Raw genomic sequence first — 128,211 nt, 5'->3', positions numbered from 1 at the left:
AGTAAGGTTCACCTTTATGTCATTCACAGCTTTTTATTTTTATTTTTTTAATACATTTCCAGTGTTGTAAATTGCTGAAATTAGTGCAGTTTTGATGTGAAGTTAAGTTATTTATGAAGATTTGCTTTGTGGGTTTTTACATACCATATCTGGTATGAATTTTAACAGCAGAAACATGGACAAGATAATTTAATTAATGATAACTTCAGGAATAACTTCCAAGGCTATTTCTATGTTTGCTTTAATTACCCACAAGAAAAATACAAATGTTTAAATGTTGCCATCCTTCAACACTGACAATAAAGGATTCAGAGATAAATATTAAAGCTTTTGCTTTGCTGATGTTTCCTGTGCACTAATTAAATTTAATGATACCGAAAACAATAATTCACAATTGAAGTGACCCATTACTTTGATCATGAGCTAGTATATGGTAAATCTGCAAAAGAATTACTCACTACAGTTTAAACACAGAAAATGTATTTATCCACAATCAACTGGAATATACTTGACTGTCAATTTTCTGTTCACCTTGAGAAGTGTATGCAGCTAATGTGAACAGAGAAAAATAAACAAAGCAAATATCTTAACAGTTGGTCTGTCCTCTAATCATCATCATCATCATCATCACAGCTCCATACAGTACATGATACACTGGTGTTGGCACTGGTCACTCTGGTTTAACGACCATTGAGTCACAGTAAATCACAAACACTTAAAGCAGAAGTAAGCGGAATGTTTGTGTTAATATAAGTCTTAAATAGTTATATTTTCCGACAGCAATCACTTATATAGAGTGTTTGGTCTGAAACACGGGTCTGTCAGTCACTCTGCTCTGCTGTAAGCCGAGGAGAAAACTTTCCTTGTATCCTACAACCTTTATCCAATGAGGAGAGAGCGGCATAAAGGGGCAGTCCTCTCTGTGTGTGCAGCCAAGGGATGCGCGTGAATGTGGTAACGTAGGGACGAGGGCGGGGACTGCTAACTCCATCGGCTGACAAGAAGTTAGCCAAAATGACCGGATCGCTTACTTCTGCTTTAAGGTAGAACATGGTTAGAGTGGAGAGAGTGGTGCATCAGTGTTTATTTCAATAGAGGACTCTTGTGTATGAATTTACAAACCTCCACCTCTCTGTCCAGTGTACCAGCGAGAAAATGTGGGATAAACCTGAAAGTTTTATAAATCCTATCAGCCGCTGATTTTTCTGATGACTTGATGATTTTTTCCACAGCTGTAAACAAATGTATCCTCTTGCTCACAATGTACTAAAAAAACAGACAGAATTTGAACTATGAGCCTCTGGATGTGTCTGACAGTGGAGGTACTGTACTGTATGATGGCAAATGGGGAGGGAGAATGGGGGGATCAGAAACACAGCTCATACGCTCATACGTGCTTTCTAACCACTCACACGTTGGGCTTCCTCTGCTGTGCTCCAACCAATCACAGGACAGAGTATTGGAACTGAAGAACAGCTCTGGCTTTGTCAGTTGTCTGAGTTAAAAGCAAAAGAAGACAAAGCGACACATGGAGGCGAACATGCCCTGCAAGAATTTGTAAAGCAAACAGTAAATATCCTGAACAGACAGTACAGTGATCTGATCACAACATAATTGTGTTTCGTTTCATTATTAGTAAGTATTATTAGGAAGTGTAATCTAGTATGGTGGACCTGAGGGCTCAACACATGCAGCTGGATAGGTCAGTGGGTATTAACGCCATTTGACTTTCAATTGGGAGGCAGGGGGATGAATCCGAGTCAGGGCTATGACTGTATTGGATAGTATGTTGCCTAGGTCAACAGAAGAAGAAGAGTCAATTATTGGGCCTGACCACTGTTTCTCCACAGAGACAGGAAACTGGCAGCAGGCTCAACCATCCGCCAGCTTAGGCCAATGGCTGGCTTTCTTGGGTTTGGTCTGGGTTGCAACATCTCTCTGCATGTTAAGGACCTGTCTAAAGAGACAGCAGCCTATCTGCCGGATGGGGATCTCCCACCTCTGAAGGATACAGCAGTGGACAACTCAAAGAAGATTAAGAAGAAGAAAGTATTAGTTGTAGCTGTGCCTGAGCCCTGTCTCCCTCAGAGAGCTGGAGGCAGTGTGGGCTTGAGCTTGGCCATGTGCTGTTATAAGCACACTGTGATAAAGATGTTAAATTTGTTAGTTGTCGTGAAGTTTTTCAGACAACTTCTCCCACTGTAGCCAGTGATGTCACCCACTTTAGCCTGAACATTGCGTGCAATGTTTCTCCAAAAATGATCAAGATCATCGAACACTAATTGATCAAAACCCATAAAAACCAAAACATCAATCAAACACAATCACATCAATAGACGAGACTTGTGTCTTTTAATCTTCAAGTTTGTTTCTCCGGGTGAAAGTTTGCCCGAAGCATGTTTGAAAAAGTCCCATAGTTTCTTTAAAAATTTTTCACCCCTCAGTCATTTTCTGTGCATGGGAGATGTTTCACTTTTTTTTGCGATTTTTATATCATGAAAAATTCATATTTTGTCAAGAAAAGTAAGAGTACATCGATCCTGATTGAGCCGGACAGGGCAGAGCCCCATGGCACTAACGGCGATAAATGTGGGATTGTTTAGTCAGTTGCATTCTCTCAGTGTAGCTTCTCATCCAAATGCATGCAGTTGCCAGGGATCCCCAAAAGGCTGAGTGGGAAGTAACTGGAGAAAAAAGGCCAAAACAAGGAGCCCATTCAAGTCTGCATTCTTTCTGTCTGTTTCATGCCTGCGCTTTGAAAAAAAAGAAACACTTCAGAGTTCACAGCTGTTGGTCAGGCTGTTTTTTTCCCCAGATCGTTTCCCCCAATGCTGAATATTCCCACAGCAGCACAACAGATGTTTGCATCAGGCAGAAGAGAAAAGTCTTGGTGATAAGTTACGGAAGAGCCAGCTCCAGTCCAGTTTCAAACCTGCTCAAGGTATTGATTGTTGGTTTTGACCACTAGAGGTGCTGAAGATCGACGCAATGCTCACTTCTACTGGCTGTAAATTGCTCATGGAAGGTTGGGCTTATTAGTGTGAATGCTGGAAGCATTCACACTATTGTTATTCGGTTCGGCCATTTTCTGCCTTTCTTTGTCATGTAACTAGTCCTTCATACTTTGTCACCGGTTTGTAGCCACACTTGTTGTGTCTCATTTAATGTGCTCAAAACAGCAGACAGACTTACAGAATTGTCTCAGTGAGCCTAATTGTGCAGCTTGACCCGCTCCAGTGGCTCATCCACTTCAATATAAAAGTAGGAGCTGATTTTTTTAGAAAAGCAGAAATGCCCCCCTTTTCTACCTTGCGACCCTGAGAAAAGTTTTTGCCCTACAAACATTTACTAATAAGCAGGCTGCCAATCAATCAGATCATTAGGGAGAGAGGAGTTTTGTGGCGCTTAACACACACACACACACACAGGTTTTCAGCTCAAATTCATCAGGCTCTCAATTATTTTATACTTTTGATGTAAACATCTCCAACAATTTATATTTCATGAATTTAAGTTCAGACGTTTAGTCTTTCCAATTCTATTAATAGTAGTACAATTACAGGTGGAGCCTATTCTTGGAAATGTTTTTTCTAGTTAATTACTGTTATCCAGTATCTCTTCAGAGTCATGTTAATAAGCCCAATATGCTTGGCTTTGTGTAGGTGGACAACTACCAGACATAAGCAGTGGCACCCATGCACCTGGTGGACCCAGTCATGCCACTGCCGTCAATCACGACAGCTTCATAAGGTTTGAGGTTTGAAAAATACCATGTTGCTTTGGCCCTGAGGATACCACCACCTACCCTACCCCTGTTTCCTGAAATAAGACAACATTTAAACAACAAATGACTGTACAATTCCCATTTGTAGCAACTCATTATTAAACTGTTTCATGGTTGTAGTCTCACATACACTAAGATTTTGGTCTGATTTCATAAAAAGAATCTTGATTTACATTACACAGAAAAAAATCTACTGTGAATATCCGGCAGTCTGCCCTTTCCCATGTGTTTTTCTTGTCTGTCTCAGCTGTCAGTCATGTTTCCGGGGAGTGGCTTCCTATGGTCTGTCGCTCACCTGATCACCGCAATATTTAAACCCCGGCATCTCCATCAGTTTGTCTATTTACCCTGCATGGTATCCAAGTGTTTGAGTGCTTCTCTCAGTAACATTCAAGAAAACTTTCCTTACCTATCTTTGTCACCTGCCAACACACGTCTTCATCGACTTAGCCCTTGTCTCTGAGTTTAAGCCCTGCACTTCAAGGTCAGTTAAAGATGATAAACCTGACTTTGTTTTGTTGACTTGTTTCCCAACTTGAACCACACCAACAACAAGCATGGGGATCCTGCAAAACCCTAACTACAATTCACTCTTAGTTGTAGACCATTGTGTCCTGGGTACTCATGCTTTTGTGCCTGTGAACAGAACCTGACCTTTCTTATTACGCATAAAGTCACAGAATATGTTTCATATAGCCTGAACAGCACAGAAGTCAGTGGAAACAGGAACACAGTTTTTCATAATGTACTACACAGCATCTCTCTGTTAGGGCTTTAGTGACATTGATGTGATCATGAAATTACTGGAATCAAAGCATTAATTACCCTTTTATGGCTCATAATCCCCAAAGTAATCTGCAATTATTTGTCATTATTTGTCTGTTTTTACAAACACAAGCATTTTGAAGGAATAAAAACAGATTAGTCCTGTATGTTCAAGAAATCAGTACCTGCCTGTTCACCTACAACCTTTCACTTAGACAGTGTCATTTCTGAGTTTCTAAGTTAGATCTTGGCACCCCTTGATCCAAGGGTGACAGTGGTTTAGAGTGTCATACCTTAAAGATACTGTACCAACAGATGCACACAGTGTGCTTATATGCTGACAGATTCAATGACTGTTTGTGCTGTGTAAGGGAAGGTAGACGGCTGAGGAAACATAAACCACCCCACCCCCAGCCTAAAATCGACCTTTTCTGGCTCTCATCCATGTTCCTTCTCTTTTAGACATCCTCTGTTCCACTGCAGTCTTCATACGCAGTAAGGTAGTGATTGTCTGTGATATTTTTGTGTGTGTGTGTGTGGTTGTGTTTTGTGTGTAGAATGTCTTCTGACTTTTCTTTTTTGGGATGATAACCTAAACTTTGAGTTATCCAGTTGTCACACAATCACTGTGCTCCTTCAGTCCAGCTCTCCACCCTTCAAGCAAACACACACATGCAAACAGACACTTTCTGCACCCCTACCTTTCTCTAAGCACACTCCATCTCCTCTTACTGGCTGCCCCTCGTAGGAAGGTAAATAAATCCTGTGGTTGGGGTGGAACACTGGGTGCCCTCATATGCCTCTGGAGCTGCTCTGCCTGAAAGAGGCCTTGTGTTTGCCTCCTGTAAGGTGGCTCCACTCAGCCACACACTTGGCCATGCACAGAGGGGTTTGCTCAGAGGAGAACCCAAAAAAAATCAGATAAAAAAGTAACATTTGAAATAAAAACTTTCTTACATTGCTAATACATATTGCTGTTTTAACTATAGTGAACATTTAATGAACATATATAACCCCACACCATTGTGAGGTTGTATATGTTTATTACAGTAAGAGTATGACAGCTTAGTGCCTTACTGTGAAATACAGAGTATGTTTCCTGTGTGTCCAGCAGAGGGCAGTAGACCCCAAAGGATCAATACATCCTGCATATGCTTTTGTAACTGAACACTGCTGTATGTATGTATGTTTGCATGTATGAATATATGTATGTGTGCACAAAGGCATGCAGAACTGCATGTACATTCTTTAAAGCATCTTAATGGTCATATGTGCATTTGTGCGTGTTTGTGTGCGTGTGTGTGTTTGCTCATATGTGCAGCGGTAATTACTGTGTCGTTTTTTTCTATCTTCCTCATTACAGGAAGTTTTGCTGCAGCTGAAGGCAAAACAGAAGATGACTCCTGCTTATGCCTGTTCCTCTTCAATTCATTGTTTGGCTCTCTGTTCCTTTCAATGCGTCCCTGGAGCTCAATGGGACGGAAGTGTGAAAGATGTCCACATCAAAGAGGGTGCAGGCCAGCACTAATCCGCAAATAATGACAGGCAGGCAGAGCTGAACTTAACACACACGTCCCCTTACTTACTAATCTTGGACGGTATAGAGCAATCTCTCATGAGGATCCTCGTACAACACAACACCTGCACCACGGATAAAGATGAGCTGGAATTGGCATGGTCACCTCAGAAGAAATAAATGAGCATGTAGAGCATGAGCAAGATTTTTAAGCAGAGAGGGCCTTACAAGATGATTTTCCTTTTGTTGATAGGCTGACTCAAAGTGGAGTCAAGTGAACTAGCTGTCAACAAAGACAAGAATCAAGACACATAAATCCAAATACATCTGTTTACTGTATAGTAATATTAGTTAGTGAGGCACTACAATACCATAAACATAAAGATTTATTATTTATTATTTTGAAGACTAGCCAAAATGTCCTTACAATGATGGTTTGCAATGAAAATTTGTCCACACAGACACAGACACATTCACACACTCATACAGACCCACACCTCTTTACTAACTGTCAGATGGGCAGCCCTTGAGGGGAAATTCTTGGAGACTCACCTGTACCATTGTTTCCTCTACTCTTCCTGTGTGAGGAGCCTGTGTTGTTTGAATACAATGGGGTCAGGCAAATCACAGCACCTGTCAGACAGACACTCCATCATTGTGACAGCGGGGACTGACAACAAACGGCACAAATGCTCACTAGCGACTGACCCCATTTTTCGTTTACTCGCCACTTTTATGATGGTGCCAATGCACTGCAGCAAAATGAGAGTGGACCTTAATTTGCAGAGTAAGTGTCCTGGATATGTTACATTTGGTTCTTGTGTCCTTAATACAATTTCAGATGAAACTGACAATGCTGTCGTTTTTTATTGGGTCATTTTGCATGACTCTGTGGCACTGTCTGAGGCAGATTGAGACAAGGGTTTTAAACAAAATTATAAAAGCATCAAGACAAAATAATTAAACTGCTGGAAATGAGTGAGTTTAATCTAAAAAAAAAATCTGTTTTGCATTTTAAAATCACGTGAATAGAGTAAGAAAATTAAAGAGATACAAATATTCATATAACTGTGATAGCAGCAATAGAAAGAAAGTAAATTGACTAATAAAAACTACATTAAATCCATAATATAACAGCAGTAGTAGAGGTTAATTTGTCTCACTTTTTTTTTTCATGTGTGGTTACCTATATAATTTGAATGCTTTACCTGAGAGTCACCATTGTAAAGCAACATGTACAAAACAGCAGAGAACATGTAACTGATATTGAAAAACTGATAGCAGCAGCATCCTCAACAGAAATCGATAGCATATGATATTGTGCCATCCACTAAGTAATACTAAGCCTTTCTATTCACTCCTTAATCTCCCAGTGAACATCATAGAGGCAGCCAGGTTATGTTAGACTGACATGAAACAAAAGGTAACAGTGTGCAGCTGAATATCTTCCAGACGCCGAGCCCCCATAGGAAAGGTCTATCTGTAGTGCCAGAGTTGGGGATTAAAACTCACTCTGGGAATGTCAGCTTTGTCAGATAATACAATCCCATCACTGCTGCCACCACCTTCCCTGTTAAAATTTGATCATGCTACCTCCAATATGTTTGGCTTTTATCCAACTGCAGTAGTTTTATCTTTCCAGTTTAAGGCATTATTTTATGTTTCAAGATTAGCAAAGCAAAAGTTCTTGCATTCGTCTAAACCTCAAGTGGCACTGAAGAGAAAATATCGATGGCATGACGTCATTCTTTCCTCCTATGATGCCAGTGCTCTTCAATACACCTCTGTCCTGAGTGATGGTTGTCCCCCATTAAGGTCAGCCCCGAGAGGACTCTATAGCCATCGATGTTACCTTATCCTGTGTCATCTCCTCTGCACCCCTCTGTCAGTCAATCTGCTGCACAAACCCTCTCAAGTTGCATGAGCTATGATTAGCAATTTCTGCCCTTATGTATCGTCCCCTGCATAATTCATGCCTTTAGTTCTTTTTGACTGTCCCCTGGAGAGAACACGAGAGGGGAGTCCCATCCTACTCCAACAAAACCCCAGAGGGCTTGTCTTGAAGTGGGAGTGAGAAAATAATGCTGCATTTTTAATTATCGAAACATTGGCTGATTTATAATTGATAAGGGGTAAGTTCGTAGGTGCAGGTTTGCCCCGCTTCCCTCAAGGAAATGAAATGGTGTGGAAAGTGTTGGGTCATTAGGCCGTCAGGGATCCAGTCCCCTCCTGATCCAGAGACTAAGTATGACAAAGCCGCATAGAGGAGATTCCATAAACTGACCAAAGCGGAGCAAGAGTTTCCCCTTCTCTCAGTTCAGTCCGCTATTGTCCGGCTGTGTTATTAAGCTGAGAGAGGGTGAGGTTTGTCATCGTAGAAGCCTGCTCAGGTTCACAGTGGGATGGGACGGGTTAACATTACCATTTATTCAGTTAAAATTAATAAAGTGCTTGAGGAGAAATTCCCTGCCTCAGCAGCACATGTCCTTGGTTGATTATTTGAATATCGAACATCTCCTTTTCTTGGCAGCATTCAAAGACGAGTTTAATTAATATTATTTGAGTGACGCATCACAAATAAAAGCTGACAAAGGCATCTAAAATTGATCCTGTGTTTAAGGGCACAAGGGTATGGGGAAGCAGTTTAGGACTGGTCATGTTTTCCTCCGAGTAATTCTTAATCGCTGTGTTTTCATCTCCAGGCAGGACAGTAATGACCAATTCTGAGTGACTGACCATGGGAATGGGCACAGCTTAAATCCCCTTCATCCCAGTCCCTGTGTGTGCTTAAGTCTGACTCCCCAACTCCACACACACACACACACACACACACACACACACACACACACACATGCACAATCAGGGTTACAGAGTTGAGTCTGCTTCATGGTGTAGCCGCCCTTTGATTCACCGCTCAATGAAACTTGTGACTGTTTTAATTAAGGGGAAAAATACACTGACAGTGTAGCACACGGAAATCCGCCGCCACGCACATAAAGGGTGCTAATGCTTTTCTTCCTGTCGACGCAAGGCTGGCCCCCTTTTGTCAGACTGACCATTCACTTCTCATTCATTTTCTTTTCCTCTCTTTCTTCTGTTCTTAAGTATGGCATCGCATGAGGTCTGTAGCTAATGACGGGAAAGACATGTTCAGGGCCCAGCCAGGTGAGAGAGAGCGCTTCATGTGACCAGCTGGGATTGACATTTAGTAAAAACACACACACAGTTCTTACTTTGTTTTCTGTTCTGTTTGTGACAGTAGTGCCACAGGGGATCTTTTATGGCTGCCAAAGGAGCAACAGCGAATATTTCACCCTCTTCTGTTGTTTGCTGTGCCTCAGGGCAGGAAGGAGTTCATCTCCACTATCCTACAAGAAATGAACAATTACTAATTCTCATCTCTCTGACCATCCTATACTCATCAGAGTAGATTTTTTTTAAGGCTCACTTTATGACCGATTTCAACTTTTCACTCTTTGGACAGTAGCTACGAGTTAAGTAATGGAGAAAAATTGTAGTCTCTGGTCATCAACCAGCATCCAAAACAGCTGACAGCTGTCTGTGGGTTCCTATGTTAGTCACAGAGGTACAGTTCTCTGTCATTGTGGTATTTTGACAGATGTTTCACAGAGGTTTGTGTATGCTGGTGTGTGACAAGTCCTCTCTTCCTCTGGGGATCAATGTCTGTCCTGTTCTCTTGCAGATCTGATGTTTATCTGCTGGTGATCAATCACACTGTTGACAGCATGAGGGTTAGTGTTACCATCCCTACTGCCTCTAAGTGGGCGTCTGTGGATCGAACACAAAGGACAGGTAGCAACTAAAGACTGAAATTGCATACTAATTCAATATATGCCAATATATAATACAACATCATCGACATATGTCTTAAAATAATGCACCGGAGGCTATATATGCATGGATGTGGAAAAGACAAACTTAAAACTATTATTTTTGGTTTGTTTGTAGAGGCTTGTATAGACTAATAATTTACTGAGACTTGTACTTAAACTTTTAAAAAAATATCTGATTTGCAATAAAAATTATAAGTTACATGCCAAATGTTTCAGTAAGTTCAGAAACTTTGAGACTTCAGTGTTTCTGGATTTTACCACATTGCCTGAAAATAGAGAGAATCCATTTAATACTGTACGGGCCCAGTTTCTAGTTTTCCAAGACCAAAATAAAGCCCCTGCACTGTAAACAGCCTCTTAAAATAAATGATTGATGATGACTCCCTTACTCACCGCAAATGGGCCTGAGTCGGGATTTCAGTTGTTAATGCAGGTGTCAGTAATCCTCCTCTGCTTCTTCAACTGATGTTTTTAGCCTGAGGAAATGCTTGACCAGATTCCTCCCTTACCGCGTAGAAACAGTGTAATCTCTCAATCCTTGACACAGCAAATAAACACTGCACAGAAGGAGAGCCTGGCAACTTTATCTCTCACTTCCTTCCACATTGTCTTGCTGACAAGTTTTCAGGGGGAACCTCACCGCCGAGAGAAAAGAGGAGACATATTTCTTAGGTAACAAACCCAAAGGGGCTGTGGCAGGGGACTGAAGGTTAAGTGCATGTACTAATACGCACAAAAAGGAACTTAACACCTCAGGATATAATGACATTGCATTCACTTCCTCTCAGCCTTCCATTTGGTTCCCATCTCTTCCTTAAAAGTCGAAAATGGCCATGTTATCCTGTTACATGAGATGGGAGGATAAAAGATTATGAAATAAAATACAAATATGTAGTTGCGTAACCTACCTATAACCTGCTACTACTACCACTATGCAATTTTGAGTTTTAATAAACCTACTTTACTTATTTAATTAACTTTCTTGATGAAATATATTGGTCAAATTAAAACCAATCCCAGAGTGAAAGGTAATCCATCCTGAGCAGAAGGTTACTCTGGGCTTCCTTTGTATCCCTGATGTCACTCATATTGCTGTAGCCACAGCACCTAATTGGAGGTTAATGTCTTTTAACCTTTCTCATAAATTATTCGTTGAGATACCTGAACTCCCACTCCTCCAGTTGTCCACTCCACATCTTAATTGGACAAGACACCTTTCTCCCCCCGGAGATAACAGTGCCCTGGTTTCAAACTTTGAGCTGTGGACGTTTTCCATGGGACTGCGTCTCATTTGTCGTATCTGCAGACAAAAGAAAAAGTGTATAAAAGACAGTGTGATCATTCAGTGGTGCAAACCTTCTTAGACCTTCTGCAATTTATGCCAGGAACAGGAAAGAATATCATGTCTGAATGAAATAATTCAAACAAAGGTCTCAGTGTGAGCGTACGTAATTCTTTACAACACCTCCTACAAGACTTTCTGTATCTTGGTGGTCGTGTGGCAAAAGCTCCATTCTTGTTATAGAGCAACAAATTCTTTCATTTCCGAATCTGCATATTTTTTCATATAACTGAGGTTCAACAAATGCATTCATCAAATGAATTCAGCACCAAATTTCGCTCTGCCATCGTTAGGGGTTAGGGTAAGGCTTTTGGTAAAACTCTCTCATTTTTAAATGTAGCAGTGACGCCATACTATCATGTTTTTTTTTAAATAATTTGTAAATTGCTATTACATCTGTATATTCACAGGTAATTTATAAACGTTTTAGAAAATAAATGTCAAACTTCATGGTGAAATTCTTGAATGAAACAGAAGAGATTTGCAATATATTTCACGATTGCCATTTCAGGTTCAGTGTGATTTCACAATATCCTCGAATTTTATTTCAGTTCAGTAAAGTCCTGATTTATTGGATTCAATGCAATTCTATAGTTGTTTAAATGTTTAAAATGATTCGAATTATTGTAATTTGGGGAAAAAAAGGGAGGGAAGTGGGAGATAAATGATTTCTCTGATGCCCAGGGTGCAGAATATCCTTGATAAAAGTACATATAATGCATATTGAGCCTTGAAGTTGCAGGTTAAACATACCTCTGAGAGTCTGATAAAAGTTGATCGGCTGAAATACAACTTCTATGTTGGAAAGAGGTGTGGAACAAGGCAGAGGAAGGAATTTTCACTTTGCTTTTTTATGTACAACCTGAAAACAAGATTTGTTTATTGCCGCTGCTGAGCAAACGGATTTGAGTTCAACAGACAAAGCATAAAGCAGGTTTGATAGAGACACAACACATCCTGAGGCCCAGAATCAGCAGCACTAATGGGATTAGACCTGCCACACGCACGCACACACGCACACACTTACACACACACACACACACACACACACACACACACACACACACACACACACCCACACACACCACGCTGTGAGCTGGCAGAAAAGCTCAAACAACTTTCACTCCAGATCAAAATAATCCATCATTATAAGAAATGAAAATTAATGAATGTTTCAATATTACTTGTAAACACACACACACACGCACGCACGTTCGCACACACAACACAACACAACACACAAACACACTCACAACATAAAGTCTACCCTCCATTGCTGAGGGGACTTTTGTTGTCCTTTCCTCTTGCACCCCTAAGGGGCAGCAGAGTCCTGCATTAACCAGAGGCATGTTTGAGCACTGACTGTCTGACGGGACCCTCCTGCCTCCAAGAGTAAGAAAACAGCAAAAAGGACCAAAGTTCAACAATGGCTTCAACTAAAAATCATTAAATGTCTGTATAACCTGATGTAAGAGAGTCATACTTTATCCTGTTTTTTTATATATTTTATTTTACATTCGTTCATGTGATAGTTTTCAGGAAGAAAAAAACAAATCCTCTTTCTCTCTGTCAGACACAACTGCACACTTCATTTGTGGAGCTCGTTTTCCTTCTTTCAGCGAACAGGTTGATATGTTGAGACAGAGCTGCTGGGTGGGCTCCTCTGCAGGAGTGCAGGGCCCTCGGTTCAAGGCTATCAAGTGAAGTGTTCTTTTAAAGAAAAAAAAGGAGGAGAGAGAGAGAGAGGGAAAAAAAATGAAATGAGCCAAAAGTTTGGTGATAAGCGAAAAAACGAGAGCCGGGGCAGTTCTCTGGGTCGGGCTGTGGGATGCGACAAAGATTAATAAAGAGAGCAGGTCTGCGAAGGGAGAGGGTGACGGTGAGGTTAGCTGGAGGGCCAGACAGCGCTAGATGAAAGTGGGAACGCTCTCCCACAGCTGTCAGCAGTTTTTAATGTGAACTTTGCTATTGATTGGCAGAGCCGGCCAGGTTCTACCACCAAACTTTTCTAGTTTGGCGACCTCTAGTTTCTGGAGTGTTGGACGGACTGTGTGGTATGAAGAGTCCAGTATCAGGTTTGTCATCTTGAGGATGTACAAACAGCAGTTGTAGCTCAGCTAATCAAGGTACTGTTCCCTCATGTTTTAAATGTTGTTGATTGAGCCATGTGCTGATTTTTTTTTTTATACGTGCAGGAAATAACTCTGTCAGCTTTGTAGCCATGAAATGGGAGTTTACTGTAAAATAAGATTTCTAGGCTCCAAAGAGCAAGACAGGGAGTGTTCACCTAACCAATTTCAGTCCATTAAAAGTGTGTGAAATCAGCTATATTTATCCCAGATACGTACAAGTCAGGTTCCATGTTGAATACAGGAATCTTTAGCCTTTACGCTGCACTGTAATTGAATCAAGCCATGATCTTTCATCCCTGTAGTTATTTTAAGACATGAATGACACAACAGAAATTGAAATTCACCCCTCCCCCTTTCCCCATTTCAACAAAAGGTCAGAAATTCAATCACCACTGCTGCTATTGCTATAATAATATATGTATGGGAAACAGCCACAGTTACTGACCGCCAAATTCTTGGGCTGCCTGTGGTCATTTTGTCTTGCCTAAGAACAGAGGCGTCTCTCACTGGAGTTATCCATTAATCCCAGCGGGCTAAGCGCACAACACCAACAGTCTCTTTGATTCTTAACTCTGATTCTAATGGTGTGTTTTTTTTTTCATTTAAATCACTATGTCAGCAGTGAGTGTTTAGTGCACTGCGACTTTATTCCTGCCCAGAATTTACATTTCTTTTGACTGTACCGCTCTTATTTTCTGGTTATTATGAAATCGATAGAAAAATAACAGCATTTAATATAAAATATATGAGATCTTGTTGCTATAAATGGTTGAATTTATTTCCAGATGTCAGAAAATGAAAATGAATGAATGAAAATGTCAGAATTTGGCCTTTATTCAAGTAGTCACAAAACTAGACAGTTTTTATTTGTTCTCGATACGGAAATAACAGGGAACATTTTGTCTCCTGACTAGCATCCAGTATGTATCTGTTTAGAGGTTACAATCCTCTTTTGTCTCAGGATGTTGCCTCTGCACCGACTGTAGATCAGATACATAAGAACTTTTACAAGAACACACAGATGAACAGGAGTCTAATCTTGTGCACTGACACAATTTTATTGCCTTTTGTTCCGCGCCCTGTTTTGATGTTACTGACCCTATCAGCAACATAGTGTCATGCTGAAGAATCTGACAACAGTAAAAGCCAGTAAATACTCAAATATTTCCGAGAATGTGAGATTAGAAGGCGAAGGAGTGGGCATAATGTTACCAGCGTGACACACAGCACAAAAGAGTGGGAGAGGAGATGTGGATTGAGAGAACAAAGTGAGTGAGGTAAATGGAGGAAGTGGAGTTCAGTTGAAATAACCAGCCTCATTAATGCACTGTCACAGCTTTCATTAGCCTCCAAGAACAAGCTGCACCAATATAAATCACAAAGAAAGAGATGTAAAAGGAAATTACAGCAAACTAACCCAAAAGACAATCAACAGATTAGGGGCACTGAAAACTAAAACCCTGGATTTTATCTAGGTGTAGTTTTACTACACAAGTGGCAGTGAATTAGCCTGTATCTTAAACACAGTCTGAGTGAATCTGTGGAGAACTTACATAGCAGCTTGTGACAGATAGATAGCAGCCTCCTCACCATCTCCTCACCATGTGCAGTATGTAATATGCCAACACATTGTGAATTATAAAAAATAAATGAAAATATGAAAAATATTCTTAAATTAGAAATTAGTCATACAAAAAGTTAAAAAATAAACATATCACATCAAATGTCTGTGGTTGCTTTGTTAGTATTTCTTATATTTTGCCTGTGCTTTTAACAGAGGCTGTACTTTTGTAAATATAGACCATTTTCCTGTTGTGAAGAGAAGACGAATGTTTCCTATTGTGATTTTTCTTTTTCTTTTTTTTGCCAGTGTGCTTGCTTTTTCTTGCAGCAGGCATTTTTAAACCCTTGCATCTATTACCTTTCACCGGGTAAATACCTAATGCTGGAAACATTTGTCAATGTATGCAGCTGGCTGAACAGAATAGATTATTAGGAAGTGAGGGGAAAAACACACTGCTTCTCCAAACAGCACAAGGCTTGCCTTACAAAGTGTGTTCCTCCACCTCAACCATAAAGAAGCTGAGAAAATGCAGTGGCAGCACTGGCCATTTAAATTGTCATTCACATTCACTAACAAGAGCATTAAACATTCAGTAATGTAAATACATTTAAACCCATGTTGTAATAGTCCAGTCAAATTAATTATTTAGACTACAGGTTTTAAAGACATAAAAAAACCACAAAGTAATTACAGGACACAATAAACAAGAAAGAAACACATCTGGATTTGTGTAGCTATTGGACCAGAGATTGTGTTTGTGTGCTTACGTCTGTGTTTATGTGTGTGTGTGCAAAATGTGCAAAGTTGTTGTGTAAGGAATTTATGCAGTTTGCATTGTGGTGTTTACATCAAGCCTCATTAGAGATTTATCGCTGACGCACTGCAGCTCATTCAGTCAGAAATGCTGGGGTCAACACAGTGGAAAGGCAGAAGTGTGGGAAGACTTATTGTACATTACTGAAAGATAATACAAACATACTAATGAGTGAATTGATTCATAATCTGAAATGGAAAAATTGTGTGAAAACCATTTTCATGGGCCACCTGGAAATAAAAATCTGTATTCTACACGAGATGAATCTCTAAGATAATTTGATTTTTCAAACATCTGAGAAGCAATTATTTGATGTTCATTAATAATATTCAGTGCAACAGTAGTGAAATACTAAGCAAAGTGAGTCTAAATTCAAAGAAACAGCAGGAGCAACACATGATGCAGTGATATTCTTCACTGGGTGACACATTTGAAAGCATCTAAAATATTCACAATGGCTCAGCCACTGGCAATAGTCGTCTATAGTAGGCCACACGCAGCTAAAATGATCTTGGCAGTAGTAAAGAAAAACTAAAAACATCAATAGTTTACTGGCCTGCTGTTGGGTCCTGTGGCCAGTGTTGTGCAAACAGCAGAAAGTTGCGGCGTGTGAAGGGTAATGGGACATCCAACGCCAGGGGACAGCAGGCGGCAGAGTCACACACCGCTGCCGAAAGAAAGATGAAGTAATCTCAGGAAACAAGTAGACACACTCCACTTCGAATTTCGCCCCAAACAAGATTAAAGTGACATTATTCTATGAGAGTGTGGCAAGAGTATTAATCTTACACATAGAGGCAGAGGCTAGACAAACACAGGCTGGCTGCAAGAGTATGGGAGCACATTCTTTATTTTGTCAGTATACGCTGGGGTTCAGAAGTAGCCGAGAGAACACCATCATCTCATTTTGCAATGCACTTAGAGGGCCATGACCTCCTCTTTTAACTAGTTTGATAACATCTCTTGTCTGTAAATGTTACGTAATGGAACAATTATGTTTTTTGATGTGGATTTATTAGCGTCACACATGAAATATTAGTCTTGCAGTTGACTTGAAAGGTTTTTTTTAGCTTGATATACTGAGATGCTAATTTATTTTGATGGTATGGTATATATTTTTGAAAAAAGAGGGAGAAGCGAGCACTCACCAAAGAAAAGGATAAAACTTAAGGAGGTGCACGGCTACAGCAACAAACTGAAAAGACATTGAAAAAGACTTTGGTTGAAACGTCTGTGCTTGCCTGTCCTGTAATAGAAATTAGTCAAAGGGATCGTGAGCGTGCTGGCTTTTCCTCCCCTTTTCATGGTATATATTTTTTCCTTTTATTTGTTAGTTTATTTAAGGAGGGCAACACAGAACCATTGGACATAAGAAATAGTAATTCTAAAGCTAATTTAGGATAAAACTGTAAGACTGCATAATGTCCTTACACATGTGTCTCCGTATATATGATATGACTGTGTATTCACTGATACGGGTGCTACAGTGTGGGAGTGTGCGTGAGCATTTGAAACTTCTTCAGTGTTCCCATCTTTGTTGTGTAGACACCGCTTCACTCGTATACAACTTCTAATATGTGCCGGTTTCGTACGCATATCGCCGCATGCTGAATACGAAGCGTAGCTATGCGAACAAACTAAGTTTGGCACGAGAACCAAAGAGTCTCCACCCATGCCATTTAGGAATTCATCAGTTCCAAATCTACTAAATGAGCGTTACATTGAGGTTTTGTTTAGAACCTGTTGCATAAATAAGCCAGTCCCTAAAACCCCACAGAGAAAGACAGAGCTTTAATGATTGGGGTTTAAGCCCCTCCACCCATGTACTCCTCCACCCTCAGCTTGGTCTCCTAATGAGCCATCATCATGCAAAACTGCCAGCTTGATACGCATTAATTGGATTTTCACTTTTTCACCAATTAATTGACCAGCATTGTCATGTTGGCCGGCCTCCGAGGGCTTCTAAGAAAATGGGGAAGCTTCCCCTTTTTACTCTCACTGACTCTAATAGCCACTGACTGAAGAGGGGAAGCATTTTTCTTTTCTTTTCTTCTTTACTACCGAGATCAGCTATCTCATTATAGGCTTATGACATTTGTTGGAGCCAATCCCTTTTGTGGAGAGAAAACAGTTTGTGTGCTGCTCAGTTGAAGCCTTTACAGTTTGTTAACCTGCCTCTGCCAGTGCCAGGGCCCCTGGGGGGTGGGGGGGGGCGGGGGCCTGATGTGCAGTGAGTGACTCAGATTCCTTGCACCCTAGAGGACAGACCACAGGGTGAGGGAGAGCAATCCCACGCCGCCTTGTTCAACAAGCACCAAAACAAGGAATGAATGCAGCCATGGCATTTCACAACAGTTATTTGATATGTTGACACATCAGTGGTGTTTCGAATTCTGCCAGGGGGATTTTTGCTCACATGAATCCTTGCAGTTCAAGCCCACTCGGGGAAGGTGCAGTAGAACAAATATTTTAGTCATCACGTTGGATTTAATTTAAAAAAAGGCGAAGAAGAAGGAAAAAAAAGCAAAAACAAACGTGACCTTTAGTTAATCATTTTGAGGGCAGATTCCAGTTATGTTTTTGAGTTTGTGTCATGACTTTGGTTGTTTAAATATTAACAGCGTCTTAATGCTGTTTACAGTTGGGTTCCATGGTGATGGCAAGGATAGCAGCAAGGAAACGCATATTCGTACCATCATGAAAACATAGCCTGAATGCATACACTGCAAGTTTATTACATTAAAAAAAAAAACCTCCTTTAATTTTGCTGCTCTTGTTGAATTTCCTCTAAAACACTGATTTACCAATAGAAATGTCAGATTTGAGAGCAAGTCTGAACCTGCTGCGTCTCTGAGAGATTAAACTCAGCAGTAAAGACCGGGCCTGGTTATTAATCGGATCAAAGTTGCTATGAAGAGGACATCCCGAGGCAGACCATAGTCTGACCACACTATAGCTCATTATGTCTGTGTGGCTTTGCTCCAGCGGCTGGTGAGCAGCTTCAGGTCAGGATGATGTGAACCATTGATTGGTGTGTTTTGTTGATGCATTGCTTATTTATGTAAACATCAGTTATGCTGTAATTGCATTTGCAAACACTGCATGCTTAATTTGTCACAAAAGGAGAAAGATCCTCCATCATGAAAAAAAAGAATAAACACTATTTTGATAATAGAGAGGGTTTTACCACAAAACAATGCGACAAACAATTCTGTCATATCACATGCACCTACACCCGGTAACATAGTGGAATAATTCACTTGTTATTTTGAAAGTAATAAATGGGATATTACTTTGTTTGAAATACAGGATGTGTGACTTTTTGCATCAGTGGCTTTCAGAGAACACTGAGCGTTATTGATCCTTCACTTCATTTTGACAATTATTTAATGTAATAGTTGTCTAAATGGGCACAATGTGATGTCTGAGCCTTTTGTTCAACCTGAAGTGTACAAAAACAATAGCTGCAACACCTCTCTGAGGTCAATGAAAAGACACTCTGTCAGCTACTCTTTTTAAAGGTAATGTTGTTTCCAGAAAGTGAAAAAAAGCCATTCCCCTTAATCAATATCATTCCAGTCAGGGAAGGTTGAAGGTTAGAGGTCAAACCTTGATGAAACCTGTGATTGGATAATCAAGGGCAATAGCTTTAATTAATCGATTTGGGGTTCAGGAGGGGGAGTGGTTCATAACATATACTGTGTTGGTTTCCGTAACCATGAAGGATTCCATTATTTATGTAAGTGTCCATTATGTCGCACTGTGGAGAAAAAATAGGCGTTTTTAATGCCATCAACACTTAATCAAGCAGAACTTCATTAATCCACATAATTAATTGAGCAGGCTTTGCTATGTTCCTTTTGCTACCTTTACTTTCTGGTCGGACGGACATGTTTCACCATTATTGTTGTCCCATCCCTCCAAGGGTTGTGAGTTAATCTGCATGACCCAGCACCTGTCACATACTAATAAACACAGAACTAATTGACTTTGTTGCCCCACTTATCAGCTGCCTCACCAGTCAAAGCAACCTCAGAGATTTTTGTTTGTTTACAGCAGGACTTCCAGGTGTGTCTGATCAACCGAGGAAAAATACACTTTATTATATCAGTGTTGTGTGGTCATTATAATGTATCAGAAACAAACTTAAAAACAAAACAGGCTTTTCTATGACAACAGTGCAAAATAATAGCACATGGATTTAAGAGGAAATTACAAGTTTATTTGGCTAGATATTACATTATTTATATACTCTGTAGGTGGATTAATGGATGCTTGTTTTTTAGGCCCTGTGCGTATGATATGTATTGTGTCATGCAAACAGAAGGTTCCAGTCCACATAAGAGTATAACATAACGTATTGCATCACATTGTGCCACACACAAACATCTTTAACTAAAACAAAAATACACAAATCAAACAACTTGTAACCATTTCACACAACTTAAATATTATCAGAATAATGCCTGAATACATGAGAAAAAGAATTAAATAATTTGCATATATTCTTTTCTTCTTTCGTATTTATCATCAAGCCCCCCCTCAGGTTTTATTTATTACAAACGTGAATAATTTACAGCAAATGCAATATTGTCAAAGCATGATGCACAATTAATAATTCAGAACTCATGTAAGAAAAATCAATATTACATTACATATGCATTGGACATGATACTACGTAGTAGATAGTTTACTATAATGAAAGAGAAGCAGCACTGCAAACATAAGAAATACAATATAAAAGCGTGTTCGATGTAGCATGAGCCTTACTACTTGGGGTCTTAAGGCATTTGAGGTCAGCAGTGATGAGAGTCATCAAGCTGTAGAGACTGCGGCCTCCTCTATCAGAGGGCTGAACACGCTGACAACAAAGATGAGCATGTAAAACTGTGTCCTACTTATCCAGCAGCACTGCACTGAGGGAATGTGCCGTCGATATACAGAGTAACCACATGCCCCCATGTGTTCCTGCAATACACTACTCTCTCTCTCTCTCTCTCTCTCTCTCTCTCCCTCTGTTGCTCTTGTTGTCTCTTCCCTTTACACACTTACTTGCACACATGCACACACACACAATGGCTGTTCAAAGTTTTTCCAGGGTATTTCTCGGTTAATTAACAGATTAGTGGTGTGGGGCAGCTCTGAAGTTCAGAGGTCAAGACTAAACCCTCTAACTGGGAGGATAATCAGTGGCAGGTGGGTCCACACTTCTCCTGTTGCCCCTCACAAACCCCTCCCCTCTTGACTTGACTTGGCAAAATAAGCCCACCCGGCCCCCTGACATCCCCCCACCCCCCCCCCCCACCACCACCACCACCACCACTCATCCGACCCCTCCGCGATGTAGGCTACCAATGCACTTGACTCCAGCAACTGTTAATGCACCTGACAGAGAGGGAGAGAGAGATGGCGTGAGGGGGGGAGAGTGAGAGGGGTGGGATGAGGGGGTTGGGGGGGCAGTGGGGGTTGAACAACATTTTGAAAAAGCAGGAGGAGAAGCCTGCATTGGATAAGTTCTGGAAATGTGCCATCCTTTCATTCGCACTGCCAGGGCCCATATTTACAAAACTGACCAGTGGGATTCTCTGAACACAGTCACACTGAATGGAACATGGACTAAAGGAGCATGGGCCTGGGCCTGATGCTATAAAATGGAAATACAATAAGAGAGATGGGTGCAAAGAGAATGAGGGCTTGAGTCTCTCTCTCTCTCTCTCTCTCTCTCTCTCTCTCTCTCTCTCTCTCTCTCTCTCTCTCTCTCTCTCTCTCTCTCTATTCACTCCTCCCATATTCCATTCCAGGTTCTGCTTGGTGGAGAACTCCATTGTGAGCTTGTGAATGGGAGACTTTGGGAGTGTCTCTCCTTCTATTAATTAGGACTGGCCAGCGTTTCCGCTCCCCTGTGAGCCCCTTCATTATTATTTCTTCACATTCTTTTGCAAAAGTTTACCCCATTCCTTTATTCGCACTTCAAAGACTTCTGACAAAGAAGGAAAAAAAGGCGAAAATGTAAGCTTTTAATTTCAGAGCATCTTTCAGAGATTGTTTTCTTTAAAAAAAAAGAAAATATATCTAATGAAAACAACAACAACATAATAAACAGGAATAATCTTAATTTGTGGACAAATACATTGAGGATGACACTGCAAACACGTGATTCATAACTCTCCTGACAAACTAACTATAATCGGCGCAGACATACCGTGATCAACAGACTTCATGTGTTATTGAAGTACACTGATTCATGGAATACTCACACACTTATTGAAATACCAACCTAAAATACACCTCCCCTACATCTGTGGTGAACATCAGCGAGCAAAGATGTCCTGGGGTGCATTCTACCACTGCCCAGCGGGCATCCATTTGCTGGAAAAAAAATCACTTTGCCTCATTAGCTACACACACTCTTAGTTTGTCACAATGCCTTTGCTTGAGTCCTGCTAACAGAGCCCCCCCTCCTTCTCTTTCTCTAGGTGGAGACTTCAGGGGCCAGAGGCACAGTTTGGGTGAGTGAGGCCTTTTCTTTCTACCCCTCTCCTAGCTGGTTTAAGGGTTGTAATTATCTTTTGCTGGGGGAGGCTGTAAATTGGATTAAAGTGGAGGGTCTCGGCTGAGTGGATCACCCCCCTTCCCTCAGCCCTCCACTTCCCCCGCCATCTCACCACTTGGTGGGCCACACGCTGATAAAGTGCGGAAAACCGGATTTGGATTCAGCCTCAGCATTCATGGCTTCCTGCCGGAAAAAATGAAATTTTCCAACAGAAGGGGCCAGTATGCCTGTGGTATCTGTCCGTGTGGTGTGTTTCATCTGGCCTCACTCTTCCAGAAACACCATTACCTACGTTATCAGTGTGAACCGACTCAGCCTGACTGGATTGGGAAGCCTGGCCAACTACTATCCATATAGTCTCTGACCAGCTCTGTGTTGTAGCTCTCGTCAGTGCTGGTCGGCACCCGAATTATACCTTATTTAATTTACTGGCAGATATTTATTCAGGATTTACTGCAATATTGTATTTTTTTTTGATAAGACAAATCATATCTCTACTGACATTGGAATTAATATAGGTATAGGAAAAATGAATGTTCCCAATTTATGCTATTGAATACATCATATATTACAAAAGTGGTTAACATCAAAATTTTGGGGGTAAAATAAGAATAGCGGGTTAAGAAAGGATGACTTTTTGCTTCTGAAGTCGTTTTCTTGGTGATCGTAAAATTGTAATCCTGTCGAGGAATGTCTCCAGGTCTTTACGGATTGCTGGGATACTGGTGCGTGAAATGGCAAGTCTACCTTTCCAAATGATGTGAACCCTGTTTTCACTGAAATCGCAAAAGCTTTTACAACTCATGGCAGGTGCAGCATTTGCATTGAATGGGCTTGTCTATGGAGATTGGTGCCTGTGACTATATCTGAACCCAGCTTGATTAGACAAACTTTGCTTTAACTTTTCTTTTTTTCTTCAATCCTTGTACATTGGGTCGACACAATAACTCCTGTAAATTATACTGTAAAGCAATAATCTTGCACAAAAAAATAAAAATCTGCTATTGTTGTTTTTATCCTAATAATAATGTAATGTGACCCAACACAATAGCAGACTTAGCAAGAATTAAATGTGACAAAATTCACATATGAAGTTTTTGTTGGATAGCATTGTTTTGGGTTGCCATACACAGAGTTTGAGGTACTTAAACTAAAATAGAGGATTTGTATATAATTTTATTTCAAATTTAGATTTAAGTATTGGAATTCTTACTGTAATTTTAAATTGGTATGTCTTTTTTTTTAAACTTTTTAACATAAGACTTCAAGACATGGGCTTACACAGTATGATACATTCTTATAGGTACAACTATTCAATATTGTGAAAAGCAGCTGTAATATTTATATCATGATTACCAACCTGATTGATTACATATTGATGCATCATTATAAATATTATTATGCAGTTATACATTAATACATGCAAGCATTTTTGCATGATAATACTGCAGGATTTAAGGTCATAATAGAGTATTTTTTTATATAATGGTAGCCTAAGTGAAGGACATCACTAAAGCTTCACATCAATACAGCTTAATGTAGAATAACTGATATATTTATATGAGTAAATACATACAACAATGCATGGTCAGACATGATATCAAAACTATAAAAAATGATGATGCTTACACGGGAGAAATACCTTTACATGTTGAAAATCTCTCTTCAGGTCAGAGGTTGATATCTCTCACTTCCAAACCAAATTTGTGAATGGAGTAAGTGAAGTAGCATAAGGGTTTTCTCTGAGGTAATACCAAACTAGGTTGAGTGGTCCCCTATTGCGGGTATAATGACCTGAAACCTGAAGAGCAATGAAAGAGAGTCTATTGAGGAGGGTTTTTCCATTCACGTAAAATGTCAATGCATTTTCCAACAGACACTTACAAGGGATCAGTGGACCCTCAAGTGTTCATGAAGAAAATAACCTTTCAGTACAACATAGGGATGCTACTCCACTGAGCCTTTCTACGACCATAACACCTCTAATGATTTAACCAAATAGCTTTGGCATTTTAGGAAGATAGGAAAAAAATTGAAGAACAGTAACAAGAAAAAAAACAAAACAACCAAATAAAAACATCAGCAGCCGTTCAGGTTTTACTTATGCCTTTAAGCAATCTGTTTGAAATAATGGAGCAAAAGGCCACACACAGCTATCATGCTTCTTGGGTTTTAGTTACCAGCGTAGAGGTGTTTTTGTTTTTATTATAAGGTGCTAGAAAAAGAGAGCTGCAGTTATCTTGGATGCTCTTCTTTTGATGTTCCCTCAGCCTCCCAGCTTGTGCTCTTTTTTCCTGCTCTCAGCCACTGAGATAAATGGGAGGGAGTGCTGTTGGTAGGAGATTCCTCAACACAGTGGGAGCTCAGGGCTGTCACTACAAGTGTTTGTCTAAGATATGGACTGTTTGTAGTGCACCCCACTACTAATTCATTTATTATTAGACACAAAAAACACAGCTCAGGGTAAAAAAGAAAAAAAAAAGTGTTGCTGTTTTGTCTTTTTACATCAGGACTGCACCTCCCTTTTGTTTGAAATATCCGAATTAGCTATACTGGATTTAGAAACTGACTTTTCCTTCTTTCTTTTTCAAACTAATCATTTTATCTCTTAAGTGCGCTCATAAAATATACTCAGTGATGAATTGAACACAGCCACTGTATCTAATGACTATGAAAAGACCATTTACAGTGCAGTATGATGAAAAGACATTGGCAGTGAGTTAGAAAAACAATAAATGTTCACATACGCGGCTTTTAATTTGTAACTTTTTAATGACCTAAAAAACAAATAAAGTTGTATTGATACAAATGCATTTGACACAGTGTGATGGGCCTGCTCCTTTGAGGATGCTGTTTACAAAAGGGCTTTGCTAATCCAGATCTACGTGTGGATCACCCACGGATCCTGCAGTTTTAGGCCGGATATGTGGCAGCAAATGAGGGTTTTCTCTCTCTGTGTTTATTAGACAGTAGTTAGACTCTCCTTTCATCTTTAATTTCCTGCCGTGTCATCTGAAGACAAAGATCAAACAGGGGACAAAGTGACCCTCCACGCTCCAGACTCCTGTGAGGAAAATGAAGAACCCCCACTGCTCACTCGCCCTGACCCTATCTCTCTCCACTTCCTCTCCACATAGCCCTCCTCCACAGGCCGGCCCCTCTCTAAAGGTAAAACTTATCAAAGCTATTTGTCTGCAATGAGCCTGTTCATCCTGCGTTACTGATTAGTGATTGACTCGGGAACCATTTGTACACTCGCAACTTGATCCTGTCATTGACGGATACCACGTCACTCCCCGAGATTTAATGTTCCGTACAGGCAACCGTGAATCTGTCACGTTGACTTAATCTGATTTTAATTTGTATTTTGACTTCTTCTGCATCTCCTTGGTGTTCACCCTTCAAAACGGCCATTCGGTGCGCCTCTCCTTTCTCATCAGAAAACTTTGATTGCCAATCTGCGTGATCCATGTCAATCAAACATCTGCTCTGTGTTTTGTCCACTGCTGCACCTGCTGACCTCCAAGTGACCTGCAAAATAAGCAGTGAGGCGGGAAACTACAGGAAGCAATTTACTCTCCCAAAGCTACCTTGGAAACGGAGAGCCAATCAGGGCTCTGCGCAGAGTGTCCATTTTTTGATTAAATGTACTCTGGGCCTGACTTCTTATGTTTGATTTTCTTTCTTTTTAACTGCACACACAGTTACATAGGCAAAGGGGAGGTGAAATTTCTCCCTTCCAAATGGATTGCAATTTCCCCCCATTTAGCACCTGAAGGTAATTAGCTTGAAGAGATTGCAGAGTGAGAAACACGTTCATGGAACATTAACTCTCGCACATTCTCCAGTTGCAGGGAATTAATAGGAAAGATTAAAGTTTAAAGAGAGCAAATGCCATTAGCTCACAAACCCCTCTCAGGGGCTGCAACCAAACCGAGCTAAACCAATACTGCTTTTAGAATGGCGTGGGTTTTTTTTTTCTCTTTTTTTAAATATCAAATTCATGTTAGTTTTGTTCAGGTTACATGCAAAGTTTCATATGTGCATTGTGCTTCACTTTGATGCATGTGTCTGGGCTGCGTCTTGCAGAGGCACATTTGCCTGCAGCTTTACATTGTCCTCTTTAATGAGTTTTTGTGTGTCCTCTCAACTGCCCCTGCATTATGCTAATGGCCAGCTTGGCATGTACTAAATAGCGGCAAGCTGGAGAAAATGTAAACACTTAAAATAATCAGCGTCATCGCAGATTTTGATGCACTTCTTTTTACTTATCACATCCTCTCCACTTTTGCCTTGTGGGATTTTGTTTAAGTATCTGTGTGTATCTAATCATTTATTTCTATCATACATTGAGTTTTCATTCGACTATACATTTCTCCACTTATTTGCCCATTTAGCCATTCATCCATCAATCTATCTTCCTTAAGGGGATAGAGGAGGAGACGGCAATTGGCAATGAATTTTTAGAGGCCATCCCACTCACAGATTCCATCATAGGCTGAAAAATTCTGTGAGGTAAAAAAAAAAAAAAAAAAAAATGAAATTGAGACATGGTAGAATTTATTGCCCAGAAAATTCCATTCTACTATCTGATTTGAAAAGTCCAGTCCTCCTAGCTTCAGAAAATCTATTTCCCCACATTTTAATACCCCAGCATAGCAGTCCTCATAATTCATTCGAGTGTGTTAAGCTCAGTTTTATTAGATCTGAAACAAATTTTGGTGGGGATCCTATAGGTCATTAACCATGGAGTAATTTTATCCTTGTTTCCCTAATGATGCCATAATGGTGAGTGAATTTCTTAACTAAAGACCAAAGAACATTGTGAAGGTCAGCTTCATCTGCAGGCTCCTTCAAGCGCTTCTCAGAGAGATTGGAAAAGTCGCACATTTTTGAGGAGTCATTAATAACCTTAAAGCTGAGAGCCTATTTGTGTTCTCGCTCTCTACCTTTTAATTTCCCTGCTTTTTCACTCTCTCTCTCTCTTTCTCTCTCTCTCCTGCTCCGTCTTTTTTCCTGTTCTTTGATTGCCCTCATGCAGAAAAGAAAGGAATGCTGTGTGTGTGTGTGTGTGTGCGTCTGTGTGTAAATGTGTTAAAGAAAGCCAGAGAAAAAGAGGGAGAGAGCAGAAATGGTAGTGCAGTGACATACAGATCCCAGATGTGATGCTGCTATAATTTGAATTTTATGCCTTTGTTATCGCTTTAATCATTTTCTTTATTCGTTTTGTTTCAGTGGTCTGGGAGAGACACCTGATAGGGTAAACCACCTAGGGACCCATTTTTATTTGGAATGTGGTGCAAGGTCTAATTAGAATTTGAATTTTGCTGAGCCTTGAAATGGCTGGTACTTTATCCTGATCGCCTTAGATATTGTTCCAAGTCAATCATTTGTCATCGCAAAGCATGCTGGGAAGATTCTGCTAATGAAGCCCCGGGTTTTGTTCGCCATTTTTTTGCTGCCCTGGCATTTTTGTCCATTTAGGCAGCGTGGCGTTAGGACGGCAGTGGTTATATATCCATGTTACGACACCAGCAGGAGCACAGTGTGGTTGGACTGCTGGTGTCACATCCATCTGAGTTCTGTCACCATTCAACAACGACACACTGGCGGGTGGAAGGCATCTGAGACTGTCTGTTACAGTATGCATTTTCTTTCATCACACAACGCAGTCAGTGCGTTTGTGAGTTCATTTCCTGTGATGGGATGTAACTACTGTAACTAACACTTCATGCTTTGTTCTGGATTAAATCCTGCAGTGGAAAGTAAATGAACTGCTGTGTGGTCTAGAAAAAAATAGAGATACTTTTGAATGTTTTGGTTTCATGCTGCTTTATTCTTAGTACATCTTTTCTGTCTCTCACTCTTTTTATTTGCCTTTTAGACAGCTTGAATACTTACATATTAAATCCATGATCAGTTGATACTATCTCATAAACTTAAACTAAACTACTACAACTACTACTGCTACCAAAGTACAGCTGCTGTGGTAACACTATGATCAAATACAACAGAAAAACTCACAGGACCCATTGTGAATAAAAGTGTCTTTTAATTTGTGTATTTAAGCTCATTTTGTTTTGAATTAGTCTGGACTTTGAGTAATACTATGCAAAGTTATTGATAAATTAAGAAATACCTTTTTCCACCCCTAATCAAACTTCACAATAATGTTAAAAGTGACTAAAATTAGCCCAGCCTTGATGAGCCACAATTTAAAGATTCTGCTTGCATTTTAAAGCACCATTATTAATTATTTTGCAAGATAATAAGCACACACTACTTTACCTAATGTTGATCTTTGTAATGATACTCATACTCTTTTACCTGATTTACGATTTTTAATGTTTTCTCTTGTAATATCTTTACACTGTAATGACGCATTAGGATCAAATAAGAAATAGCTCAGTAACTCAAGAAAGTGTGTAAAGTTGTAAAGACCAATGTGTGTTTTCTCTCTGCAGATTTATAGTGGATTCTAGGAAAAGAAAACTTCCAAGTTTGCGTTCCTTGTTCAAAGAGTGTTCTCCCACAGTGTGAGGATGTGTGTGTGTGTGTGTGTGTCTCATTTAGATGGATTCCTCCCAGGGACAGGGGACTACTAGCTGTCCTGTACGTCACTGTGTGAACAGGAGAAGGTAATGGTGTTTTGTCACAGCCTATCTGGGTTAACGTGTGTCCTCCTCTCAGGTCCCCTCCGATGCATTTTATTTCCCGAGCGCCTCCTTTGGAGAGATTGGAGTTGACAGGCGTTAACATTTAGAAATGTACCAATAAATGGCATTCATGATATGCAGTTTGCTGGTGGTAGCCTACATGAAGAGCAGTGCAGGAGTTCTGTGTGCGACGCTGGAATATTAACTTGAAGGTAGCAATGATCTATTAATTATGATGTAGTTTCACTATGCTGGTGGATTACTCATACGGGTTCTGCTTCTATACAGTACGTTTGGTACTCACTTGTATTTTAAATTGTTTTTCCCACTGATCTGCTTGAGCAGGCAGGTATCTCTGGACCATACACATAGGTCTAGACTTTTCTGTTAATTGTGTTGAAATCTAATTGGAACTGAAGTAAAAAAAAAAAAAAAGTCTGAAGAGCCTGGTTTGAACTCCTTTGAAAATAAAATAAAATTCTTCTGACAAGATGATGGATCACCTGTAAGTCTACCTGACACTGAAATTAGGGTTTTTAATGACATGCTGCCTCCTCCTAGATGTGAAATTCAAATTCCCTCCCTGGTCTCCCTCCCTGTCGTCACCTGTCCCTTTGACTCGCGTACGCCAAACACAGGCACTTTGTCTTTGTCACTGGGAGCAGGACAATGTTTTTCACCAGCAAGCTTTTGTATTAACCAATCTCATATGGAACTGAGGACATAGCTCATTGAGCACCGTGTTGTTGTTACGTGAGCGTATTTTTCCTTTCATAGGGAGCAGGCACAGATTTCTTGTACCACTCATTTTATCCCCACTGTAGCTCTCCTCGTTGTTCTGTTCCCCATTAAAACTGAATTCAATAGGTCAGATCGAGAAAATAGAGGAGTTTTAGATTGTTTATTATAACATATGCACATAAATAGGCATTTCATAGAGGCAATAATGAGAAATACCTTAAAATTGCAGTATTAATGGCACACTCAGACACAAGGTAAATTAACACTGCAGTGAAGGACTTGATCTTGATATTTGATCTCTGCTGGCACAGCGGATGACGGCGGTATTGTGTCACCTGTAATCAGGTGTGGCACCTCTCATGAACACCCGCACCGGCTCCCTTGTCACCCTGCGATGCTCTGTTTCAAAGGGGGCCACAGTAATCCATCCTGAAACATGAAGGAAAGGCCCAGGCTGGCTCTGGGACTGGGGGCAGCGAGAAGCAAATGAAAAATCAATGCTACTGTGACACATTAACTTATCCCCCAATTTCATAACTGGCATTAGGTGTCAGGAGAAATCTGTAGTGTGGAGGTGGCCTTATTGGCTTTTCATGGCTACTGTGTGCTCTCGGCTGGTGTAGGAAGTGAGTGAAAGTGGGGAGTAGTGGAAAGATAATGGGAGAAAATAAAAAACACAAGGACTTTATCAGTTGTTTCTTGAGGACTCCTTCAGGTGACTGTCCTTCAGGTTTGGCTTTGGAAATGTAGCGGCCAGTTTTATGTATGCGTTAGAATACCAAAAACATATGACCTCATCTGTTACGTCTGGCACTTTAATAAATTTGACAAAAATTATATAAAGAACATAATACTTGTACCCTTCATTCGCCCAATTTCAGCTGTTAATCCTGGGTTAGGTTGCAGTGGAAGAAGATAGTCCATGCTCTTTCCAGTGTATTGTTGGTCCACTGTGGAGCCTCCTATCAGGCTGGAAAACCTCCAGTGGAAGGAAATCTCGGATGTCACGGTCTCGATCTGATGCCTGAACCATGTGAACTGGCTGCTGTTGATGGGTAGGTCCAGTGGATCAAGGAAGTCAGGTACCCTCACCTTATCCACAAGGATGAGTTCAGCCTCATCAGAGAGGACACTCATTTTGGGCTGTGTTCATCTCTTTCTTTTGGCCATTACACAGTGTTCATGACCATAATAAATCAAGAGCTTTGCCTTTTTTCTCAAGTCCCTCTTCACCACAATGGTCTTATACAAGATCTGTATTCCTGCTGACACCGCACCAACTGGAAACATGACAAGACTCTGTCCACTTTTACTTTTTACCTTTACTTTTTGGACTGCCCTAGCAGAGGAGACAGTTACCCCGGACCTGCCGTGTGTCTGTGGGGATCATTTAAGTTTTTCTGGCTCTTTGCCACCGAGTAGCTTTGACTACCTCAGTGACCTCTGCGATCAGAGATATGAGAGATGTGTCCAGTGGATCTTACAACTCTGCCAGGAGTTTTAATGAAAAGAGGGTACTAAGCCAATGTATTATTGATATAGAATTACCAAATGTTTTGGGTGTTTATGTGAGTCCGTCCTCTAGAAATCATCTTTTTGCACCAGTTCTTGATGATGTTGATTTTGTTACGTTTGTTGAACAAAACCAACTGGGTTCATCTTAGAAAACTACTGTGGTTTGGATTAACAATAAAAGTCAGAAACATAAGTTTACAAGATTTTCTCCAACCTTTACTAAGAGCTTTGAATACCTTAATGTAACCATAAAAAAACACATTAATCAGGATTTAGCTGTAAGAAAAACTAGTAAAATACACTTTTGCTTTTGTAGGTTTGTTTGCCATGATGGTTTTTGGCGGATAGATTAAATAAAAAGGCTTCCTCATTGGGTTGAATTATTTGTCGTTCAGAATATCTAATTTAATTTGCAGCATCTTAGTCAATTGGAACCATTTATTTGTAACATATGAAAATAAATAAGGAATTTAGAGGTGAAATAAAGGAGAAATGATTTAAGAAAATGACAGATTTTATTGCTCTCTTGGCCTTTGAAATTCCTCTTAATTCAAAATAAGCTTGGCATTCATCTGTCACATCATAACAATAATAATCTACAGCGAGTCAGTGGAAAATAGTGGAGAGAAAAATAGCCTTCACATGGAGAGCCGGTCTAATCAGTACTCTCTCTCAACTGTTAAATGTATTTAAACACTAAATTAACAACCCATAAAGGGCCTCTGGTACACTACATTCAAATTAGAGCCAGTTCTTATTTACTGCCACAGAACTGCAAAAGTGACACTTTCCCTGATCACATTAAGAAAAAGCAACGGAGTGACCTTGGCGTAATGGAGGTGGATGAGATACGAGCACCACCACCCTCATCCTCAAAAACACACAGATTCCCTGTATCCTCAGCCAGCAGGCAGGGATGAAAAAAAAAAAAAAACGAGGGAATGATAGAAAGAGGATGACTGTCCTCATCTACAGTGTCATTAAATCATCAGCTAATGGTGTTAGCATCAGTTCAGCTACTAGTGCTGAGGCGAGCCAGAGAGATTTATGGGAATGACATCTGAGAGTGTGAAAACAGAAGAAAGGGGGAAAGTGTGGGTCTTAGTTTTAGGAAAAGCCCAGCCAGCCTGCAGTTCACCTCTAAGTTCTGTGCCGGGGGTGTTGGTGTCATCTTGTTTAGTGGGAGTTGATCGCTCACATATTTAATGCTTTAATTACACCTCAACAGCTGTGCACAGTGATTTAAGTTTATGGATGTGAAAGCTCTTCATTATGAAGCAAAACGCATAAAGTCATTTCTGATGGTGGATGCAGACAATTAAATTTATTTAAGATTTTCTGCAGAGGCAGAGTAAACGGCTTTCTGAAAATGACCCTTACTGAAATGCACAATATGCTGTAATGTGTTCTATAATGTATGATCAGTGTGAACAGAAGGCATCAATCAGGAGGCATCATGGGAAAGTAAAGAAGAAAATCTCGCTGTTCGCATTTACAGCGTACAAAGCATGGTTTCTCAAAACAGTGAAGGACAAGAGAGGGACAAATATGTGAACATTACACAAAAGAGACATGCCTCCTCATCTGTAGCCATTAAGGCTCAGTGCTACCAGGACTCATTATTATAATTTAACCTATCATGGTCATGCATTATATGCAGGAAAATAAATCTAGTGTTTTTGTTTGTTTGTTTTTTAAATGTTAATAAACACCAGATGAGCAAATTATAGTGAGATGGAGAAGGGTTCAACCTCTTCACTCTGACTTTTAAACCCATTATGCCCCTGCATTATATACCTAAGGATTCAAGATACGAAATCCATGCATTCATGAAACTAAATCAGTCTATGAGAGCCATAAAAACAGCACTGCAAGGTAAAGTAAAAAAAAAAAAAAAAAGTCCGACGGAGAATGCGCGTCATTACGTTTTACGCTCGGAGACGCATGTTGTCCCCCCCACCCCCACCTCCACCTGATCTTTCTGGAGTGACCATGAATCTCGAATCCTAACAGGGAGGCCGCCATGTTGTCTCCAGAAACTTGATAAAAAACAAACTCACCTGTTCACTCAGGTGCAGACGCCACCGGAAATATGAAATGACGTGAAAGTGAGGGAAAGCTGGCGCTGATAAAGACTCACGGTCTGATTCTCATGAAGATATCCATAACTTGGATTATGTTTATGAAAAACGCATTTTTAATTTCGTGATTTGTGGACCTCTACGGTCAAGAGGAGTAGGCCTAACAGAGGACTGCAGAGGGGGAGAACTTCATGAAGGTATGGATCAACACTGCACTGCTGGTTCTGTTGGTAGGCTACAGATGCTGGTTGATATTTTGTGTTTGCTTTTAGCACAAATTAAGACTTTCAGTGATTGAATGAGGTTCAGCTGGTCTGTATTGACTAAATTTAAAGCATTTACTCTGTCAGAACATGTTAAGAACCTCTAATGGACCCATATGGGACAGCAAGTAGCAGCTAAGTGGATTAAAAACCTGTTAGGTGTTACCTGAGTTAAGATAAAGATGGTTTGGAGGGTCGTGATGATTTAGGCCTTGAGAAGTGTCCATACATTATAAAGGATGACCATGTTTTTATGGGTTTGTTATCTCAAAACCTCTTGCTTGTTGTTATTTCTTGTTAAAGAGGTAACACATCAGCCTGCTTGCCCTCCTAGGCCCACAATAAGATTTTTTTTTAAGAGGCAGGAAGTGTATTGACTGAGATCCTTGACTCAAATTGGTGAAAAAGGGCTTGAGAGAAAGTGCAGATTGTTAAGTTTAAGGAGAAAATAAATCACATATTTAACTCAAACTGTAGCGGAGTAAGGATGTTGGCTGTCCCACTAGCCTATAGCTCCTACAGGCCTATGAGGGTTGATATTAGAGTGTCTAGTCTATGCTTAAATAAATACCTGGATATTGATGCCCATATAAACAAGACTACGTATAGTAAAGCAGTCACTCCAAGAAAAGGTATTTAATGTGCATAGAATTTTTATGTAGGCTACAGTACATTTGTGTGTGCTTATTAAGTGCTAAAGCACTGAGGTCAAGTTTGTTGAGCTTTGTGGAAAAGGAAAGTGAAGCATTAAAAATGATGTGTACGCACACACATTTACAGGCTTGTTGTCAGAGCTCCACTCAAGATGACTTGTGCCAACAGTCAAGACAAAAATGAAAGACCACCACTGTAACCGCCCCTAAACCCCCTCAGGATAATTCTGTTATTTGTCAGAGGAGATGTTTTTTGTCGTCGACTGGTCACTGACAGCCTCAGATATTAGCAGCACTGATGTGCCCCCTCAGTCAAGTTCTGCTCTTATTATTTGGCAAATTGACTCATGAGTGCCATTTGGTAACAGAAATGTAATGTGGCACCTTTTTCTTTTTCTGTTTTTTATTCTTTCCCTCAGCCTTTTATTCTCTCTTTCTGTCTCTCAATCCTTTAGCAACTCAACTCCTGTCACTTATTTTTCTCTATGTGAGTGATTGAGGCCTGGACTTGTACTGATGATTTAAAACAAAGTGCTTAAAATGTTTTTTTAAAAGCTGCAGGAGCCATGATATCTTGGCCATTATTGATGACAGCATTATTATGTATAGGATCTCTCAGTGAATAATAACCCATGATCTGTCATTTGTCCTGTTATTGGCACCGCAAGTTGTAAAAGGTTAGGTAATTTATTTTAATGTTTAGTGTGTCAGCTGGTATTGCCATGCACTACTGTCCCAATATATTCCACACTTAAAGGCATTATTGTTCCATTTATTCCACAGCTCACAATCCTGGAAAAGTACTTGTCATAAATAATCTACAAAGTCTTATTTAATTGTCTTTAGGCCCCTCTGTGGTTGCTACTCTTTTCTCTAGGTCAGAGTAAAAAGTGAAAGCCAGTAATACGTTATAGCGATATCATTTCGTTTTATAAAAAGACCAAATCACACATACCACACACAAACTCGATAAAATATTCCCTTTGCCAGAAACCCATTTTTTAGGTAATTATTTATACATATCTTGCAGAAATCAGCCTACAAATGTATTTTACAGTGAAATAAATATGCAATCTTGCTGTATATAGTATCTTTCGTTCAATTTTTAAAAATATATTAAACCATGAAAAATAGGTGGACAGATTCTGCAATATGAAACATGGAACACGGCGACAGAAAAAGGCCCCACATACAAAGACATTTCTGTACAGCATATTCCCCAAAGATGAATAGCTGTTTGGTGGTATGGTCGTGCAGAACAATGAGAAGGATTTCAGGAAAATGGGCTTTGGGGTGGCATTGTACGCATACATTGTGGAGGGTGGGGTGGGTGTGTGGGGGGAATCAGCACGCTTGAGCGCATTTAAATTTACACAAACTCTCTAGGAATGACAGTGATAAATGTTACACTCTATTCTACAATATGTTTAATGCATAGGTCTGAGGAGTTAAGTTTTCCCCTCTGGTACGAGGCTGCTGTTGTAGTTACCACTATATGTTACATCAGATTCCCTTCCATTAAAATGCCAAGTGACACAGTGAAGACAGCAGGAGAATATGACACTGAATTTGTTTACCTGTCACCTTCCTCCATCCTTCATTTTTTTTTTGTGCCTCCTTTTGTGTGCACCTATCTCTGTGTATGACTGTGTGAGTAAGCGGTCAGGCTCCCTTGTAAATCAGACCAGAGGTAAGAAGAAAGGTACATTTTACATAAAAAAATAAAACATAATTAACCGTAAAAGTTCTCGTAAAGAATACAGTACAAACATTTCTTGCTTTACTGATCAAACCTCTGCAGATGCATTATGTTGCTGTAAGGATGGACTGTCAGGCCTGCAACGAAAAAAAAAAAATCTATCCTTATCGCTGAAGAAATTCAACTGTGACTGGCCACATCGTGGTGCATTTCCTGTGCTCTGCCTATGACTGTCACAAAACAACCAGACCACTGCTGCTGACACAAAAAGAAAAAAAAAATGTATAGCTCTCTCCCTCACTTTCTCCTTTCCTCTCTCTCTCTTTCTCTCTTCCACTGTCACACACACACACACGTTCATACACATACGTACAGAGAGGCACTTGTGTGGATTATAAGCAAGTGTATGGTGGAGTCTCTGACCTGCGTTTGATCTCCTGTAAGCAGGGTCTGCATGAGCAGCTGAGTGTACTTCTACTGTACGTGTAGCACTGTAAGCACTGATAAGATAACGTGCAAGCTTGATCTCTCTTAAGGATAAGTGTTTTGGCTCACAGTGCATTTGGAAAGACACGGTAACACCTGACTGGATTTTTTTTTTTCTAAATATACTGTATACCAGGGTGCCACAGTATGTATCAGTGAAGCAACTAGGGATTATACACACACTCACACACACACACAAAAAATACTTTTTCATGTGCTCTTGGCCTGTAGGGCTTTGGAGATATGTTGGAGTTCTGTTTTCTTTTTCTTTTTTCATTCATTTCTCACTCATTCTATATGTCAGCCATTTTTATGTAGCCAAAAATACAAAACTTAAAAATCATTATAAAGCAACATCATGCAATTAGAGCCAAATGGATGTTCAGTCAGGCATTACTAAATTTTTTTCTTCTATTTTTATGTTTTTATTGTGTACTTATTTTGATTTTATTCCCTTTTTATGAAACTAAATAATAATTTGGAGCCGTCATGATTTATAAGTACATTTTTTACCCACAATATATTTCAGCTCCTGACACACGAAACTCTTGATCGACATTTTTCACCCACAACATGCAGGTGAAAGAAATCTGTGTTGTTTCAATAGTTTGTTTTTTTGTAACACAAGTTTTCCCTCGGCTAAACAAAACAGAGTATTACTAGTGAACAAGTGCAGGAGAGGTTGGTTTGAGCAGCACGGAGCCATTACATTCTTTAGTTTTATGACCCATACAATAGCCTGGGCCAAGCACAGCTCCTTGTGTACTGTGGTAGGCCCACTGTAAAGCCTGTAATATGTAAACAAACAAGCCCAAACTTTCTCTGATTTACAACATTAGCGGGTCTTGGCCGGGGATCCTTCACCACCTCCAACAGGCCCGAGCCAGCCAGCAATTCCAGTCGCAGACAGCTTGAGCACTTTCGATTTTATACCTCAGCAATTTTTATAGCGTCTTTAGCTCTGCACGCACAGACCTCACTATATCCTCCGGAAAGAGGGAGCCTGCAAAAAGGCAGGGAGGAAGGAGCAAATAACAATATTGCATGCAGAAAAAAGAAAACAGGTGTTGATGAAGGATGCTAAGTAGCGAGGTCACGTGACTTGAACTGTTTCGTGCTGTGATTGGACCCCGATGCAGGATGCGGCGCCGTCCTGGCTTGTGATTGAATTGGCTGATGGTACAGCACTGTCTCAGTGCCTCCCGCTCAGATTAAGTAAGGTAGAGTAGCCAAGCCTCTGAGGGGTTTTGCATCTGTGCAAGGTTGCTGTAACTGATACTGTGAAGTTATAATTAAAGGTTCCAACTGAGAGAACCTTGCTTGATGCAGTTCACACCTTTCCTCTCTCCTGCAGGATAACTGCAGGAGTAATGTGGGAGGCAGGATAGCAGACCAAAACTGCATTTTAACTACTGTCTAAGCACTTGTTTGTTTCCGTGCAGATGCAAGTACAGCACTGGGGGGGGAAAAACAACAACAACAACAAAAAAACAAACACAAGGTACAATTGCTCACTATTTATGTATCGCTTCCATGTCAGATCAAAATATTACTATGTTATGATTTACAAAACATCATCTTTATAACATATGTCCCCACCACCCCTGCAAACAAAAGCTATAACTGTGAAACCACAGTAAAACCACACATTGGATAAGTGCTACTGACTCCCTGTAATTGCATTTCAAAACACATTATTTCTCTATTCTCTTATTTTAGACTGGAAGTACTGATGTGCAACTCTGAGTCCATATTTTTCACCTTGTGAACAAGGTTAGAGCTTTCGGCTGCCACACACTGTCTCCCATTTTTCATTTACCTGGCAGAAAATCAGACGCGACAGTTAAATTTTGACAGTAGAGAAAATCTACTCTTTACCATTAGAGCTAATGTCATGTTTCTGTGCTAATCCCTCATCATTTTTGGGCCTCATTGCCTATTTTTCTCTATGATATTAAGTATTCAAAGCTCATTTACATTCTTATTTTTCAATTTGCTGCTGCAGTAGTTTAATTTATTCCATATAATTTCTTTTTCTGAGAGGGACATTAATCATTGACTGTACGTTTTAGTGCCTCTGGGATTTTTTTAATCAATAAAATAAAGGGATAAAAGCCTCAGCACTGGGTTAGGTTACAAAGGCTGTACAGAGGATTTGTTTTCTTCAATTCTTGCTGTTTTACAGGATCTTTATGTTTGCTCAGATTCAATTATCAGTCTTAGTGCACCTTCTTGTCTTTATTATGAATGTGTCCAAGTTCATGATAGTTATTTTTTTTTATCCTTAAATAATTTTACATTTTTTGATGTTGTAGTCGCTGGAAAACTTTCCAAAGAAGAAGAAAAAAGTTATTTCTATTAGTATTTCTTGGTTTTGTTTGTAAAGCAGCAACAAAAGCATGTCTCAGAAATAACACTCATATCAATAAGGGTCTCCCTGTAATGCTTCTGGTAGTTCTATATTTCTGGTCTGTTAAGCTGGAGGCCTAACCACTTTCATCCTCTTTCTTCCTCCCTTTTCTTGTTGTTTCTTCATCCTTTCACATTCATTTTATGCTTGGCTATTCCGTAGGCTATCAGTGTATTAATGCCATGGCTTAAGCCAAACAGCCTCTGTGAGATAAGCCTCCGGGTCGTCATGTGGCTGTTCACAGTTCATACTCTGCTTTCCCCCTTAGTTGGAAACCCTAAATCATTTAATAATATTAATCTGTTTGTGTGTGTGTGGGTGGGTGTGGGTGTGCACATATTTCATTTTTGTGCTTCTAAATTTTCTCTCAAAAATTAAATTCATTATTTTATTTCCCTGTGTCTGGTGGAGACATTGCACGTCTCCATTAGTTATTGACTTGTTTGAGAGGTTTGACCTTCCGGAGGTGTGAGTGAAGGTGGGGTTTGATCGCAGGTTGATGAAAGGGTCTGTGGAGATGGAGGGGGTCTGTAAACTCTGATACATAATGCTGTGGGCTATAATACTTTGTGCATGGTTGCTCGCAGGCCTGCTAATCACAAGGAAAAGACCCCACTGTCTCACTCCATAAACCTGGCCCAGTAAGAAGACAGCCATGGGGGCACAATGTCACTTGTAAATCCCAAATTAAACTCAACTGCCCAAAGCTCCCCAGCGTAAAAACACCCTCACCTCACATCCCGCCTTCCCGTGTCTTCCTCTCAGCTGCACAGGGTGTAAAGGGAGGGAAAAAAAATACTGATAGGTGTCCAGGTGTCAACAGTGTCAAGGTTGTGGAGTGGTCAATTTGCCCGCTTGTTGGCCATGTTTGGCTGTATGCATGTATTTCATGCCACAAAGCCTCTGCCTGCAACTAAGGCCTGCCCCCCGCCCGGTTCCTCCCTCCTAAACCACCCCAAGCCTGTCATCCTTTGACTCGCAGCTCAGGATGATGTGGGAGTTTATGTTTACGAAAATAAATCGTGCTGCCGGAAAGTTCCCGTGTATCTTTTCTTAAAAACCCGCCACCCTCTCCGTTGTCTTGGGGAATGAAAAGGAAATTTCTTTATGTGCATAGTGGCTAGTTTGAGCTCGCTATAGGGGAGGGGAAATGGTCTCCTTGAAGGCAATCTGTTCATTAAGATAATGTGTTAGTTCCAATTAAACTAACATTAAAACGGTCCCCATAAAGAGTTGGAGTCAGCGTTTTTCGTAACTTGCTCTTTTAATTACATCGTTCCTCTCCTGTCATTAAGGATATTAAAAATTCATTAACAAGAATAGTACTGCGTCACAGCAACAAATCAGAGAGACTTTCATCTCATGTTGTCAAAAGATTATTGCCATTAGTGATTTCATCTGAAAGGAATTAAGTTCCCCTTCAGCGACGTTTCAGGACCCGAGTGTCAACAGGTTACTGTAGTGGTGAGCTGTCAAGTTGGTAAAGCCTCACATTTATTTGCAAGGTGTTTTAATATGGGATTTAATGGAAAAAGAAGGAGACATTTAAATGATGAATGAGTTTTGGCAACATAGGGCTTTATGTGTTGTATTTATCCATTTATTAAATGTACATTTATTTGCGGCGGCATCCAGCGTCCCCTCTAATGTGATTCCATTGCCGGCTGTTATGTTTTCCGTCAGTTATATTTCTCGCTCCTAATTTGTTTTCATCAAATGTGTTTATGGCTAGCTGAAACTGTTTTACAGCTTCACTATCGAACCGTGCGGCTGCTGCTGCAGGAAATGAGTCTGTCCATGAATAACATAAGCTCTGCCAGGGTGATCCTTGCCAGAGAGAAGAAAAAGAAAGGGGGGAAGTAAATCTGCATCTCTTTCATATCATAACTGCAGGTTTATCGTGACGCAGCTGCACACTTCCCAACAGACAGTACATAGAGTTGACTTTCTACCTTTAATAAACATCAGTGCGTGGCTCAGGCTAGCCCACCTAATGATGAAGATTAAACAGATACGTACAGTCTACACACACATGCACATGCGCAAAATGCAGCAGGTGTTAATGTGAAAATAATTATGGCTTTGGCATGAAAGTGAGGAATAATTAAATGAATAAATGTAAAACAACAGCTTTGAAAGGTTTTTGTTGGCACAGAAATGCTTTTCATGTCCCAAGTATTTCCCATGAGGTATCTGTGAACACCTTCATGCAAATCTTAGTCAGTATTAAGAAAATGAAGCAGAACTACATGAGGAAACAACTGGCAAAATGTTGTGAAACTCATGTGCATATTTTATATTTTTTTGACATGCATGTTAAACATGAACTTTTAATGTCTGGAAACACAAGCTCTCACTTTCATTATGATAATGTTAGTACAAGTACTCTGTTTTTCCCTCATGATTATGGAGACCTTCACTGTTCGACTTGGTATGATCATGCAGACAAAAAATACACTGAGGCCACCTTCTTCTGTCCCAAGCAGATTAGTGGGGAAATTGTAGGAATAAACCCTGCGTTAAGTTCATATGATGCTAAAAAGTACATAATATGCTGAGTGACCATTAAAGACAGTATAGGTTCGGATGGAGGTACAGTATGATGTGAAATTGTCACTTAGACCAGTGAAGCAAATACATATTCTCTGTAAAGTCATTTTAGGGAACTAACTATACTGTCTTGTTTTACACAAAATAGTTTTTAATCACTTAACAAAATTTTTATGTAGGAATTATTTTTGCAGTAATTATAAGTTATTAAAACGAGAAAGTGTGTCAAGGGTTACCAGGATTATTGCAGGTGAAAATGATCAGGAAGCTGGAGAATAATGCAAAATTGACTGATTAATCAAACCAAAATTTCAATCTATATAATTTTGTTAGAGGCATTATGCCAAAATCTTTATGGTGCAAGTTTGTAATATGTAGTGTATTGTATTATTATAGTAGAATATATTTTAAAATGTTGTCATTTATCAAAGTGTCAGGGTCAGATGTGTCAGCCATGTCCCATTACCTCTTTTATGTATCAATCTCACCAATCTGAAGAGGTTATATAGCCCGCTAGTATTAGTTTTGACATTTGGTTTAGTTAGCAGTAGGTTAATTAGGCTATTTAGTAACTAATCTCTGTATAAGAGGTTGTGTGTGTGTGGTAAGCAATTTTAAAACAGACCACATAGACCAGTTTCACCTGAGCCTGAAATACACAAAAAAATATATAGCAAGATTTTATTTGAAAGGTTCCTGTTTTAGTTATCGATACAGAGGATTTAAACATGGTAGACCTAAGTCTCCTTGAAGCAGTGTGACCAGTGTATGAACCCTCTCCACCTGCACACCTTCACTGAAAGCTGAGAAAAAGAAGAAGGTAACGTCACCACATTATTAATATTCCATTAGGAGCTGTTGTGAATTCTATCTCGGTGCAGCCACCATTGTATCATAGAGCACTGAAATATTCATATCTTCCTAATTAATTGGCATCATTGGGTGCCTTGTTTTGTTTTTCAAGTAGTACAACAGTAAGGTAAGCCCGAGATTAGACTGAAATATTCACCACCAGCAAATGACAGGATTAGTGTATGAAGTTATAGAATGAAAAGAAACACTATCTATACATATTTTAATCCCCTTTTATTATCTTAGAGATAACCAGAGATAACAGAAACACCGGTGTGTAAAAGCAGCCTATTGTTGGTGGAGGGGGTTCTGTCCAGGTTAACACGCCCCCCTCTCCCCACCCAAAACCAACACCACACCGCCTCCCACAAGTACAGTTATTGAATTGCATTACGTTGCTCAGTAGGACTCCCATTAGTCACTCGGGCTAATCTGTAATGACTGGCTATCACCAACCAGCCGAGCCCAAATGGACCACCTCATTGATTATACTTAACTAAAAAAAAATCCAGTGGTCCAACAGAAAATACTGATTATGAGAAACTATCACAGCCCCATTCACTTCTCTCCAATATCACTCACTCTAATCCCACTTATGTATTTCAGCCCAGCCTCCTCTCCCTTTTAGAAGAATATGCTATTGATCAGGCCTGTGTATGTGTGTGTCTGACTTTATGCACACGTGTGTGAATGTGTTTGTTTGAGCCGTGGACGGACAGCCATGAGCCTCTGTTCTTTACATACCGGCCCTGCTCTTATTGGCTTTGGTCTGGGGACCCATATCCCAGCTGTGTTGGAGATCCATCAACCCTGACAGGTCTATTGTACCACCACTCTTCACAGGCCCTGACCAACGACTCGCACCAAGATATCACTTTCAATTAGAAAAACATTCATGAGCTGGGATGGAGGTGGATTTGAAATGGCTGCAGCAACCTTAACAGGAGGCACGCCACGGCTGCTAATTTAAGATGTTCATCGTGTTCAGCTCCATCACTGAGAGCTACAGAATTGAGAAAGTTACTTTGAAACTCACTTTTGGATTTTTTTGTTTGTTTCAGTTTGTTATTTTAGTATGGGCATGGAAAGCTAAACCAGATCTGATACTTCAAAATTCATCCATACGTTGCTCACTCTGAAGTATATCTCCATAGAAGAGGTGTAAGACCCCATCACAATACATCTGTGTGATCTCATCCTGGAAGCATGCTGCAGTATATTTCAAATACTTTCCTGAAGTGTTTTTTATAAGTCATTATAGCTACTATTATTCATGCTCTGATTTAGTCTCAGTCACAACGTGTTTAATTGCAGTGTGTCAGTATGACAAAAGATTGTGTTTCTGTGAATCTTAGCTAATTTTAGGGTAAAGGTTAAGACAGGAAAGCACATTTTACTAAAACAGTTTTTTATACACAGGAAGAGGCTGCTATGTAAGAACAAATACACGTCCTCCTGAGCCGTATTAACCCTGGCAACTATGAATCAAAGAGACAAGTCGACTCTGAAGCTAAACATATAAACAAGTCTTGATGGTCCTCAGAGGAAAGGATTCAGAATTCCAGAAATGAATGGGTATTTGAATGATTGCTGCTGTGACAGGCTTGCTGTGATAGAATAACACATTCTGTTGAACAAATAGGCCCTTGAGTGCTGGCTGGTCCCAGGGGTCTGTCTATAGCCCCGAGGCTAGGGCTTTCACAGAGATGGGCTGCTCACAGCATGGCAGTACCCTGACAAACACTGTCTGACTCTGTAGCGCTCCCTGTGTGAATGCAGGCATATTGTTAACACACTGAACTGTACATGCAGACATACTGTACAAAGAGTCACACACTGGAAATAGATGCTCGTAAAAACAATGTTAAATTTCCAGTATCTCTCTCCTCAAAACAAAAAGACTACACCGAAAAAAAAAAATGTTGCTAAGCTCTCCAAAAGCAAAAGTACCTCAGTTTGTTTACACTCTGTCTGAGACTGTCCTGGTTTACCTTGTTGCAGCAGCTATGTTAGAAAACGCTCCAGCGGGGGTAAAAGCACTGGTGCTCAGCGTTGTTCACTGGTGCCTTAAGAGACATGTTGCTGGTGTTGTAATGGCATGAATCCTACACTGCAGCCCGGCAGCCGCACACAGCACGCTCTTTGATGATGTCACAGGGTTAGATAGGCGCCATTGTAGATACGGGCTTCCAGAGAGCCACTACACACTGTTCTAGCATCTGTTGAAAAAGAAACACCCTCCCAAGTCCCTTTGACACAGCTTTTTTTTCCTTTCTTTTTTTTTTTTTTTAAGGAGAGCTGGACAAAAGCCACAGTTTCTTCTGTGATATCCTGTTAAGGCTGTTCTGTAGCCAGCCAAGCATAGCCTTCCTTCAGAGAGCTGGGGCAACATCATTCAGCTTCCTCCGTGTGATCCAAGGCACACAACAGACCCTGTGGTCCACAGCTGAGTGGCCAAGGAAAAAGACCCGTCACACAATGTCTTTTACCCATACGCACATTCAGAGGCATGCACATTATGCATCACCTCCATTAGGGCATGTACTACACTGCACTAGCACATGCATGCCGCAGAAAAGTCGGTTTAAGTTGTATAAAAGTTCTTAAAGGTAGAACTTTGGTCATCTTCTGTTTTTTTTATCTTACATGATAAGTAGCTCAGTCTTATTAAACCTTATCTTGCTGTGTATCAGTGGTTCATCACCAATGACAAATCGACCTGTAACCTGATGTCCTGCAACAATTGCAAAAGGCGTCCTAACATCCCAACATGTGCTGCTGAATGAATGAATGAATGAATATGAGAATGGAAAACAAAGGTTTTTGCACAGTAGGCTAAATGGAGGCATACATATTGTCACTCCAATAGACCCTCTGTTTCCACTGAGCTCAATTAGACCAGTGCTAACTCTGTGTAATTAACACCCCCAACAGAGTAATCAAACAGAATCTAAATTAATGGTAATGCCAATGTATTGAGGAAGTGGTTTGAGTGGTGGGGGTGGACAAAATACAGAATGCATATCTCAGGGGCAAACATGATAGAATTACAAAATGAGCAGCTTGCAAACTGTCTCAGCTTTGATGAAGAAACGTTTAATTATCCCCCTGGTGGAAAAGGTCCCCTATTGTCTAAAGCTAATTTGTCCCTTTTGGCTACTTCCCTATCCCAGAGGCCTGTCTGTCTCAGGTTACCCCCCATCCCTCCTCCTCCTCCTCCTTACCAGCCTACTGCCACCCTGGGTATCAGCATCTCCTAGCTCCAAAGACAACCTCAACCCTGAGTTAGGTCCAGACAGTATTTTGTTTGTTAAGTGTAGCTCAAAGATCTGGGCCCTCGGGAAAAGATGAAAGGAGGAGTGCCGCCTCCCTCTCAGGGAAAGGATCAAGCAGGTCAATTTCCTCTGACTTTGTCCTGTCTTGGAGTTTGTATTCCCTGAGTCCACAAAGGCCACCATTGGACTGGACCGGAGGCTCACTCTCTCTCAGCTGCCCTGTCTCTGCCCCCGTTTGATTCACAGAATAATAGACGGCAATACATGCCTCCTAAGCACAACTCCTTTTTAAAAAGTGAAACAAGAGATAACACTCCCTAGAAAGGAAGGGACATCCAAATAGAAACAGATACCGTATAACTCTCAACACAGACTTCTTGTGGGACACTGTGAAAACAAAACTATTGCAGGATAAGATATTTGTGGGGTTTTTTCCCTGAGACATGACTGAAATGTTTGAGTATTTCATTTCAAATATTGTTAAATCACCAGTGCTGTTCCTTTTTTGCCTATTCCGCCCTGAACGATTTCTCAAGCTTTCCAGATGATAAAATTAAATACATTCACATTAGGCCTGACAGTGGATCCAGTTCACATTTAAATGCAATTTAAAAGGGGCATATATTTGCATAGTGAATTAAAATTAAGACCTAATTATGCAAATAAATTATCAAATGCGACAGGGGATGGTTTTCAATTCAGTTAATATCTCATTTTGTGAGACAATAGTTAGTTGATAGTCCAAATGGCATTGCACCGATTTCGCTACAGAGCCAAACAATGGTGTTAAATATTCAGGTGGTATTTAATTACAAAAAAAATAGGCGCTCATAAATTACAAGCATTGCTTCTTAAATACACCTAGACAAATCCTCCTCCCTTAGGAATTAGGTTTCCTTCATACATAGCCCTTAATTCATTTTGCATGAGGCCTTTTGAAACAGATAGCATTGAGATGGAGAGTGGGAAAAGTATGAGCTGCCACATGAAGTTCATGTGAAGTAGTTCAATGATTATTGTGTGCACTGACATTAAATATTAGGCCACACTTAAAAAGGTTAAAAGATGTCAACATTAATAGAAAAATAATGGAATTTAATGGATAATTTTGTACATTATTCAGACTCGTGTGAATCTTTTTATCCACAAAATGCAAGTTTTCATTTGATTATACAGTAAAATGAAACACCAGCCATTCCAAAGCACTAACTGAACAATTAATCAACATTTGTAAGAATTTTAAAGTTGGTAAACATCTTTTAAATATTAATTATCTCAGAGGAGGAGAAGCAGAAGCACAATTCCCGAAAGAGCACCGCTCTGATGAGCATCATCTGAAACAAAATGAGAAACACAGCTGCCAAAATCAACTGAACAAACAAATCCCCACCATCATACCCGCTCTGACACAGAGCAAGCACAGAGGGTCAGCCCAGATAAGAAATCCTGGACTTTACATGAATATATAATCCGGCGGAAAAAACAAAACAAAACCAAAAACCAAAAAACCCTCACTCCAACAAACACTATACCTCCAGCAGGGGTCCTCCCTTATACAGGAAGCAGTAAAGGTGCATGAGAAAAAAAAATCTCAGTTTATCTCTATTCTAATCAGTAGCCATTTAAAAACTATGCCACTAAAACCAAAGATGCATCTCTTTGGTAGATGGTTTTTATGTTGAGGATGTCTGTTGGTAGTTTGACTTAATTAAAAATCCCATAAGGACAAGTAGGAGCTTTAAGAGGACAGAAAGGAGGAAAAATTTAACTTTCGCTCAAGCTGATCCTCCAGATTTCAGCAATCATGGGAGATGAATAGCAGTGGGTTAATGAACTGGCCAAACATGACATTTGCTTCAGCATTAATTAACATAGTTGTAAAACTGGGCTAGCTGAGGTGGCAAGCTGCTGAAGGAGAATACTCATCTATGGATTTATGGTCTCCTGATATTGTTTTTTCTTTTTATTATTATTCTTATTCAGTCTCCTGTGCTTTTCAAGAGTCATGTTGAGCAAAAAGCTTTTTTGCATTTGCTGTTTTTCTGAATGCACCTCACACGCTGCCAATTAATTTGCTCTCTTTCAGAAACCAATCCTCTTTATCAAACATAAACAGGTTCCTCCACTATGACTGATCCACATATCACGATAATCAAATTCAGAGAAGAAAACGGGGAAAAATGGAGGAGGAAATACATTTATGGAAAAATGAATACAGTGTATTTTGTGTGTACAATTAACCAAAAATAATAATCTCACTCCAGTCCCCAGGGTTTTTGATTCACATCTCTCATTGTTCTTGCATAGGAAATGTGATTTGATGCCTCAAATAACAACAAACATACAATATATGAGATTCTTTTCTTCACAGAATTTAATATTTCGTTCATATAATAATACACACAGTTTCAAGGACATAATGAATGTTTTAGATACTAAAGTCATTACACAAAAAGAAAACAAACAAACATGCAGCTCCCACCCCTGAGGAAATGTTTGACCAGCCACCAGAATTATGGCAAATTTAAATATATAATTTTTCACTTAAGTACTCTGTTGTATTTTTTCTATTTCCCCCAAAAGGAGATTATTACAATATAAATATATTCTGTCTAGAACTGATCAAATCTAACGATATTAAGTCTAAAATATATAAGAATTAACCTTGAAAACCAAACTGGCCCATTCATTCTCAGACTCACGACAACCCCGTACACCCTATAAGACTTTATATGTATTTTTCATTCCAAATAATCTAAGCTGACAGCAGCCATGTAAATACACCTCTATGTGTTGTTTTAAACTTTCCTCCATCATGCGACGTGCATCGTACAACCAGGCAGAGCATTGAGGGGAAGTGGTGGATGAAACAGGTGGAAGGTAATGAAGAGTATCATAGGGTAATTGATGACCCTTCCTCAGCATTGGAGATATTGTTCCAAGGCTTAATCTTTGTCATCAGAGAGAGAGAGAGAGAGAGAGATAGGTAGAGAGGGAGGGAGAGAGAGAGAGAGAATGAGAGATTGTGTGTATGAGATGGAGGGAGGAGAGCTGGAGGCTTACTGTGTCAACTTTCTCTCTCTCTCTCTCCGGTGGGTCAAGTAAACAGCCTTCGTGGGGACAGCTCAGGGGCTGGTGTCTGACCAGCCAGGCTGAAAATGGCCCTTGTCCATTCCTGCCATGTAGCATTTCTTTTCCCAGCTGTTTGTCCTTTGTCATGGACACAGCTTGTAATAAGAAGAGCCAACATATTTATGGAGTGACTGACCTCGCTGGTACACAGGTCTTTTATCTGCCGGGCACAAAACAGCTTTGTTACTCTTTAACAATTCAGAAACCCGCGCTGTGCTGGAGAGGAGAGGGTGGTTTTTTGGGAGCAGGGGGGAGTGTTTAGGTGCTGCACATTACACACTACAGGCTGGTCCATGTCTATATGCACAGTTCACAGGTGAGGTGTGAGGGTTTGTGTGGATGAAAATAAAAGAAATGGATATGTTTCTATTTTCCGACAAGAACCGTGTTGGGTTTTTATTTTAAAACTCGGACTCACCTCTAACCTTGAGGCCAATTAGTGCGTTCATGGCGGCTGATTTGTTTTTGCTGTGTGCAGAGGCCTGTCCACTCAGCAACATTTATGAGTGATTAGTTAAGCTTTGTCTGAGCTCTATGAAAAACCTGCAAGGAGCGACAAAGCTACATTCAGATGGCTCTAGTAAGGGGAGTCCGGGGCAGGCTTAGGAGTGAACTTTGGTAGAAAAAGAAATGAATAATGAAGCGAACAAAGGAGTCCTTTGACAGGTCTAGTGTGTGCGTGTTTGTGTGTGTGTCAAGAGGCAGGCGGGGGATTCCCATTTAAACAAGCCAGAAGATGTATTAGGACTGCAAACAGTGGAGGAAGTACTCAGATCTTCTACTTAAGACATTGTAAAAATGTTAATAAAATCCTGCTAGTAAGGTAAAACTACAGAGGTATTAGTAGCAAATTGTAAAACCCTGTCTATGTAACTGATGTGTTAAAGTGGATTGTTAATAGCGATTCATCTGTGGTTGAACTGGTTTTAACCAGTTTATATACAGTTTGCACATTCAACCCATGTTATCCAAAGTGTGTTTTTTTTGTTAAATATTGGATAATTTTAGCTTTTTAAGCATTCAACTTAAAGCAGAAGTAAGTGATATATTTGTGTTAATATAAGTCTTAAATAGTTATATCTTCCGACAGCAATCACTTACATAGAGTGTTTGGACTGAAACACGGGTCTGTCAGTCACTCTGCTCTGCTCTGAGCCGAAGAGAAAACATTTCTCGTATCCTACAGTTTTTATCCAATGAGGAGAGAGAACGGCATGCAGGGCTGTGTGTGCAGCCAAGGGACGCCGTGAATGTGGTGACGTAGGGACGAGGACTGTTATGGTGCGTTCAAGGCAGCCCGTAACTCGTGTTTTTCCGACCTGTGAAGTCGTACCAGTTCGATCTGGTACGAGTTCACGGGTCGGAAGTTACGAGTGGCCGTTATAGTGACTTTCACCGGTAAAACAGGTCGGAAAAACACGAGTGGGTTGCCTGGAACGCTACAAAGTCGTAAGTTGTGACTTGAAGCTGTAATTTACGGTTTCAAAAGCCTGCCTGGAACGCAGCATTAGCGAAAACGACCGGATCGCTTACTTCTGCTTTAAGTTTCATGGGGAACTGCCAACATGTCACAGACATCTGACACATGCTTTTTGTAAGGGGTCACAAACTAAATGGTTTAATCTTTAACAGTGTGTTAAGCTTTATAGGCTACATATTACACGTTTTTCAAAGTGTTCTGTAAAGTAATTAGTCACTTTGGCTCTGACTCTAGTGTAGCAAATTGTACAATATTCACCTTTTGTAATGTAATGTAGAAGAAATGACTAACTTCAGAGAGAGAGAGAAACAAAAGACTTACAAGCTATTAATTTTTAATTATATAAAGATTTTCCACATGTACGCTAATTCTTGAAAATTTATATATTTAAGTGTCCTGCATAATTGTACATCATTTCTGATGTGTATGACATCTCAATACTTTCATCAAGGTTAAAGAGTGACAATGTGACCTCCTTAATCAATTAATAGTTCACATCACACAATGGCAGTTGTATCTAATGAATACTGTTAAATAGCCTAAATGCATTTTAATCCTCTCCATCAAAGCATGATTACAAAGGACGGGTATATCAAGTGGTCCTTTCATTTGGTTAACATGATCAAATTGACTCCTGTGTCATGAGAGATGACACCAGTGGTAATTAATTTCTCCATTAAGGGTGGCCGATGTGACAGCCATGCAAACACAGTGGAGTGACAGGGAGGACACGATAACTTCAGCAAACTGAGACAACCCAACTGGTGAGGAGGAGCAACGGGTAATCACATTATCCGTCTGCGGGGGGAAAAGCATTGTTCATTAAAATAAAACAACACGGGCTACATTGTCTGTCGCTGCATCATCAGCATATTTGCAGATCAGGCAGATTTCATCGTGGCTATGCATTTACATATAGTAATGAACTTTTTAAAATTCATTCCAAATTAGTCAAGTGAGCTATTAGAGCCTGTGGGCATTTCCACCGGGGGCCTTGCAGTTGTACAGTTTCTATTTGTCTTTGTATACGTGTAGTTTTCTTTATCGAGTATTGAGCAAATGAAACAAAGTGAGTGATTCATTGAAGACAGAGGTGTTTTAATAATGAGATATTTATTTAGATGTGCATCATAGGAGAGAAGAGCTTCAGATCATATTGATAAGAATGTCAACTGATTTAGTTGCAATTACGAACAATGCATTTATAGAGATGCTAGAATTTTCTTGTCAAACTATTTCCCCATGTATGTTGAATATATTGTAATCCTCATAGTATAGACGGCTGTCTTGACAATCTTTCCGCCCCCACCCTTTCCGTCAGCTGTTTCCTTTGATGCAAATCAGTTGCGGCCATTGTACAGCTTGTTAAATAACCTGTATATTTATCAATGAACGTGTCTAAGTGTGAGGCTGCCTGTGTGTGCGTGTGTGTGCTTGTGTGCGTGTGTGTGCCCCCACAGGCTGTCTGGTCGCCTGTGGGGGTTTTGATAAAAAGTGAAACCAACAGTTTCTGTTCCAGCAGCGAGACCTGGGGGCTTCTCCTGGGGAGGGGGTGATTGTCCAGCATTTTCACCACAATGCTACCATATGGGGAACAGAAGGTTTCAGCCACTGGCTCCCTGCCAGAGCAAAGGCAAACACCAATCCACATATGCATAGAAGTGGTCATTTAGAGCCACCACTTTTTACCATAACAACAGATGAAATACAGGAGTCACTTTGTTTCCACTAAGAGGCATTGTTCCCAGGGCTCACCATCCCTTAAGCCGGCTCCATATGAGGCAGGATAAACTTAGGGGCCTCTGCCCTGGTGTACATAACAAAGAAAACCTCACTTACATGCTTCCTAAATCCCATCGAAAGATGAAAAGGAAGGGGGGAAAAAAATCCCACTCTATTTCCTCATCTCCTGGAAATGAGCTTAACACGTGATGAGACAAATGAATTTATTTAAGTGGCTGTCCATAGTGTGTGTGCATGTGTGTGCATATGTGTTCATGTGTGTGCGTGTGTCTTCTGAGGCAATATATAGTATGATTTGGAAAGCTGAAATGCTTCAGCTGCTTCACAATTTTTATATCAATCCACAATAATTAACAACATGCAATCATATAAATGGATTTCTAGCAGCAATTACGCTCACAACTGTCATGATGGACATAAACTAAAGGAGCTGTCATTGTTTGCACATTCATTTTGATTGGACATTATCCTAATTGTTTTTTCTGCACAAAATATGCTCACAGAATTCATTTTCATTCATGAAATCAAAATTATAACAACTAATATTACGTTAATTTTGATATACAAATGTCAGTTTACACCTAAATGTACAGTCTGCTTTCTAATGTAACTTGCCGCTGACTCTAAAATGAAAATAATTACATATATGTAAGCTCTATGCTATAATTCTGACTGAACGTTGCATTAAAAAGTCCTCCTTTCTGAATGCCTCAGGTTTGAGTTGACTGACAGCTTCGTATGAGCAGGTGTCAGTGTTCTCCTTGTTGTGAGTTTCTTCATTTCAACACTGAAAGCAATGAGCCAATCGGCCATTTTGTGCAGACCAGCAAGTGGTTTAGTGTGTATTTCAAAGCTGGTCAGCCAGTCAGTGAGCTACTTAAGAGCAGCAATGTTGTAATAATGACTCACTGATGGGAAGGTAGCAATGGAGCTGAACTTCTTACAGTCCTCTGATGTGGCCTGATTATGACTTCAAAGGAATAAATTCATCACAAACAACCTCAGAGCATTAACCCCTTCTAGGAGAGGCTGCTTTCTGCTAAGAGACAAAAAAAGATGAGGGAGGAATAACAAGCTAAATGCTTATATGAAACTCGTTTTTGTGAAGATTTGTTTAGCAGGTTAGCTTACAGTATGTTACTGATGAGGACACAGTTCAATAAATTGCAATTATATAGATTTTATAGATAAAAATTTGAGTAGATGAAGTGTCACATTACAAAGCCTGTGTGCATCTCCTGTAGTGATTGGCAGAGTCATGCATATCATCACTGTGGTTTTATCCTTGTCCCAAAAGTAATGGAAAAGGACCAATGGACAATTAAGAGTAACCAGCATCAGGCTAATTTAGGACTTATTTTGTATTTCAAATAACATTTTCTTTACATATGTTTAAAAGGTCATGATTGGACCTGAAGAAATAATATACTGAACCAAATTCTGAATTTACACTTAGAGGATGATGTTACATCATCCATTTTTGATCACACCACCATTAGGCATGTTTTCTGTGTGCAATATATCCATTCATCTGTTGAACGAAGTGATTGTCTGGCCTTGATAATAGAAAAGGATGTTACGGTCAAAATAGCCAGGGGTCATTTTCTCCTTGCGTAAGTTCAACCTTGATTCTTAATGTGGGGAGATCACAGTAAATCACGGCTACTGAGTCCGCCATCCACGTTTATTGGATAAGAAATGTAAGGCGGCAAAGTTGGTGGAAGTATTTATCAGGGCCACGCTAATGCACTGTGTTTAAGCCACATCCGATCACAGTGAAATATTATACAGAGTTTTAATATCCAGAGGGTGTCGGGCTGGAGCGGGAGGCAGTCAGCTGCTTCAGTATAACCAAATGTTACAGTATAAAACAGCGTGTCGCGCTGCTATTTGACATGGTGGAATGAGATTAGATGGAATTCATTTCTAAGTGAGGGGAAATTACAAGCCTATTGGCAACCCGACAGCAGCCTCTGCTCACCCCCACCAATTGCCCAACAACGGAGGGGTAGTCGGGCATGAACGGTGACATGAACAGGGAATGACCCCGCAAACCACATCCGTGGCCACCTTCAGTACGGCAGGAGGAAGCTGTGTTGTTTTAAAGGTCAGATCAGTCTGAGGTCGCGCGAGCATATGTCTGCTGCTCAAGATACACAGCTACACTGTAGGTACATTGGAAGCATTTTTTAAGACATTGGAGGTTTGACTTGAAAAACTCAAAATTGTGTTTTGCCGAATGCACAGAAACAATAATTTAAAGACAACAATATACCATTTAAAGTATGCTGTTTGTAAAAGCTCTTCATGAAGCAGATTTCTGAACAATACAGACGCCTTCTGTTCAGACCACTGGACTTTTTCATTGTTCCTATGGTGCTGTGACCAGAGAGAGGCCCTTGACATTCTGATCCTTTAACACATGTCTCGGGGTTTCCAGCACATCAGGATGACACCTCGTGAAAGGGGAACTCCACCTTTGGCTTCTCCGGGAGAACAACACGTGTCAGCGGCCCCCCGTGGGCCCTGTCAGGGGGTGAAGAGGTTAGGCGCTCTGTGCGGCTGCACAGATCCCGGCCTTCTTGAAGACCACCATAATGACTGCTAATTACGCTGCCATCTGTGGGGTGGGCTGTGTTATGTAGACACCTGTTCATTAAGTAGGAGAAAGAAACTTTTCTCTCAGCAGCGAATTCTATACAAAATGGCCAATTCAAAGGCTTTTCCTGTCCCCCATGATACAAATGTAGGACATTTTGAATTTATTCTAAAGGTTTCCACAGAAAACTCAGAGTGCTCCCTGCTCCGCATTAAGCCACGTAAAGATATCAATAAAACTTCAGAGCATGCAGAATTGAACTCTTCTGCACCGCTAATGATTGAGTGAACTTTGTGTGATACCTTTCCAGCTTCAGAAGGCATCACCAAGGTTAACCAGGCCATCGGGCAGCATTAGTAGGGGGGTGTTTGGAGGGGAAGCCAATAAACAGCTCTCAGATATCTACTGAGGGGGAGCACAGCCTGTCAATTCTGTGGCCCTAAGAGGTGATCTGCCATTACCGACTCACAAAAGACTAATGAGAGCCATTCTGTTGCCAGCACCTTGAATAATATGTCAATACTCATTCAGGCTATGTTGAATGCTACCTGCTCTACTTTCCCTTGATGCGATACAGATCCTCCCTTATTTCCTGATAACATTTAGCAGCTGGTAAACTGTCCAGGTACCTAATAATGTAGTAATAATTCAGATTTTCTCTACTGTACATAGACTCAATATCAAACTTTGATAAATTCTTAAAGGCTTTAAAGCTGTCTCCTCCTCCTTGAGCATCTCCAGACACATTCATCTAATCCCTATCTTTCAGTTTAAGATTTATATAAACGGATGATTGCCAAGCATCACATATTTCAACATTTTATCTGTTGGGCTTATGACTCCATTTAGCTGTAGATCCTCAGAGAGTGAGCCAGCACAGCAATCATAAAGTGAGGGCCAATTAGGATGTTGACGGATTGATTTTGGAAGATAAATTTGGGATGTAAAAGGTTGACATAGCTGCTGTGTCTCTTTCACGGCATGTGTGGCTCCCAATTAAGTGAGAAGAGGCAGTTTTTTTTCTCGCTCCAGGATCAGAGTGTCTCCCTGACAGATGAGCCACTAATGAGAGCAAATCTCACTAAATCCTCAAGAAACATGATGAATTGAATCATGTTCACCCTGTTCATTTGTCGTGTTCACAGATGAGACAAAAGGCAACATTTATCTAGTCAACAAATAGTAAATGAGTAGGTGGGTCCATCATTGCTCATACTCTGTCTGCATTTTTTATATATATCATATTAAACCTGGGATACTGGCACAGATATGTGCTCTTCCTGATACTGTATATTTTTTTTTACCCTCCTTGTCTTACTTGAAACATAGTATAGAGGTTGAAGGCAGGCATATGTTAAGTCCTGAGGCCTCAATCTGCCTCCCTCCCTAATATTTACAAGACAAATTAAGGAGGCTATCTCTCTCATTATCACACACCAAACCCTCACCATATGTATCCCTATTATTAGACAACCAGCAAGATCAAGAACAAGATGTCCTATTTTCAAATTTAAATTACCAAGTCTAACCTTAATTGGTTAGAAACGTTGTTTAGTGGATGGTATCAAAGTCGGGCTTTGGAGAGAATCCGACAGATGGCTTAGTCTTATGACTTGTATTAACACCTTCGAAGTTTAATGAACTGTTAATTGCTTTTCTAATACATAATGGGACCATTGGAATACAAGCGGTAATGCAAACAGATTAGTTTGTAGACAACAGATAAACACCCGTCCTGTTCAATGTCACCTTTAAGTACCTTGACAAACAAAAGCAAGCTGCAGGATGAAAACTTAATACCCATTTTTGATGCAAGGGGGGTATTTTAAAGGCACAATCTCACTTTGCACCATAAATTAGACATAAATAAAAATATAAAATAGGTTTCACTTATTAATAGAAAATAATGTCAATAGTAAACGGGCATATCACTTATCACTTATGTAGAGACATTTCAATCAAGAAATAAGTGATGGCAGGTTCCAATATACACAACAGAAAACAGTGGTTAAGATAATAATAATCTTAGTTTGATCCCTGTTCATACTCCTGGCCCATACTCATGTCCGTTGGTCTGTATTTGGACAGTAGATGATCTTAACTCCACTGATAAAACTGCAGGACTCTAAAAAGTCCTAATTCACTGCAGTAGTCCATCTATCAGTTTTAGCTGCGCTTGTAATATGCTGTGTGCATTGTACTTGAGCAACCATAAATGCACTCCTACCTTCTGAGGTAGTACTTTATTAAATTAAGTCGTCTTTAAGGTCAATATACTTCTATAATGAGTTGTCTCTTTTGATCATCAGAGGTTAGATTGTACCTTGATCCTCACTCCCTTTTAATGGTGTTGGCGTCACAGCCAGGCTAACACCAACACTGATGTTTTTCATATTTCAGCTTAAAGTCAGTGCAAGTAATGTTGTGCATGCTTAAAATCCATTTCCATAACTAAGTGTAATTTCCCCTCAGTTTGTTCCTGTTTAATGAGGTGAAGTCTTGTTTGTATGCCTCCCAATGTCACCAGAAAAGTCATTCAAGCGGCTGTGTCAGAATTAAATCAAATTAGCATTACTGCGCTGCCATTTTACATCAAACTGTTCGAGTAAAAACATTTTTGCTCTAGTCATTTTACATAAAATTTGCTTCTCCCTTTGCGCGTGACTCTGCTGTTTCATTCAAAATTCTTGAAGGGGTTTTAATGGTGGAATGTGTAAATGATTCGAGGTGGGTGTGGTGAGGCAGGGGGGCGATAGCGGAGAAGAGAAAATGACCAACATTGATTTATCCTGGCTGTTCTCTTGTCTGGTTGGTGCTGTCGGAACACCTCGCTGCATCCCATTCCCTCCCATTATCTCCCTGCGATCACCGGAGTCCAACGAGTTTCCTACAGGGTCATAAATACTTCCCCCGGACCCCATACTGCTTTCACATCATCCTCCAGACGCCGCCTAATGACAGCAAAAGACAGACAATGCATCCTTTCTCTCGTGACTGCCATCCTTCTCTCTGTTCATACACATTTTACAGTGGCTGAAGAACGTATACCTACACCATGAGAGGCCAGCAGCACCGTGTCCCCCAGACTTTGCATTTAAAATGGTACATTAAAGCAACATGTCTGAAAATATTGCGCATGATTGATGTTAGTAATGACAGTGTTTCTTCAGTGTGAAAGTCACATGTGTGGTTTTCTTTAAATTTAACATTCGCGAGAAAAGAAAATGTCAGAGCCGTGAAACAAACAGACGAAAAACAAAAGAGGAGGAAAGACGATGCTGTCAGTCATAAACTCACGCGGTAACAGAAATATGCATTCTGTCAAATACTTCCTTGTCGGGGAGGAGACAATCTATCAGAGACAATGAATCAAATTAATTATTTTGACGCGTTGGTCATCCGAATCAATTAGCGAGCAGCACACAAAGAAAAACACAAACATTCCCATCCACAGCCCTATTAGAGAGAAAGCCACATTCATAGACCACTTACATATGAGTCTAAAAAAAAAACAAAGAAAAAAAAAAACTTGAGACCCATCTGATTCGCTGCAGCCATCAGGCCAGGTCAAGTGGGTGGTCAATTGCGTCATTGTTTTGCTGATCAATTGTGTGTACAGTAAACAGCCAACAAGTTGCTTTTCATTTACCCGTTTACAGAGGGAAGCAGCACATTCCAGATGAAACTAATGACCTCTGACCAAAAATTTGGCAAGTGAAGGCCCCAGACAGAAAGATTTTCTTCTCCCGCTCAAGTATTTTACTTGACAAATTGCTGAGCGAACAATGAGCGATTGAAACGGCAACTTTTATTTCAAAAACAATTTCATCCTTATTAGGTAAATATTTAATTCCCAAATAGAAGTTTTTTGGTATGATAAACCAAGTTCTAACTTGTGATTTAATCAGTGAAAAAACACTAAAAGTACTTTTAGGTCCCATTTCAATTTCAACAGTCCTATCTTTGATTTGAAAAATGTCTCCATGACTCTGTTGTTACTTTGTTTAATGATTTAAACTGAGCCGTTAAGTATGAAATGTTGATAGACAACTCCACAGCCAGACCACCCCCCACACCCACCCTTCTTTTTCTATAATATTGGACTCGCACAATTTAATCGCTTATGGAACTCAGTATGTACTCACTGAGAGGATGCTAGTTAGCGTAGCACGCCTTACCCTCTGAGTGGAGTATGCATTGAACAAAAATGTTTTCTATTGACATGTGTTGTCTGTAGCGCCATGTTGTGCTGTAGGACAATTAGAAACTGTGTTTTGATCTGCATGAAATTAATAACCTTGTACATTTTAGTGCAGGAACACAGAAAAATGCTCCGAAACCATTTATTGATATCTTTTTGAACTAAATATAAGTTGCACTGTCAGTTTATCCACCAGACCCACGCTGTGTTTGGCAGACCATATTTAGGGACAGTCAGCTGGCAGAATGAATTGGCCACCCACAGATCCCGTGCATTGTAAAGCTGCCACATGCTCTATTAATCCCCACTGCTTGAATGTATACATTAAAGATAGCAGAACAAAATCAGTCAGCAAGGCCTACTCTGCGCCATGAAATCAGGACATCATCATCCTTTGGTCTAAACATGAATATTCACACCACGCTTCAGTTTACATCATTAGAAACCAAAGCATGTGTGCCAATCCAGGCTTTGATGTGATGCTCTGAGTGACTCTCCACTGTCACGGAGCCCAAGCACATATTGTAAACTGTAATATATGACCTCGTGTTGAGCATATTCTTTGTGGGGTCTCGCAGACAAGCCGTGCACTTGGGAGGGACACGAATGACTGAACATTGCTCTATTGAGTAAGCCTCCTAATAGAATGGCATGTTTAGGCCTGTCATTCAAAGCAGAGGAGCGTCGTGTGATGAGGAGGCTCGGTAAATGAGTATTTTAGCAGGCATAGCTAATGTCTACAAACCTGCGGTGTTTAGCTTGCTGTTAAGGATGACATTAACGGAGACACAGACCCAAGGATGCTGATCAACCCTGAGGTCCTAACACATGGGATGGTGTTTCTGGCTCATTTCCTGCACCATAATCAAGGCTTATGTACCTTTTGTGTGAAGTCGGACAGATTTGTGTGTGTGCTTTTTTTAATCATCTGCAAGCTTGCTTTTGTGTAACTGAGCTCAGCTTCACATGTCAGTTTTCTCTGTCTATGTCATTGTTCCTGTCTCTCTCTCTCCCCCTCTCTCTCTCTTCCTTTCTGTCTGTCTTTCTCTCTCTTATCCTCTAATGGAAATGGGAGGGAATCAGCTAATTAAGGATGTAAATGGAACTGAGGAGTGACAAAGAGCCCGCTTGTAATTCGCATCTAAATTGTCTCTTACCTCAGCAGAAAATTTATCACAGGCGACAATGTCAACTTTTACATGGGGAGAGCCATTTGCATTTTTTGAATTCATTACAAGGGTGGCGCTGCAATCATAAGCCGTGATACAGACCCCTACCCTCCCTCCATTCTGCTGCACCCACCCTACCCATCGCTACCGGGTAGAGGATAATCTGATGGGTTCCTCTTCACTGGTCACTCAGCAGTGGTGGAGATGCAGGGAAAAAAAGGAGGAGAGGAGAAGTATCAAGGAGAGAGGTGAAGAGAGTTTGTTAGATGTGGAGCATAAAGTGGTCCACCCACTTGTTTATGTGTGTGTGTGTGTGTTTGTGAGTGTGCGTGTGTGCAGCAAAGCCACACCACTCTCCCGAGCGACAGAAACCTTGTTGTGATTTATGCAGCCTGAGATATGAGTGCTGGTTACGCAGTAGCAAGACATCGATCTGACAAAGCAAACCAAACAATAAAGAGGCGAGGAAGATGATGTGCCCAGTGGAGTGGAGAAATGGAGAGTGTACCTATAAGAGCTAATTATCTGAGCACATAATTCTTCAGGTTAAGACAGGGGGGAGCTGAGAGCCAGCCAAGCCACAGCTGTCTGAGAAAAGGCTCAGCTACACAATGGGCCTGAGGTCCCAGACTCTGGTCAAGAATAATTCCAAATAAAAATGTATATCAGTGCAACATGTCAATAAAGGAGGTTTAGCTAAAATGAGCTGGACCTGGATTAATCTGTGTGCAACCAACTATTATTCCACATGTCAAGTTTGACGAATTGCAAAGGGGCTAAACAAACGCTGAACCTCACCTCACTAAACCTAAAGTGTTTTTTTGTGCAAATATATAGAATTAGATTAGAAAAAAACCAATATACTCTTAAAATTTCAATTGTAGTCTGAAATTTTTTGTGTTTGTTGACACGATATATAGGGACGAACCCAACACGACTGTGGTGTCTTGACTTGTGAAAAATATATACAAGATATATTCTGCTTCAGCAGTATATATACTTTTTTGATTTACCTCTAAGATTGGGTTTAATGCAGCTGTTAATTTCCCATTAGATTCTGTGAAAACATAGAGAATTTTAATTTGTTTATCTCATTTTGGAGCTGTGATATTTTAGCAGTGAGTACGAAGTTCCACACCGGAAATTCACAGCCTTATTGTGGAGCAGATTATAAGGTCTTGGTCAGAGGTTATATAATAGCCAAGTCTGGCCCTTATGGTTTTTATCAGCAGCCCATTACAATCACTGAGCAAGTTCACAATTCACAGTTCAAATATGGTCTTCCAACCTCATGTCACTTCTCTATAAGCCGTGAAAACAATAATGATAATATTTGCAATTATTATTTCCTATCTTGCAAACCCATTCTCTGCTTCTGTAAGCAGCGATCCTTTAATTAGACACAGGCACACACACAGACACACACATACACAAAAACTGGGGCTGTGGGTGCTCACTGCCATTAATAACACTATATAAAAGCAAAGCCAGACAGCCTCTGACACTTTTAGTAGTTTGGGAAACAAGATGTAATCTGCGTTTGGTGCCAGGAGCGGACCGGGGTTGTGTGTGCGTGCGTGCGTTGTGTGTGTGTGTGTAAGGGAGAGAGAGAGAGGGAGTGTGGCCTGTAAGTCAACGCAAACAGACCAGTGTGAGAACATCACTGATGAAGACATTATCTGTGAGTTATACTCAACGCACACAACGGGGGGGAGAAGTGTATAGGAACCATAAGACAGAGAAAGTGACAGATGAAATGGACATCTGCTGTTGCCAAGGCTACTCACTGATGTGTACATTATTGGTCTTTCAAAAGCATGAGTGTGTGAATCGGAGGAGGATATTCACTCATAAATAATAACAAATAGAAGTGATACATACTTTGGATGCTTTCTTTTTTTGTCTCCATTCTATCCATTGCATTTTGTTTTATATAGTTTAGCATTGTGCTACATTGCTGCATTGTGTGTTGGGTATGAGAGGATAGAGCAGAGGATGAGGTTCCGTTAAGTGGCACCCTTGGCACCCATCTAACCTTGGCATACTACTGGGCATGCTCCACTAGCCCTGAACATGCTGAGGTTTGAATCCAGAAATGCCTTTGTGCAGCACAGGCCACCAGAGGAGAGGTGTGTGGTGGTGGTGGTGGTGGTGGTGGTGGGGTCCATTAATATCCCCAACTGTATTGCATCACTCAAAACTACATAGCTGAAGCTAAAGATCATCTCCAGTGTCTGTGTGATACCAGGGGGAGCATGCGCTTGAAAAGTGAATGTGCCTAGAATATACATATATGTCCATTAACAGCTCGTGTAATATACTGTTTTTTTTTTTTTTTAGCAGTTTACTGAATCAGTTACAGTACGTTCGGTTCACGCAAGGTCAATTTGTGTCATTGTTTCCATGTTTTTGTGTTTGTTTGTTTAATATAAACCATGAATTCTAATTCTGGCAGCAGAGAATGGCCACATTAACCAGGCATGGCAGTCTGGGATGGCGTCCAGCTGGAAGCATGCATGGGATGCTGCTTTCCCGCGACAAAAACTGGCTTCACTGGCAACAGCTAAATAGTTTTTTCATTCCCAAATGGTCTTTAAAGGAGAAAAAGAGGGGAGGAGGGGGGCAAAATCAAATATTTCATAGTAAATCTTGGGACTGCTTTTTTACTCCTGGTTTCTACTCCTTTTGTCATCATAATTTTACTGTGATTTGTAGATTGAAATTCAAAGTTGTTGTTTTTTTTATCTCACATGTGCCAGAAGTGTCTGATAAGAAATCAAAGGGGCGACAGGGTCGAATGCTTTATTCCCATTGGAATGTAACAGATATGATAATTTCAAATCTTTTCTCACTATTCATCTTCTCCTCCCTCCTGTGTTTTCTTTAGAGCTCGGTTGGTGGTTTAGCTTGTTGGATGGATGTATAGGCTGTGGTGTCTGTGTGAGGAAATGTCAGGGTGAGAGGCCTGAGTTCAGGGAAAGTACATCAGAGAGAAGGTGTGTGGTAGTGGTGAGCCCCTGATGACCATATAAGCATATCACAACATGTCAAAACTGCACATAAACCCAAATAGAAAAACTGTTCCTCTCAGACGTATACATGCTTTTTTGAAAACATGAATGAAGCTTTAAAAGCCTTTCCAGTTTCTAAACAGGAATCCAGAGCCAAACGGACATGAAAGCCCATGTGGTGACATTGTCACATGGCAGCAGTGCTATTAAAATCTCCATCCCTCCTGCCTTTCCCAACATGCTGCAGAAGCGCAGCGCTAATCTTTGGTTCTCTTGCCCTTATTGGCCTTTACTGTGTACAGCCGCCTTTCTCTTACACTTTCATCAGAATCTCACCCCCACCCCCCCCCCCCAACAGCCCAAAAGCCCCCTCTGAAACTCTACCCCTCACACTACCATTCTAGCCTGCCTATGATGGATGGCCGCACCTCAGGTCCTCTCAGCCTGTCCATCAAGCCTGGCGATTAAAACACTTGGAATGACCAACATTTTTTTCTCTCTCTCTCTCTCTCTCCCTCTCTCCCTCTTTTTCTCTCTCCCCCTCCAACCCCTCATCCCCCATGCCACCCTTCCACTCGCAGGCCACCACCACTGCAGCCCTCTGCCCCCTCACCTTTCTCACCCTCCCTCCCTCCCTCCGTCCGACACTCCTCTCCTACTCCAACTGCCCCCAGAACCCCACAATCCATCTTGTGGAGAAAAAACATCATTTATTCTGTACTTCCCAGATAATTTACTTTTTCTCTCCCTCTTTCATTCCTCTTTTCTTTTTCTCCTCCTTTCTACAGGAATTCTCCATTTCCCTATAAAATGAAAATTCATCTGGAATTACATCTTATGTCATCATTATGTTTATTAAGCGTGGATGATGTATATGAGGAGCTGCGGCATGCCGCTGAGTGCTTAATGATGCATAAGATTAAGCCGAGCCTCTCAGCTGTGCTGAGACTCCCCTCTGCTTCCCAGGCTGCAGACACACGCTGGGGGAACAGGCTCCAAACGGCCATCAGGTGAACAGGGGAAAAGGGAAAGCCTACATCCTCTTTGTGTGTCAGCAGAGATGGAGAAAGAGTGTAGCGTTGTTGGTGCAGAAGAGTTGCTGATAGGGGAGGATCAGAGAGTTGGCAGCGACTTCAGAGAAATAGAATGAAGTAGTGTTTGTATCACTTTGTTGAGTGCAGTCAAAGTGAATTTCTGAATTTCTGTCCTCACGTAGTAACTATTAGAGCCATTTTCTGTAATAATTATGAGCTTATGAGCTTCTCCCTGTTAGCTCCCCCTACGCACCACAACTCCAAATAACTATATTCCTCCTTTTCTTCTCTGATCTTCTCATATTTTGATCTTCATTCAACCTCACACACACAAACATGCACCACATACACACACACGCACACACAAATAGCAGATTTGCTCCCGGCCTCCCCCTAGCCTGGAAGCAGAAGCACCAGCAGTCTATGACAAAAACATTATCCTTCTGGTGCTAAACAATCCAATAAACCTCTCCACAGGGAAGAACTTAACCTCTCCTCTCCTCCGATGCTGGCTTCCAGACCACGTGACGGCTGCCACAGTAAATTCAAATCATTAGTCTTCTCACTCCGCCATAGAGACAGGGAAGGAAAAAAATCCGCCTCTATTAGTAATGGAGACCTCGTCAGAGACCTTCCTCTGAGAGCCCTGCCTTCCCAATTCCCACAGGAAAAATCCCCAGCAAAAAACTAATTCTACTTTTAATAATCTGTCATCAGGACCAGAGGCAGTCATAAATTATATGGGGAGCATGTGCGGGAGCGGGCCACGAGAGGGAACTCAGGGGGAGAAATCAAAGCCTGAGTTTGACAAACTTTGCTGAAGATAAATAATAACTTACAAACAGGATTAGTTGTAAAGTCGTGGATGAGTGCCCTGCCAAGCAGTTTCCCTAGCAGTTTATACAGGATGAAGAATTTACAGACACACCTGTCATTAGCACCTCGGCTCTTTCCTCCATCCCCCCAGACTCTCTTTTCATTCCACTCCCCCAGTCTTTCTCTCTCTTTCTCTCTCCACTGTCTTCACTATCCTGACAGAAGCCCTTTGCTTTTTCTCTCACAGCAAACATTGTTTGTGTTTCGTCATTAACCCTCTTGGTTCCCAGGGACAGGTTCAGAGGGAGCGCAGTGCCGTGGAGACTGCAGCACAGACAGCAGGCTTAACAGCCAGTATGAGGGGAGTGTGGCAGGGGAAATGACCTCTTCCTCCGCCCTAAAGTAAATAAACGTGAATGACTAATCAACCTCCCGCACACACACTGTGTGCAAAACGGAGCTGGGTTTGGTCAGAGAAGCTGATTAGAGGCCATTGATTGGGGCAATTGGTTTCTGGGCATCTTCTTTCTGTGCACACAGCATAAGCATGTGTATGTTTGTGAAAATGTCTGTGGACCATATAGGTGCTTTATGTTATTTATGTGTGTATGTGTGTGTCTGTGTGAGGCAGAGCTGCCGAGTGAAGCAGACAGTATGGGAAGAAAGGGGCTATGAGCCGTGGGGTTGTCCTCACACTGTTTCCATGTCAATATTTGTCGGAACGATCGACATGCATCATAATCGGCTCCCTCTATCAAACCGCAGCTAAAGGCCCGTCTCCATGCAGGTGACGAATCTGCCCCCACAACCCACCCCCCTACAGCCAACCATGAGGGGAGGAACTGGCTGAAATAAGACAGGCATGTTCCCACAAGTCTGTGTCAAATCTCTATTGATTTCATCTTAAACAGAAAAGCACTCCTGGCGTACACAGCAGTTAGGTCACCTGATGTGATATGATAGCTAACTTCTTCAACCAGGGAAAGATGACAGGGAGGAATTTGCATGAGTGATAATGCATCTTGATATTTTAGGGCATGCATCTAACATTTGATTATGTGTTAATTTATTTATTGATAATTCATATACTGCTTGGAATATCTCAGTTTTTCAAGAGCTTGGTGTCATCCAATTATATTGTTAAAGGTTAGGGCAGGCAAGATCATTTCTTCGCGAATCCCTTAAAGCGACCTAAGATCTGGCTAACAAGTACTAACTGAGATAAAGCTTATTTGGACTGTGGTTGATATAAAGTGCCACTATTCAGTTCTGGTGCTGTAAATACTCATTGTTCAATCAAATGTGTGTTAATCTGCATTTGAAAATAGTCTAGTAGGCTAGATTTAACTGTTGTTTGTGTAACATTTTTTAACAACAGTGTGTAGCTCTTGCAGGGCATTATTAAGCTGTAAAAACAAATAAATAACCCCCCACCCCCCAAAAAAGAATATATATATTTGTGATATATTTAAAGAGTTATGTTGTGAGTAGGAATGAATGGGCTTGGTGCTGGAAGCCGCAGACTGAAAAGTCAGAACAATAAGACTCTGAATGAAATATTATTTCTTTTGGTTATTTCATGGGACTTGTTGACAATAATGAATATGTGGAGTAACAGCAGCCTTACCCTTTAAATAAAGCCGGTTTCATTCAGCTGCAGTCGATTTCTTACATATTGAAGACAACAAAGTGGTTTGTGCTAACTTCCAAATACCACCCTAAACACCCCTGTGCTTCTGTCTCATTGAGCACAACATAAAGAACGCACCTCAAGCGTGTCCCATGAAAAACCCTGAGAAAATGCATGCATGCAGTACTGGGATTTCAACCCTGCAAAGTCAAGTGCTCAATTTTCTCTCCATTCTCCAGCGATACCAAAGAAGCTCAATCATACTGGGACAGTAATATGAATCAAGGACAGCTCACTCACTCTCAATTGCAGCTCGGTCTAACTGGGACCACGGGTAACGCAGAAACTGGGTTCTCAATTCAAATGGGAGAGCGAGTAGGCCAGCCGGACTCTCCAGCACGTCTCGAGGCTGATAGATTACCTACTGCAGTAAGGACAAAGGGAATGAAGATGACTACTCTGCCAAAGCTGGCTACAGATGAGACATGCACGGCTGAATGACCATGATACACCTCACCCATTTGTCTATGTGTTCAAGCTTTGCACAACGTATGACAAAGGAGTCCGTATACCACACTATTGACATATAGTTGCACCTTTATCTTGGAATATCTTGTTCAAACTTTCCTTTTTGAGTTAGATTTTGAGCATGTTACAGCATCCATCAACTGGAGCTGCCACTTAATGTTCCATACATGCTGCTATTTATTACACCAAATGCATAATGTGGGCAGAAATCCAAATTAATGTCATTAAATGTTGTCTCAAAAGTAAAATAATTAATCTAGTGAATCTAGGCGATATTTTATGTGACTTTATTTTTATATGAAATTAAAAACGCAAATGCAAACTTGTGTATTGGCCACTGTATGAACTGTATGAAATGCTTTTCGTTTTGAGATGTTTTGTTTGACATTGGAGGCTTTATTCACTGCAGAAAGGCATATAATTCTGCGAGCCAGCTATTTTTTTTTTCACACTGAGTACATGATGTGCCATCCTCAGAGATTAACCTAGATGTTCTTGAGGCCAGGTTCACTTGTATCTGAGCCACAGTCGTATATTACAATGCAGCTGAGGTGGCAGTAGCAGTAACTCATTCTTTTCTATTCTATTCTGCCTGTGCATATTCCACAAAGCCCCCGCTGATCTGCACTTAGAAGGTCACCTCTTTCATCAGCTATTCTATTTGCATTCCAAATCGTACGTACATGAAAAATGTGCCACTGAGTTTTCGTGGCGGCCCCTTCGAAGGCAGATTAGATAGAATTTACCATATGAACCTTATGCACGCTAACCTTTGCAGATGGCCCCACTATTGTGGAGAAATGGATTGCCTAATAAACCATATCATCCGACATATTTGCCGCTTGGCTGACCAAATAGAGGCTGTGTTTTTTGAGCAAATTCCCTTTGTCAAATTTGTCAGTGTTCATGCCGCCGTTTTAGGTTTGGGTCACAGAGAGGAGGAGGCGGGATCCTTAGTGTATCAGGTTAAAGTGCCGACCACTTTGGACCGTTTCTGAAGATGAGACAATTTTTCCACAAGATTTATTTCATCAGGGGGGAAATATTTCATATGCTCTCCGTTTGTTTGTTGCACGTTTCCCATTCCTGTCCATAAACTACAGGGTGTGCATAGACTTGAATAATGATGGACAGTTCTTGCTTACAGTATACTCCACCACATTAGCTGGGACAATTAACAGTGCACTGTTACAGTAACGTCCAGTTAACACCTTCACTTACGTAATATATCATCTGCTTTTTTTTTTCTTGCTATGGTACAAATTATGCGCAGTTGTAGTTCATTTTACATGCAACATTATTGTCTATATTACCATTTGCACCATTAAGATCTCTTTCTTTAGGTGTGTCAGCTATTCTGACATCCATCTTTATCTTTCATTGCTGAATTCCCACCATAATTTCACTTTTATCTATAATCACCGTTGGGCTAGACGGCAGTAACGAAACAATGCTACTTCTAAACCTTGTGAGGTTTTCACCAGAAATCTAATTTCACAGCAGAGCCCTAATTCATCGCTCCCAGAAAAACCTCTTTCATCAAACTTTGCATATGAGCAGCCAAGTGATGCACAGGCTCTTAACGGCATGCTTTGCCTCCTTTGGTGAGTTGGCCAACCAATCCATCTTCCTGAGTGTGCTCAGAGCCGAGGAGTGGGCAACCGATGCTCCCGTCACCGGGCTCCCGCGGGAGATGGATTGGGGCTCCATCGCCCACCTCCAGTCCGGTACCAGCCCAGTGGCACAATCTGGACCCCGGCGCTGAGAGCCACGTGGTGGGCCTTGTGGGGCTCGATGAGGGGGCTATGGGAAGCAGGATGGAGGATGCTGTGTCTCAGTCACTCATGTAGAATCCAGATCCTCTGCTCCACAGGAGACAAAGCTGGACCTCCTGTTTGTGTTCCACAGAACAGAGCGAGGGTGTCCAAGTCATTGCCTGCCTGTGCAGTCGCTAATGCAGGCATTTTGTCTATGACAAAATGTCAAACGATAATGTGATCATCAGCAAAAGAAAAGAAAACTTACTGACATACATTGACTTGTTTAACATATTAAAACGCAGAAATTACTCTCTGCTGAATAAATGTGTGACCTCCATCTTTAGTTATGTCCTTCATTGGCTATTAGTCACTGAACTGTCTGACAGGACAACAAATACAATAAATGATAGTCTTGATTCCTCTTAATCTGACACGTCTTTTAAAATGCACATCCGCCCTTAAAAGAGCTTGTCCTTCAGCTGGAGGAGGAGTTTAGTTTCATCCTTTTGTATCGTTCATCATGACTGGCTTTGAAACTGAAGTGAAAGCTTCTTTTATTAATCACAAAGAGCTCAAGTCAAGGCTTTGCACTCCGTCGCTTGCATCCAATTTACAGCAGCGATAATTCATGCTATGCTAAACATTTCTTGTAAAATGTCACTTTGTGTTTGTAATTAATTTCCAAATTAATAAGCAAAATCTCTGAGTTATGGCATCCAACCCTTTGAAACCTTGGCCGCCAAACAATGCATCAAGGTGCCACCTGGAACGATCGAGACAATAATAAAAATATGACTTTGGGAGGAGATCAACACTTCTCAGACTTGGCAGGTTGTTTCATAGTGGAGTTTTTTAAAAATGGGCAGATTACACATAATATACATGCTATAACTTTCAGAAATATAACATGCTTTAAATCTCCTCCAGTGCATATTAGCGCTGTCAGTCACTCTGTCTTCTTAATCTCACCGCTGACCAGGGTGGCCTGGTCCGGGGCCTTGCAAGTTGTGCATCCATGTAGGAAACTCTGTGTTAGGTTACCTCCTATATGAGGTATCATGTGTCTTTCATCTAATGCAAGCAGACTAAAGAGTGGGGGGTGGGGGGGTCAAAATGAGTGTTTTTCTGCCCACAGAGTTCAGGTATGAGGGCAAATGCACCTGTCACATGCCAAACAGATGCATATATCTCAGGTTGACAAATCACGTCTGTTCCACTAACTTCAAACTTAATTTCAGAGCTTTAAATAGAAGTGTGTGAGTGGTGCTTTGGGGTGGGAGGTGTGTAGGATATTTATCAAATGATTTATTATAATGCAATCTCTTTTAAAGCGTTTCATTTAGGGTCTTTCCTTCGGTGCAAGTGGCCCATCTCCGCTCCTTCAGCGCCATTGATGGCAACATCCATAACCTGTCCTCTGATATTTCATTCCCATACGGGTGCCATGAACCTAAGATGTAATCGATACACAGACACACAGGCCTCCTGTGTTATTACAAGGGGGACAATGTCTGCTCAGCTTCCCGTGCCGTTACACAGTTCAGGCTTCCAATTAACCTGAGCGGATCCCCATGCCAATCACACAGGGCTTCTATCGACAAACCGCATGAAAAGAATAATGTTGTTAGGATGATGTAGCTCACGGTAGGAGGGCTGCTTCTCCCCCTTCTCTCTGCTGACAGGGATGAGTGTTGTAGTCATTTATCACCTCCTCTCTGGTCACCGAGGGGGCCAAACAGGGCCGCGAACCTCTCGCACCCCTCCCCATCGCCCAAACGGACCGCGATCTGAATAAGTGTGATTACAATAAGAAAGCCAAGAAATCTGCCTGAATGTCACTGTGGATTTCAGCCAGTGTTGAGTTGAGTGGAGCGTTCTTAGATTTTCTCTGCAGTGAGATAGAGCCGTGCAGTCAGTGTCACTGACAAACCTGTGCTACTTGCAGGCGGGGGAAAATAAAAAGAGTCATTAACTTCTGTTTGTTCTGAGTTTGCATGTTGGGATGTGCAGTAAATTAAGTAGGCCTCTCCTGGAGTGGGAGTCTTTGCAGAAGATGAGTCCTCATAGAGAAGAAATTAGAGGATGATTGATCCGAGTCGTTTTCTTCTTCTTCTTTTGTTCATGTTTTCCTCTTTCACATGTCTTTACCATCATCTGTTTCTGTTCAGTTTCAGTTTTGTTGTATGATAAACACAATTATACAGGTTTATCCAATGTCTCATTTGTTTGCTTTTTTTTTTTAAGTGTTTTATTTCACACCAGTACACAGTAACCAGACAGAACAAACTCACACATCAACATACCAAAACAGCAACAACACAAAAAACAACAACACCTGAACAACACCCTTCAAAGGCAGCATAGTGTCAAAATAGTATCTTCATGTTATATATGATTGAACTGTGTAAAATACAGGTATGATAACATCATCTAAAGGTTTACCTGTGTATTTTTCAGCAGTGACATGTTTTATATATATCCTCTCGTGAAACAGATGTGCAGTAGCTGTTGGACTGGGACGGAAGATCAATCCATTTATTTTTTCCCATGTCTACTGTGAGACAACATACAAATTGAGACTGTATCTAAGTTACAATAGCAGCCAAGTGTGGCCTACTAGGATTTCAGGAGTGATTGAAAGTGTGTTTAGATGCTCAGGGCCAAACTCTAAAAGCATTGTTACATTGACAAGGCCAACACAGAGAACGAATGCCTCTCTATGTTTACTCCTCCTTTCCTGGGCATTGCTGCCACTGGCGACTTTGATATTGATTATTGTGAAACAAAAATCAGCTCAACGAGCACGATCATTAAGACAAATGCAGTTCTACTCAATGCCAAAGACCTGAAATGCACTGAGACAGACTTCCCAGAGTCTTTCTACCATACACGCTAGTCCTCTACTGGAGAAACGACTGGTTACAACATACTGTATTATAATGTCCATTCTGGATTTTTGTAAAGTGAAGAACAAATAATGCTATACGTATTGTAACCCTGGAAGACCACGTCCTGCTAAAGTACTTAAACTATTATGATATGATATGATATGATATGATATGATATGATATGATATGATATGATATCATTTGAAAAACGTATAGAATATACATTCATACTGTCGCTTTGTTTTGTTGTTTTGCAGAGTTGGAATACATTCTGTTGGTGTATCTGAAGACAACATGGGTAAGTGTGCGATCTATTAATACTCATGAACTTATTCCAGAATTGTGTTTAATATGAATGTGGAGAGGCCATTAGGTTGTGGAGTTTCTACAGGGCATCAACAGACTATATTAATTAACAAATACATTTTCGGTAATTAGTCATCTCTAACCTGTTGCAGTTACCTCACCATCACTGCAGCTACTTGTAGCTTGTTTTCGTCTACAAACCAAAGTAAATCAAGAAGTGGCAAAGTAAGAGGACAGTGTTTAATTACAGTACATTCACTGCATTATGTAGACACTGTAGTATATGACAATTTTCAAACATGCTACACACACTTTATGAGATATAAGTGATGTAGCCTACATGATTATGAACAATGATATACCCAAACTTCACACATAACTCTGACCACTTTTTCTTGTTTAGCACAGAAACAGCTCAGACTTGAGCATGTCTTTGCAGATTTAATGTGGCCCCCACACCTTTAAAACTTTCCATTTGTTATGTTTGGTCATCCCATTAGTTGCCATTTATTATCATTAGCGTGATAGAAGCTTCTTCCTTGCAGAAGCAGGGGGGTTAAAAAAAAAAAAAAAACTCCACATTTTCACATTAGACAGAACTCCACTGGTGCGTCAGATTAATGTTCCTTTCACCAAAACAGAAAAGGTAGGTGGAACATCAACTTCAGGAGCAGCACCATAACCATTACATTATGCTGTCTGTTTATTTGCTTATTTCCTTGTTGGTCGGCTAATTCCTATCGTTTTTCTCACGATGGTGAGAAATAAAGCTCTTCTTGTGCTCTAAGTGCGTTTTAACAACCTGTATTTGATGCTTTGGTTGTTTGGTAATAGCTTCAGTGTCAGCTTGGCTATATTTAGCCAGAGGTTAAATTAAGGAGCTAACAACAGATTAAAACAATTTCATGCCTCAGATTTCAGCAAAAGTCATCATTTTGCTTTTGATAAATGATTATTTATTGGGGAATTTGACTCTTTTGATCAGGAATTATGCAGTGTTTTACTATTTGCATAATGAGAGCTGTAATTTGATCGGGGGGGGGGGGGGGGCAGCAACATGCCAGGTTGGCTTTGTTCTCAGCCTGCCAGAGAGGAAAGTACAAAAACCCAAAAAAGAAATTTGGTAAGAAAATGAATAATTAATGACCATCTCAACAAGTTTTGAAAAACATTGTGACACGAGTGAAGGATATCTATCTTTTTGGATGGGGCAGGTCTGGATATATCTGCCTCAAGTTCATGTCCCTGTCCTGCCTACTGTGAGTGATAAGTACAAGCCCCCTCCCTTCCAAAAAGCGAGCAGGACAGGTGTGTCGCTGATTCACTCCGAACGTGATTAATGGTTTTCTTAATGTATTCATGGCAGTAATAGAAGTCCCTCACTACTAACCTTGCATAAAAATGCAAATGAATAGAGACAAACTGCAGAAACAACACAATGGGCAGGGCTAAGCCTGGAAGCCTTGGGAAGTGGGTGTGCATATTTCTTTATTTCAGGGAGAACAACTTAAAATTGTAGATTAGACCTCGTTGTTACTGGAATAATTAAAGATCATGAGCCTTCATGAGAATAATTTTGGGGTTTGAGAAACAACTGACCCAAGGTTTTTCTAATTCAACCATTAACTCACTGTGTGGTCCTGTATTGCTATTCTCATTTATGAACAGTAAGCAATGGATTATTGGTTTACAACACACTAAATGTAGTTGTAAGCAGATATAATGATATTTTGAAATACTAATTATTGTGCTTATTAACAACAATAACAGACCAGATGAGTTATTTATGACAAAATGTGGATGAATGACATTGTAAAAGAGTTGCAATGCAATTTATTACATTCATTACATATATTAATTGTACTTATCGATAAAATGTTTACATTATTTTCATTGTATGTATTAATTAAACATTCAGTCATTCAGAGATGCTCCATGAGAAATGTGAAAACTCAATTTAATGCTAAATGCTTGGTGTAACAGTTAAATGCTTAAAATGAAACCACAGGGGCCTCTTGGTCTCAGCCATAGATTTCAGCTGGTGGCCCCATCACATTGGAGCACTCACATCGAATAATAAATATTTCAGAAGTTTACTTGAGTACATCATGATTGCTGAGGCAGTCTGTTCATCAGTGTGAGTTTTTTCCCCTCTTTTATCATCATGAATAATGTTGATTAATTAGCAAGACAAAATCACTGAGGATAATCCATGTAGAATATATCACTGTCAGGAGAACTGTTGAATATTGCATTTACACCAGGAGCATTTTAATTACAGAAGTCTTAACATATTAATTAGGACTCAGAAGGAACTGAACAGTTGGAAGTGAAGACCTGAAAAAATAACTTTTGGGATTTTGAAGTATGGCTGTTTTACTCATTTGTGTGATGACTCCTCTTCACCTTCATCGTGAGCTCTCTTATTTGCAGCAGTGATTTTATTAGATTATTGAACTATAAGTAGCAGCTTCATTTTACTTTTTATGTAAAAAAAAAAAAAAATACAATCAAAACATATAAAAAGAATGAAACTTGATATTGACATGAATACATTGGTCTAAAATTGAGCTCTTATACTAACAGTGATAAAGAATGCTTTTTATCTATTTTCTCTATTTTGAGTTTGTCACTTTAAAATAAATCTCTTCTGGGGACATAGTCACCATTAGTTAATTACTTAATTTATTGTTATCTACATGATGCCCCACTAAGTAATGATTTTTATTTTTTCAATCCAACCATTCTGGTGTGAGTTATATAATTTCAGCAGCTGAATGTTTCCATCATGTGAATCAAGCCTTATACACATTAGGCTTTGAACTAGGATGAAAGGGATGGGTGCGCCTTTCTCAGCCTAAAATGTTTCAGTCTTCATTCACAATATTTAAAGGCTAAAACAGAAGGACTGCTCTGTAATAGGTTTGAGTTTAGCAATCCTTCCAGGCTCCAAAAAGCATGTCTTACTGTTTTATGAAGCCATGACACACTCATATCATCCTTTATGAAGCCAGAAACCAGCCCTCTAACACACAGACCCATCAAAGCCAATCCCATCAGGGGGATGTGGGGCAGAGATGAAATTGGTCTCTTTAACTCCCTGTACCGTAACATGCTAATGCAGGACAATGACTCGCTCATTGCCTGCTATTATGGAACATACTGGGGGCCCAACATGAGGGCTGTGACAGAAGTGGTTGCATGATACATGAAAATGCAGAGTGGGAGAATTCAACTTTTTACTTGTCAGGTGTGGTGGCGTCAAGCAACATCCTTTGAAGTTGGAAATGAAGATTGATGTCTTACATTGCTGTTATTAATATATTGATGGTGCTGTCAAAAACATTGCAAATAGCATTTTTTACTCTATATTGATGCATTAGCTCAGGTAATTGATGAAAATCCTGTAAAACTCTTTAATTTTTCTCCCTCTTTCACGCTATTTGTCTACCATCTGCTCCACTTAGAGCTCCCCTGGGGACGGTCGTGATAGGTTGAAATCACCGCTGATGAGAGTCCTGAGTGCTTAAGTTTAGACCCATAGAGAGCATCACACTCTGTGCAGAGCTAAAATCGCATCTTATACACATAAAGATAAAGCAAACTCTAATGAAACAGAGAGACATCACAACACGTTTTATCAAAGCGTGCACAGACATATTTGTACATACAGTACGTGTATATGATCTGTTGAATTCTTGGATTTGTGGGCCTGAGAGCTGATTACCATAACTTTAACACAGTTGGAATAATTAGAGCTAAAAACATGTAGCTTTATTTGACAGTAAAATATGATAAAATGTGGCCTACATGTAATTGTTGCTGTAGATTAGGCTCTGAGCAGAAGGCTAGAAAAAGAAACCCACTGTGTAGCCAAGGTGGAATACAGCTGTTACAGTACACCAAATAAAATAGAGACAAATATGTTAATTCACAGCTGGCACAGTCTAAGTAATGCCAAACAAATATAAATCCACACAAAGCTGTTTTGTCCTGGGGATGACATAAAATAGTGATTCATGTCATGGTTAAATCTGGAGTTAATAATAAGTAAATAACACTGAGCTCACAGCCAGTATAGTTAAAAAAAAAAATCACATCGCAATAACAATTATCTGAGTGGATTCTCCTAAAACTACAAAACACACAGTGAAAATATGTTGATGGGATTGGTGTGTGTGTGTAGAGGGGGGGTAATCTCTCTGTAATCATGACAGGCGTAATGTGAAATGAACTGTAGCCACTCTCCTTGACCAGTTCGCAGTGGTCAGCGGTCCACGTCCAGGAGACTAGATTGGATTTATTGCTACTGGGCCAAAGGTAACAAATACATGCAATATAAAGGCGGAGATGGATGCCATTATCACTGGATGGATTTTGTGCCCATCATGAGGGGCAATCACATGGAATAGATTGATACTGCAAGCAATACTTTTTTATTAGGCTTATACATCTTAACTGGACAATTCACTTACAAGAAGGCAAAACAGGAAGTAGTTGAACCAAGTAACTCTGCAGCCAGAGGCAGACAACTTTAATCATATTTCCTCCTCTCTTCATTCAGTACTTTCTTCATTTCTCTCATCGTTCGCCTTTCTGTTTCTTTCTTTTTTTAATGTGAGCATCAAGGAATCATACAGGTCAAACTCTTGACTATTGTGATTACTCAAAAACCATTATTGCCCAGAGGTTTCACTTGGCTGAGGTGGAAATATCTTCATCTCATCCGCAGGGTCGGCCGAAGGTTCCCGGGAGTCCTCGGAGAGATGAGATGAGGTTATGAGAGGTCATGTAGAACAGCTAGCATGACAGCAAATCAGAGGCCACCCCTCCGGATGGAGTCACGTGAAACAAAAGGAAACAAGGAGATGAAACACAAACACAAACCTCTGTAGGCAAACACCACCACCTCGGAGCGTTCTGCAGCACTTATGACCTCATTGCATTGTTTTTTAAAAAAAGGGCAAAATTGATCTTCATTAAACACTAAAGTGTGATGTTTTTTTTAGCTATCCAGGCTCTCTGAGTAGTGTGATCTACTATCAGGAAAAATAAGGAAAACCTACATGTATATTTTTAAAGTGTTTGGTAATAGATTTTTAATGTTCATTTGTCTACGCCCCGGAGGCTTGGATCTTTGACATTTGAAATAATTGTTGTTCGAAGGATCATCACCAGCGGAGGGTTGTGAATAGTGCAGGGACGATTTGAGTAAATGACTGTGTCAGCCTGTTTATTTGTAACATGATTGCCTCGGGCGCTGCCGCAGGACAGCTATTAGAGGGTTCGGCCATAAAGAGATAGAAAGAAAAGCCCAGCGATCACCCAAAAGTTAGCACTTAATGTGACAACTTATCAGACAACAGCTCCCCACAGAGAATGTGGAAATGACACAAAGAGAGGAGGAGGGAGGGAGGGAGCGAGGGAGGGAGCAGGCAGACATCATTGCCCACAGCCAGAATAATATAATATGAGGATGAGGAAGAAACTGTATTATAATTACAATTATCTTAGTGGCTGCAGTGTCAAAGATCACATGTCTATTCAGAGTCCCGAGTATCGCCCCATATGTTTTAGCATATTGCACAAAGCTGCCCAATCCATGTTAGCCTGAGGCGAGGCAGGGCACAGAGGACGTCCAGCCCTGTATTTAATTAGATGACTCTAATACCTCTCGCCTGTGGCAAGGCCTCAAGTGTAAGTGGGTTTTTTCTTTTACTGCCGTCTGTAAGAGCTGCTAAATAAACACTGTAGGTCCCAGAGGGCCCGAGATCATGAGAGGATGCATGTCATTCCCGAGATGTAACAGTGAAAAACAGAAAGATGGAAAAAGATGAGATAAGAATGTGCGTTTTAGAGACAAATAATGTCAAACTGTTGTTGTCAAATTACAGGTCACTTTACATGCAGCTATCTACATAATTCTCTTACCTTCATTTATTACCAAACTACAAGGAGGCTCGTTTCTTGCACCAGTTTTTTTTTTCGTGGTAATATGATTTTTGAGGCTTCTTCTCCTTCTTCTTCTTCAACACACATGACTGTCAGTTTGTAAATGTCATGCCCCTGCCACAATTGAAACCACTGAAAGTTACTGTTAAAAGACGGACATGTTCAAAAAAAAAAAGAAAAGAAAAACTGTCCCTAGAAAGCTCCCAGCATCGCTCGTCTCCACAACAACTCTGGTCCAGGCTTAGGAATGCTTGTAATCTCTTCTGGCAGGGATGGATCCTGTGGCTCAGGCCGGCTGTGCGGTGGACAGTCCCATTGTTGCTTTAAACCTCAAAGGAGAGAAGGAAGATAGGAGAGCAGGCAGGAGGTGGAGAGGGAAAAAAACAGTGAGGAAAAAGGTTGTAGAAGCAGTTAAATATAGTGCAGGGGTGGATGGATTAACGGTGTGGGGTTGACGGTGAGGAGCAGGTAGCGTCTTTCCCTTTAATCCTCCTCATGAAACTCACCTACTCGCTGTTATCCTGTGAAAACTATTGTTGCCGTGGTATCTGTCAACTTCAGTAATATTTGCTGTTTATTCCTTTTTTTCACAAGTGGATGAGTTCATGTTTTTTTTTTGAGTATTAAGGAAAAAAAGAAATTAATCATTAGGGATGAAGATGATGTGGATCATCTTTTTGTTTGTTTTTTATCTGTGGCTGATGAGATGGATAGGAAAATATTCAACACAGAGAAAGTCTGGTGTGTGTGTGTGTGTGTGTGTGTGTGTGTGTGTGTGTGTGTGTGTGTGTGTGTGTGTGTGTGTGTGTGTGTGTGTGTGTGTGTGTGTGTGTGTGTGTGTGTGTGTGTGTGTGTGTGTGTGTGTGTGGTGTGTGTGTGTGTGTGTGTGTGTGTGTGTGTGTGTGTGTGTGTGTGTGTGTGTTTGGAGAAGGCTGAGGGGGAGGGACCAAGGTTTTTGGAGATTATGCTAAATCAGGGCCAGTTACAAGAGGGGGTGGAGCGGGAGGCCAGACAAAGACTGAAGAGGATGCTGCCACTGGCATTTAAATGGGCAAGAGGGTGAGGAACTGAGAAAAGTAGAGGGGGAAAAACTGAAAAAAACCCCAAAAAAAACAAGAGAGAGAAAAAGCAGAGAGTTTCTCTGCCATGACAGACACTTTTTTCTGGCTCTTCAAACAGATGCTGAGGCAGATGGTGGTGAATTAACAGAAGATGGGAGAAGAAGAAATGAGAAAGCCTAAAACGGGCCCATGGAGGGCAGACATTAAAATATTGTGTGTGTGTGTGTGTACAGACATTAGTTTATGTGTATGTGTGTGTGTGTGTGAGAGAGAGAGACTGAGTGTGTGTGTCTGAGTGCACAGGTCCAGGGGAGAGGCTGTTAAGCAGTATCTCAGCTGGGAGGACTAAAGAGGATGGGTGGAGGATTCCCAGTCAGAGATACAGCTCGCGATAATAATCACAGGCGTGAAATTACAATGCTGATATTTGTTGCACCCCAGGGTGTGGTGTGGTGGGGCTACCGGAGCTCGGAGGGCCCACATATCACCAGAGGGCCACGCTGGCTGGCGGTCATCAATGATCAGAAGAGCGGCCCCTCACCCACACCGCTGCCCAGTGTAGATCCAAATCATCCAGCAGAGTCGCTGTGTAAGAGCTTCACCTGTGGTGTGGTGAGGAGCGGCTCAACTTTAGCATGATTATAACTAATTTATGTTACTTTCTTTAATTAATACTTTTTCATTTAATTTACATGTCTAGTTTTACTCACATTTAAAATTAAATGTAGCTGTCCCAATAAAAGGTCTTCTTATAAACTATATAAAAAACACCATTAGATTTGGTCTTTATGGGGAACAGAGAAATGTATTTGATACTTTCAAAACTTAGTTTGGATAGGAGGTGATGGGTGATGATGCACACATCTGAATCTCTTTTTTCTCTGGGCCCAAATACTGAAGTGATAAAGTATTCAGTTTAGATATTTAAGTATTGCAAGATACTAGGAGGCAGATATAATAGTCATAACACAAGAAAGATGTGTCTGTGTTTTGCACTGGGTATAAATTATTATAAATTTGATGCAGGTTAACTTAAATGCTTTATAGTCAACCTGGTTTATTTAACAGCACACATATTTAAAGTCTGTTTTCCCACCTGCAATGTAACAAAAGACACAAACTGTTATTGTAACTAATAAGTAAGGTCTTTATCGTAGTGTCATCCTGATGTGGTTGTCATCCCGTTTAAAATGTATTCAGGGAGCTGAACAAAACGTCAAAGTTGACCAAACTGACCAAGTTGAGTTTTGTAGTTTTTACTAAATTACTCAGATATTTTGATGACCTAGAGCCGATGGTAATTAGAGTTCTGAGTAATGAGCAGCACTTTCCCGTCTGTCCATCTTGTTTAACGGTGAAATCTGAAGCAGAGAGGTGGCTGGACCTACTTCAGCATCAATCTCCACTTGGCTATGAGCCAGACTGTGACAAGATATGACACCACATTTTCTTCCATCCACTCAGTGAAGGGAGGGGGAAAGAAGCTCATTTTCATGTCCATCATCTCCTGCTCTTGCCACTACCTCTGTGAAGCCCCCCCTCCACCTCCCCTTTATCTGGGGTGAAAGTGAAAAGTAGATGTGTTGTCAGGGCAAAACTGATAATGGCAGTGGGACACAGACTGATCCCAATTGCCCTGCTTTCAGCTCCTGCCACCCCCGAGCTCGGCGGCACTAAAGGGTCCACTGACAGATGGGATGGGGCACTGTGAGACAGAGTGCTGACTTGGCATAAAAAGCCCACCAAACAGGCCCTTTCTCTTGGCATCAGAGGCCTGCAAAAATAGTTTACAATAGAGATTATTACTGCTTGCACTCTGCCTTACATTCATCATGCTCATGCGTTTTGTTTTTTTTTACTTACACACATGACATCAGAAATTCACAGTTTTATGAGGGAAATGAGAGAAAACATGTCTTTGAACAGATAATGACTTTCCCAAAAGATTAAATGATTATTTGAAGAGTGAAATTGGCAAACGGCCCACTGGTGACTCAAATGGACAAAATTTCATTGCACATTAAATTATGTTGATAAGTCTTACTCTTTGAAATGACTCCCTTCAGTTTAACTTTTTCTTTAATGTGGTTTCTCCCAGCAGGTTCTTATCAGCTTTGGGGAGCATTCAAAACTGCATTCCTAAGTTTGGGACCAAAGCCAGTTTGAGCACAGTACCCCTTCTCTACCTCGCTGTGTTTATTTTCCTCCATTTGTAAAGCAGCCGAGTGGCTACAATGCACAGTGGTTATCACTTCACAGGCCCATTTCATTCAGATAATCTTCACCTCTCAGCAGAAGGAGAGATAACTCATGGGATCTATCACCAGAAGGAGCGAAAAGTGAAGGTCATTATAATGTCATCACAAGTTATCCCGCTGACCCCGACGTCCCACAGATTGAATGTTGTCCTCTGGAGAGTAGAAGTAGGACAGAAAAAAAAGAGAGAGAGAGAGGAGGGGACAGTTATAGAGAGAAAGAGAGAGAAATGTTGACAGACAGGAAGTGAGAGGAGGGGAAAAAACTGAAAATAATAAAACATATTTATGCAGAAGTATGTTGCATTGGAACAGGTAATGTATAAGCTGCCTGTTAGATTTATACCAGAGAGAATTGGCTGGTAAAGATGCACTTTATCTTCAGACATGAAAACAGTCCTTCTGCTCTGGCACAATCCCAGCAGGGCCTGGTGGGAAATTGCTGTTTTTACATTTCTGTATCATTTTCCCACAAGGAATATGGATAACAAATGAAATATTCAGCCCCGTTGTCTGATTTATTCCTTTTATTATCCACAAATATCAGCCCAGCAGTCAAAAGAAGCCTCGTCTCATTCAGGGGGGCTCTTCCCACTTGGGGCCTGACAGCCTATCAAGTCTCCTTGCATAAACAGGTCAGCTCCAATATGTTATACTTTAAGGTTTTCACCATGCAGAAATCACTAAACAGAAATCGAAAATTACTGAGGAAAAATCCCCAGAGGTTTCATAGTGGGGCTCTGTGCAAAAACAGAATACACAAACATCAAATCAAATCAAACAATATTAAATCCACATAAAGCCAGACACAGTTAAATAATGGGATGTTGTTCCTTATCTCTAATGTTCCTTTCAGCATGGGATTTCTCTGAGTGATCCCCCTGCATTAAAAGCCCCTGTGTTGTTGTGATGTTTGCAAAGTAGGAGAGACAGATGCCCAGTTACGGCCGCAACGTAACACAATGAGCCTCATCAGATATTAGTAAGTGACCATTAATGAACTCCCTATGATAGCCCACTGAGGAATACACACAAGGGCCCTGGGGACCGCGGGGCAGCGGGGGGAAAGGGCCTCATGGCATTAACATACTCCCAAGGCTACAAGAGGCTTTTAAATGGCCAATCAATAAAGAGCATTAGTTCATCGTGCCCTCTGAGGGACCCTGGAGGTGTCTGTTGTGTGTTGAGAGGCTGCACAAAAAGGGTAAAGTGTGCAGTCAAGAGCCCCATTCTTTGTGGATGATGAATGTGAGAAACCAAACATGGGCTCAATTCGTTGTTTGGGTAGTAAAGTCTCAAGATTTAATTTAGCAAGAGAGCAAATTCAAATGAGTGCTGTATTTCTATGGCTGAGAAAAAATATATATATATTTAACAAAACTCAGGCTTTTCAGTAGTGCTGTGCTTCCCAAAAGCCCTTGGTACTTTTTTTTTTTTTGAAGACAAGACAACATCAACATTTAACCGCTACTGTAAAACCAGGACAAGGGCATCACAAATATCATGTGACATTTACTGTACATATCCCATTAGATAGCTATGAATAAAGCTAGACCTGCTCTGCACCCAGCAGTTTTATTCTTAATTTTCTCATTTGTGTTATATGGCACAATGAAATGGATATCATTACATAGAATAGCACTATCATACAAATACCATGCTGTGTCCTTGAAGGCAGCATAATAAATGGTTCATCACTGGCAACCAAATGGCAAGACAAATTTATAGCTACTGATCTCTCTCATCATCAGAGCAAAGTACTCAGTAAAATTTCATTGTAACTTCCAGGGAAATAAATAAATTTGCCCCCTGACCTTGAGGAAAACTCCCCTCCCACCCATCCACCTGAGATGATGGACCCCTCTGCCTCCATCACTCCCTGCTCCCGCTTTCAATCACCTCCATACATCTTACCTTCTCTTCGCCACAGTGTCCATACATAGATAGTAGGCTAAAGATAGGTGTCTCACCTTCACTTGCAATAAAAACCCATCCCCGCGAGATTTGCATAGCGTCTCTCTCTGTCTCCTCAGTCTCTTCTGAGACCCCTGCCCCCCCCCTTGAGGAGCAGTGGTAGACAGAGAGGGGGGTGAGAACACAGAAAATAGCAGATCTAGAGGGAGGGAAGGAGTGAAGAAAGAGAACAGGAATCTAAGTGAGCGGAGGACGCGGGAAAGGGTGAGAAATGACAGGAGGGGAATATGCATAAAGTCTCAGTTTAAATCAAGATAAAAGACAGAAATAGAAAATAATAGAGGGAACAAACCCCTGGACGCTGGCTCTCTCTAATGGAAACACATGGCTGAGGGCTGAGGTGTTGTCAGCAGTCTGCCTGCGCACACACTGACATTCCTGCCTGATAATCTGGCCTGCCATAAAATTAGAATAGCAAATACCCCACTGACAGAGATGCATGTCCTCCCTCTCTTGTGCCACCATAAAAAATAAAAAAAAACTCCTGCTGGTGTCTCCGAACACCACAAACTTCAATTTAAATTTACAGCGCCGCAAAAGGAGAAGTGATATGCATTCAAAAATTTTAATAACCTATTAAGTTATGACTTCAATTTCATTTTATGAATATTTTCCTTGGGGAGTGCTGCCATCACTAGAGAAAGACAGAAATTTAAAAAAGATAAATAGTGCCATTAATCTATAACATTTCTCCCATTATTCTTGAAAATGAGAAGTTATTTTTGCTCAGATCGTCATATAATTAGCTCCTTATACTTGACTCACAAGCCAGAAAATGACCATGTTCGAAAAAATGTGAAGTCTGTCATTTGGCTGAGGATAAAATCATCATTTGTCTTAATATATTGTCTCACTGACAAGCAGTATTTGAAGTTGATTAGGTTTCAGTAGCTTTATTAATAACAACTGCTGGATCAGAGGGAGGTGAGTCCTCCGTGTCTAAGGCAGTAAGTCTGCTTTGTTTTGAAAGATCACTGTACTATAAATTCTCACATGTCGTTTATAACCCAACATTGTGTTTTACTGGTTTTAAGCCGCAAAACTATTAAACAACTCATCACAACTCCACTTTGTAGAGGGTGAATGTGGGAGTGCAGCAGGGTATAATAGCTTTAATCTGTCTGTTGTTTGTCTCATGGGCATTAAACACCATCTTGATATGACTGGGACTACAGTGCACACAGGAGGGGGTCCTCATAATATTTAATAGGTCATCAAAGGGAATGGGGGGTAGACTGCTGACATTTGCCTGGATAGTTAGGAGAAACCCCAGGAGTTGTCATATGACTCATTACCAGAGCACAGTCGACTTGGTTGCATCATCGTTCAAAGACACTGTGTGGCAGAAAAATCATAATCCGACAGATATAACTATTCAAGTCACAATGGCCCCATTAAGTAGCATGAGATTTTGATTCTTGTTTCCACCCCGAAAATAGGGACTAATCAGTTAATAAAACTCTATTACTGCCATCGTGAATGAGATTGTGGCTGCCATTAGTGTGAGAAACCCTGTGAGTACAGCGGCCTGAGAGCATAACAGAGTACAGCTGGAAGAGCGCTTCCCACAGATAGATATAGATAGATTGTATTTTGGCTCTCTCACTCTTAGTGTAAAACTCCCTGAAGCATCTAACCACCTGCCTCACCACCTCCTCGCCCACTACCTCTGGTCAAAGATTAAAAGCTGCTGCAGCACTCCAACCCAAAGGAGATGAAGGGACATCATTTGGAGCTGCAAGATTTTCCATAACAGAAAAAAAAAAGAAAAAAGAAATATGGTGCCTGGGCCAGCTGCTGACCTCCTCCGGCCTGCTGGACAGCAGGTGTCAGAGGAGGAAAAGTTACTGTGAACTCCATTGTCTGTTATACTTAAATAGCCCATAGATATATTAAACAGACATTAGAAATGCAGATGTGAATAAAAAGCATAAACAGTGTTACTGTATAGGGGGGGAAATGGCACCATAGATCCTAAAGTTTCTGAGAACTGATTATGTTCAACTCTGGCTCCCTGGCATTATGTCTCTGTGTGCTGTACAAAAATAACTGCTGGAATTGTTCCAGATAAATAACTTGGTTTACAGACTTAGGCAAACCAGGCCATTGCCTAAATAAGAATGTTTTCTTAGCAATTTTGCCTGGTTAAATAAAGGTTGTCAATGATGATGAAACATACACATTTTTTCCAAAAGTGTCCATCACAAGTTTAATAATAGTAATCATATATTTAAAATGCAATAACTGTTCAAATGTGAGTTGGAAGAAATGTTTATTTAACTGAATTCCAAATTCTTCAAAAAGTGTTGATGCTGGATACTAGCAGGCCTTGCTAAATGAAGGATCGTGGCACTGAAGAGAGAGCTTTTTTCAGTTGTCACTTTATGAAAACAAATCTTAATAAAGGTCAAAGATGTTTGTCATTTAGTCCCTAAAAAAGTAACTGGCTATCAATAATGTTTACATGCAGTTATAAAGAATGTGTGCATCAAACATTTGACCATGGACTTTAATAAGTTAAAAAACCTCTGTGCAAAGTTGTTGTTGTTTTTTTTTGTCTTTTCAAAGAAGCAAACAAAACATGGACATCTCGAAAGAGAATTTAGCTGTCACATTCAAGACCTCTCAAACTTTGGACAACCCCCATAGCCCTGCACAAATCAACAGTACAGCACTTACATGCCCCTCACACATTGATTCCCCTCCCGAGGGCCCAAGCCAATTTCTCTTGTTTTCAGACAGTCTCCCTGCCTGAACCTGCAGTGGCCATCAAAGACATTCATCCATCCGCCCAGGATGACTATGACTGATCTAGCCACCAAACGATCAATTTGTATCCCTTTCTCGTTCTTCTTCTTTTCTCTCTTTCTCTCTCTCTCTCTCGCTCTCTCTCTCTCTCTATTTGCCCCCTTCATTTCATCCTGGTGCTGTTTTGTTGATGTGCAGAATATGATGAAAAAGTGAGAGCGCAGATCTTAGTGGCATGTGAGAGTAACAATGCAATCACCATCTGACCTTGGAGAACAGTTAATTCCTGTGTTCATCTATCTATATATTTGACACATGTAACTTTTCATTTCAGTGAAAGCCTGCAGATCATTCATGCAAACATAAAATAATAATTCTTTACTTGCAGGATTTGACTCTGTGGGCCACTTGATCTCTGACATGCTGAGCCATCGATAACGTAAGATCTATAGACAAAATAACAGCCTCGAATTCTACACTGAGAGTTAATTCAGAGCAGCTTCAATATGCCTGGTTTGTTCAGTTGTATATGTGTCTCCTTCATTCATTAAGCTGTAATTGGGTGTAATTCTCAGGAATGCAGCTTCCTCCGATTCCTCCAAGGCATGCAAGGTGATGATGACAGTGTTAGAAAGAGCTGTTAATCCATCTTGTAATTGCAGCGAGCAGACGGCAGGGTTGGTCGTGTCTGTGGAAAGGCTGCAGAGAAACATTTGTCACTGGGCGTGAACAATAGGTATTATGTATTTGAGTGCATGTGCATGTGTGATGAAGGCTTTTGTGTGTGTCTGTGATGATGTGATCCCGTTCCCATGTATGTGCGTGTCTTTGTGTGCTAAACAGAAGGCAATGGAGTGATTGTGTACATGTGATGCTGGCCTGTGCATTAGTATGTGGCGACAGTTGTATGTTGATGCTAATGTTGTTTGTGTGCGTATGGTGGGTTGTGTGTGTGTGTGTGTGTGTGTGTTCAGTGGGGGTCCATTTTCCTTGCTATTCACAGACAATTTGTAAGGCCGGCTGTTGAAGCCAGGCCGAAGCCTGTGGAACAGCTGGAGCCCCTCCATGATTGATAAACGTGGCGGCGAGAACTTCATCTTTCCCTGAATGAAGACAAAGGCCCCACAATGCTCAGCCAGTGTGTTACGCCTGCCTGTCGTTAAGTGTGGACTGTGGACCTGCCCCGGTCCTCAGCTGGGGGAGTCGGGGTGCCAAGAGGGAGGTCAGGACCCACACTAATTACCATTTTATGACAAAATGGTTCTTTTGTCGTTGTTATATAATTGATTTACCTTTCAGAGGGAGATCATTACGAAGTTGTTTTGGAAGGATGCGATTTAAAAGAGGCAAAAAGAGGTGAGCTTCAGTTGTTCATGTCCTCCATGATGGAAATGTGCATGAATCTTTACATGTCTACACATGTAAATATAATAGTCGTAGGGCTCCAAATCAAGTAAGTATAAGATATACATATTTGTGTTATATTGCTATCTAAAATAATTTGTCACACTTTACCTTTACTTTTTGATAATAGTTAATAAAATCATGACAGCAGGCAAAAACAACTTGAGATTAATTAATATTGAAACAGTAGAAATCACTCACCCTGTGAGTGGACATGTGCTTTGAGCAGCTCTGTGCATCCACCATGAAAATGACAGTCAAATCAGTATCAATTGCACATGATTAAAAACGTATCACCATGTTGTATTGATCCTTTCAGATATTTCCAGGAGACAGATTTTAACAGAGACATGTTCAGAGATCCGCCGCTTCGGTGTCATAAACTTTTGCTTAGTTTGTGACCCATGCAGGACCAGGTCAGTGAGTCAGATCGAGGGCCAGCTCTGTCACAGTCACCCTGCTGTGATAATCGTTACATTTAGCTGCGATGAATCCCACCCAAGGATCTGTTTCCCGCGACTACACATTCTACTGGAAATATGCGTGATGGCATTTGGATTTTCCATCTCAAGTCATCTAAACCTAGACAGCTTTTGAAAGGAGCTAGCTGCTTCTCCTGCTCAGTGTTTATTGTTGCTTCAGAAGACCCCCGACTCATACATCTATTCATTGCATTATTTGCTTAGGTGTATAATCCCCAAGTTGCAAGCGTTTCCCTTTAGTGTGAAACAAATGATGTCTCGCAAACGTGCCCCCAACTTTCTTTGTTTGACTCGGAGAGCGATGTCGCCGGGTATATCCATCCTTGACCTATTTAATGGCTGGGTTCTGTTGAAGACCCCCTCGCACAAATTGAAAAGTTTTCAGTCGCTAAGTGAAATGTATGGCTCTGCCTCTGGTCCAGAAAAATTGGGGATTGTTCTATTTTAATTCTCAATTTTAGACATCCGCCACGCGGCGAACAAAGTGGATTTCTGGCCCATCTATCGTAGCGTGCTTGTCGACATTTCAGCTGCCAGGACACACGATGAATGAGTGAATACTGATGAACACAAAAGATGTACCCGAGCCATTTTTTTTATCCTTTCTTGTTGTTGTTGGTGTGGAGATGGGGGGGGTGGGGGGGCAAATAGAAGAGAGGAGGCGCCCTTCGGTTCCCCTGGGAGTGAGGAACCCCTCTCCATATTCAGAATATTCGCCGTGAAGTTCAGAAAGAGATATCAATCTCACTTTGAGGCTCCTGGCCTTCATTTGTTTGTGAGAGATGCGGAGCACTGCTCAGATGACTGTGCCAATTCTTCAAATCCCACTTACAGTAGGAGTTCGCACACACAAACACACACGCATACACACACACACACACACACACACACACACGCTTAGATGCCATACACAGCTGAGCATCTGCCTCTTTCCCGAGCCTGTGTGTCCCAGGCAGCAGTGTGTGCAGCGGTGGAGTCTGCACTGTGCCACTGTAAAGGTCTTGATTGAGGAAGCAGCCGCAGCTCTGTCGGCAGCTGAGAGTTAAGAATAAGAACACCAACACCATGGCTGTTTGGGCTGAGGCAACACAAGTGTATGTTGGATTAATGGGTTAGTTTTTCTGTGTCACGTTCTCTGAAGAAGAATGTGTGTGTGCGTGTTTAGAGGGGGAGAACATTAACAGTGACAGAAAAGCCTGGCAGGATTCATAAAATAAAAGGTCTTTGCATTTGGTATTTTCTGTATGGACAATGAAATAGACCAGGGTGGGAGACATCTCTCGACTGCATTACCAAAATAAAGGCTTAATGTAAAATTAGAAAATGAACAAAATGAATATGTTTCCAAAGAAAACAGAGTTGACATTTGCTTATTTGGTTTTACTTTGAGTCCTCATCGTATAAATTGTAATAATGTCCGATTGTGTGTTTTTACTAATCCATGTTTTGTCTTGTTGCATATTTATCCAAGATAGAGGAGGTGGCTGCCCTCACTCGGAGCCGTGGTCTGATAATGATGATCAGAGGTAAGAGAGCAATTTGTAGGAAACACATGTTAGATTGCCTCAGTGGAACATTACGCTGGTGCTCGGCATGTAGATGTTAGGTTCTTAGCTGCTGACAGTGCAGCAAGCAGGGCCAATAATGACTCTAAGAAGTGAAATAATTACATGCATCCACACAAATACTGCCATTCCTCACCTCAATGAACACCCCCTCTCTCTGGGTCTGTGTGTGCCTCTCTCTCTCTCTCATAGTGTGCTTGACGTGATAGACCCTCACTGATACCAGATGCTGACGTTATAAGAAGCAGTGGTTGACTGTGAGGTGTGTTTTGGTTTTACCTTCGATGTGTCTCGCCTCTCGCTCTTTGTGTCTCTCTATTTGCGCCATCTCTGCACCCGTCTCCTAAAGACACCGGTGTGTCAAGTGTCCAACCTGGCCCTGGTTTGGTTTTAGCAAGGCAATGGGCCATGCAGGCCTTTTTTCCCCACAGTGGGCTTCTGAGTGGAGTCTTTGCCCTCGTACGCCTTCAGCTGGGCCTGCTTTACCCACACTATTGATTGCAGGTGATGTTCTGGACTCAGTCCAGCTGACCTCAAAGGGAAGTTAGATACATCATTGTCCGGAGAGGAACCTCTAGAGACCAGACAGAAGCAGCACATGTGTCAAGCAGTCTGTCCTGTCGCTGCATCTGTCAACAAACACTTTGAACACAAGCGTCTGGGCTGTTTAGCATGGAAAACTAAACTTAACATTCATTGATTTCAGCGCTGGAACAGAAAATAGACGCTCCACATTCAACATTCATGCTTCATCTGCTCTGTTCCTTGAATGGACACCGATGCACCACACACTCCTCAGCTACTTCACCTTTCCCTTCTGCCTGCTAATTAGAAATCTTAATATGCAATCATGTTAACATTGGGTCTAATTTGTGCGCCGTGCATCTTTGTTTCTTACACACCTCACAGCAATTGATGGATATCCAATGAGACGCACAGTCCCTGCCAAAGGGAGTAGCTCTTGCAGCTTGTGACACATCACTGAGGCTGGGGGGAAGTACGCCTTAAATTAATTAACATCGGACCTCTTGTAGCTGCTCACTTCTGTAAACAAACATTTTAATATGCAGTAATTAATTAAATCTGCCAAGCTACTCTGCCCCTCCCATAGATCTTCCTTCACTCTTACTTTCCCCATCTTGTTAAAGAGTTTATTATGTGCTGCGAGAGATGAAAAGGAAATTCATAACTTTGTCCAGCACCACCAATCTGAGTCGCAGATATCAAAATTTTAACTTCTGTCCATAATAGTCGATTTCTAATCCAATGACATCCAACCTCACATTTCCTCCATTATGAAAGACAGAAGGAGCAAATGTTACCTGACACTTGTGAAGAATTGACCAATAAATTGTACATCGCACTAGTCCTGCCCTCCTTAATAGCTTCTAGGTTCTGGCTGTGAGAGAACAAAAAGGTACCAAAGCCTCTTGGGCCTCTTTGAGCGACGGCAATGAATAATGTTTGGTCTGACAGATAGTCACACATGTGTGTTTTTGACATCCAATATAGTGTATTTTGTTCACCAATAGTGTGTGTGTTTTATTTCATGGCTCAACAAGATGTTTTCATGAAATACGTGGTATTAAATTAGAGATTTTATGTCCAACATGATCAGTTTTCCACCTTTGAATGATGTCAAACGTTAACACAGAGACCACTTGAGTTGACTGCAAATATACAATCCTCTCAAGTAAATTATGCAATACGCTTATGTAATACTTATGTTAATGCTATAAATAAGGAAACAGCTATTGAGTTAAATCTGAAGGGGCGACTACATTATAATATAACTGTGCCAAATATTTATGGATTGAGATTTATTTGGTGAGATTTCTTATTCAAGATAAATAAATTCAAACACTTCAATAAATCCCTCAAATTATCTACAGTGGATAGTTTTGCATTTATCAAAAATGAAAAAAAAGAGAGATTGCATGAGTTTATGGAAATCCACATCAGCAGGGAATGGATGCAGACTCAAGGGGCATCACTGCACAGGTAAGCTGCTTTTGGAGGGTTCATGTAAATCCTAAAGTCCAAAAGTCAATTACTGGGGCATCTCAAGCGTGTGTTACTGAAAGACTCTGATGTTTTATTGAAGAGAGGCTTTAATTCATCAGGCTTCTCAGCTCCCTTTCATGCAGCTTGGAGAGGGAGAGCAAGGCACCTCCTTCAGATGGCCAGTGTCATATATCACACACACACACACACAGAGAGAGAGAGAGAGAGCACACACTAATGCCCAAAAACAACTCTCAGGTGGTCTGCTTCACTCCACTGACCAGACCATTACCCCTACACACACACACACACACACACACACATACAAACACACACACGCCCATATACACACTGCCCTCTCAATGCAGACCACACAGACTAAACAAGAAATCCCAACTCATCCATGCAGTGTCTTGTGCTCTTTCTGTGCACAATTATCTACATTTCAAACAAGCCAGTGACAAATGTTAATTACAGAGAAAAAAAAAAAACATTCATATTGCAACCACCCACAGTTTGATAGTCACCTCACTGGCTGCTCTGCAGGGCCTTGAGATCTGACAGTGGTGTTTAGTTTTGATGTCATCGCAGCTTGATGGTTTGGGAAGGTGGGAGTTGAGTGTATTATAATGCCATTCCTATCTGCTGATCACAGTGCGTCTCTCTGCGCTTTATCCCCCCTGGAATATTAACAAACAAACACTCGTTTCAGGCTGACACGGTCCCATCACAACACAACGAGTCCTGTGACTCTAATGTCTCCACAGCTGGAATTAAAGCTCATGGTGGCATTGCCCAGAGTGAGGCAAGCAGACAGCTTATTTTTCCACTGTGATTAGCCAAACTGTGCTGCTCATATACAAATGGAAATGGGATGTGCATGAGTGTCCCCCTCTCCTTACCCTCTCTCTCTCCCTCTCTCTTCCATCTGTCAAGACAATAGCTTTTAATCTTTAATCCATGAGCAGCCATTGAATACTGGGGAATTACAAATTACAGATGTTTTACTGTGTGTTTTTTTCCCTCCCACAACAACTCCTGTCCGCTGTCTGCCTCCCTGTTCAGGCCCTTCAGCTACCTGCTATCACGATGTTAACACACAAAGGTGTTCGCTCTCTGGCACTCGTCGCAAACAAATGTGTACAACACACAGAGAGCGAGATAAACACACGCGCGCGCACAGATTCGCGCATTACACACCCTCATTCTGTGCCATCATGGTACCATATGACACTGTCATCATTTGGTAATTAAACCCTTGCTGGCTTTAAATATGAAAAGCTGGCAAGAGTTGATGATGATCATACTGGCTGTCGCTCAGCCCAGATTTCCCACAAACCATCCAGACACCAGGCAGGAAACATATTGTCCTGTTGTTGTCTTAGTTTGTCCATCCATTCTCCCTCCGAGGGAAAGACATGTTAGACAAACTATGCATTAAACCGTTTAGGATATAATAGTAATAAAATAGTGCGCGTAACATTTGTTAAATTTGTGCATCTGCTTTTGTATGTGCTGGTGCATGGCGTAATAAATGATGGGCACAGGCTGGTGCATAGAGTTACAGTGGCCTCCTCTGAGCAAGGAGAGGGAGGTGGTGCCAGCAAGAGAGGAAGAGGAAGAGGAGGGGGGAGGGTGGGGTGGGGGCATGAAGGGTGAAGGAGGGAGGTTTATTTAATGTTCAGCCCATGAGCAAGTGGGACACTATTTTTAAAAAGGGGAGAGGAGGAGGGTGGAGGTGACAGCGTGGTGAGGGGGTGTTGGAGGGTGAAGGGCGGAAATTCAGGTGAGAACTTTGTCTGTGGAGAGGAGACAGGAAGAGAGGGTTTGAAGATACATACCTCAACACTAACCTGACCCCACACACACACATACACACATACACACATACACCCACCCTTCAACCCATTGCGCACACACTCCCTCACTTTCAGCGCCCCTGGCAATCTTGGACAGAGTAGATACCATTGACCAGTCTAATGGACTATGCCATAAGACACCCCCCCCCTCCTTCCTCCTCACCTCCACATCCTCCTCCTCCCAACAACACCGCCCCAACCAAAATCACTCCTCTCCCTCAATTTTCAATCTGCCTCTCCTGCAGACTCCGGTCATAACCCATAAATGTGGTGTGTGGCTCTGAGAAGAGCTTAGGTTCCATTACTGGCAGCCCACACAGCTTTATGGCCGTTTAAGCTCCTCGATTTGGGTTCCTCCCATCCCGATGTTCCTGCAGACCCCCAGTGTGTCGCCTCAACACAGAGATGGAGGGAAAAACCACTTAAGATCATTAATGTCCAGATCACCAGGGCAGTCTCTACTCTCGCTGTTACTGTAATTTCTGTGCTCACAGCAGTAAACAATAATACAGCAAAGACAACACAATGTATCAGTTTGACTCTTTGTAGATTAGCCTGAATTAAAATGTAGGTTGTTTTCTGTAGGATAGAGATTAGTATGGAGAATCTCATGCAGATATAAAAATATAGTGCAGCACATATTTGGATAAATATACTGTATTATTATGTGATGTCATTTCTCCAAAGTGAAAACTATAGTTTAAAAAATTACAGTTTTTTCCACAAGTTAATTTTCCTAAACATTAAAGCTCTGTTTAAGTCCACATTTTTTCTTTTTTTTATTATTATTATTATAACATATTAGTTTTCAGTCACAATGTAATTATATATTTTCTATGTATCACTGTATATTTAAAATGAGAAATATGGACAATAATGTGATGTGATGTTTTAAATAGGACACTATAGGACAGTATCCAGTGGGAGAGCAAGCTCCTTCTTTAAATGGCATTTTAAGTGAAGAGCCGATCTTTTCTCGCTGAGTATTTTAGATATAAAGTCTTCCATAATATCCATTACTGGTCCTTGGTCCAGTGGCAGTGTTATTACCATTTCTGAACTTCAAGCACTGTAAAGAGTCTTATAATGCAAAATGTTTGTTAAATAGCCGATAGAGAAGCTATAATCTTTTAATGTTGAGTTTTATAGCTTTACCACGCTCTGTCGTTCTTGTGGATATTGTAATATTGCATTTTTACTGGTTATTCATCTGTTAATGTTCCAGTTACTAAGTTTTATACTCTCTCTGATACTTTTTTTTTGTATTCTCTCACACTGTTAAACACATAGAGAAAGTTTCCTTTGTGAAGTTTATCTATATGTGAGTGGACTAAATCTCCTAGTGATCACAGTTTAAAAGCCAACATGTCCAAACCATGATTGATAAGGAGCTATGTTGGTGTGTATATATACACACACATATGTTTATATACAAGGTGTGCTAGAATTCTACACTATGGCTTTTCACTATTTTGTCTTTTGTACCTAATCTCTCTCTCTCTCTCTCTCTCTCTCTCTCTCTCTCTCTCTCTCTCTCTTACACACACACACACACACACACACACACACACACACACAGTGACAAGATGTAATTTCATACATGTTTAGTGGCATTCAGTGCTGTTACAAACCTGCAACACTATACTATAGACTGAATTAGATTAATTTAAATGAAAATGATTTTAACAAAGTTAGTGTTGATGAGGATCTATGAAGTCTGTCTGAGAATGTCCATGCGTGTGTTATTTCTGTTACAAATTGTCATAAATAATATCACAACGTTTTAATCATTTCAAACTGAGTGTTATCGTTGAGCACTGACTGACACACACCACTGAGTGCGAAATATGCCGCTTTTAAAATCTACATTCATCGTGCTGAGTCAAATACTTGAAGCTCCAGCAATTTACAAACTGAAATCTCCTTTCATTATTATTATTTCTTAACACGAGACAAGTTTTAGTTACAGTTCCTTTTAATTCAGCACCTGCAACGCAATGTGTTCTTTGATTTCTGTTTTTTTTTTTTTTTACCCCCTTTATCAATTCTTAGTTCATTGGAGCAGGGTTGCTTCCTCTTTTTGTTGTCGCCTAAACCGTTTAGTTTTGGATGATCGGTCAAAGATTCTGACAACCAGCGGGTAGAAGCACGACGCCCAGCCGGGGAGGGAGCGCAGGAGGCCGGACAGATCTACTGGGCTGCATCGGGGAGACGCACCATTAGACAAGGGAGAACCATGCCTCACAGCGCTGGTCGATCAGGTAAGGATTTCTCTCTCTGCCTCATACTAATGTCAATGTTTGTTTGCAGGTATGTTGGTTGCGCTGTGTGGGACAAATCTGTGTGCAGGCTGCAGCTCTTTGCTTGTACAGTCTCTCTGGATTGTTATTTCACGTTTTTTTTTTATTCTTAGATCAAAAAAAAGTAACCTATGCTGTGCTTTCCCCCCCAATACTGTGCAGTGACATCATGTATTTAAACTTAGTGTTTTGTTATAGTATAAAGTCAAATTAATATCAGAACATTATATTTGGATGTGGCTCATTGTTATTGTTATCATCATTGTCATTATTATTATTATCACCATTGCACCTGATAGCTTAATAGTCTATTAACATCACCTATATGCTTGGGGATATAATTGAAAACATAGATCACAATCTAATTCACCTCTCAATTTTGGGTTTAGATGGGAAGATCAATGGAAAACAGTTGTAATGATCTAATTAATTATGGCAAAATTAAAAGCAAGTACAAAATCAATCTGTGATGGTGTCGAGGATAGAGTCAAATTGATATCCATCTGCTCCCGTTATAAAGCACATGAATAAGCAATCTGAGGACGCAGCTGATATCCTGCAGTTTGGCATAGCCTACCCATATGGCTTTTGGGGTGTCAGGAGACACCAAATCATTGTGGGATATTACAAGTGACTCCCGATATGATGCTGATGTTTTGACTAATAGGAGGGAAACAAAATAGATATAAGGGAAGTGCGCAAAGAATTACAGCTTGGTGGTGTCTGACGTGCAGAAAATGAGTCTTTAATATGTGGAGTGTGAAGTATCTGGTGCACAACGTTTGTAGAAGTTGAGTTTTTGCAGTGTTAACTTCACTGACACCTGGAAGTGGTGAATGAAGTTTATACATTAAAGAAGTGCAAAGAGAGGTTGTTTATATTTTTGCATGAGAATAAATACATCTATTTTAAAATGATTATTCTCCCACAGCCAGACTTTATATACAAGTGATGAAGCTTTACAAGTCAGACTTGTAGCTGTGGCTTATGTGGTAAGGGGACATCAGGGCTCTTTAAATATATGCCAAAACTCATATTCCAACCGAAATATGAAAAATGAATGTAATGGAAAATTTTCTAATCACTTTTTATTTCAGTCTCTAACTGCACGTCCCACATCTACAAACAAACATCTGCACCCATAGTAAACAAACATTATATTATTATTAATAATATTTCTAATCACAGAAATGTTTGGCAGCTCCATAGTGTCAAATACACGTAATATCGATTGTTGACGTTTGAACGCGGTTACAGGCCATATGCCCACCCGCCCACCCAAAAAAAAAAAAAAAAAAAACACGGAGGGAAAAAGATTAATTTGGTCTCCGTGGAAATTCATGACCCTCCTTCCCTCTCTGCATCTCTCTTCTACCTGGCTCAACACTACAGTACACTTATTAGAATATAACGTATTATTATAATATTAATAATTATTATTAGTTTTTACCTAAACTGTAACCTATGTTTACATTTGGGATAGTGCATTCCAGTGTAATGAAAATGAAAGCCAGGCCTTAAAGATCTATTATGGGGAGTTAACCTCTGCTGATATCAATAAAGCCCCCTATGTAAACTATGTAATTGTTTCAAGTGTCTGAAAGAGTCTGTGGCATTAAAATCAACTGTTCTCATGGAGTGTGACAACTGTGTCGAGGCTTCCTTATTGTGCAATGCAGAATGCAAAAAAAAAAAAAAAAAAATCGAAAACAATAATCGCATTACGTCCTCGGTGGCTGGGGTTTTAAAAGGGGTGAAGTCAGGACTAACAGTTTCTTAATTATCCCACCGTTTGTTTTTTCGCTGTGGCTCCGTGACACGGGGACGTCACCGCGGCAGCTCCACAGAAGTACGGGGGGCAAATCGGGGTGTTGTGGGGGAAATAGAAGCAGCTTTAGGGCAAAAGTGCACTGACGTGTGAAATTACAGCCCATGGTGCTACATATTGTACCAGAAGCTCCCTCCCCAAAAAAGAAAGAAAGGAGAAAGGAAAGGAGGGAGAAAAAAAAAACACAAACAAAAAGAGGAATCGTCCTCAAACTTGTCCAGAGGGCAGCTGGACGCAACACGGAGCCCTGTGTCATGGAGTTCGTAAATCCTCTAAATAACAACTATATTATTATTATTATTATCAATAATAATAATAATAATAATATGTTATTGTTATTATAATAATTATTATTGTTATATTTTTTTCAAGACAACTAAATAATTTAAACTATGCAGCAGATTGCAGCTTCTGTGGACAAACAGTGCTGATATCATTTTACTGCACACAATCTTTATTTTATTTATTTATTTTAGTCATTATTTTTTACACTGCAGCTCATGTGGGCTTAATGGCAGTGAGTTACAGACATGCAGAAGTTGGCTTCAACCTCACGCCTCTAGCAGCTACTTTTCTTTTAAAGCTCTGACTTGACTCTGACTGTTTTTCCTCTTTGTTGTCCCTCAGATTGAGTTCCACCGGAAGAGATTAGGGGAGCACAATTCAGCTACAGTAGACTTAGCATCAACCTTTGACCCGGCCAAACCTCAAGCAAAGCATCAGCCTGTATACCTACCTGCCTGCCTGGCTGCCTGGCTGCTGCATGAGCACAGCGGGCTGTGCGTACCCTACTGTATGAGCGCCATCTACAGAGCGATGCTGCTCACAGGCGGTGAGTAGTGGAGGAAGGTGGCGGTGGCGGTGATGATGATGGTGGTGGTTGATGATGATGGTGATGATGATGATGATGATGATGATGGCCTAGTGACTGACTCTCCCTCTGCAGGCTGCCAGCTCACCTTTGCGCACACCTCCTGTTCAGCCACAACTCGTCTGTCAGGAGGAGGAGTGATAAAGTGATAAAACACAAATCATGCAAAGACTTTCACACTTTCTGTTTTGTTAGAGTCTGTTCTTCTGATTCATTTAACAGCAGGAAGCTTCGTGGGGGAGATGCTGTAAAATCAGCAACTCATCTAACAAAAGAGAAGGGATTTTATTTTTGAAATATGATTAAATATATATTTAGATAACTGAGATAATCTGAGTGTGCAATTTGATCCAGGGGCTATAGGTTATGGGGTCGCTCAGTGATGTTCAGGAGCCTCCAAAAAGTCAGTTTCATTTTTAATTTTGTGAAATAAATATAATTTATCTGTGTCACTTTAAAAATGTGGTGGCATCAGTGAAAAGCCTTGAAGTGGTCATCTCTTCCCTGAGTCCCACTCATCATGTTGTTTCCGTCGGGACCCCATGAAAACATCTGAGCATAGCATCGCTTTTAAACAACATAGAGCAGCTTGACAGTGCTTTACCTCTCTTCTTACCCCCCTTGCCTTTAATTTCCTTGATTCTTCACCCCCAAAGTCTCATCATTTCCCATTTTGTCTCCCTCCCCTTCCTGGCTGTCGGATGCAGGGACCTCCTCGTTTGAGCTGCAGGTTTTTACGTGGGCGAATCACAAAGTGTTGGAATCTATTGCCTTTGTCTGACAAGTCATCCATCTCTATGCGAGGGGATCTGTGGGATGGAGGTAGGAGTAGGGGGGAGGGAGGGAGGAGGAGGAGGGGTGGTGGTTGTGGCGGCGGCGGCGGTGGTGGTGGTGGTGGGGGTGATCTGTGGGACTGCAGCTTTTAGAAACAGACACACAAGGAGAGGGGTTTCATTCTCAGCCCAAAGCTTGGCTCAGGCACAGCCCATTCTGGAGGAGAGGGGGACGCACTGCTCTGTAGACTTCGCCGTGTCCATGTTGTTGTCATCTCCGCCCCTATCTGATTAAACCACAGAGCCCCGCCGGTTGCTCCACGCCGTCAGAGGAGAGGAGGATCTGTTTTTTCCCCGGCCTCAGATTCCCGCGAGCGGACCCGTGGAGACTTCGAGCTACAACCGTTTTGTTTTTTGTTTTGTTTTTAAAAAAAAATATTTTGCTCATGATGTCCTTTAAACACAAACAGTGACCTCGGTTTAAGCCAATGTTTGCTGCGACCGGTGCGCTCTGCACACGCGTGGGTCATGCTCTGCACCTGACAGCCAAACCTTTCCGCAGACTTTTCACTTCACAGTTTCACAGGAGGAAAACTTAGCATCGCTCCCTCCAAGAAGTTATTCCCTGCTGCAGCCTGCGGACTCTGCCCACACGGACTGTTCTACACCAACATATAAATTGTTGTTGTGTTTTTTTTTACTCCTTTAAAGCTGCACCAACGAGGCGAAACGGCGACCTCAGTCGATTACCTTTCTTTCCTTTGCTATCCCATGGATATTCACTGCAAAGCAGACCCCTTCTCAGCGATGCACCGTGAGTATACTGAATTAGTTTAAAAGCAAAAAAAAAAACACGTCTGTGCTGCCACTTCAGCTCCTGCTCCAGTTAGATCCAAGACGTTTGCAACGACAGTGGTGTTTATTTATTGAAATGTGCATTTGCAGCCCATGTATTTTACATTTAAAGTCCATTAAGGCAACGTGTTATTACTGAACTGGGAAATCAAACATGATTTTTCCCAACTCTCATAGTTCCTCCTTAAAAACACACTGGCAAAATTTAAAAATAGATTTAATAACGTAATTTCCCACAATGATAATAATAAAAAGAGGCACAGAAAATATTATTGAATGGCTGGAAACGTGCTTCAAAACAATGATATTTTAATAGCACGTGGGTCAGTGAAAAGTTTTATTATTATGTATTAAATTTTGTGTATAAATTGTAATATAAATAGGACAATTTGAGCTGGTTTAGGCACATTTAGTATTAAGTGAGAAACTAGAGCCCCCCTCCATTAAAATACAAAGCTTGTATTACCTGTGAAATGACAGATGCTTTAGGGAGAGCAGAGCACGTTGTGTGTAAATTGTGAACGTGTCGCTTTGTTTTCCAGCTCCCACTTCAGATTTATAAAAACTGAAGTAAAACAAAGAAAAAGGAAGGAAAAAACAAGCAGTTGTTGCAACTCTTAATTTTTCCTAGTGTGTGTCTGAGTGTGTGTGTGTGTGTGTGAGTGTGTGTGTGTGTATGTTTGTCCATATGATATGCGTAAAGAAGAGCCGGCACTGTGTGTAAATTATTTATTCCTCCTCATTCGCACCATCCGCGTTTGTAATATGAGTTATCAAAGCTCATTTTAATTATTTACAGTAATTGTGCAGGAAAATTAAACAGGTTGAAACACAATATCTGCGACATGTGTTAGGCTGCAGGGGAGGAGATGCTCCTGGAAAATATTGCCTAAGCAGCTTCACGTACAGGGGAGAGAGGAGTTGTTAGTAATTCAGCCAGTAATGTATTTTTTTTATTAGTATTATTATATTCAATTTTGTTTTGTTTTTTATTTTTCATCTAAATTATTTATTTTGTTTACTTGAAAGCAGCTCAGTACCTGAACTTTACTGTTTCACACTTTGTTTGCTTCCGTATTTATAGTTTTCACCAATTCAATTATTATTATCATCATCAGCATTAATATTATTATTATAATTTACAATTGTTGCTTAAATATACAGTATTTCCTACATAACACACTTACACACTTCTGTTTATGGGTAGGCTACATGTAACCCATGTTAAATGAATGTGTGTGGTTGTTAGTAGTTGTAATGGAAAGAAAACCTCTTGGACTAAAAATAGCTACAACACATAGTTTCAAATCAAATTGACCCTCATGAGGTGAGAGCCCGTGTCTTCTGCAGGTATGTAATGTTATGCTCCCCCTGTGCTGCTGTTGTGTCCCACGCAGGGCATGGCGGTGTGAACCAGCTCGGTGGGGTGTTTGTGAACGGCAGACCCCTCCCGGACGTGGTGAGGCAGCGGATCGTGGAGCTGGCCCACCAGGGCGTCCGGCCCTGCGACATCTCCAGACAGCTACGGGTCAGTCACGGCTGTGTCAGCAAAATCCTCGGCAGGTAAAAGGGGGGAAACCACTTCCAACAGAGCCCTATGTGTGTCAAACATCAATCTTCTATAGCTCGTATGTGCGCACCCAGCTCTATTTCAGCTTCAGTCATCGGTTATATAGGCAGCTCATTTTTTAACTTTCTCTTTTTTTATGTTTTATTTATTTTTTTTGCTTGAACACAGCAGTTCTGAGTCCGAGATTTTCTATCCATCACCTGCAGCCTCGCGAGAGAAAAAGAATCATAATCATCAAATTAATTTTAGGAGGGAAGTGTAAAGCTTAAACATAACAGATATATATTTTCATAAGAAAAAAACAACCCAGAAAAAATAATATTGGGGCTGTATTAATATTAAAGGAGACTGTATGTGATAAAGAAAATATTATAAAGCGCCATGAGGTCACTTGAAAACTGACTTTTCAGTTGTATAACACCACAGTCTCCGGCCACTGTAAACTCACCCTTCAGCACCACAGTCCATTACATTAGAAAAAAAAACCCCATAAATACACACTTTAAGTTGCTGTATTTTTTCCATCAGTGTAAAAAGCTGGTTTCAAACTGACAAATTAGTTCAACATCTTTATTTTTTTTTTTTACTTCAGAGCGCAAATGCTGTGAGATAATATTTTGAAATATATTTTTTTCAGCTATCAGAAGGCATTTCAGAGGTATTTCATTTCACACACACTGAATGTTTGTCACCAACATTTATACCAAATAGGTCATGGTGGCATGTCGTGCATGCTACTGTAAGATCACGGAGACTGTAGCAAATGAGGTCTAAACTGTCCTTTTGTCCTGTCCGTCTCACTTGCCTTTATAAATTGTGTAATTTCAATTACACCGCTTTTCGTTGGAAACCCGCTCTGTTCACCTTCCAGCTGACACACAATTAGGCCCATATAACAGCACACCTCCACACCAGTTATAGATTAAAGCCGCCATCATATTTGTAGGATCTTTTATTATTATTATTTTTGCCCTACATGTAGAAAAGGTCGCTGGAGATTTGTTTCCACACAAACGATTTTTTAAGCCACTTTTCTCATCATTCTCACTCTGACTGAAGGAGGGATGCATTCAGGAACACTCACTCTGTCCCCATGCAGGTACTATGAAACCGGCAGTATTAAACCCGGAGTCATTGGTGGCTCCAAACCAAAGGTTGCAACCCCGAAAGTGGTGGATAAAATTGCAGATTATAAGCGCCAGAATCCGACCATGTTCGCTTGGGAAATAAGGGACCGACTACTGGCTGAGGGCGTCTGCGACAACGACACTGTCCCCAGTGTTTCATCCATCAACAGGTAGGTGGAAATAATAGCTTCAATTCAATTTATATTTTTAAAAAGAATGTAAATGCCACATTGAATTGTTCCAGTGTGCGTAGAAATTGTGTGCGTAAAAGTGGTTTGTGGTTTTGCTCCTAAAATGTGTCCACACACGTCAGAGAAAATGTTTTGAGCCAAATCCAAAAGACTAGAAACAAGGGAGGGATGGAAACCTTGTCGCTTTCCCCACGCGTATCAATGGGATAAATCAGCTCTGAAATAAGTATCAATGGGATAAATCAGCTCTGAAATAAGCAGAGAGCTATTTTACCTCCACACACAAGGCTGAACTATATAGTCATTTCCAGATCGAGACTATCCGGGGTGGTCTCACAAGTGCAATTCAATCCCCATGTGCGGCCCTCCCGCGACACCACAGCCAGCTCTGGTGGGTGTGGGTGGTGGGGGAGCTGAGGCTGGGGCCACGGAAAAAAAAGAATCACATCTGTCTCGATAAAAACCGATCAATACCGCGTAACCAGATCCAGAGGCAGAGGGAAATACCCAACAAAGTCGTTCAATACGCGGACCACACTGCGACAGAGGCGGCAGCAGCCTCTTTATTGCCAACCAATTGCTCTGTTTCCCAACACCGAGGTGAATGTGGAGCGACAGTAGATCACACATGATTCAATTCCGATTCATTCTGGTTTAATTATACATAATCAATTTCATAATAGCAGTTCTAATTGTTATTATTACTAGTATTATTAGTCTTAATTACAAAAAATTAAAAAATGTTGCTGCCCCCAAACCAGTGTTTGTCTGTGGGTAAATGGACTATAAAAGAGTTTCTGTTCCAGTGGAGACACCCTACACCTCCACCTTTGCACATGAAACGGACAGCAGTGGACAAAGTGTCTTTAGACAGAGGACGCGCCGGTGAAAAGAGCCAGTGCATGTGTGTGCAAAGTAAAAAAAAAAAAAGCCCCATAGTCCCTGCGAGTGATGAACTTTGGTTAGGAGGCACTGTTCCAGAGAGCTGGTCATCGGCATTGCATTTTAATGAGCTGAAGAGAGTCTCATAACACATCCAGCTAAATGGAGGAGATGGGTGAATCTTTACCAAAAAAAAAAAAAAAAAGAGTCAGAGAAATATTAGAAAATCAGGCTGCCATGGAAATTATGGTTTCAACAGGTCTTTTTGGCGCCAGTCTTTGTTTTAACCTGTTGTTCATAAAAGCGAGGAAAATGTGTTCACGTGGCTGTGGTGGCAAAACCTGTTATTACCTATCTGCTATGGAGAAACTGTCCTTAGAAACTAACTTGGCCTGTGAATTAATAATTAACATGAAACCTTGTGGCAATGCTCAAATCCGATTTTTTTTCTCCTTAAAGCAAATAACTACACAGGTTTCACCCTTTAATTTTATTATCTTAAATCTGTATTATTACTGAAGAAAGATTAATTAAGCCCAATATTTAATTTTTATTATTTAAAAAAATGCAAAGGAGGATTTGTGGAAGAATAAAAATTAATCTTAGCTCCAGCGGTTGTTTCCTGTCATTTTCAGGTTTCAGTGCTTTTTAAAATGTTGTTTTAGTTTGTTGCTGTGTGCTTGTTGGTGAAGGGAGGATTGGGAAAGATGTGGAGGAGGAGGAGAAAAGTCAGGAAAGAGAAGTAGATGAGGGAGGCAGTGGTATGAGAAAGAGGCAGTGGGCTCCTGGTGGTCTCTGTGGTTAAGGGCCTGACCTCTGCTCTGTAGACCAGAGAGGATGTCCTGGTTTTAAACACATTTTCCCTGCATGAATTATTAAAGATTACACAGATACTGGGTTGCACTTTGTTTTGTTGCCGCAGAGAGGAGTTTCCACCCTCTGCACCATGCCCAGTGGACAGAAGCGTATACCCATAAGGACCTAAGCGTCTTTCAATCCTATTGATCCACATTTTAATATTTCTTTGGGGATGTTTTTTTTTTACAACACCCAAACACCAAAGTCGTTAATTCACCCATCCAAATTGCTTATTCAATATCAACAACATAGACTCGAAACAAAGTCCTTGAATTTATGAGGCTCCCTCAAGTCATGAGGTCAGATAACTGTTGTGGTGAGATGTTAGAAATTCAAATAAAATATTGATGTGTGTTTTCTGGAGGAGGCTGCTAGCCTTTGTTGCCTGCCTGAAGGAGAGAGTATAGAGGACGTGTGAGATACTGAGGGGAATGAAAAGAGTCTGATGTACATTTTCTTTTTTTTTTCTTTTCTTTTTTTTTGCCCCCCCTGAGGCGGTTAACCCCGTAGCTGCCTGATTCGGAGTTGATAGTTCATTGCTGGATGCTGGATGCACATGTTGTTGTGGACGTCTTCGCCTCATCTGTAGTCTGTAAAAGTCTGTTTTTTTTGTCACAGCTCTTGAGTGAAAGGAGCTTCCATGTGGGATTTCTGTCAGTACACAACGCTGCCTGTTATTGAATGATCCAACATTCGTCTGTCAATCAAAAGGTTATCATAGTCATGTTTTAATGTAGCGCGATCATGTCCCATAAGAGCCAAAACTGAGATTGTATAAATCCCACTGTACCTTCCTGTCGTGCCTATAGAATTATAGCAACTGTTCAAAATTAGCATTGTCTTCATGCGCCATCTCATTTTTTTTGTCATGTGTAAAGTTTGTTTATCTCAAAGTGCACCGCAGATTAAAAGACACTGGATGTGGTAGTTGTCTTGGGTCGGGCCAATGAGACACACTATCGCTTTCCAGTCACACGTAATTTATAGATCACCATTTGCATTTGCTGTTCCTTACTGCCATCCGTCGTCAACTTTTCTATCCCAGAGTCCCAATCAATAGGCTCTGATCCTCAGTGAGCCTGAAGGATTCCTGCGTGCTACACTGAGCAACAAAAAGACCAAAAAAAAAAAAAAAAACAGACACCGGAGAGGTGACAGAGAAATACAGAGAGGAATACAAAAATGAGCCCGAAAGGAGTGGATAAAGAGAGAGCGAAAGAGAAAAGAGGAGTGTAAAGTACAGTAAAACAGAGAGCACATTGGACAGTAGAGCAGAAATGAGAAAAGAGGATGAGGGTGGGGGGCGAGGGGAGTGAAAGATCGGGTTTGAGAGATGGAGCGAGAAAGAGAGAAGGAGCAGAAAAGAGGGAGTGGGGAGCAGCAGAGGGAGATTATTAGAGTTGGCCAGGTAGAGCCAGTGAAGCTGATCATTGAGGTGAATTGATGTGATTTCATGCTTTGTTTGCAAGATCATTCAGACCAAAGTGCAATGAAGACTTTCCCGCCACATCACATCTTACTGGTATGGGGACTTTATCATATTTCTAACCTCAGAATCCAACTAGATTGAATCCACAATCTCAGGGGGCAGCCCCTATTCAGCCTCACACAGGAGCTGGGAGATTGCCCCTAAGGCCCCGAGATTGGCTATTTGTGACAGGGGCCTGAATATGAGGATACAAGTGCCCCCAAACGACAGAGCACTTGTACATGCACGGGCGTAAGTGGACGTGATGTGGCGTGTATAAGTGTCCCGGGGCAACCGGGCTGGTGTGAAATCTCCATGCTCTGGAAGCAGTATTGATTGATCCGTGTCTGTTGTTCACTTTACCAGGATTATCCGCACCAAAGTCCAGCAGCAATTCCACCCGTCCCCTGACGGATCCGTCACGCCGCTCTCCACGCCCGGCCACACCATAGGTGAGCGCGAATGAGGCCAGACACAGATTACAAGCACAGTCAAATGAGCCAATCAGAGCCCATGAACCAGGAGGAATCAAATGAAATAAAAAACATCAAAACATGTATTTGGCCACTTAAATGTGCATGCACCTGAATAAACACACACACACACACAAAACACTCCCTCACTTTGTGCACACACTAACTCCAGCTTTCTCCATCAGTGCCCAGCACAGCCTCCCCCCCTGTGACCAGCGCCTCCAACGATCCCGTAGGATCCTACTCCATCAACGGCATTCTGGGTATCCCTCGCTCCAACGGCGAGAAGAGGAAACGAGACGATGGTAAGGGAGACACAAGATCCCTTTGTTTTCCATCCTTTTAATTCTCTCCATCACTCGTCTCCTACTTTTTCTTTTTTCTGTGTGTGAAGAAGATGGCATTTATGACAGCGCTGCAGCCAAGTGTGTTTCTGTGTGCCGTCTCCAGTGACTTGTTATGTTGTATATCAGGCAGGGCAAAGTGTTGAGAGAGTGTTGCGATTCAATCAGCTTTTTTGATGCCCCACGTTTTTACCATACGCCTACAGAGCTGCATCTCAATTTTATACCATGCTCAGGCGTACTGTAGATATCCCATATAGCTGTCATACAACTCTAATCCCCCCTTGGCAAGGCATCAATGCTGCTGCTCCCTTCATTTCTATATCACAGCAAAAGGCAGAGAAAGAAGCTCTTTTGTGATTCTCTCCCCTGATACTACCAGTTAACTACCAGTCATTTGATATTCTGCAGTACATAGATACATAAATATTTCATTCTAAGGTGTTGAACAGCATTTAAAACTCAACAATAAAGTATTTTTCTATGACTGCATACTAGAATATACAATACCAGGGGACTGGCAAGAAAATAGACCTAGATACGCTCAAAGATTAAGTGGAAGCCTATCCGGTCCAAGCCAGAATTTCTCATTCCTAGGCAAGGCAAGAGTGGACACACACTGCCTGAGGGCTAATAGATTATCGGTTGTGCAAACAATTGGCTTTTTTAATGCCTATGAATTAACATGTCCCTGGTGGAGGCCTGAACAGGTGTAGGAACAGACCGGTGGAGGCAGGGAGGGGGCTGCATGTGTGTGCATGTGCCAGTGCGTATGTCTGTGTGTGTGTGTGTGTGTGTGTGTGTGTGTGTGTGTGTGTTTGTGTGTGCGTGTGTGATTCTGTGGTGTTGCTTTGAGGTGGCTGATGGGATGATATGGTTGCAAATTTATTTCAAAGAGCACTCATCAAAACAGGCCACTTCCTTCTTTTATGTTTCTGTCTCTTTAGTTCTCTGGAGTGGCAACCACTTGGATGGAAGGAAAATAGGACATTGTAAGTTGAAGTTAGACAACCTTCTCTTTTGCTTTGGTCAATCAGATCACAAAACTTTCTTCTCTATTGCTTGTTTTTTGCTCTTCCAGGGTTATGAGTTTAGAGGAGGACGAGGCGAGGGGAGGATTTTTTTTCCCCCCAATAAATAATCTCCCGAGAAATTAAAATGAATTAAGATAAAGTGACTGTGGAAAATCATATTTTCCATTTAATGGCAGTTCAATATACAGCAATGCACTGTTGTTTATTTAAAATTGTTCAAGGATGTCTAAGGTTTTTAAGCTACAAGACGCAGTTTATTGTAAACATTCATGTTTTTTTTAGTGACTCTAACATTTCCCTTTTGTTTTACTACTACAGCGCTTGCATTTGGTCATTTACAGTCATTTTTAATTTCCCATATTTTAAAAATTGTTCTTATCGTGCAAAAATAATGCCTTAGATATAATCTCAGCTGCAGTTGGACCTGTGTGGGTAAAAAGGCCCAGTCCACCTGAGCTCCCTAAGACTGTCATAGCAAAGAATGCACCTGCTAAAATGTTGCTAATGTGCTAAATAAGAAAACAGATAAGCAGGTAAATAAACACATCAAAAACAAGGGGAGACCTGGACTCTGCTGCATGTGTAGAATAGAAACCAATCAGAGCCTCACACATCTGCGTCTGCATCGCGTTAATCTGACCACGACGAACGTGAAAAGAAGCATTGCACAGTCCCCTGCACTGCTGGTGTTGTGATGGTGGTGTGTGTTCTCGGTGTGGCTGAAGTCAGCGGTTGCCCTTTGAGGAAGAAAAAGGTCCCCATTACTGGAGGGCTGTATAGATAATGTAGTGTGACATGCGTTATGTACACCGGGTCCCCGTAAGACGAGCTTCAGGGACATCGGTGCCATAAGAGCCATTAATCTGTCCTTGTCATGTGTTATTGCAAATTAAAAGTAGCATGTTACACTGGACGGCTTCGAGTGAAGATGGGAGGAGGAGGAGGAAAAAAAGAGAGACAGGAAAAGGGGGATGGGAGAAAAAGAGTAGGTTTATGAAGTGAGGAGAGAAGGAAGAGGTTGTGGCAGACTCAACAAGAGTTGAGCAAGGATTAGTTTTAGGATTTGTGCATGCGTTTGTACCACACCTATGCATGGAAATGTCTGTCTGTGTGTGTGTGTGTGTGTATGTGTGTTGGTACTACTAACTCCGTGGCTTCAGATGCTCCTCACACAGTGAACATAGTGACATTTAAAAGAATTTGCAATTCTGCAGAGAAAAGCTATTAATTCACAAATTAACATCTCGCCCCCCCCTCCCTCCCTCTATCTTGGATGTGCAAGCTATCGAAAAGACAAAAGAAATAGCCTTAAGGGGGGAAAAGAGAGAGTCTCAGCCCTATCTGTGGAGAGATTGGTTTGCATGTCTGCAAGCAGCGATACCAATTATGCCAGAGCTGGGAGAATGCGTCTCAATGCGCCCCCTCCTTTGCCCCCCCCCCCTCCTCTTCTTCTTCTTCCCACCACCATCACCACCTCCACCACCACCACCACCACCCTGAATCTATCCATAGCCAGATTTATTTGTGTATCTCATTACAGGAAATGGGATGTTGTTCCTGCCAAATGCATTAATAGTGAAGTGGGGAAATTAGCCTGTTGTACAGCATGCTCTCACTCAGTCATTTAAACCTATGGTGGAAGTGGAAGCCAAGAAAAGAATTGGGTGACAACTGCTGCGTGGTTGTCAAATGTCCATAATAATGATAGAAATCCATGCACGCATTTTTTAAAAGTTTGAGCCCTCCACTCGCTTCCTTGTGAGACGTACAGTACCTGCTCTCGCTTGTTCTTCTTCCTGCCGTTTCTGTTGGAGCCGCAGCTTTATGTAAATGCATTGTTTTCCTAGTCTTTGCTCACAGTGACAACTTCCTCCTGACCTTGCTGCTGTATGCAGTCAGGTTGATGTGACCTGAGTGTATGCTTCTCTCATCGCTGGCTTACCACGTCCTGGATGGAGCCCAGTGGAGCTCATAGGGAGGACAGGCAGTAGGGAGCTACAGTGATAAATTAGATGGAGAAAGCAAAGGTCATAACTTGTGATTGTAGCGTGGGTGTGGGATGAGTGTAGAAGGAGCTGATGAGTGTGTGAGCGGGGAGAAAAAAAATATGGCCCTAGCAGGTTGCTCATTCATGACATAAAAGAATTGTACACAGCAGCCAGAGTCGTATCAACCTTGTTCAATAGGTGGAGGAGAAATGAATACAGCCGCTGATTTGTTCAAATTTTATATTTGGACCTTTTGGAGATTGTCCGGTGTGTATCTTTTAACACATATGACCCATTTGTTGAGTTTAAATCAGTTAGTGTATGGATTTGAACCTGGGCCTACACTGGTTGGCTAGTCAAGCCAGTCCATGACAATGAGTCAATAGAGGATCACTTCAGAAAATAAATGCATCCAAAGCGAGACAGAAATAAATGGAATCATGAGCACCATGATGGCCCTGATGGGGTGTGTGCGCAAGAGAAAAGCCCAGGTTTGAGAGGGGCCACAGAGCGTAACATAGAGACAAGAAGCTGTTAGGGCCCCGACAGTGGAGGAGGACACAAAAGGGTCCACATTGCATTTCTCCCCCTCCTCCTTCTCCGGTCTATCTCTGTCGTTCTTTCTCTTCAACATTTCATTTCTCCTCCCTCCGCCACCCCACATCCACTCTTCTTCTTCTTTCTGGCGTCTTCTGCATTTGGCTAACATGGTTGCGCGAAACCCCTCTATATAGTTGTAAACAATGTACAACGAGATCCGTCACAAAAATATAAGGAGAGGGAAATCACTCAATGGAGAGGAATCATGTCAGAGAAAAGTCAATTATGGGCGCCGATGCCGAGAATTAATGGAGCGATGCATTACTCAGCTTGAGGAGGGAGAAAAGGCAAGAGGAGAGAAGGCATACGTTAATTGCATTTCCACAAATACTCGCCACACAGGGTGACAACACTAAACAAAAGGCTGGTCCAAAGGAGGACAAAGAGAAAGGAAGAGTTGCGGATGGAGTCATATTGAAGAGGGAAAGGTTTTAATGCAAACATATCATTCTTACGGGGCTGTAACTGATTTGTGAATTACTTTGATTATCTAATGTTGTTTTCAATGCAAACTGAAGCATTTTATTATTTCTCTTATTTGTGGTGCAGAAACAAGTTCCACTCTTTTCCTGATTCCTGAAGTCTTATCAGAATTATTCTGCAATAGACTCACTGCATGAGCATAATTCAATTTTGCTTTACATTCATTTGGATGTGAACGAGTACTTTTGTCCAATTTTTTTTTCCCCACATACAGCAGATTAATGCTTTGCTCAAAGGCACTTTGAAATCAAACCACCAACCATGCTAACAATTAAAAGTAAATTCACTGTGGATTGGCTCATCTGAGCTTCAGCCTCCCTCTTTATTAATATTACAGAGTCATGAACTGGATCCAAATAGTTGTGTACTTATTTATTCATTATGAACTTTCTGCATCGGCCTGGATCTGAGAATTTGAATTAAAGTAAATAAAATAAGCAGAGTGCTTCAAAGTAATATCGATGCAGCCTCAGTGCTGGCAGTGAGTGCAAATATCAAATAAGCATCACTATGCCTGCTGACAGTCAGTACACTGGTTGGTGGTGCTAAATCGAATTAATAAAGCTCTTAAACACGCCACAACATAACAGGATCTTAACAGCCATGGCAGTGTTGCTGCCTCTCTCCCTCTCTCCCTCTCTCTCCACCACCCCACCCACCTCTCTCCTTTCCGCTTCAGAGGTTTCATAAATATAGCTAGCTTACAGGGAAGGAGTGTTCACCCTCTGGGTATACCAGTTTGTTTGTGCTCTCTCTCTCTCTTTCTCTCTCTCTCCTTTTTTTTCAAGCTCAACTGAATTTTTAAAAACATCAACAAATGATTCCACAATTTGCGATAGCATCATTTCACCTATCAGCAGAGGGTGAATAAGTAAACGGTCGACTCGCAGCCTCTGATCTAGGAAACCCCGTGTCATTGATTTACGGAGAGAGCCAGGCAGTGTGTAGGAATTCATTTGCCTTTCAAACAAGAGACCCCCCACCCCGGCTCGTCCCTCCCATACACCTCTAGTCTCTTCTAAGTTATCTTATCACAAGAACAGGGGAGATGAAAGAAGGACATAAAGTGCCACCATGCCAACACAGGACGTTAGGACGTTAACATCCCCCCTAGAGACAAAGCAAGACAGAACAGCTTTTGATATCATTGTAGTCTGTGTCACAGTAGCTACTGTCACTGGTCTCTCTCTCTCTGTCTCTCTGTCTCTCTCTCTCTCTCTCTCTGTGAAGTGTGTTTGAGTGGCATACAGCAACTCTTACCTACTTTTATCAGAGTGTTGTTAACCAGCTGCAGTTCCATGTCCGCTCCCTTGGTTTATCCTTTTTCGCTTTGAACAATCCAGCAAAATGTTTCAGTGTCTAACAATGAAACATATAACTGGTGGACACAATGAGCCTCCTGGAGTTGATCAAAGAGAGCAATTACCAGAAAGTCCTTTGCTTTTTTGGAGTTGATGTGTGAATGTCACTGTTGGAGAGTCTTGTTTTTTTGTTTTGTTTTTTTTATCTTGGTATGTCTCCTCACACTTTGGTGTTAAAACAAAGAGATGCAGTCAGCTGGTGCTGTGGGAGTGATAAGAGAATACCTGCTGAGACACCCAAAGGGGTTGAAGAAACAGTGAGAAAATGAAAAAAAAAGCCAGTCAATGAGACACACACACACACACACACACACACACACACACACACACACATCTGACAGTCGGGCTTCACACTCCACTTGACACGCTGACTGTCAAAGGATGAATCTGATTTATTGCAGTTCTCTTATGATATATGTCAAACATGAACCTCTATTGGCAAATTCTGAAAATAAACGATTTACTATTATTTCTATTTAACGGCCAAATCAGTAATTTCTTTTGGGCCACATAAATTTGAAATATATTCGCATGCATAACTGAAGAGTGAGATATGGGGGGAAAAAAATGTGTGTTTCACTGAGAGGAACATGATTATAAAAATGAAGCCTGTTTCACTCTAGGTTTGAAAACATTACTGGTGTAAACAAACCTTTAACAACGTCACAGTGTTGCTAATATAGCTTTAGTTGTTTATTCTTAGTGAGTCAATTCACAGGGTCTAAAATTGTGTTTTTTTCCTTTTTATAGTAAGAATTTTGATAATGCTTAGATTACAGAAAGCACACAAAACAAGTATCCTGTTATAGCAATGTGTGTGCTTTTTGCTGCTAAACCTCATGAAGTGTGTGTGAGGAGGTAGGGAGGTTAGTGTTTTGGGGGGGGGGGGTATAAGCATGCATCCTCCATTGTGAATGACAAACACTTGCTATTGATCGAGCTCGCCTCTTTTCTCCAACCAGCTGATACGGGGTAATTAATGACTCCATTTTCTCCTGTACCACAGAGAACAATTGAGTTTCATACAGCTACACTGATGCTGCTCCCCCACCAACCACCAACCACCAACCTTTCATCTAAAGAAGCTTTCTGAAAAAAAAAGAGAGAAATAAAGAATACGCGGAATAAAAAAAAATACTGATTGGAGGAAAATAAGATATGCTCCGAGAAAAACAAAACATATTTCTTCATAATAATAAAAAGCTAAAGTCAGTATATTTTAAGTGGTGAAACTCACCACCAACGCACACCTTCCTCTCTACACATACACACACTTGTACCCAATTGCAGTTCTCTATTCCATTCTCTCCATGGATCTATTTCTTGGTGCGAGTCGGGTTCATCCTCTGGCCTCAGCCATTGAAAAAAGGTCAAGCAGCCGAGCAGAATGGCAATAACGCCCCTGAAATGGTACCATCAGTGGAACATGATTGATCAATTGAATTCCATAGCACAGAAAAATGTGGGATTAAGTAGAGTATTATACGCACAATGAGTTGAGGCATGATGTTCATTCCAAGTTCATTTCGCCTCCCTCCTCTGCTGGCGGATCAGGCAATCAATAGCGGCCTTGCATATCATATATCACCGCTGGCTCGCCCAGGAGAGAACATAATCTGCTGCAAATTTAGAATGACAGATTTGTACGGGAGCTAAAGCCCTCATCCGCTGTTGGCGGTGGGGTATAGGGAGGAAAGGGAGGGTGGCGGGAGGCAAGTGGTGGAGTGGAGGTTCCTGGGATGCTGGTTGGAGGTTTTAGCTGCTGGTTTTTTTTATATATATATTTTTCCTCTCGGTGTTCAGGGCTTGATGGGTGAGCAGAGGGAGAGCTGTAGCGGGGACGGTGGGCTCTCCTAGCAGAGTTGATAGGGTCAGAGATCAGGAGCACGAGGGAAGCATAGGCTCATTTGTTTATATAGAGTGTGACCGAGTGAGGAAATGCATACGCTTGCCCTCGTCGCCCCGTCCTCATTCGGCCCTGAGTGCCGTCCCCATTCCATTCTGTTTTCCAGAAGACAGGCAATATGTGGGGGGATGGAGAGAGAGAGAGAGAGAGAAAGAGAGACAGAGAGAGGGAAGGGTAATATGTTCAGGAGGAAATAGTACAGTTAAATAATGGCTCTCCATTTCCCGCTGGCAGAATGAGAGGCTCTGTATGTAATCGCCAGCCCTACTTTCTCCTCCTGAAACACACGCTCTTCCTTACAAGTATATATTTGCACTGAAGGTAATCCATCAATTACCATAGACCTATCACATGATGACCGTGCTGATGGTGGCCGCGAGGAAAGGTGGGAGAGAAAGAGAGAGAGAGAGAAGGAGGGTGGAGGGGGCTGCTTGAGTGAGTGCGTGTGTGAGAGGAAGAGAGGGACAGTGAAAAACAGAGAGGGAGATAAAAGGCAGACATGCTGGTGGGTCTCCCTGAATTTACTAGTGCTCCTCATGCCATCACTCTCATACCCACTGAGCTCACAAATGTTTACCTCACAATGCTAGAATCATGTCCACAGAAAAAGCAGAGCCGTACCCTGATGCAGATTGTTGTCCCCCCGCCCCCCACCCACCCTTCCTCTTGGTCTCTTCCTTCCTCCTTTCCTTCTTTCTCTAGATGGCTCTGATGGTTCAGGCCCTGGCAGCGACTCTCAGGGCAGCGTGGAGAGTTTAAGGAAGCATCTGCGAGCAGACGCCTTCACCCAGCAGCAGCTGGAGGCCCTGGACCGTGTGTTTGAACGTCCTTCTTACCCTGATGTCTTCCCCACTTCAGAACACATCAAGCCCGAACAGGTTGGCCAGACAGATTCCTTTCCAACAGTGACATTATCGCTCCTCCACTCCCATCCGAGCTTCTTTCTTCCTCTGTAGACCCCAGCAGTGGAATAGATTACAAGGATTTCTAACATTATACAGCGAAGAAACTGACGCCGGTGACAAAAATGCACGGCACAACTTCTTGCTCAAAGCAACCTACGAGCCTACAGCCTATTACAGCGGATAACCTTTATTTACATTCATTAGACTGTTAAACAACAAGAGACTATTAATTTTTCCATTGGAACTCTATGTGGGTGCCCATGCAGCCTTAGCAGTGCCCTAATTGAGTTCATTTTCATCTCTGCGCGATCGCGGGGAATTACAGCGGCGATAAATCAGAGGGACAGCCCCTCAGCCTGCTATACAGCCCCTAATGCAGCTAATTACCAAAGTGATTTCTACGGCAAGATCAATACCAAAACGAATTGGAAATGACTTGCAATCACAAAGAGTGGAGGAGAAGGTATTAGAAAGGCGAGAGGAAGGTGGAGGAGGGGAGAGAAAAACGGTGTCAGAGTGGTCCAGAAAAATCAGTTTTAATTTAATGTAATATTAATCAGGGCGCTTTGCACTCTTTCTCTGCACCTCCTTTTTTCTTCCTGTTTCCAACACCCCCTCCTTTTCTTAAACTGGTGAAAAGGTGGGATATTAGGCTATTAGGGGCTTGTCTGGTGTCTGCGTCAGGGCATTAAAAAGCCATTTTGAAGAGGCCAGGCTGAATAGGCCTCATCCCTCCCACACTTCTGGCAGCCATGTGGTCAGGTCATTCAGGCCCCTCTGTGCTTGCCACTCGCCCTCCGCCCAGCCCTGCCCAGCCCTGCCCACAGCCCATCTGCATGACAAAATGGCTCTTGTGCTGCGGAGGCCCAGCGGAATAGAGAGGAACATCCAGCCTAGTGCCAGGGAACAGTTGTAAGCAGACAATTAGAGTTTATCTGGGATAGAGGCAGACAAGACTGGGGTCACCAGCTTGCCCCTGTGGGACCCCGTCCCATTGAGACAAACAGATGCACACACGCAGTCTGATACAAACACTCGCAGACACAAATGTGTACAGACACACTTATCCTTTTAAAGAGTCGGGTCAGGAAGTGTCATCTCATTAACAAACAGGATTCATCACAGCTGTTAGCACGGTCTTAACCTGAGATTAAAGTGAATAAACACTTAAGACTCTAGTAAGTGGTTGAGTCTCACTTGAAGTTCTCATGCAGTACAGTACACTACTGCTATTTTTTTTTAATGAGACATATTACAGCATGAAAAAAAATATGTATATAAAGTAACAAAACATGAACAAAAATCACACAAGAATATTCATCATGCTTAGTTTATCATTTTATTAACCCAGTTTTATGTGTTCATCCTGAAGGCAAAGCAAAAAGGTTGATTTTAAGGTTGTACTCGCCTTTTTAAAAAAAACACACACACACACACACACACCACATGTCTCTCCTGTAACAAAGCCCTGAATGTCTCCTCCCTTGACTGGTCACAGGGATGACTGCAGTGGAGCACAAAGAGCCAGCTGACACCCCATCCTTTCACTCCTCTCCCAATCCCTCTCTCATCCCACTCTCCCTTTCTGCCTTCTCCTCAGACAAGCCCTAATGCATGCATACATCATGGGTCTTGGTAAAGCACAGGGAGCAGGGACGGGATGGGTGGAGAGGGGGGGCAGCGGCGGCGGCGATAGTGGTGGTGTTCACAAAATTCACAGGAAATATTCAGAAGAAAACACAGCGAGAGGATCACAGACAGCTTCCTCAGATACACCAGGGGGTTATCTTCAGACATATTTCACATATCATCACTTGAACTGGGAGAGCTGCTCCAAATCTGTAACTCAAAGAAGGCCTGCACGTAGCGGAGCAGCGATATTAACCAGCTCATGGCGCAGTATGGTGGAATGTGATGCGGTTTTCTATAGAAAGAGGTGAATTGTTCTTCGCAGGTGCATCTCTCCTCCTGACATATTTTTGCATTTGTTGCGTATTCATCTCCAGGCGAATGAGTACTCCCTCCCACCCCTGAATGCTGGCCTGGAAGACGTGAAGCCGAGCCTCTCCACCAGCGCCAGCTCTGACCTCGCCTCCAGCGTCTCCCAGAGCTACTCTGTTGTGACAGGTACAATCTGACTCGCGCTACATTGATCCCTAAAAGAACACACACACACACACCGCTGCAGCAGGTCGAAGACATCTGGTCGAACTTACAGGACTCGGTGTTCAGAACACAAACACACTGTAGTGTTAAAAAAAAAAAAAAGTCAGAAAGTTCATTCATAGTCAGCCCAGTTTACTAATAATGTCATGTGGATAATTTCTGTATGGATTTTTAGGTTATATTGTGTGCATATAAAACTTAAGACTGCACAAATGTAGGGTAAATCTTTTTTATTACCGTATGACTTCTTTCGCAAATATCACACTCGGTTTTAAGATATTGCTGCATTATCGACTCATCAAAGTTTTGTCTGCCACTTCCTGATGGTGCGCACATTTTCCAGCAATGTATAAAATTCTTATCACCAAATGAAAAAGCTCATTCAAGGCTTTTTCTTTCTTTTTTTTTTCTTTTTTTTTTGGTGAGGCACTCAAACTGTGTGTTTATTTCCAGAGCGAGGTGATATATCATCTGAGCCCATTAAATCCTACCGGCCTTTCACACGCTGCTCCTAACTGGCTATTGTGTTAGCCTGGATTGGCCTGCTAACAGATTGACTGGGAGCACTTCTCATAAGAGACAGCTGCTGTTCTCGCCACGACACGACGTTGTCATCAAAGGCTATGATAGCCTGTTGATTGACAGCGGCTGGAATAGCACCGTGGCTGGCTGGCTGCCTCATGCTGTGGAGAGAGAGAGAGAGAGAGAGAGAGAGAGAGAGATAAAGAGAGAGGGAAAGAGAGAGAGACCCAGATACTGATCAGGAGCAGGCAGTTAAAGAAACACTAAAATTACAGGTTTTTATTCCAACTTATGAACCGGCTGCTGTTTCCGAGAGTAACATCCACTGAGAGCCAGCAGGTAATGGCAGGTGCAGTGTATTGAATATCATGCGGTATGAACTATCTGTATCATATAACCCCCACTAACCCACCCTGTATTGCACACTGGCTTCTTTTGCTCTGCTGTCGAGGTAGATGGCCGCCTGGTTAATTGAAATATTGTTTCATTGTGGCGGCTGAGGCGCTTTCCCAGGAGAGGTTAGGTTTACTGATGGCCACACTGACTCCAGAATAATATGCCAGCCTTTTAATAAAACACCCATAATTATGCAGTGGGCATCCAAGTCAATGAGTCCACTGTGTGTGTGTGTGTGAGAGAGAGAGAGAGAGAGAGAGAGAGAGAGTAAAGAAAGTAAAGAGGACAGCATGATTGAAAACTGCAGTGGCCCTTCTCAAATGATCCCTATAGTCCGGCCCCGGACTGAGGCGCAGAGCTATGGGAAAAGAAAGACCCCTTTTTTTATTCCTGAATATGTGGGAGGTAGATTTGCCCCAGAAAGTTGGGCCTCAGGAGAAGAAAGGTGTGTTTTTGTCTTTTATGCTGGGCTCCTCCTATGAAAGCGGTCTCGCTCTGGGGAGCACACTCATAGCAGGTGGCCTCCAAGCCACCTGGGGGCCCGAGGGGGCCTCCTAACGCGATACATGTGGGGGACACAGATTGCATAATGAGCAGGTCAACTAACAAAAGTTAAAGTGGAATATGACAACATACTTTGATATAGCTAAAAAGTGTCTGCGTATTCTGAGCTCCAAATTAACTCAGAAGTAATACCCAGTAAACTTTTATTACTTAATTTTCACGACGATGCAAAGTAATGCATGAAGCATTTGATTGGTTGTAGGTTGTTAGTGCATAATATTATTTTTTTCTGCCATTAGCAAACCCTGCAAATAGGAATGTATGCCAAGGCTGAAAAAAATGCTAAATTGCCTTTCTCACTTAGGCTGAGATCCAATTATCAATAAATTATGCTCTCATACTGGATGGAGCTATGAGATTATATTCATTCTTTAAATGTTTTCAGCTCCCAATTAAAATTCATGCAGTTATTGATCTTGTTGATTTTTATGTCCTGAAATTTGCATAATCTATTAAAGATGAATGATTAATGAAGTGCACAGTTTTGCATTCCAAGGGCGCTATAGCGAAAGCAATGTCGGCCATCTTTTGTGTCCTCTGTTTATCCCAATGTGTGAAAGGCATGGTTACCTAAGAAGGGACTTTCAATATTCAGATCAAATTGAGCAGCATTTTTTTAAACTTTAAAATAACGCGTTATTGTAGTGGATCCGAAGCAAATGGAGCGCTTTGTTTCAGTGCATACAGGCTGGAGAAACGCTGCTGTGTTTGTGTGTCTGTATCCAGCAGGTGAACACTGTGAACTCTTCAGTGCGTCCAAACATGTCATGAGTCACCCCTGGACTCTGGCTCTGGTCCAGCGTTTGTATGTCTGTACAATTTCCTGTTAATACCTGAACAGAGAGACATCAACACACCGTATCCAGGAGATCTCATGCATCTCGACTTCAGTCAGTTATATTTAGTATAATGTTGTAGCTACTTATCAGTTGTTAAATAGGGTTATGCCCAATGAGAGCTTGGTGGTCTCTATGCAGGCTGCGCTTGATAATCACTCTCACCAGAGCCTGTAGGGAGCCTGGGTGTAAATGGGCACCCCTCTGACCTACTACTCCTCTAGCAGATGTGAAGATCTAGTGTTATTCCATCTGTCTTCATATCTATCTGCTCCGATCTCACCTATCTATTTCTCTTTCTCCCTGTGAGGGGAAGAAAATATGACAAAACTACAGATGAGAGAGCGCAGGTGAAATAAATAACATTTCCATTCAAATTAATCTCAGCTCAAACATTCGCCGCACTTCGAGCCTATTTTATGACTTGGCAGCACCAGCTCCCTCTCTGCTGGGTGGCAAACAACAAGCAGCCACCTAACCTGCGGTGCTTGGTGTGTGGCCTGGTGACAAACTGCTTGTCTCAGCTCACTTAACGCCCCCAGCCCCTAGCTTGGAAATTAATGTTTATATCAACCCCCCCCCACACACACACACAAGCAATAGCAACACTAACACTAACCTTTGAGCACACGTTTGATAATGAATGACTTTAAAGATGTAGATGGAGGGGGGGGTCTAAGCTATCTGGTCCCTGCAAATATTCTGGATGCAGCCTTTGTCGTGCCTTTGTCCCTCTCTCGTGTAAGTGGCTGTGTATTGCCACCTCTACAATGCAGGAGAGCTAAAAGTAGAGGTTTAACTGCCTGTTCTTTAAGGAAACACATCCGTGGTCCCTTGTTGTGGTGAATTTAACATTCAATTACATGTAGTCTTGTCTCTGGATGGCTACACGTGAGGGAAGTTTTTGCTGTGATTTTCCACATACAGCAGGAGTGAAAAAGTTCTCTGCTGATTGAACGTCAGACTTTCAAAACAAGAGTTGTGCCAGTAAATGGTTTGCGCGTTCCACGTTCCTTGGTGAGCGTTTAAAAATGAAATGCTCACTTGAGAGAAGGCTGTTGCAGCTATATCTGGACGCATCACTCCCAGGACTGTTGTAGGTTCTTAACAGTCCATTTCTATGGTTGATGGGGTCTGCAGACGTGGTATCAATGGTGGAGCAGAGACAGATGTTGGAGAACTCTATAGCGTCTCCACTCTCTCAGAGATGTGTTTGCTGGGTAGAAGAGTCCCCAAGGACCCTGAGTTTATCTTCCATCTCCATCATCAAGGCCTGTGATTTGACAGGCTCCCTTTACCCAAGCTCTGCCTCGTCTCCAGGACAATAAGCAACACCATGTCTGATTAGTTTCAGAGTTCAGTGGTCTTGAACGCAGCGTTTGTATCAGTTGTTGTTGCGTCGTAACCCCTGTCTGTTTGACAACGGTTGCTCAGCCGCTGAGAAAACAGAAGCCTACAGTAGTAGGCAGGAAGTCTCAGATAGAGTGTAAACAGGCTCAGTATCAGTATGGTGCCCTCAGGATCGTCTTTAAGTTTAGATTAGTGTCCCAGAGGTCAGGTGGCCCAGTGTCACCCTGATACACTGTGGTGTCTGTGTGTGTGTGAGCAAGATTCAATCTACAGGCAGTCTGAGGTGACAGACACACGATCCACTATCAAGTGGAAGGTCTTTTAAGACTTTTACAGCATTTAAGTGTCTTTATCAACAGTTTACGAATCTTTTTTTTTTTTTTTTTACTATGTGCGACTGCTTATAATGTTGTTCTTTCTGTGAAATTACTGCTGAGTGGTTTAGGCCTGCAGTGAATGTGTAGGTGTGTGTTTTATATGGTGCTTTTATGGCTAACCGCTAACATCATCTGCTGTATTGTCGTGAATGCATGCTTTTTCTCTGAGGGGTAGGGGTTTGTTTTTCAGCCAAATCAACTGGACATTTGAAAGCTGTTTTAAACTTTAGATACTTTAGCTATAATTAGATGAAGAGCAGAACAGAAGCGTTTGCAATCATTCCCATATGCAGACCCTGTGTCCAATAAATTCTTGACATACATGTACTTGTAGAGTGCATGTGACATGGTCCACCCAATTAAATGCAAAGTCCACTCATTAGAATATTTCTGTTCCCGCCAGAGATTTGTGGCATCCGTTCTTTTTAATGATTTGATCATAAGTCAGAGATGTGCCTCGTACATTGTGTCGTTTCCTCGATAACAATGGTATTTGTCTAAATCAGACGAGAGTAGTCGGTGTAATTGCAGTACCTCTGTCTAAATCAGCAGCTACAGCTGTCACAGAGACAAAGTGGGAGAAAAAGATTCGGAAGAACCTGCAATAGGTTTCAATGGGAAAGCAGACAGTTACATTGCCTGGTTCCCTGGAATTAGGTTCATAGGGCTAAACAGGGTTGCTTCCCCCTTCCATAGAACAGCCCTTATCTTAATGAGGAATCGCAACACACAGTCCTGTTGTAAAACAACAATGATGAGGGAAGCAGCTAATGAGGCTATCATGGTGTCGGGAAAGAGCCATCTCTCCCTAAAGGCCCCCGTGAACAGTGCAGGCTCTGCAGCAGACGTGGAGGGGCCGGAGACAGAGCTCACATTGATTTACATAGGTTCGAGAGGCAGAGCCGGTGAAATGAAAGATGCCAAGACTCATCAGCCAAATTAGATCAAAGTGTAGTTTTGAACTGTCTGCGAGCCGATTGTTTGGTTATTTGTGGGAGTGATTTTGTTGTGAGAAAGCAGCCGTGAGATTATGTTGTTTGTTTACCCAAAACCTTGGGGAAATTTTTTACGCATTTGAGCTTGATTGATCAGGCGCGATGTGTTGTTGCTACATTTCACTGGTGTATGTTTCCACTTAGTTGAATGAATTACTGCTGGATGCATATGAGATTATTATTATAAGCTATGTAAATGAACAAATCGACTGCTAAAGACTGCCTACTCAGAATTCATATGAATCCTTATGTCTGGCCTCGAGTTGGTAAAAGATAAGAAGTTAATGTATAGTAGCAGGTGTACCTTTTGGAGTGTTCTTTATCTTTCAGGCTACGTTTAATTCAAAGCACAAACCTGCAAAAAAGACTTGGAACCCCTTGCGTTTGATTTATTGCCCTGTGGCAGTGTGCATGACAAATCTGAAAACATCTCCTCCAACAGATTTGATTTGTTTTTGCCTTTATACAGTAGTTTTCAATTTGTTTTTTGGGGAGACATTTAGAAAGCTATACAACAACATCCATCCCATCATATCTGAGTGACTGAAGTGAATGTATGTACAGTATGTGAGGAGTTGAATGTCTACATTATACCTAGTTTTTTTCCCCCCCTTTTTTCTTTTGTTTCCGCCTGGCAGACTCTCACCCATCATATCCACCCTCCATGTGTGTAAAGCGGGAGCCCCATGAGGCATCCTTTGCCCCCTTCACCCCCTCCTCTGTTGGGGACTCTGCTCTAGCTGACATCTTGCCCCACCAGTCCAGCCTCTCTGTAGATGCCTCTACTCCCAGCTTTCCTGCCCATGCCCACGGCCCCTGCTACAGCCACTATGCCAGCCAGCCCTTTATAGCAGGTACAATTTTACCCATAAGGCTTTGTACCAAAATCAAATTGTTCAGCCAAGCTCACTCTGATCAGTTAAAAAAAATAATTCTTTGTTAACTCTCTACACACCAGATTAAAACGACTGCTTTTCACATTGCAAAGTCATCAATCCCATCATGCTTTGTGGCTTTACTGTTGTGTATACAAGAGCAAAACTGACTGCCCCTCATTAACAGCGACTGCTCTTTCTCCCCCTTTTCACCCTGCTTTTCTCCAGCTCTGACCCCTTGCTCGTCTCCTGGGTTAACAATAGACCTCCAGGTCCTCGTGACAGGCCCGAGGTCTGGATGGGGGTGGGGGGGGCATGGGGGGGAGTGAAGGGGCGGGGGGGTACAGGCAGAGGTAGAGATGTAGAGCTGATGCTTAGGCCTGCTTTGGACCCACAACTCCCTGTCCTGTTGGCCCCCTCCTCCAGTCAGGCCCGGTGCTGTCACTGTTAATTACAGAGCTGAATGTGGAGCACAGAGCAGAGAGAGCTCTCGCTGGCCTGATGCTCCTGTCACACAGTGGCACATTAACGCTGCAGTAGCTGCTGGGTCTGATGAAATGTTTTCATGAAAAAAACATAACTTTTATGGAGTTAAAATGCAAGTTATAAAAGATGGGTGACCTGTCTAATGCATGCTAGGACAGGCCTCAGCCCTCTGCAACCGCTTATTTACAAGATATACTTTTTTTTGTGCATCTTTTAAGAATAATTTAGGTTATTTTTGAATGATCTTGCATAAGAATTATAATGGTGTGATGTGGCTGTGGCTGTGACTGTAGATGACTTTAGTGTGTCTTCTTGGATTCATGGTCCAGAGGGGAAAGTACTCCTATACCCAAACTTGTATACGCATGTGTGGAAAAATCCAAAAATACACTGACGCTGTTACTAAATGATGAAATGAAGTGCTTTTCTGTGTTTGAACCTCCTTGTAACTGTTTTCCTCCTGTATCCCTGCAGGTCGAGACATGGCCAGCACCACCTTACCTGGCTACCCGCCTCATGTCCCCCCGACAGGACAAGGCAGCTACCCCACCTCTACACTCGCTGGAATGGTTCCTGGTAGGTGACACTGTTCCCTTTTTACGATGCCATTAATTTTCACCAGATAGTCCCCTTCAGTTGATCTTGTTTAAACAACCCGAGGTCACTTTAAACAGGTGGTGATGCTTCTCTGTGATTTTCTGTGGTTTATTAGAAACACGCTGCCAAGATAGTGTAGAAAGTTTGAATCATTGCTGTAGACTCAGAGGATTGAGGAGAGCTTGTTATAGCTTTGTTAGACTGCGGTTAGCGTGTGGTTAGCATCTGCGGATGAGGACATTAGATGAACTCGATAGGCGATCACCACAATCAGTGGCCGTGAGATAGGACAGTTCCTCTCAGTTACACTCCAGCTCCCAGCGCTCATTACCCTCGCCGTGTCCACACAGCGCACTCTCACCAGCCCCGTCGATAAACACTGCTTTTGCTCCTCTCCTCGCCTCCCCGGACACTCAGGGCTGCAGAGCGTATCTCTTTCCCCTCTACTTAACCTGCAGTTCAGGTTCACAGCAAACAGTTAAGGGTCAAAACACAGAGGCATGGAGGGCCTGTAAATATTTAAATCACTATCTCTCTCAGGGATGAGCTCCAGTTACACGACCAGCAGTGAGGATGCTATAGCTGCCAGCGCGTGTAGATCTCTCCTCCAAACAAGTGAAAACACAATTCCCTTTATAGCTCGGAGACATGTACCTTTCACTCGATAATCAAAGCAGGCGTGCAGTATTTACAAGTCAGCTCAGCGTGCGTGATCTACATGGAGGTACAAGCCTGATATATCAGATCAAATAATTAGTTTTGCTTTACGGGATTATATTCCATTGCATATATATATAAATATATACTAGCACACAAGCATAGATGCCTCCTTAATCCAGGTATGTTCATGTGTTTTTTTCTTTTTTCTCTTTTTTTAATCTGCTGGAGAACGACTCAGATTTAGTGACTGGCCCCAAACACTGTTAAAGCAAAGGCCATTTTTCAGCAGCTTCATATAAAACCCGGCCTTTATAGTCTCATAAAAGAAAGAAACCTGTGGACCCACAGCATTGCTCTCTGACATCGCCTCAGCCTCCTTTTCCTATCCGCCATGACCTGTGCTGGAGGACAAAAAAGGAATGAGAGTCTCACAGAGCCTATTAGGGAGTTTTTAAGTGAGCACTGAACTCCTGACTTTAGGGAAAGGAGAAAGGAAATCCTAAAGACTAACGGAGAATTAATAAAACAATCAATTTCAAAAAGGGACAGTGGAGACAAGCAGCCAGGACATAGATACCTTAAAAACATTGTTGTTTGATGAGACTGTAAAGTGACTTTTTTTTTTTTTTTCAGATTGATGTTTTACTAAGGATGTATCTCATTTTGGTTCATTAGCGCTTTGCCAATGTTTGTGTTTATTGATTTGTTCTGCAGGAGGGGACTTTTCTGGAAACCCCTACTCTCATCCACAATACACCACTTATAATGAAGCATGGCGGTTCAGCAATCCAGCATTACTAAGTAAGTGCCTTTTCTGTATGATAAAAATATTAATCAAATTTGATCTGCTATAAATTAAGTCATATTTGAAAATCTATTGATTTCATATTCTCTGTCTTTGGGGCTTTTAAAGCACATGCCATTTGACCTCGTGGTTTCCAACGGCTCGTTCTTCTGTTAACTTTCAGGTTCCCCTTATTATTATAGTGCCGCATCCCGTGGCTCCGCACCTCCCACTGCTGCCACTGCCTACGACCGCCACTAGTTACCATGGAGACCAGCTCAAACTGCAGGGCCATGGCTTCGGCCTCCATATTGTCCCCGTCTGAGAAACACTGAGGTCAAAGGGAAGCGAGGTGGAATCCTAAAGGAAACCCCCCCACCCACCCACCCACCCCTCGTGATGTTATGAGGAAGGATCAGCAAAGGTTGACGCCGGTGCATCTAGCCCAGCCTCAGCGTTAACACACTCCGGGCCAAAATGCGGCCCAGCGGGCATTCAGAACTCACCCATCATGCCCTCACTCTCTCACAGGCCTGAACATTTCCAGAATGACTTTAAGAGATTATATAAATATATATATTATAAAATATAAATTGAAGAAAAACAGTGTGAAGAATACCATGTGGAAAAAAAATGTTGTGGGTTTTTATTTTTTGTTTCTTTGTTGCTCTTGTTGTTGTTGTTATTTTATTCATGGATCCTCACATTCCTTTACGTCAAGAACTGCAGTATTTTTCTGCTGTAAAGAGAGAAGTCCAGGGGAGACGGTCCCACAGCTTGATGATGCAGCGACTTGAACCAGTGTTGTGGGGCCCCTCTGACGCTTAATGAGACCCCGGCTCCACACTGTAGGGCGGGCTTTACTCTGGTGCTTTGACTACATCTTCTGCTCCCCATTTCTCCGCCTGCGTTACCAGATAAACACGACGTGTCCTACAACGTTTACTCACCCTGTACGGACCAATGGCAACATCACGTTTTCCCTGTGGCAAACAATCAGATGTAAAAAATGTAAATCATTTTTCAAAGTATTACAAATGTGGCGACCATGAACTCAGAATGGTCCAGAATTTTGAATACTTTAAATTATTTTTTTCCTGTCACTATTTTTTAATGTAAAAAAAATGGTATCAAAGATTTTTCAGAGTAGTCGTCACACCTCCCTCATGTTCCAGTCACATCCATGTCCATGCATGATCGTTCTTTGCTCTTTTATTTTGCACTATAACCTCAGCTTATTTTATTTGCTTGGTACATTCACATAAAATTAAGTTGAATTAACCTACCAAGGTAAAGCATAAGTTTCAGATATTTATGTTTTAGCTGTAAAAACACAAAGCAGACAGACAGACAGATATGTTTTTGTGTGAAGATCTTTTACAGAATAAAAGCGATGCTTCCACCTTTCTGAAGACATTGTAAGCCATAGCTCTTTGGCTACACGAACAAATCCTTTCAATTCTCCTGGGTTATACTTCATTCAGCTACTTAGTCATACCACTAGATGCCTACACAGTTTAGAAAGCTGTACGCAGTTGAGCGAACCGACTGTAAATTAGCTTCAACAATTGCCTTACAAACCTGTTTTCTCAACTTAAATTCATGCCTGTTCAATGAAAATTAATTGCCTTTACAAACACACGTCCACCACCCTCTTTGTGTTACGTTCCACTCTCCATAGGGACTGAAAGGAAATACTGATTCAGTTTGCATTTTTTTGGAAAAATATTTTGTGAATGTACTTTTAACTACATTTGCCAAAGACTTAGTTTGATATTTAATATTTTATTTACAGTATATGTATGCATAAGTAAAGCAGTATTATCTTTTAAATGCGTAGTCAACACTGAACATGTATGTCGTGACCTCTCAACAGGCGAACAACATGATGCATAATGACTGTAATGAAAAAGGTGAAATTCAGTGACTCAATATTCCAACAGTTTGCAACAGTTGCTGCTTTGTAGAATGATTTGTGAATAATGTGAAGACAATTCTTCTCTGTAAATAATATCACACACACCATTGCAGTATCATACTAATGTACTGGCTCCCTTTGTAGATATACAGACTAAAAAAAAACATGCATTACATTTGTGTCTTAATGTAATGTTGTGCTCTGAGGAAATGCACAACTACTATATAACCTGTGGCTGCGTCAGTAGCAGGTTTCAGATGCTAACATCACATAGGCTGTCTTTGTCATTTTATTTTATTTTCATGATATTGTCATGATGATGTTTTATGTCACTATGCAATGAGTTAAAATGGCTTTCTGTATCATCTTTTGTTGTTGGGCTCCGAACAAGTAAAAAACCCAGTGGAAAAACAGCATAAAAGTTACAAAGTTCAAAAGACCTCCAAGTGTGAAATGGTTTCTCTCTAGTTTCACTTTTGTTCCACAAATTCCCTTAAATCAAGACGTGATCAAACTGAAGTCCTTGGCAACAATCAAAGATATTGTCCTGTTTGCTGTGAGTAGATGTCGTGATCATTATGTTAATCCAAATTACAGTCATCTGTGCCTCCATGTATAGAAACACATCCATGCTTATCCCCAGTCGCCCATCTCTCCCCCTCCCTCTCTCCCTCTCTCTCTCTCCACTCCTTATCTCAGTCCAAGCTCTCAACCCTGCTACCAATACAACTTTTTGGCATAAGGCATCCAAGATGAAGTTTA

At 41.3% G+C, this 128,211-nt stretch overlaps 1 protein-coding gene and 1 long non-coding RNA gene across 11 annotated transcripts; both read left to right on the top strand.

Moving 5' to 3' along the window:
* The first annotated feature begins 12,878 nt into the window (after window positions 1-12,878).
* On the top strand, window positions 12,879-77,626 carry LOC146973433 (uncharacterized). The gene is made up of 3 exons (XR_015037756.1): window positions 12,879-13,336; window positions 22,248-22,280; window positions 76,535-77,626. It is a non-coding gene; the product is annotated as an uncharacterized LOC146973433 (long non-coding RNA).
* An 11,473-nt stretch (window positions 77,627-89,099) lies between these two features.
* On the top strand, window positions 89,100-127,889 carry pax2a (paired box 2a). 10 transcript variants are annotated; one of them, XM_085799970.1, is made up of 14 exons: window positions 89,157-89,204; window positions 95,210-95,367; window positions 97,862-98,066; window positions 101,131-101,296; window positions 102,403-102,600; window positions 106,196-106,281; window positions 106,488-106,607; window positions 107,594-107,638; window positions 114,721-114,896; window positions 116,930-117,050; window positions 122,768-122,983; window positions 123,965-124,066; window positions 125,462-125,548; window positions 125,735-126,656. In XM_085799970.1, the coding sequence occupies exons 3-14, from the start codon at window positions 98,030-98,032 to the stop codon at window positions 125,854-125,856; spliced, it is 1,476 nt and encodes a 491-aa protein (XP_085656096.1). In that variant the 5' UTR covers window positions 89,157-89,204; window positions 95,210-95,367; window positions 97,862-98,029; the 3' UTR covers window positions 125,857-126,656. The 10 variants fall into 10 exon arrangements, with proteins under 10 accessions (XP_085656101.1, XP_085656096.1, XP_085656097.1 ...); XM_085799975.1 differs by lacking the exon at window positions 122,768-122,983 and having other exon boundaries at window positions 89,100-89,204; window positions 125,735-127,666; XM_085799971.1 differs by lacking the exons at window positions 89,157-89,204; window positions 95,210-95,367; window positions 97,862-98,066 and adding an exon at window positions 98,989-99,692 and having other exon boundaries at window positions 125,716-127,889.
* Window positions 127,890-128,211: the final 322 nt, after the last annotated feature.

This window comes from Trachurus japonicus, chromosome 15 (assembly GCF_045865225.1).
Source record: "Trachurus japonicus isolate A0001 chromosome 15, Traja_1.0".
NCBI classification, from domain to species: domain Eukaryota; kingdom Metazoa; phylum Chordata; class Actinopteri; order Carangiformes; family Carangidae; genus Trachurus; species Trachurus japonicus.
The sequence above is the reverse complement of the archived record's forward strand: the minus strand, read 5'-3'. Positions and strand labels throughout refer to the sequence as shown.

Excerpts from the sequence above, each read along its gene's own strand:
- pax2a (XM_085799969.1), top strand. The coding sequence starts at position 99,650 with ATGGATATTCACTGCAAAGCAGACCCCTTCTCAGCGATGCACC. Across the intron at positions 114,897-116,929 it reads AACACATCAAGCCCGAACAG|GCGAATGAGTACTCCCTCCC; the intron begins GTTGGCCAGACA and ends ATTCATCTCCAG. Across the intron at positions 124,067-125,461 it reads ACTCGCTGGAATGGTTCCTG|GAGGGGACTTTTCTGGAAAC; the intron begins GTAGGTGACACT and ends TTTGTTCTGCAG.